The sequence below is a fragment of the Biomphalaria glabrata genome, chromosome 6 (assembly GCF_947242115.1).
Source record: "Biomphalaria glabrata chromosome 6, xgBioGlab47.1, whole genome shotgun sequence".
In the NCBI taxonomy this organism is placed as follows: Eukaryota; Metazoa; Mollusca; class Gastropoda; family Planorbidae; genus Biomphalaria; species Biomphalaria glabrata.
The window spans coordinates 33,853,986-33,998,164 of NC_074716.1; the positions used below are offsets into that span (position 1 = coordinate 33,853,986).

At 34.9% G+C, this 144,179-nt stretch overlaps 4 protein-coding genes across 6 annotated transcripts in view; all 4 read right to left on the bottom strand.

Annotated features, from left to right (window-relative positions):
• Window positions 1-2,527: 2,527 nt before the first annotated feature.
• Window positions 2,528-24,313, bottom strand: LOC106079553 (uncharacterized). The gene is made up of 6 exons (XM_056033079.1): window positions 23,979-24,313; window positions 19,240-19,315; window positions 17,669-17,863; window positions 14,745-14,888; window positions 10,977-11,351; window positions 2,528-3,230 (listed from the first exon to the last, which is right to left on the bottom strand). Exons 1-6 carry the CDS (start codon window positions 23,985-23,987, stop codon window positions 3,181-3,183), a joined length of 849 nt encoding a protein of 282 aa, XP_055889054.1. The 5' UTR covers window positions 23,988-24,313; the 3' UTR covers window positions 2,528-3,180.
• A 7,170-nt stretch (window positions 24,314-31,483) lies between these two features.
• On the bottom strand, window positions 31,484-49,379 carry LOC106079552 (uncharacterized). 3 transcript variants are annotated; one of them, XM_013240723.2, is made up of 14 exons: window positions 45,881-49,379; window positions 44,065-44,531; window positions 42,564-42,623; window positions 42,223-42,306; window positions 39,318-39,482; window positions 38,751-38,891; window positions 37,816-37,931; window positions 36,965-37,181; window positions 36,257-36,538; window positions 35,623-35,910; window positions 34,700-35,318; window positions 34,005-34,112; window positions 33,680-33,817; window positions 31,484-32,166 (listed from the first exon to the last, which is right to left on the bottom strand). In XM_013240723.2, exons 4-14 carry the CDS (start codon window positions 42,260-42,262, stop codon window positions 32,154-32,156), a joined length of 2,127 nt encoding a protein of 708 aa, XP_013096177.2. In that variant the 5' UTR covers window positions 42,263-42,306; window positions 42,564-42,623; window positions 44,065-44,531; window positions 45,881-49,379; the 3' UTR covers window positions 31,484-32,153. The 3 variants fall into 3 exon arrangements, with proteins under 3 accessions (XP_013096177.2, XP_055887852.1, XP_055887853.1); XM_056031877.1 differs by lacking the exon at window positions 42,564-42,623; XM_056031878.1 differs by lacking the exons at window positions 42,564-42,623; window positions 44,065-44,531.
• Window positions 46,836-69,155, bottom strand: LOC106079555 (uncharacterized). The gene is made up of 11 exons (XM_056031879.1): window positions 69,148-69,155; window positions 66,512-66,829; window positions 62,355-62,488; window positions 61,276-61,453; window positions 58,972-59,265; window positions 57,195-57,310; window positions 56,303-56,486; window positions 55,075-55,320; window positions 53,102-53,416; window positions 51,968-52,201; window positions 46,836-49,760 (listed from the first exon to the last, which is right to left on the bottom strand). The coding sequence occupies exons 2-11, from the start codon at window positions 66,621-66,623 to the stop codon at window positions 49,639-49,641; spliced, it is 1,935 nt and encodes a 644-aa protein (XP_055887854.1). The 5' UTR covers window positions 66,624-66,829; window positions 69,148-69,155; the 3' UTR covers window positions 46,836-49,638.
• Window positions 69,156-95,766: 26,611 nt separating this feature from the next.
• Window positions 95,767-144,179, bottom strand: part of LOC106079554 (uncharacterized) — a 52,131-nt gene continuing 3,718 nt past the window's right edge. The window contains exons 2-8 of the mRNA XM_056033231.1: window positions 131,708-132,004; window positions 124,086-124,204; window positions 117,025-117,196; window positions 113,045-113,317; window positions 108,186-108,500; window positions 103,915-104,145; window positions 95,767-96,223 (exon numbers count right to left, since the gene is read on the bottom strand). Coding sequence (XP_055889206.1) covers window positions 95,937-96,223; window positions 103,915-104,145; window positions 108,186-108,500; window positions 113,045-113,317; window positions 117,025-117,196; window positions 124,086-124,204; window positions 131,708-132,004 — 1,694 coding nt within the window. The 3' untranslated portion in view covers window positions 95,767-95,936. The remainder of the gene's footprint in view (window positions 96,224-103,914; window positions 104,146-108,185; window positions 108,501-113,044; window positions 113,318-117,024; window positions 117,197-124,085; window positions 124,205-131,707; window positions 132,005-144,179) is intronic.

Here is a 144,179-nt window from a genome sequence, read left to right on the forward strand (position 1 = left end):
GCCTACACGCACACCTGCACATTTCAAACAATGTTTATGAATGTACATGTAACTAGAATGAAATTTTGGGAATATTTTTGGAAAGTAAATTAGAAATCTGCCGGTTTTAATAATCTATGGATATTGAAAGTGTTGTGTAGCCTGCACAATGACCATTTGTGGCTACTTTCAAAAACAATGTACGAAAAGAGTTGACACTAAATTATGAATGGTAGGAATTAGACTCATTATGTAGAATTGTAATCTCACAATCATGGCAATGGACAACACAGACATGAATAATATACAAAAATGAGTATTACTATAAGTATTGTTAGGCAGCCTGTGCGTGTTTGTGTGGTTTGATGAATTCTGAATTCCCTAATCCAGATGATAGGATAAAAAAAAAAGGTAATGAATGGCTGATACATCAGCTGAGTAAGACACAAGAGAGAGAGAGAGAGAATCGTGCAATTGTGTTTGTAAAACAATAAATGATTTAAAATAACAAGTTTATTTTGTTAAAAAAATAATTTTTTTTAAACTTTTAATCAAGCCTTGAGGAAGTTTAGTGATACACCTGTAAGGGTAATTTGCACTATAGGCCTATATCTGAATGCAAGAGCTACAAACCAAAGCTTAGCCTCATCAACAAGTATATGTCTTTAATTTAAATATAATGAAATGCAAGTGCCCTATGATTCTTCTATTTAGATCTAGAAATCAACATATATGAAGATCAATTAGGTTAATTAGCTAATTTAGTTTCATTGATTTCTAAACCTTTTTTATGAAAACCAAAGAAAATTCAGCTTGCCAACTGAACACTAAAGTTACGAATGAACGTTTTAATAGTAGAAAAATAAATGAATGAAGAGATTGAAGCTACACTGAAAAATAAACAACAAAAACTTAAGAAGCCGTGATGCATAATTTGGGATCCTCTTTACAATGTCTCAAGGCATTCATTCATTGACCGAATCACTTTTTACAGGTAGGCTTAGGACTAAATCAATGTCTCAAGGCATTCATTCATTTACCGAATCACTTTTTACAGGTAGGCCTAGGACTAAATCAATGTCTCAAGGCATTCATTCATTTACCGAATCACTTTTTACAGGTAGGCCTAGGACTAAATCAATGTCTCAAGGCATCATTAATTTACCGAATCACTTTTTACAGGTAGGCTTAGGACTAAATCAATGTCTCAAGGCATTCATTCATTTACCGAATCACTTTTTACAGGTAGGCCTAGGACTAAATCAATGTCTCAAGGCATCATTAATTTACCGAATCACTTTTTACAGGTAGGCCTAGGACTAATAATGAGCACAAGTTGTGAAAAAACAAACTGTTTCTTTCTTTGGCATTTTAATAAATGAAAAGTAAACATGGGCGTTACATAGTTTGTTGTTTTTTTTGTTTTTTTACACCTTTAGGGCCTACTCTATCCAGTACTCTAGTCTCCACTACTGTTTTGTTTTTACACCTTTAGGGCCTACTCTATCCAGTACTCTAGTCTCCACTACTGTTTTGTTTTTACACCTTTAGGGCCTACTCTATACAGTACTATAGTCTCCACTACTGTTTTGTTTTTACACCTTTAGGGCCTGCTCTATCCAGTACTCTAGTCTCCACTACTTTTTTTTTTACACCTTTAGGGCCTACTCTATCCAGTACTCTAGTCTCCACTACTGTTTTGTTTTTACACCTTTAGGGCCTACTCTATCCAGTACTCTAGTCTCCACTACTGTTTTGTTTTTACACCTTTAGGGCCTGCTCTATCCAGTACTCTAGTCTCCACTACTGTTTTTTTTTTAAATGATCAAGTTTGGATCTATATCACCAAACTAGAATCTTCTACACAATGAGTAGATTTATTTATGAGTGTAACCTGGATTTTTTTTAAATTCGGAACGTGGAAGGATAGTGACGGTGTAAAAATCTTTCCTTTTTTCCCCTAATTAATTAATTATACATTAGTTGTTGAGTGCGAAGTAATCGCTCTTACAAAAAGTCATCAGTCTAATAAAAAAAAATTGTCATGTTAATAATTTTATGATTTCTATAGATATATCTGGTCTGCGAAACATTTTCATATAAGAGTAATATCTACATGGATTTACTTGAAGCTTAAAGGTAAAAAATATTGTTCCCCTATCAAACCTTGCGATCTTTGGGGCAAATGATGCAAAGATCCCTTGTTTCAATGCCGACCGTTGACCGGGGGTTTCATGGGGCCAGCACAACGTCCAACCGACTATACGTTCCTCATTTAATTCACCAATTTTCGTTGACTGAACCCAGGGGCGTCCTAAAAATCATTTGCCGTTTTCATCGCGATTCAAAATCGCGATCCTTATCTCTCGCAATCCAAGCGCTTTATCTCCCAGTCACCAAGCTGACAACAAGTTGTGCACATCTAAAGAGCTGAATAAGTTAAGAACTTTTCGGGCAAATGTATTGATACTTTCTTTTCTCTTTTCATATTTACAAGTGTGTGTGTTCATGATACTGAAATTTAACACAAAAAACAACACATCAGAACTTAAACTCAATCTTCATATTTTGATTTTTTGATGTAGAGACAATGCAAAGCATGGTTATGATGGATATTATAATAACTAATTGGGTCATTAACATCCACATACATATGTAGTGCAAAATTAACATCCGTAGTTCTTTTCAACCTAATGTTCATAGACCAGAACCTTACACTACTTATCTAAAGAAATGTACATAGATGGTTGCCACAAACAAACTCATACTGAAATAACATAGTTGTGTGTTTGGGTGTGTCGCACAGATGAACTAAAATTAGTTTCAGTCTTTTAAGGTAAAATAGTAATAGATTTAAAAAGTCCTTTATTGTCTACATCTAGTGCTACATGGCTGTGGCTGCAATGTTTGTGATGCAGTGCATCTTAGTTCTTCCAAATGGACAGACAATAGAAAATATCATTATTACTCTTAAGACAAAGGTCTTCATAAATAGTGTTATATTTATTTTTTGACTTCTCATACTTGATTTAATATATTACTCAACAAGTATATTCGTATGATCGATGTGAGAAACATATTACGGGTAACAGGTTTGCTTAGTTTTAGAGAATCAAATGAGCGTATAAATTGTTGACTCCCATGTTAACAACGTTATTCTCACTATAGTTGACATTTGGGAGACTATGTATAGATTTATCATTACGTGGTTGGGTAAGGTGGGGGTGGTTCCAAGTCGAAGTCACGTGACTCTGAAAAATGATGTAAAAAAAAAAAGATTAGCAAACGTTTTTTAAGGAAGAATCTAATTTCTAATATACTTAAAACATTAGACATGCAGATTGTTTGTACCAGGCACTGTACTGTTTCTTCTGAAGATTTCTGTATTTCTTTGTCTTTGTTTTATCATAATCAGTCTCTAGTCAATGTACCTTGTAGATTCTAGCTCTAACTAAATTAGTTCTGGAGGGCATTGAACTCATCGTTGGCTAATATTGTTATCTATTCTTTTTGACTAAGCAGTCTCAGGCCATAGTTTTCTAGTAATATAATGTCTCAGGCCATAGTTTTCTAGTAATATAATGTCTCAGGCCATAGTTTTCTAGTAATATAATGTCTCAGGCAATAGTTTTCTAGTAATATAATGTCTCTGGCCATAGTTTTCTAAAAATATAATGTCTCAGGCCATAGTTTTCTAGTAATATAATGTCTCAGGCCATAGTTTTCTAGTAATATAATGTCTCAGGCCATAGTTTTCTAGTAATATAATGTCTCAGGCAATAGTTTTCTAGTAATATAATGTCTCAGGCAATAGTTTTCTAGTAATATAATGTCTCAGGCCATAGTTTTCTAGTAATATAATGTCTCAGGCAATAGTTTTCTAGTAATATAATGTCTCAGGCCATAGTTTTCTAGTAATATAATGTCTCAGGCAATAGTTTTCTAGTAATATAATGTCTCAGGCAATAGTTTTCTAGTAATATAATGTCTCAGGCAATAGTTTTCTAGTAATATAATGTCTCAGGCAATAGTTTTCTAGTAATATAATGTCTCAGGCAATAGTTTTCTAGTAATATAATGTCTCAGGCAATAGTTTTCTAGTAATATAATGTCTCAGGCAATAGTTTTCTAGTAATATAATGTCTCTGGCCATAGTTTTCTAGTAATATAATGTCTCTGGCCATAGTTTTCTAGTAATATAATGTCTCAGGCAATAGTTTTCTAGTAATATAATGTCTCAGGCCATAGTTTTCTAGTAATATAATGTCTCAGGCAATAGTTTTCTAGTAATATAATGTCTCAGGCAATAGTTTTCTAGTAATATAATGTCTCAGGCAATAGTTTTCTAGTAATATAATGTCTCAGGCAATAGTTTTCTAGTAATATAATGTCTCAGGCAATAGTTTTCTAGTAATATAATGTCTCAGGCAATAGTTTTCTAGTAATATAATGTCTCTGGCCATAGTTTTCTAGTAATATAATGTTCTCTGGCCATAGTTTTCTAGTAATATAATGTCTCAGGCAATAGTTTTCTAGTAATATAATGTCTCAGGCAATAGTTTTCTAGTAATATAATGTCTCAGGCAATAGTTTTCTAGTAATATAATGTCTCAGGCAATAGTTTTCTAGTAATATAATGTCTCAGGCCATAGTTTTCTAGTAATATAATGTCTCAGGCCATAGTTTTCTAGTAATATAATGTCTCAGGCAATAGTTTTCTAGTAATATAATGTCTCTGGCCATAGTTTTCTAAAAATATAATGTCTCAGGCCATAGTTTTCTAGTAATATAATGTCTCAGGCCATAGTTTTCTAGTAATATAATGTCTCAGGACATAGTTTTCTAGTAATATAATGTCTCAGGCAATAGTTTTCTAGTAATATAATGTCTCAGGCAATAGTTTTCTAGTAATATAATGTCTCAGGCCATAGTTTTCTAGTAATATAATGTCTCAGGCAATAGTTTTCTAGTAATATAATGTCTCAGGCCATAGTTTTCTAGTAATATAATGTCTCAGGCAATAGTTTTCTAGTAATATAATGTCTCAGGCAATAGTTTTCTAGTAATATAATGTCTCAGGCAATAGTTTTCTAGTAATATAATGTCTCAGGCAATAGTTTTCTAGTAATATAATGTCTCAGGCAATAGTTTTTCTAGTAATATAATGTCTCAGGCAATAGTTTTCTAGTAATATAATGTCTCAGGCAATAGTTTTCTAGTAATATAATGTCTCAGGCAATAGTTTTCTAGTAATATAATGTCTCTGGCCATAGTTTTCTAGTAATATAATGTCTCAGGCAATAGTTTTCTAGTAATATAATGTCTCAGGCCATAGTTTTCTAGTAATATAATGTCTCAGGCAATAGTTTTCTAGTAATATAATGTCTCAGGCAATAGTTTTCTAGTAATATAATGTCTCAGGCAATAGTTTTCTAGTAATATAATGTCTCAGGCAATAGTTTTCTAGTAATATAATGTCTCAGGCAATAGTTTTCTAGTAATATAATGTCTCAGGCAATAGTTTTCTAGTAATATAATGTCTCAGGCAATAGTTTTCTAGTAATATAATGTCTCAGGCAATAGTTTTCTAGTAATATAATGTCTCAGGCAATAGTTTTCTAGTAATATAATGTCTCAGGCAATAGTTTTCTAGTAATATAATGTCTCTGGCCATAGTTTTCTAGTAATATAATGTCTCTGGCCATAGTTTTCTAGTAATATAATGTCTCAGGCAATAGTTTTCTAGTAATATAATGTCTCAGGCCATAGTTTTCTAGTAATATAATGTCTCAGGCAATAGTTTTCTAGTAATATAATGTCTCAGGCAATAGTTTTCTAGTAATATAATGTCTCAGGCAATAGTTTTCTAGTAATATAATGTCTCAGGCAATAGTTTTCTAGTAATATAATGTCTCAGGCAATAGTTTTCTAGTAATATAATGTCTCAGGCAATAGTTTTCTAGTAATATAATGTCTCAGGCCATAGTTTTCTAGTAATATAATGTCTCTGGCCATAGTTTTCTAGTAATATAATGTCTCAGGCAATAGTTTTCTAGTAATATAATGTCTCTGGCCATAGTTTTCTAAAAATATAATGTCTCAGGCCATAGTTTTCTAGTAATATAATGTCTCAGGCCATAGTTTTCTAGTAATATAATGTCTCAGGACATAGTTTTCTAGTAATATAATGTCTCAGGCAATAGTTTTCTAGTAATATAATGTCTCAGGCAATAGTTTTCTAGTAATATAATGTCTCAGGCAATAGTTTTCTAGTAATATAATGTCTCAGGCAATAGTTTTCTAGTAATATAATGTCTCAGGCAACAGTTTTCTAGTAATATAATGTCTCAGGCAATAGTTTTCTAGTAATATAATGTCTCAGGCAATAGTTTTCTAGTAATATAATGTCTCAGGCAATAGTTTTCTAGTAATATAATGTCTCAGGCAATAGTTTTCTAGTAATATAATGTCTCAGACAATAGTTTTCTAGTAATATAATGTCTCAGGCAATAGTTTTCTAGTAATATAATGTCTCAGGCAATAGTTTTCTAGTAATATAATGTCTCAGGCAATAGTTTTCTAGTAATATAATGTCTCAGGCAATAGTTTTCTAGTAATATAATGTCTCAGGCAATAGTTTTCTAGTAATATAATGTCTCAGGCAATAGTTTTCTAGTAATATAATGTCTCAGGCAATAGTTTTCTAGTAATATAATGTCTCAGGCAATAGTTTTTCTAGTAATATAATGTCTCTGGCCATAGTTTTCTAGTAATATAATGTCTCTGGCCATAGTTTTCTAGTAATATAATGTCTCAGGCAATAGTTTTCTAGTAATATAATGTCTCAGGCCATAGTTTTCTAGTAATATAATGTCTCAGGCAATAGTTTTCTAGTAATATAATGTCTCAGGCAATAGTTTTCTAGTAATATAATGTCTCAGGCAATAGTTTTCTAGTAATATAATGTCTCAGGCAATAGTTTTCTAGTAATATAATGTCTCAGGCAATAGTTTTCTAGTAATATAATGTCTCAGGCAATAGTTTTCTAGTAATATAATGTCTCTGGCCATAGTTTTCTAGTAATATAATGTCTCTGGCCATAGTTTTCTAGTAATATAATGTCTCAGGCAATAGTTTTCTAGTAATATAATGTCTCAGGCAATAGTTTTCTAGTAATATAATGTCTCAGGCAATAGTTTTCTAGTAATATAATGTCTCAGGCAATAGTTTTCTAGTAATATAATGTCTCAGGCAATAGTTTTCTAGTAATATAATGTCTCAGGCAACAGTTTTCTAGTAATATAATGTCTCAGGCAATAGTTTTCTAGTAATATAATGTCTCAGGCAATAGTTTTCTAGTAATATAATGTCTCAGGCAATAGTTTTCTAGTAATATAATGTCTCAGGCAATAGTTTTCTAGTAATATAATGTCTCAGACAATAGTTTTCTAGTAATATAATGTCTCAGGCAATAGTTTTCTAGTAATATAATGTCTCAGGCAATAGTTTTCTAGTAATATAATGTCTCAGGCAATAGTTTTCTAGTAATATAATGTCTCAGGCAATAGTTTTCTAGTAATATAATGTCTCAGGCCATAGTTTTCTAGTAATATAATGTCGCAGGCAATAGTTTTCTAGTAATATAATGTCTCAGGCAATAGTTTTCTAGTAATATAATGTCTCAGGCAATAGTTTTCTAGTAATATAATGTCTCAGGCAATAGTTTTCTAGTAATATAATGTCTCTGGCCATAGTTTTCTAGTAATATAATGTCTCAGGCAATAGTTTTCTAGTAATATAATGTCTCAGGCCATAGTTTTCTAGTAATATAATGTCTCAGGCCATAGTTTTCTAGTAATATAATGTCTCAGGCAATAGTTTTCTAGTAATATAATGTCTCAGGCCATAGTTTTCTAGTAATATAATGTCTCAGGCCATAGTTTTCTAGTAATATGTCTCAGGCAATAGTTTTCTAGTAATATAATGTCTCAGGCAATAGTTTTCTAGTAATATAATGTTTCAGGCCATAGTTTTCTAGTAATATAATGTCTCAGGCAATAGTTTTCTAGTAATATAATGTCTCAGGCAATAGTTTTCTAGTAATATAATGTCTCAGGCCATAGTTTTCTAGTAATATAATGTCTCAGGCCATAGTTTTCTAGTAATATAATGTCTCAGGCAATAGTTTTCTAGTAATATAATGTCTCAGGCCATAGTTTTCTAGTAATATAATGTCTCAGGCCATAGTTTTCTAGTAATATAATGTCTCAGGCAATAGTTTTCTAGTAATATAATGTCTCAGGCAATAGTTTTCTAGTAATATAATGTTTCAGGCAATAGTTTTCTAGTAATATAATGTCTCAGGCAATAGTTTTCTAGTAATATAATGTCTCAGGCCATAGTTTTCTAGTAATATAATGTCTCAGGCAATAGTTTTCTAGTAATATAATGTCTCTGGCCATAGTTTTCTAGTAATATAATGTCTCAGGCCATAGTTTTCTAGTAATATAATGTCTCAGGCCATAGTTTTCTAGTAATATAATGTCTCTGGCCATAGTTTTCTAGTAATATAATGTCTCAGGCCATAGTTTTCTAGTAATATAATGTCTCAGGCCATAGTTTTCTAGTAATATAATGTCTCAGGCCATAGTTTTCTAGTAATATAATGTCTCAGGCCATAGTTTTCTTGTAATATAATGTCTCAGGCCATAGTTTTCTAGTAATATAATGTCTCAGGCCATAGTTTTCTAGTAATATAATGTCTCAGGCCATAGTTTTCTAGTAATATAATGTCTCAGGCAATAGTTTTCTAGTAATATAATGTCTCAGGCCATAGTTTTCTAGTAATATAATGTCTCAGGCAATAGTTTTCTAGTAATATAATGTCTCAGGCAATAGTTTTCTAGTAATATAATGTTTCAGGCAATAGTTTTCTAGTAATATAATGTCTCAGGCAATAGTTTTCTAGTAATATAATGTCTCAGGCAATAGTTTTCTAGTAATATAATGTCTCAGGCAATAGTTTTCTAGTAATATAATGTCTCAGGCAATAGTTTTCTAGTAATATAATGTCTCTGGCCATAGTTTTCTAGTAATATAATGTCTCAGGCCATAGTTTTCTAGTAATATAATGTCTCAGGCCATAGTTTTCTAGTAATATAATGTCTCTGGCCATAGTTTTCTAGTAATATAATGTCTCAGGCAATAGTTTTCTAGTAATATAATGTCTCAGGCAATAGTTTTCTAGTAATATAATGTCTCAGGCCATAGTTTTCTAGTAATATAATGTCTCAGGCAATAGTTTTCTAGTAATATAATGTCTCTGGCCATAGTTTTCTAGTAATATAATGTCTCAGGCAATAGTTTTCTAGTAATATAATGTCTCTGTCCATAGTTTTCTAGTAATATAATGTCTCAGGCCATAGTTTTCTAGTAATATAATGTCTCAGGCCATAGTTTTCTAGTAATATAATGTCTCTGGCCATAGTTTTCTAGTAATATAATGTCTCAGGCAATAGTTTTCTAGTAATATAATGTCTCTGGCCATAGTTTTCTAGTAATATAATGTCTCAGGCCATAGTTTTCTAGTAATATAATGTCTCAGGCCATAGTTTTCTAGTAATATAATGTCTCAGGCCATAGTTTTCTAGTAATATAATGTCTCAGGCCATAGTTTTCTAGTAATATAATGTCTCTGGCCATAGTTTTCTAGTAATATAATGTCTCAGGCCATAGTTTTCTAGTAATATAATGTCTCAGGCCATAGTTTTCTAGTAATATAATGTCTCAGGCCATAGTTTTCTAGTAATATAATGTCTCAGGCCATAGTTTTCTAGTAATATAATGTCTCAGGCCATAGTTTTCTAGTAATATAAAGTCTCTGGCCATAGTTTTCTAGTAATATAATGTCTCTGGCCATAGTTTTCTAGTAATATAATGTCTCTGGCCATAGTTTTCTAGTAATATAATGTTTCAGGCAATAGTTTTCTAGTAATATAATGTTTCAGGCCATAGTTTTCTAGTAATATAATGTTTCAGGCAATAGTTTTCTAGTAATATAATGTCTCTGGCCATAGTTTTCTAGTAATATAATGTTTCAGGCCATAGTTTTCTAGTAATATAATGTCTCTGGCCATAGTTTTCTAGTAATATAATGTCTCAGGCCATATTTTTCCAAAAATATAATGTCTCTGGCCATAGTTTTCTAGTAATATAATGTCTCAGGCCATAGTTTTCTAAAAATATAATGTCTCTGGCCATAGTTTTCTAGTAATATAATGTTTCAGGCAATAGTTTTCTAGTAATATAATGTTTCAGGCCATAGTTTTCTAGTAATATAATGTTTCAGGCAATAGTTTTCTAGTAATATAATGTTTCAGGCAATAGTTTTCTAGTAATATAATGTTTCAGGCAATAGTTTTCTAGTAATATAATGTTTCAGGCAATAGTTTTCAAGTGGGATATTTTCGTCCAATTGTTTTATTAACAAGAGCAAATGTTCAACTCATAACTTTCATGCATCTTTTCAAATGTGAGATCATTGTGTTGTGTAGTCGGTTGATCAAATAATGTGACAGACCAGGCAATAGTTTTTAAGTGGGATATTTTCGTCCAATTGTTTTATTAACAAGAGCAAATGTTCAACTCATAACTTTCATGCATCTTTTCAAATGTGAGATCATTGTGTTGTGTAGTCGGTTGATCAAATAATGTGACAGACCAGCCAATGTTTTCGACCTGGGTGCATTATTCAGTTTTGATATGTGGCAGTAGTAGCGAACATTTCGAAGGGCTGGATTGTACCGCGTCAGTGACCGAATGTGGCCCGTGGGTGGTAGTTTAGCTATCACTGAGGTCAACTATTTAGTTACGACAATTTAATGAGGCAACACTAGAAGTGAACACTAGAAACCAAAGTGTAAACTATTTACTTTAAGACAGCAATAAACGTGAATTCTAAAAACCATAGATTTAACTATTACAATAAGAAATGGTACCTGATAAGCCTTCATTAATGATAGAAATTGTTCTCATTGCTATATGGCCAGCCGAATGATCGAGGGACTCATAAGATGGGGGCTCGTCATACGGAGGTGGTCGCTGGATGTAGGAAGACGTCTGAAGTTGCGCTGAAATCTGGGTCAGCCAAAGTGATACGTTCGTTTGTTGGGGAGTATTTCTTGCAGCAGTAGATACACGGTCCCGCACTCTTGATGTTGTTGGCCGTGGCCTTGGTAAACGTGGCCGAGAGTTTTTACGCCGACGACACACCAAGCAAACTATTACCACAAAAATTAAAATCGTGACGAAGACTGCAAGGGAGATAAATATTGGTAAGAAATATTCATCTTTGCTCTCACTTTCTTGATTGTCTGTGGACATATTTTGACATGAAAACATCAATCTTTTTCCTTTTAAAACTATTTTAGTATATAATACTTTATAATTATTTCTTGGAACGGTTAATAAAGCTAAAATTTTAAATTTTAAAATTCATTTTTTACTTACAGAAAAATGTGAAAACAATCAATGACGTGTTATCCCTACACTATTTCTACGTAACAATGACTATAGACTCTATGCCATTCGATTGGGCCTCTAATTATATGGTCAGTGTGTTTGCAAGACACAAGTAGACAATGAGTACATAATGCATGTGTTAACAAGACGGAAGTACATAATGAATGTGTTTATAAGACATAAGTACATAGTAGATGTGTTTTTATAAGACATAAGTACATAGTAGATACGTTTTATAAGACATAAGTACATAGTAGATGTGTTTTTATAAGACATAAGTACATAGTAGATACGTTTTATAAGACATAAGTACATAGTAGATGTGTTTCTATAAGACATAAGTACATAGTAGATACGTTTTATAAGACATAAGTACATAGTAGATGTGTTTCTATAAGACATAAGTACATAGTAGATGTGTTTTTATAAGACATAAGTACATAGTAGATGTGTTTTTATAAGACATAAGTACATAGTAGATGTGTTTTTATAAGACATAAGTACATAGTAGATGTGTTTTTATAAGACATAAGTACATAGTAGATGTGTTTAAAGACAATAAGGTTAATTTTTCGTAACCTCGCCGCCCCCAGCTGTAACATAGGCTACATATTTTGCCACACCCAACGCATACATAACCATTGTCCGCCTGTCTCTCCTCGGCAGTGGATTTTCTTTTGGTCTCAAATGAGTATGCCGCGACCTTGGTAAGTGACCTCCAGCTGTGTGGATCTGATGCCGCTTGCGACCAGATGCTTTCTTATATGTCAGTGAAAGCAAGTTGGCGCCAAAGCTGGTCTTTAAAGCTTGTCTGTGCAGCACTTCTGTCACGTCGACTACATTTGAGCAAGAAAAAAATGAAAAAAGACGGCTTTTGGCATAAGTTCGTCCCCACATACGTGATACGTGCCCTGCCCAGCATAACTGTCGAAAAGTCTTTCTAAACCGTCCATACCGGCGTTCGCACGGACATCGCTGTTTGAAGTACATAGTGAATGTCTTTAAAAGAGATAAGTACATAGTGAATGTGTTTACACGACATAGTGAATGTGTTTACACGACATAGTGAATCTGTTTACACGACATAGTGAATGTGTTTACACGACATAGTGAATGTGTTTACATGAGATAAATTCATAGTGGATGTTTTAACAAGACATAAGAATAATATAAACTATACAATTAGTAAAAGGTTTAGAGTTAAACCAAAGGAGGCGGCAGCGTACTTAACAGCGAGCTGGAGATCCTGTTCAGTGTGAGGGTACAATCATCGGCATAACAAAGCTCTTTATATGTTATGGGACACTAGGCGTTCAAGGTTAAAAACATGGCAGGAACCTGACGTAGATGCTTTCATGCAGTCGTTGTCTGATATACACCGAAAAAGAGTAGAAGTAAGTAAGTGGGGAAGTGATCAGATAAGTCCACATTGTCTGTGGGGAAGTGATCAGATAAGTCCACATTGTCTGTGGGGAAGTGATCAGATAAGTCCACATTGTCTGTGGGGAAGTGATCAGATAAGTCCACATTGTCTGTGGGGAAGTGATCAGATAAGTCCACATTGTCTGTGGGGAAGTGATCAGATAAGTCCACATTGTCTGTGGGGAAGTGATCAGATAAGTCAACCTTGCCTGTGGGGAAGTGATCAGATAAGTCCACATTGTCTGTGGGGAAGTGATCAGATAAGTCAACTTTGCCTGTGGGGAAGTGATCAGATAAGTCCACATTGTCTGTGGGGAAGTGATCAGATAAGTCAACCTTGCCTGTGGGGAAGTGATCAGATAAGTCAACCTTGCCTGTGGGGAAGTGATCAGATAAGTCCACATTGTGTCTAATGTCGTCTTTTTGTCCAACAAGAGCTGCACTGAGATTGGATAGAAACTTTGGAGGGCATCTGAGCTTGGACATAGACAAACGCGAGTCACAGTATCAAAAGACTTAATCAAATGTCAATATACGCAGAATATAGGTCCAGGTTTGGTCAACATAGGCAGAATATAGGTCCAGGTTTGGTCAACATAGGCAGAATATAGGTCCAGGTTTGGTCAACATAGGCAGAAAATAGGTTCAGGTTTGGTCAACATAGGCAGAATATAGGTCCAGGTTTGGTCAACATAGGCAGAATATAGGTCCAGGTTTGGTCAACATAGGCAGACAATAGGTCCAGGTTTGGTCAACATAGGCAGAATATAGGTCCAGGTTTGGTCAACATAGGCAGAATATAGGTCCAGGTTTGGTCAACATAGGCAGACAATAGGTCCAGGTTTGGTCAACATAGGCAGAATATAGGTCCAGGTTTGGTCAACATAGGCAGAATATAGGTCCAGGTTTGGTCAACATAGGCAGAATATAGGTCCAGGTTTGGTCAACATAGGCAGAATATAGGTCCAGGTTTGGTCAACATAGGCAGAAAATAGGTCCAGGTTTGGTCAACATAGGCAGAATATAGGTCCAGGTTTGGTCAACATAGGCAAAATATAGGTCCAGGTTTGGTCAACATAGGCAGAATATAGGTCCAGGTTTGGTCAACATAGGTAGAATATATGTCCAGGTTTGGTCAACATAGGCAGACAATAGGCACCCTGCTTATCTCTACTTAACACAAGTATTACTTTCCAGTGATATCATCTCCACTTAAAACAAGTATTACTTTCCAGTGATATGATCTCCACTTAACACAAGTATTACTTTCCAGTGATATCATCTCCACTTAACACAAGTATTACTTTCCAGTGATATCATCTCCACTTAACACAAGTATTACTTTCTAGTGATATCATCTCCACTTAACACAAGTATTACTTTCCAGTGATATCATCTCCACTTAATACAAGTATTACTTTCCAGTGATATCATCTCCACTTAACACAAGTATTACTTTCCAGTGATATCATCTCCACTTAACACAAGTATTACTTTCCAGTGATATCATCTCCACTTAACACAAACATTACTTTCCAGTGATATCATCTCCACTTAACACAAACATTACTTTCCAGTGATATCATCTCCACTTAACACAAGTATTACTTTCCAGTGATATCATCTCCACTTAACACAAGTATTACTTTCCAGTGATATCATTGTTAAGTCTTTCTTCTAATGATGTTTTCTCAACTATACACTCTAAATACTTTATTTTCTACCGTGATCTGATCTGAAATTATCATAAGCTAAATGCCAAATAGCATAAATTATTTACTAGACAACGGCTCATACCATTTTTGAATAAAATAAGACTTGACCTGTCAAGGAAATATCCCAGATCTTTGTGTCAGTACGAGAATAATGAAAATACTTGTAGCACTTGACTTTCAGTTTGGTGATTGTATATGTCGTCAGCATAAAATTCAGAACAACATTGCCGTCTTGAAGCACCAAATTTGTGTCTAGAAAATAAAAAGAGAAATCAGATATGTTTTCTTGTGCAGCTCATGCAGTAGTAAATATCTTCAACAAATGTTAGTACTTTTTTAATTTGTATACAGATCTAGATCTACCAATGTTTTGAGTTGTAAGTAAGACGTAACAACCATATACTGTCATGACACAAAATAAATAAAGTCTATTATACACCTAACAGTTTCGTGTCATACATGCTTTTTGTGTCACTTGTCACAGTGCTATTTTGTCTGCTACACTGCATATATTTGTATTTACCTGCTAATTTTTTGCCTAATTGGCTATAGATTACATATTAGTTATATATTTGTTACATATTAGTTATATATTTCTTACAGATTAGTTATATATTTCTTACATATTAGTTATATATTTCTTACAGATTAGTTATATATTTCTTACAGATTAGTTATATATTTGTTACATATTAATTACATATTTGTTACATATTAGTTAGATTACATTTCATCTCGCTACAAATCTCAAGGGAGACTTGACATTGGACATTACAATAGAATTTAGAATTGACACCATTTTGTGTCTATATCTGAAATACTGAACATGCTGATTAAAAACAAACTAAGGATATGGTCATAGACATATATATGAATTCTCTATGAATTCTTACAAGTAGATCTAAACAGTTGTCACCAAAAAGCAAGCAAGAGACTTCTCTCTCATGTATTCTAACAAGTAGATCTAAACAGTTGTCACCAAAAAGCAAGCAAGAGACTTCTCTCTCTATGTATTCTTACAAGTAGATCTAAACAGTTGTCACCAAAAAGCAAGCAAGAGACTTCTCTCTCATGTATTCTAACAAGTAGATCTAAACAGTTGTCACCAAAAAGCAAGCAAGAGACTTCTCTCTCTATGTATTCTTACAAGTAGATCTAAACAGTTGTCACCAAAAAGCAAGCAAGAGACTTCTCTCCCTATGTATTCTAACAAGTAGATCTAAACAGTTGTCACCAAAAAGCAAGCAAGAGACTTCTCTCTCATGTATTCTAACAAGTAGATCTAAACAGTTGTCACCAAAAAGCAAGCAAGAGACTTCTCTCTCTCTATGTATTCTTACAAGTAGATCTAAACAGTTGTCACCAAAAAGCAAGCAAGAGACTTCTCTCTCATGTATTCTAACAAGTAGATCTAAACAGTTGTCACCAAAAAGCAAGCAAGAGACTTCTCTCTCTCTATGTATTCTTACAAGTAGATCTAAACAGTTGTCACCAAAAAGCAAGCAAGAGACTTCTCTCTCATGTATTCTAACAAGTAGATCTAAACAGTTGTCACCAAAAAGCAAGCAAGAGACTTCTCTCTCTATGTATTCTTACAAGTAGATCTAAACAGTTGTCACCAAAAAGCAAGCAAGAGACTTCTCTCCCTATGTATTCTAACAAGTAGATCTAAACAGTTGTCACCAAAAAGCAAGCAAGAGACTTCTCTCTCATGTATTCTAACAAGTAGATCTAAACAGTTGTCACCAAAAAGCAAGCAAGAGACTTCTCTCTCTATGTATTCTAACAAGTAGATCTAAACAGTTGTCACCAAAAAGCAAACAAGAGACTTCTCTCTATGTATTCTAACAAGTAGATCTAAACAGTTGGGAATAAACCTTGATTCATAGTAAAGACCTACAGCTAAGCTAGTTGACATAGAGACCTACAGCTAAGCTAGTTGAGATAGAGACATAGAGACCTACAGCTAAGCTAGTTGAGATAGAGACATAGAGACCTACAGCTAAGCTAGTTGACATAGAGACATAGAAAACTACAGCTAAGCTAGTTGACATAGAGACATAGAGACCTACATCTAAGCTAGTTGACATAGAAACATAGAGACCTACAGCTAAGCTAGTTGACATAGAGACATAGAGACCTACAGCTAAGCTAGTTGACATAGAGACATAGAGACCTACATCTAAGCTAGTTGACATAGAGACATAGAGACCTACAGCTAAGCTAGTTGACATAGAGACATAGAGACCTACAGCTAAGCTAGTTGACATAGAGACATAGAGACCTACAGCTAAGCTAGTTGACATAGAGACATAGAGACCTACAGCTAAGCTAGTTGACATAGAGACATAGAGCTTTTTTCGCAATTTTTGTTCGTCCTGTGCAAGGCCCTTGCCACTCGAAGACCGAAGGCAGCTTTCTAGTTGACCTATGCCTAAGTATTGTTATTGCTAGTATTGCTAATACTTGGTTTGTGATAAGTGCTTGTAGTATTGTAAATGTTAATTGTGAAATTTTATTTACTAAACAAACATTTTATCGTGTGTGTCTAAATTCACATCTAAACACATTTAAAATTATCATTTTGTTTCAGAAATTTATTTCAATACCATTCTTTCCTCTCCCACCCTTCTTTTCATTGCTCCTCTCTCTCTCTCTCTTTCTTTCTATCTATCTATCTATCTATCTATCTATCTATCTATCTATCTATCTATCTATCTATCTATCTATCTATCTATCTATCTATCTATCTCTATCTCTCTCTCTCTCTGTCTCTCTCTCTCTCTCTCTCTCAGAAAAGGTGTATGCAAATCATAAAATAACATTTCATTCAAAGTGGTGCAGACCACCTAAAAGCTCTGACTTGACAACAGACTATCTAGATATATAAACTAAATGTACTGGGCTTACAATATAAATGTCTGCGGAATAAAAGGTAATATCAGTGAATCTTATCTCTAGAATGCCATGCATTTCCTTTGTAGTCTATATATATAGGGCCTAAGTATGAGTTTTGAATCAGACAGTTTTACCAAAGTATGGAGTATGTCTATTGAGCGTATCTTCTCTGCAGATTCCACCTCGGCAAGACAGAAAAACTTTAGATGCGGGCATGGACACCTCACGAAACGTCCACATCATCATCATCTTCTGGTAGGAATGATGAACAGGACAGTGGAAACGCACCATGTTGTCATGTTGCTCGTGAAGGCACTGACCCTCATTAGCTGAAAACAGAATATTTTGTAGACATGAACATTTAAAAGATATCAACATTTGAATGACAGTAAGTAAGTAATCAACCAAGATGTATATATGAGTGAATGAATGGGTTTGGGGGGAAAAAAACGTGTTCAAAATCTGTAGAAAACAGAGTAAGTTGACTGTTGGTATAAACTTTGTAAAAAAAATATATGTGTTTGGTTGTCAACTATGAACTCCAACATGCATTTTATCGGTGGGCCTTGTTTGAGGTTTACAAAAACAGAGTGATTCAAAGATTGCAGCACAGGCCTAGCCTACATCTCGAGCAGGAAAACATTTTTTTTTATGTTATTTATTTTTTCATTATTATCTCTCTAGAGTAGGATGTCGCTAAAGAAAGAAGTAGAAGTAGGATGTCGCTAAAGAAAGAAGTAGAAGTAGGATGTCGCTAAAGAAAGAAGTAGAAGTAGGATGTCGCTAAAGAAAGAAGTAGAAGTAGGATGTCGCTAAAGAAAGAAGTAGAAGTAGGATGTCGCTAAAGAAAGAAGTAGGATGTCGCTAAAGAAAGAAGTAGAAGTAGGATGTCGCCAAAGAAAGAAGTAGAAGTAGGATGTCGCTAAAGAAAGAAGTAGAAGTAGGATGTCGCTAAAGAAAGAAGTAGAAATAGGATGTCGCTAAAGAAAGAAGTAGGATGTCGCTAAAGAAAGAAGTAGAAGTAGGATGTCGCTAAAGAAAGAAGTAGGATGTCGCTAAAGAAAGAAGTAGGATGTCGCTAAAGAAAGAAGTAGAAGTAGGATGTCGCTAAAGAAAGAAGTAGGATGTCGCTAAAGAAAGAAGTAGGATGTCGCTAAAGAAAGAAGTAGGATGTCGCTAAAGAAAGAAGTAGGATGTCGCTAAAGAAAGAAGTAGGATGTCGCTAAAGAAAGAAGTAGGATGTCGCTAAAGAAAGAAGTAGGATGTCGCTAAAGAAAGAAGTAGAAGTAGGATGTCGCTAAAGAAAGAAGTAGGATGTCGCTAAAGAAAGAAGTAGGATGTCGCTAAAGAAAGAAGTAGGATGTCGCTAAAGAAAGAAGTAGGATGTCGCTAAAGAAAGAAGTAGGATGTCGCTAAAGAAAGAAGTAGGATGTCGCTAAAGAAAGAAGTAGGATGTCGCTAAAGAAAGAAGTAGAAGTAGGATGTCGCTAAAGAAAGAAGTAGAAGTAGGATGTCGCTAAAGAAAGAAGTAGGATGTCGCTAAAGAAAGAAGTAGGATGTCGCTAAAGAAAGAAGTAGGATGTGGCTAAAAAAAGAAGTAGGATGTGGCTAAAGAAAGAAGTAGGATGTGGCTAAAGAAAGAAGTAGGATGTGGCTAAAGAAAGAAGTAGGATGTCGCTAAAGAAAGCTTGTAAAGTGTACTTACCATTCACACCAACCACTATCATCAATAGAGAGATGATGACAACTTTAATATGACATTGAACTGGTGAGCTGAGGAGCTAATTAACAATAATAAAAAGTAAAAAAATAGAATTAAACAAGCAAAATACTCAAAAATTCTTTATTAAAAAAAAAAGCTTGTCTAAGGGAAAGAATTCCACAATTACAATTATATCTTTCAATAATTTAGACGTTGTTTCCCTTATTCGATATCAAACAAAATAATTAATTATTAATAATTAGTTGACTAGTTTATTGATTTTAAAATTGATTCATGTTTTATTAGGTACAATGAATAATTGTTTCAAGTTTCAAGAAGAATAAGGTGTTCAATTATCTATGGGGACTACATATGTCCCAGCCCTATGTGTGAATACTGAAGGATTCATTTCTCTTTTGGTATCAAACAAAACAATTTCCAGTAATTTATTCACTAATTGGTTACTTTTTAAAATTAAATCATGTGTTGTCTATGCCAAGGAATAATTGTGCAAAGTTTCAAATTGACCCAAGAAATAATGTGTCCAAACTTTTTACAAGACAGACATAGTGAGTGCTATAAACTTTGTAAAAAAAAAAGCAATTCATGTACTCACTAAATATTAGAATATTGTGTGTGTGTTTAGTATGAGTTTTATTTAGCTTGAAAATGTTTTCTATTGAGATAGATTTAGTTGTTGTTTGGTTACTGTTATTGTGTTAGACTTCCTTAAGACCTGCAGCCAGATGGAGGAAAATACGATGGCACCTAGTGCAGTGAATAAGAGAGAATTGGGTCCCACGTGCAGTGGAGGAGAGCCGGAGAGCATGGCACGTGTCACTGTGGATCTGTTGACTCGTTTACAAGCTGAACTGGAAGCATTGAACTGGACTGCCAGCGTTCTCATTTCATCCTAGAACCTGATAGAAAAATGAGACAGTTCAAAGGAGATGGAAGAAACGATAAGATCTCTATAGATGATTTTGTCCGAGAAATAAGAGATTTATGGGAACTTAACTCTCGCCTCAAGAGAAGACAGCAACCATCCTTGCAAACATAAGTGGTCTGGCCCGGTCTGGCAAGAGTAGAAGGGGGTGAAGAGCGCCATGTCCAGGCCTGGTAGTTGGATAAAAGCCTTTCTAACCACCAAGGGGATAATGGCGCCTACGGCGCCGACGCCCTACTGGACTTCACTGAAGGCTAGAGTAGAGGTAGATATTCAGCCACCTCAAATCAGAAGTGACCCAGAAGCTCTGCTTCATGCGCTTACATTTGCGTTTGAAGAAATCATACCGGTGCGAGAGGCAGAGATTTAATTTCTGAAGTCACGGCAGAGAAGAAGTGAGTCACTGCTTGAATTTTCTCACCGACTATTCAAGGAGTTCACAATGGCCATTAGACACGAACAAAGAGAAGGCATAGATTGTTTCAACGAAGAGAGATTGAGGGACCAATTTGCCTATGGAGTCAATGAACCCGACCTTCGTAGAGAGCTGTTTAGGTTCATAGCGCAACATCCCCAGACAAGTTTTCAAAAGCTACGAAACTATGCGTTCAAGTTGGAGAACCAGAACAAAGATGCAGCTCGAGCCCAAGAGCATACGTCTGAGATTATCTTGGCACAATTGGCCAAGCTAGAGAAGCAACATGAAGAGATAAAGGGGTCAGGCTATAACAGTCTGCCAAGTTCAACTAACTCACACTCTTGTCAACAACATAGTCAACGCAGACCAAATCAAAGACAAATGAAACATAGCCGCCAAAACAGAAATCGACCAACAGCACCGCCAGGTCTTGTGTGGACAAGGACGAAGAAAGGATTTTTCCCTTATACTGATAGCGGATCGCCAGTCTGCACCAAGTGCTGGGAGGCTGGACATGTAAGGCGTCATTGTCAATGTGACGGACCTCGTGTATGACGCGTATGATTGGCTTGTTTGGTGTCTAGGGGATGATTATTTTTGAATTGCCACAAACTGGTCCATCAGAGATAAATCGGGAGCAGACACGAAAACAATGGAGAAAGATACAAATGTTTGTAAAATTAAAGAATATTTATTTACATATATAATATATATACAAAGTAGAATAAAATAGGGGAGGATTTACATCTATCTCGTTAGCAATATCGTTTCATCATACTAAGCACTTATTTAGAGAGTATGTCACTTTTGTCCTCTGCGCTTAGCTGGTTGTCCTGCTGGTGTAGCAGCTGGCAGTGATCCTGGCTGGAGGTCTTGCAGCTGGGGGTGGCGCTATAGCGGGTAGAGGGACGCCGGTGACACAGTTCTTGTGGAGTCTCAATCCAAAGTTCTGATATCTGTAGTGGGCACAGTAGGGCGGGTGGCGGGCTACCGTGGGCACAAGGGAACTGCGGGCAGAGCTGATCTGCCGTGGGCAGCGTCGTTAGCAGGCTAAGTCCACAGGCTAAGTCCAGTGAGTTGCCAAGATCTGGCGAAGCTATGACTCTCGCTCAGACACGTGGTCTATAGGGACGTCGTGCCTAATAGGTTGACAAGTGGACAGTCAAGTTGGCAGGCAAGTAGAGTCGATAGCGCCAGTAGTAGAGCCAAATAGCCAGTAGTGCAGTGCTGAATAGCAAATACTAGAAAGCAGTAGGCAAAAGATACGATAAATAGTTGAGTAGATCCCAGTAGGCAGGAGATGATACTCAATAACAAATAGGCAGATTTTTTGTTTAAAACCCCACAACAGATGATTTTGACGATAAAACTTCTCTTTTTCGATATAAAATCTAAAGCAAACTACAGTTACCTAATTCCAAGAGCGTAGCCAAGAGAGGTTAAAAAATTTCTACAGGTGGCTTGACTCCATTAATAAAGTGCAGTGGATAGTCATCTGCCGAAATTGAAAAAGACTAAATGTGGCTCGACAAAGATGGCTAAGACGGATTTTAGAAGTCTGTTATAGAGATCGGGTCTCAATCAAGGAAATGCTATTCCGAACTGGGAGACCACCCCTTGGTAAGGTTGTGACAGAGCGTCGCATGAGGTTTGCGGGACATGTATTCCGACAAAATGAATTACGCATACTAAGAGTTGCGATGACATGGAGGCCATTACGAGGAAATCGCAAACAGATACATCCTAGTACAACTTCACGCCACACTTTCATAGAGGTCCTCAGAGCAGGTGGGAAGAGGCTTCAGACATTGCCAGTGACAGATTTTTGTAGAAACAGCTTGAAGAACGGCGAAGATGATCTAAGTCAGCAAGAATAGCACATTAGGTTTTGAAATTAAACTTTTTAATAGCAGGATAATGCACTGTAAATACATCAGAATATGCATTTTTTAGGCTTTCAATACCGGAAATAGAGCTTGGCGGCGGAAGCTCACAGCGCTCCCCCAGATCCCATTACTGTCAATGTCGGGGAGTCTACACATTTTCCACTAACTCCAGGAAGAGCCTATTCTAGGGTATAATAAATGTCTTCCGAAAGAATGAAGAGTCAGAATGTAATAAAGATTAATTATATATGTATACACTCACACACACACACATATATATATATATATATATATATATATATATATATATATATATATATATATATATATATATATATATATATTGGCTACGCCCATGAAGATATTTTTGTCTCCGCGGGGGGAGGGCTGGGGGGAGAAAAAAATCCACCACTCCCCCGAAAAAAATCCTGGCTACGCCCATGGTTTGATGTATTGATGTGTTTCTTTTCACCTTGTAAACCTATTCTAAAATATCCTTATAATTGTTTTTAGAAAAGTATGGATAGTGAATGTCAGATTATTTGTGTGTTAAGTAGGACCTTGTAGTGTGTTTAGAAAGATATGTTGACAACAATAGTTAAATAGATTATCAATTTCCTCATCAGACCGTTATCAGCACAACATCGTTGTCAACTGTGTAGTTTTAATGTCACAAACACACATAGGGCCTACATATATGCTATTATTTTAGTGCTAGTCAGAGTCACAACTTTTTGATTTGTTTATTAATAGACTTTTTAAAATAGTTTTTCTCAAATCTCGATGATGACTGGGAGTTTGAATTTCGGGATATTTAGGGCGCCCCTGAGCCCACTTAACCTGACTGTAGTTGGAGAAAGTAAAGGCGGTTGGGGTTTGTGCTGGCCACACGATCGTTGACCGTTGGCCAAAGAAAAAGATTTTTATGGATTTGGGTTTTACATTTATTCTCCCATATTGTTCCCACATAAAAACAATCAAAATACACAAAAAAATCTTTTTTAAAAAACAAAGCTTATATTAAGCGTATCAAATAGTTAGGATCAGTCACGTAATTAAATTTGTATTAAGCCTCAGACGACAATCTATACAGGGGGGTACCACCACTTTAGTCAAGTACTATTTCTTCCCTTGGAAATAGATCTAATTCAGATTATACCAACACGAAGTCAAGTACAATTTCTTTCCCTTGATTCAGATACCAAACAAAATAATTAACTAATTGGTAATTTTTTTTTATTGATTCTTGTTTTGTCAGGTAAAAAGAAAATAATTGTGCAAAATTTCAACTTGATCCGAGATTGGGTGTCGGAGAAATAACGTACAAACTTTTGGCCAGACAGAAAATGAGTTGATATAAGCTTTGTAAAAAGCTGTTAGTGTTTCAATGGTCATTTCGTTCAATACACTTACTATGGTCCTGTTCACACAGACGAGTTCAGGTTAGGCATAAATGCAGCTAATACAATTTACATGTAATTCAATTACTTACAAGATCCATTCTTCTTTTTAGATGCCAATAATAGCCATTGAATCAGTCTGAGATCCTTTGAATAAATCCAAATATTAGGCCTACAAGTAAACAGCTTAAATAAATTTTTGTATAAAATTTGTTAACAGCTAAAAATCTAGTTAGATTTCTTTTCCTAATCCCCTTTTCCAATTATCTATTGGATGCAATTATGTTTCTTATGACCTTAAGTAAAAAATAGATTTGTCTACATCATATAAAAAAAAGTCCACTGGAATAGCTAGGTGTGTTCTGTTGACAGATATACGTTTGCTTTAAGTAGACACAAGCATGACGTGATATTGACGCTTAGATATCTTGTACGGGTTTTTTTTTTCTTCTGTACATAAAGTTTAGTCAGTCCCTGAGTTATCTATTGCTTAAAAAAAGGTCTCTGGATTTGAGTTGATAAGATTAACTGATACCATGTAGGCTAACGTGTCAGTAAGTTAGGTGTGTCATCAAGGGCGTAGCACCGCGCTGGGGGAGCTCTCAGCGCTCCCCCAGACCCCTTGCTGGCAAGGACGAGGAGTCTACAATTTTTTCATTAACTCCAGGAAGAACCTATTCTTGGGCACAATAAACGTCTTTCAAAAGAATGAAGGGTCAGAATGTAATAGAGATTAATTATTATGTATACACACACACATCCATCCATACAAACAAATATATTTTTTGCGGGGGGGGGGGGGGGAGGGGGGGAGAACAAAATCCCCCCCCCCAAACCACCCCCCGAAAAAAAATCCTGGCTACGCCCATGTGTGTCATGCTCGTGTACCAACGGTTGCACAACGCCACAATGACTATTTTTATTATAGGAATTTTTTTTGCACGAGAGCGACGACTTTATTACAGAGATCATAGATCAACTTAATATATAAAAAATGCTTCTTTATAGTTAAGTCTCTTTATTAACAATTGATTGCATCTGAAGTGGCCTTTTCTAATTCTATCCCAAATTTTATAATAAAATGATGGAACCCTTAACAATTCCGAGTTCGAAGTCCTAGTTTAGGAGAAATGGTTACGAATAAATGCACCACACACTATACAGTACCCTATTTCGCAGTCACGTATTGGTAGGCCTAAGGTACGTTTGAATGCGTGACAGAGGCGCAGCATATTTGTTGGCTAAAGTATCTCCATATCAGGAGCACCTCCAATAGCCGCCTCTGGTTGCATCAAATAAATAAGTGTAACAGAGAGAACATGTGTCCTAATTACTTTTTTGTTACTGTATTTCTAATGTGTGAAATATTCAACCAGGTATTTACTCCATCCATTTTAAAGATTTGAGGTAAAACGTTAAGTATATATGTCTGTGCTAGAGGGGAGTAATGTAGACACCCATTTCTGATAAGTACCCCGTGACTCGTGATAATAATTTTTTCTAGACCTCTATTATCTTTGGTAACTGTAAGAATTGGCTACTAGTATCTTTCAAAGGGGCTTGATTTTAAATCCTGATGTAGACCAATAATTTTTTTATTGAGATTGACTTGAGCTGAGTTGGATTGTTCGAGTGCCCAAAGGCAGTATGGAAACCTTCTAATGGTGTTCTCCATATGTCCACAAAAGAAAAAAACTACGTAATCAATAATATCATTTCTATCAGATAAATGTGTGGAACTGATTTTATCATTTCCTAATAGTTTGCAAAAACATATTTCCTTTGATCACATCATCATGTAATGCAGGGGTTCTCAACCTGTGGATCGCGACCACATTGGGTGTCGAATGACGATTTGCCGGTGATCGATTAAGACCATCGAAAATTGGATTTTTTGTTGTCTATTCTAACGTGTAAAACTTGACATTGATCAAAATCTTTTCTTTAAAAGTTACTATTTTTATGTTGTTTTCAAGGATAGAAAACGTAATCAGAATGATTAGAACCATTTTAATTGTTGCAGCATATATATTCCTTTTTTTGCAAACCAATTAAAACGACTGTAACACGCAATGTAAAACAAAAAGTTGATTCATTTTTGGAAAAAGAACACCTTATTGAAAAAAATTAATGATGTTTGCACAGATGGTACTCCAAGTATGTCTGTCTTGATTTTAATGTCTGGTACTGAATGAATTACCAAAAGTTATCGAAACTCACTGTACGATTGTTGTCGAGAATATTAGCAACGAAGACACAGCCACAAGAATGATCAGAAGCAATGAAAAACGTCCCTACAAGGACCAAATGCAACATGCTCGATATGTCTGGACAAAATCTGATCCTTCAGAATGAAACTTCGACTTGACAAATAAAATTTGTCAAATATTGACTAACGAATAATAATAAATGATAATCTGAGAAAAGAACATTTTCGCAACAAAATTTCCTCCTACTTTCCAACTCTACCTGACATAACGTTTTCATTTTGCATTCAAAAAACAAAAGTTGAAGATGTACCGGAGACAGACAGAGTTTATTGAGCTCATTAATAGCGATTTAAGAAATATTATTTCTATTTAATGTTAGTTACACACATCTGGATCAAGTGTTTGCAACTATAATCCGATTTGTCTGTCAATAATATTTTTACGAAACATGTTGTTTTTTTCAGCTTATTGGTCATTAAGTAAAGCTAAACACAGACAAAAAAATGACATTCTTTGTGATTTTGCAATGGCTTTCCAAGAATTTCTCATCTGGCGAAGCAGAAACAATGTCAGACTATCGCAACAATTGGAGCAGTGTAGTTTACTGAATCACTTTCCGAGCTCCGTCGTGCTATTCAAATAGTCACATATGTCTGGAACAGGAATATGTCTGGAACAGTAATATGCCTGGAAAAGGAATATGTCTGGAACAGGAATATGGTGGATACCTAATAGAGATGTTAATAAACGCACGACCTAAAATTTCATTTATTTGTAATTAATTTCAATAAATGAAGTCTTTTCAAAAATATAAGGCGATTACATATTGCTAAGTGATTTTAACATAATCCTTTGGCAATACATATCAGATATTGACATTTGGATTCAGTTTTTATGCCAACAGCGAAAGCACAGTGACTTATGCTTATAAACGAAAATAATTTTACTGTTGTGGGTCGTCACATTGTTGGGAATAGTAAAAGGGGTCGCCAAACCGGAAAAGGTTGAGAACCGCTGATGTAATGGGTGTCAAATTCTAAGGGAAGTAACTTGATTATGTTTTACGGGATTAATCACAATTTTGATGAACTGTTTCCCTTGATAATGTTGATCTTTGAAAAGTCCTTAAATCAGGTCCTACTGTCTACCTGTACACTTCTTAAGCATAACATCCATATTCTCATCCAATCCATATCCTTTAAGCCAATGATGCCCAACCTAATTCAACCTGCGGGCCAATTAAATTTCTGACACTCGTTTCGAGGGCCACATGACAGAAAAGGTAAAAAAAAAATGAAAAGAAATCTAAAGAGATCTAAAAAAATTTTTAATAGAAACCTGTGGATCTAGTACTTACTACTTACGGTAATTACATGAATTAATGTCATATCTATGCGTCAGAAAACGGCTTCATTGCTCTTCATAAAATGTTAGCAAAATTATAGCTAGCTAGCTATAAACTCATTTTCTTGTCTCTTTTTGGTAAATATTCCCATCGATCTAAGCATAGTTTAAAAATCTTTTTTTATTCGCGCATTAGAAATGCCGTAATATTTGTTGTACAATGCCATTTATATGTTATTTAAAAAAAAAAAAACACTCTCCTTTTACATAAAAAAAAGTTGGCATATTATCATGTTTAAAAAAAAAGATCCATTCACTTTTCCTGGTAGATTCTAAATTCCACTTCTAGTTTCTACAACTCTCCCATTTCATAAACCTACAAATGTGAAAGGTTATGGTACCAAGCCATCAGACGGCCCTAACGTAACATTTTAGAACATTTTTGGGGGGGAGGGGGGGGGTTCTGTTCTTTGTGCCGACGTACCGACTGGCCTGATGGAACCACTTCGCGAGCCGGATATGGCCAGGGGGGCCGTATTTTGGGCATCACTGCTGTAAGCTTTAACTATAATGCTAATTATGAATCAGTTCTTATTCAATGTAAAACTCAGCCTTACATACCAGAAAAAACTGACACAAACATTCTGACAAAGAGAAATATTAGAAAACAAACATTTACCAAACAAATACATTGTAGCCTGCACGTCTGTAGTTGAGTGTGTTATCATCTAATAAATCAGTTTAGACTTTGACCACCTCATGTCTGCTAACTTGTGTTCAATGCTTTTATTTTATTTTACTTGATGGGTTCTCATCAAAATTAGTGGAGAGGTCAAGACTCTTACAAGACTATTTATAACCCAATGATCTTACTAGTGCTCACGTCAAAATCTATTCAGAAAATATGAACAAGCACATAAACTCCTTAACAAGTTTTTTTTTTTATTTGCTATTTACACAGCCTCATCCGTATTATTATTAGAATTTGCAGAAATGTTTTTAATGATCAATGCTTGTCTATGCAAAAAAAATACAACCATTTTGATAACTTTTGTAGATTATTTCTAGATACCAATTGATAATGCTTTAATGTTTTACTCTTTACAGAATCCTCAAGGGAAATAAACGCCGATACACCCTGAGCGGCATCTGTGTACAAATGTCAAAACATGTGCGTCTTGTAAATTTATGTCTGTGCCCATGATTTAATTGTGAGCGTGCGACCCCAGGTCTATTTGTTATCTATTTTTATCTGTATTTCGATCTGTTTACTTTATATAGGCCAGGCTAGAATAATTTAATTTAGTGTCTTTTCTTCCTGCATAGGTCAGTGCTGTGTGTTTGTAGTTTCCGCTATTTATAACTTCTGCTAGTTTTAGTCTTTTTCTGTTATTTGTGTTTTACTCGTAGAGGAAAAGTAGTTTTAAAAATAGTTAACTAGCCTTAGAGTTGTTGGCACTGTTTCCATTTCTTTGTCCCTGATTAGTTCTATGTATTTTTGTCTTTAGCGCTTAGGTTAGGTTAGTAGTTATTTTCTAATTTCAGTCTAAGTGTAAGTCTAGAAGCTGTATAGGGTCCCTGTACGAGTTTAGAACATAAATATCTTTCTTCTTCCTTTTTGTATTTTTGTAAGATTTAATTTTTAAGATTCTCTTTTTTATGCTGTTTAATTTGGTATATAATGTTGTGTAGTCCGTGTCTTTAGTAATTTTCTAGATTTTATTATAGCGTACGGCTAGGTACAAATTAGGGAAATCAGTAGTCCAGTTTAGTTTTAGGTAATTAGCGTGACGTCATGCTCTCCGATATGTTCGCGCTGACCAGTTATAGCTAGCTCCAGAACCACGTTGAGCCCTCTTTTGTCTTGACCAGTGGTCAGTGCTGACAGTGGTGCCGGTGTAGAGTTAATTGTGTGTAGTGTAATTTCAGCTGGGACCGCCTGCTATCCTTACTGTTGTTAGTCTACTGCCTGTAGGCTGTTGTTAGTCTACTGCCTGCCATTAGTCTGCCATCGCCTCCTTGTACCTTTTTTTGTTATATTTTATTAATTCTAAGCTTAGGTCTAGGGTAGTAATTGTAGTTAGATAGTTGGTTTGGTTAGTCTGTTAGTGTTTGTAGATTTAGAGGGTTTTAGTTAGTTGCTGAGTTCAGTTGTGTTAGTGTAGCTCTATATGTTATATTTTATTATTGATTTATTTGTGTATGTAAATAAAGTTTCTCTTTGTTTTATTTATCCTTAAAGTAAAAGTTTCGTTATTGCTTTCTTTTAGTTAGCTAGTTTAGTTTAGTTTAATTGTGCTGTCTGGTTGCTTAGGCGACTCTAGCCCCTTGGTCGCAGACAGAGGTGCACAGATTGGGCCCACTCAGTAGAGCTACCACCTGCCTACTGTTATAAATGATGAGCAGCAGAAGAGAATAGGCCACCACATTCGCGCCTGCCTGACCTGCTCACATAATATTTCTCAATACTTTGTCCAATGCGTAACGAACAAATATAAAAAAAAGAAAATTATAGAATAAAAAAGTGAATAAATATATATTTAGTTTTAATATGCAAAAGTAGGTAGTATTGTTAAACAAAATGCGCGCACACACGCAAACACACAAAATATAATGTATTCGTTTTAATGATAGCATTTGTTTTGAGATGTAGGGCTGTGATATTTCTATTAAATTAAAGATAACTTTTTATATATCATTAAACTTTTGTTTTTGGTATTCGTGTGAGCTTATTGTGTGATTACAAGACAGTCATAGTACGAAATTCTCGTACTAGAAAAAGTAGCCTAAATATTTCTTAAATTGTAATATAACAACTGAAAATTGCTACGCTCTTGTTCTGAGCATGTTACCTACATCTTGGTTGGTGTATAGAAATACATAATAGGAATAAGTGTGAATAAATTCTAAATGTTCTGTAAATATTCAAATGAGATGAATATTTGCCAATTTAATTTTTTCTAATGACAATAAAAAGGGTGTGTCCTGCATTTGTTTCAGTATACTCCTCATCTACCATCGTTGAGCAAATCAAAGGAAGACTTTTAATTTCATTTTAGATTTGATGGTTAATAACTCAAAATGGCCACACAAAGTAGGAAAATTTTAAAATAGCCATACTAATGATACATGTTGTGCCCAGATAAGGTGTAATTGGTACATACACACATGTGGGAAACTTTTTTCATCTAATCCCTCATCACCTTTCTACTACATCAAAGAATATTTATCGTACATAATTTCTGTTTCACAATCCAAGATTAAAGCAAATATAGAGGGTTTCCTTTATTGGACTTATCATCAGAACCTCTAGAGCCCAAAAAATATGTGAAAACATTGCATACTATATAAACTATTATAGATTGTTCTTTCTTGTCACAATAGTTTAACATAGGAAATGAAATGTAATAGCACAACAGATTTTCGCTGTATACATTGAATATATTTGACAACCTTTTATTTTCTGAATTGATAAGAAATTTGTTCATTTTCACACCACAATGAAATCCCACAAAAACTAAATACCAACATTTTTCTTGTGTACAAATTTGAATTTTTATTGAATATAACAAGGAGTTCATTTATATGTCTTCCTGTATTGCATTAAAAACATGGCAATAATGTTTGAAAAAAATAATTAAAAAGGTATATAAATATATATTTAAAAAACAGTTAGCGAATATGTATTGCCCAATAAATATAGCTCATTAACAATCAACTGTACATTGATATTCAAATATGTGAGAAACAATGTATTAAATCATTTGGTGTGAAAGACAAAGTAATAAACATTCCTTTGAAGAGAGTCATAAAAAAAGACTATAGAATTATCAAACTAAAAGCAACAGAGAAAAACAATGATTTAAAATAATATTGATACATTTATTGCCTTTTAACTTCAAAGGCATTATTAATATATATTTATTTATCAGTTTTATTGTTGAGATTTTTTAGAATGCTTCTGCATAACGCATCTTTCACTGCACTCTATTTCAATCTCTTTTTTTGGTTATGGGGGGAGCGGTATCTTAAAGATTTCTGTACTGCCTTTAAGCAATGGGGGGGGGGGGGTGCTTGAGGGTCAAGTGATTGGCTTTTGAGCCATGAGGTCTAAGATTCAAATCCCACTCAAGACTGGCAATTTGAATTTCTAGATTTTTAGGGTGCCAAAGTCCACCCAACTCTAATGTGTACCTGACATTAGTTGGTGAAAATCAAAGGTGGTTGTTTATCAATCTGGCTACAAGGCAGCCTCATTAGCTGTGGACCAGAGAAACAGATGACTATTACATCATCTGCCCCTTATATCCCTTGATCTGAAAGGGATACTCTACTTTTACTTTTTAGGTACTTGCAAAATCCAACTCAGCTCAAGTCAAATCTCTGTGAAAAATTGTTGGTCTACTCTAGGGTTCAAACTAGAGACCCTTTAATAGAGACTACTAGCCAAACAATGTATATCTCTCTTGATGACCAAAGATACAAGTGGTTGGAAAAACAATCCTAATTTAATATCATAAGGTACCTTACCTTATCTTATATAATGCAGTGTATACCAGAAAACAGAGTATGCACTACTCCCTTCTAGTGCTGGCATAATATACATAACTTTTGTACTTCAGATCTTTATAATAGTAAATACCTGTTTGATTATTTAACTTCTTGGTATTACAGTTAAATAAAATTAATTGTGATACAGCAAAAGCCAATCTGTTACACTTCAGTGCTAAAAAAAGAAACAAAAATGATTTTACAATACAAGTATTTAAATCATAAGAAAAAAAAATATTATGCAATTTATTAAAAACCTTAGAGTCCTAGTGCTCTACTATGTTTGAGATCTGATCCAAGTTTTGCAATATTTTCTATATTTTTTTTTAGTCCTGTAGCTAGATGGCTGCCTGGTTTGCCAAGCCTAAGGCTGGCACTGATATATGAATTCAAAACAAGAAAAAAAAATATTTCAGAAAACTGACATGAAAATGACAAAAGATAGCCAAATTATGCTTAAATTATATATATTATTTTATTATTATTATAGTTTTTATATAGCGCTACTTTCATGCTTATAGCTTCTCAGAGCGCTTTGGTCCAATCTCATTTGTGGACCAGTGGGGGGGAGGGGTATCTAGGAGTTGGTTTTCCGTGCAGCCTTAAGGCGCTCAGTAAACGCAACTCTGCCCGAGTCGGGTGTCGACCACGCTTCCCACCATAATATTTAGGGCCTATAACTATATACTCTAACATTGTTTTTTTCTGATGCTCTTGTTTTACTTTCCATGACTTCCCCTTATGATCAATTGTAACTCTAAAAGTATCTTTTTCTCTCCTCTCTTATTTCTTCAGGAAACATTAAAAAATACTTTTTTCTTTATATCATCAAAAAGATATAACAAAACATGTAGCAATTTAATCTGATTAACCAGGAGCAAAACCAATACTCTTTTACCCTCAACCATTCCCTGCCATCCTGCATACATGAAGATTTAGCTCTCAGAGGTTGTTGAATTACTGTATAGACAAGACTGTCTATAGAAGGTGTTTGGGAAGCATAATTTAGCGTAGGTAATATCAAACATTGGCATTTTAAAACTGCATCAATAATTTTAAAATTTTCAGGATTCACTGGAGGAGAAAGAATGTAATTAAGGCGAACAGCAGACGAATACTGTACTAGAAACTGAATCAAAATCTAATGGCTTAGAGAACACACTCTTTTTTTTTTTTACAATTTTTTGAATAAAATTAATATCTTATATATTACAGACATTACTTCAAAAAAGAAGATAATTAAGTCCTATGCATCTCAAGTGTCAATCTTTTCATGCAAGTTAATCAATGACTTAAACTCTTCAAAGTTATTGGTTTGCCTGGCTGATTCAGGCAACCCATTCCATTCTTTTATGGCATTAAGGAAGAAAGACCACTTGTAAGGATTCGTTCTAGCATATGAAATAAGAAATGTGCTTCTATCTTTATGTCTTTCTGAGTATTTCATTAGCTTTTGTTTTTCTATCTGTAAATTATGGTTTAGTGTTTCATGTATTATAGCTGCTTTACTTTTTATTCTTCTGTCCTAAAGTGCCTCTAAGTTGAGTGATTTGCATATAGGCTACTACAAAAACATGTATTTGGAAAAATTGAAAAGAAAATGCACACACATATACACACATGCATGCACTCACTCATCCACACAAGCACACACACATATACATTTATTTATTTATTTATCTTAGTACCTGTATCCTTGACCATGAGACATATTTAATTCTGTAATAGGCTTAGTCTGGGCCAGATTCAGTCTTTGTGGTTTACTAGGAGCTCTACTGTTAGAGTGATTCTGTTGTCTAACAGGTGCATTAGATGTAGATTTATCTCTGTATAGAAATGTTTATTATTTATAAAATACATTTATTTACTATGAAATTTGAGTTTGAAGCTGCTCTTACTAAATTCATTTTGGAAAATCATACAAACATCCATTCATAAAGGAAAATCATTCCTAGAAGTCTACTTAACTGTACCCAGAAGCCTGCCTACATGTACTCATAGAAATTGACCTACCTGTATTCATGCCCATAAGGCAAATCATACTCTCTTTGATAAGGCACTATTGGCTTAGACTGTGTTGAATGGTTTGTTGGTTTCTGTGATATATCAACAGCCTTAGTCCTGCAAACATTGTATTATAAACATTCTGGTTTAGAAGATGGACACTACCAAGATACATAAATGTCAAATTATAACAAATAGTTCTCAAATTTAATTAATATTAAATTTTTTTCAGATAATTAACTCCACCATAAAATACTGTAGATATTAGATATTGTTAATTTTTGCAATGTGACTGATTTATTTATATACATTATTATATTTATTACTGGAGCATTTCAAATATTTTCCATGGATTAAACAATTTCTAATTGGAATTAGCCTTAAGGCAATCTAGGGTGACAGGAATTTACCATTGTCAATAGAAAACCCTAGAGTGAGGTACAGTTTGATCAAAGTAAACACACAACTATTATGCTATTGCATAACAAAAAAACTAATACCTACAATCATATATTTTTACTGAAAGATTGTTTGGATTCAATCAAACAGATTAATAAGTCAATTATTTTAATTTCCTCTCTATTTTAAGAAGCTGATAGTTGTACTTGGACATATATTTCAAAGATATGGTTGCCTGAAGATTTATTCTTTCATACTTTAGTTCATGTTAAAACCAAAGCTTAACAAATAATGGTTTTACTTGCCTGTTCACTACAGAATAGGGCACATCATAGTCCTTACTAGATATTGTTACTGATCTGTAACTAGGTGGCAGTGTGACAGAAGATGAAGATGATGACATATCTTGATGTAGCGATGTATCAGAACTACTCACATATCCTGAATTAATGTAATATATGTCTTGATTCTGTGTTATTTCATTGGGATTATGGATCGAACTTTCAGAATACAAAGATGCAGCAAGTTTTTTTCTGGTTGAGTTTCGAGTTATACTCATTCTTTTAGGTGTATTCCGAAGTAGATTGTTTGTATTTGGTAAAGGTGAGGAATAACGTCTATCCACAGATGAATCTTTGCTGCCTTTTCTATTTAAATTGGAATTAATTGTTTTATTGTCTATATAATCCATGAAATTAATTTGAGTATTTAAATTATCAATGTTTGTGGTTGTGTCCCTTTTTAATGAAATATTAGAGGTAACTTTTGATTTTGTATCAGACTTTTTATTGTTTGATCTACAATGTCTACAAGCACAAACTATAATAATGATCAAGATAATCAGAGCTACTCCTGAGGCTACGCCTGCTGCAACAGGTATGATGGGAAAACTAGAACTTAAATCACAGCATGAGCTCTTAACACCTGTGGAAAAAAACATAAAATAATCATTGATCTGCATTATTTTGTCATTAAATTGAGGCTAATCTTGAATTATTACTCAAAGTAGTTTTTAGATGTCATAAAAAATCTATAGATGATAAATACCACAATATAAGGGCATTTCTTTATTTAATGTCTTTTTATTACATTTTAGCTTTATATTGCAACATGGTGCAATATCCAATTTTACATCTACTTTAAATTATAAAACAATATGGCACATTTTTTAGCTTTAATGTTTCAACCATGTAAAACTAGCATTATTAAAATGATAAAATTTCCTTACATTCAACAGTAATATTGATTAGTTTCTCTGTAGTAGAATCATTATCAACACGGCAAGAAAGATAGGAAAGATTGCCACAAGGAATATTGTGAAACACATGTAAAATATTGTCAGGAAGCTCAGCTTCATCCATGACACTCTCAAAACCATCAAGAAAATGATAAGACAGAATTAGCTTGTATCCTTGAATGTCATCCCCGGTACAGTTCACAGACACATCACTTCCCTGTGTCACTGTTACTACATCAGATTTCCAATTGGCAGTAAAGGAAGTCACAGGACTATTGCCTGATGAAGAAAGAAAAAAAAAAGGTAATAAGTAAAGACAACTTTAGGAAAATCTTGGACCAATATGGATATTTTTAGTTGTTGTTTTTAATACTTTTAAATGTTAATTTTAAAACATTACAAGATACCCAATAAACAGTTGTTGTTTTTTTCTAAGATCATCAATTATTCCTTTTGTTATTACAGCAGTAATAGAATGTTGTATAAATCTCAATTGATATCTTTGCTAAAGTTCTTTACAAATATTTACACACATCTTTCAACATATAAGCTATATAATTTATACACACACAAAAAACAACCACAATAACAAATGCAATGAAAGCCAAGAAATAAGTTTACCAACCTGCTCCATAATATAAATGAATGAATTTTCTGGAATCCTCTGCTCCATTCACCTGGCATCTAGTGATTGTATTCCTTAATTCTATAACATTTGTCAAGTTATATTCTAGAATTTGAGGAATTGTTGTGGTAGCTAGAACTTGGTTAGTAGCTTGATTGTAAAGAGAGAATGTAGAGCCAGTTTGACCAATAGCTACACATCTGATAGTTACAGGGCTATTGTTAATCACAAGTAGATATCCACTTCTCTGATTGGCTGTTACAGCAATTACTTTAGGCCTGTCTGAATATCATCACATTCAAATGAAATTTTTTTAGTTACATAGCATAAGCCAAATAGCATAAATTATGTTTACAAGTTACAGTTAAATGTAAAATTTAGTTTACACAAAAATAAAGCTACTTAAATTGACAATATGTCTGTTGTCAGCTTATAATATATTAGTATTAATAAAAAAAAATAGAGATTTTTTTTTTTACATTTTTTTACATTTTTCTATGAAAAGTCTTAATTTTGCTTGCAATTACTTAACATTATAAAATACAAGGAAGCTGTCCATGGGATGATGTAATATATTATTAAAATATAAATTTGCTAAAGAGTGAAGGAATAAATGAAAATGTACATAACATTTAATGTATACTTGTCAAAATTATACAAAGTATATAGGTTTGCAGTACAACAATATCTTATTATTTATTATTTTACCTTGAACTGGAACAAGTAGAAGACTCCAATTGTTGTAAATCTCATAAGTGTATCCTAAATTAACATCAGGATAAACACCCACCCGAAAAACTGCAGAGCTGTTCCAGACAGCATCTTTGATTTGAAAACTTAGCAAACAGGTAGTGAATGTCAAGTTGTTTGTGACTGACCAGGTATTGTTGTAGGTGGATGACCGTGAAGACACATTGAGCTGTCCCTAAACATTAAAAGATGAAAATTGAATCATTAAAGAAGTCTTAGTTTTAGTCTTAGATTTATTAGAGAAAAAAAAGTATTTATAATGTCTTCAAAAATGTGTGTCTTTAACCATCTTCAACCAGTGGTTCCAGTGGTAAACAGCTACAATGCATCCTAACAGAATATTTAGTAGCACCAAAGTTTCTTGGGACAATAATGATGTGGGAGAAAGTGATTTGAACTGAAGAGTGTTTAAAGTTGTATAAAATCATCACTACTATGTTAGCGATACACACCTACTTCCCTTTCAACTTAATACCTAAGGCTCTTATGGCATAGCAATACTTTTGTACAGTATTTTGTGCCTTTTGTTTCGGTGTGACCAGTTTGATGATTAATGCAAATATGCTCTTAAATATGCATGCAACGATTAAAATGTATTTTAAATTACTACATAAGATAATGTTTGTTTGTTGGGGTTGTTTTCTTCATAAGGTGATTTTATAGAAAATTATGAACTATATTAGACCAAATGAAATAAATATGACAAAAATAGTAATTTGAATAGCTTGAAACTCAGGTAATAGAGTTGAGAGAGCATTTAAATAATTTTTATAACATGAACAACTTGTGTAAATTAATTAATTCATTACCTGAAGATATATGTTGCATAAAGCTGAAGGGTAAACAAATGTATTACACTGCACATGAATTGTCTGACCATCAGATTGTGGAACAGGTACATTGCAGTTTGGGATTGTAGGCTTAACTAGAGACCATAAAAAAGTCATGTTTTACATATTGAAATGACATGTAGCTATAAAAGAATTCACACAACAATGACAATGACTGTATTTGATATTTTTATAAAGCTATGCAGCCATAAATTTAGACATACATATGCAACAAAGAATTTAAAGTAACCTAACAAGAAAAAAAGTAGTTTTTTATGATTTAAATGCATCACAATAACACCCATACACCATTAGATTGAAAGGGTTAATTTATAACCTGCATTATGAGATATCCAATCATTAATGATTTAAAATAGAGATTTAATTGTTCTTGCTAATGCTTTAAGCCCAAAACAGGCTGGCAGTTAAGATGAAATATTTTGATTTTCCTTTAAGAAATCTACAATTCCAAGGGAAGTTATTGTATTGAATTTTTGAATATTTTTAAAATATTTTTTTCCCTTTTTCTTTCTGTTTACAATTTCAAATGTGTTTTCCTAAAGAACACTACAATTGTCATTTCATTATAATGGGTGCTAACTAAATAGTTCCTAGTTATACTTTTTTTTTTAGAATAGACAACTTTGTATGATTTTCAAAAACACTTTTACTTCAATGAAAAAAAAACTTTAAGAGGCATGATTAAAGTTTACCCACCCACATAAGCAATAACATATTGTACTTGATATAATCCTACTTAACATAGGTAATAATTCTCTGGCAAATTTGTATTTATTTCCTTAATTTTAAGTCTGGACTATAAACTTTGTGGATCTTGTTTGGCTTCCAATAAAACTCATTTTTTATGCTTTGCAACAAACTCATTTCAAAGGACTTCTTTTGACATCACTGACCAATGGTTCTAAGTTTCCAAAAATAGGCAGTAAATGTATTGTTGACCCTGCATTGGGCTTCCAGACCAGGACGCCGGACAGATTTGACCAATAGAAGAGAATTTTTTTTGCTACCAGTACTGGGAATACTGGCCAGGTAATCTGAAAAAAAAAAAGAAAATATTAACTCTGTGATGGTTTGATCTACATCCAGAGTCCAAAAATAATTATTGTTGCTTTAAAATATGCCTAACTTATGGTAATATTCTTTCAGATTCAGCAATTACTGATGTGAGGTGATGTTCCATCCCTTTAAGACATATCTAGATGTAATAGAGTTTGTCTGTTTAGGACAAAGGGAAACGGCAGATGGTTTTTTCAAATTTGAGTAATTGGCATATTTAAATTCTGCGTAAAAAGTAGTAATAGTAAATATTTTACAATTTTTATCATTTGTGAATGGGTTTGACTGGACTGGTTTTCTTTCATAAGGGGTATTTGTTTAGTTTTGTTTAAGCTATTTTACAGTGAGACTCAGTGACTGAGAAATTGTATTTATTTTATAGATAAATATCTGCTACAACATACCATTGGGCTCATTATTAGTGCAGTTGGTGTTAGCACAGTTGGCAACAACTCTAGTGTAGTTGTTATTTGTTACAAGCCACTGTACTTCACTATAGGAACAGTCCATTGTTATTGGGTTACCTTCCACTGCTGGAAACTCAAACATTCCCTGCGCACAGCTGTAAGCTTTAAACATTGAAAAAAAATAGTGTTAACATAATAAACAAGTATAAAGTGACATTATTAGTAAAGTTTCCTCTTTCAGGCCTTGCGATCTATGGGGCAGATGATGTTAAGGCCATCTGTTTCTTTGGCCAACAGTTAACGAGCAGGGCCAGCACAACGACCAACCGCCTTTATTTCCCACAAATAATGTCAGGTACCCATTAGAGTTGAGTGGACTCAGGGGCGCCCTAAAAATCCCAATATTCAAAATCCAAGTCTTCACCGAGATTCGAACCCAGGACCCCGAGCGCTTAACCACTCAGCCCCTACGTCCCGACATTATTAACTTGGTTAATTGCACATTTAGAGTCACTCAGTTTTAGAAAGACAATGCACTCAATTAATGTCGACATTGAATAAATACAGCTATTGCTGCTGAGTGACGTTATTTCATTGCTTGTAGAAACCTCGGCTTTGGATAAGACAAAAAAAAAGGGACATATTACAGGGGCAGTAGCCGGAGAAAGAATTAGAATAAGCAAGACTGGTGAGAAGATGGGTAAATTATATATATAAAATTGGAGCAGCCTTTTCTTTCAAAATTCCACGAAAACAGACCAAAACGTATCGAGAAAAAGCCTTGGTGTCCAACAGGATAAAGGGTTTCGCAATCGTGGGAAGACTGGGTAAGCGTAACTTCTTGAGATTTCTGACGTCTGTTTGCCGAGGGATTTCAGCGTGACTCTCAGAGGAAACGTCTTTTATTGGAAACTAACAGTCGAAATAGGTAACAAAACAGATCCCCTTTGAATTATCTCATTTCTCTTGGAACCAAAGCATGCAAAGGTCTTCTAGACTCAAGGTGATGGTTCCCACTAGCACTGTCCAAACAAACCACCACAACGTTCCGCAAGAGAGGCCGTCATCGGAGTCCAGTGAGCTGGAGTAGCGGTCTTCTCACGGATCAAGCAGCAAGAATAATTTTAGACTCTGGATCTAGATCAAGCAGTCATAGAGTTCATATTTTCTTATACATTATACATCAATGGGTCAAATCTGTCCTTTATACTGGTCTGGAATCCCAATGCAGGATCAACAATACATTTCCCGCCTATATTTAAAAACTTAAAGCTATTGGTCATAATGTCGAAATAGGAATATGATAGAATTCCAAGGGTTGCGCAGCCTTCGGCCGCTTAGACCGAAATGCGAAAGTGTCCAAAAATCTACAAACCTTCGATAAAGTCCAGTAGGGAATGGGCGTCGATGGTGCCAATTTCCCAATAGTTCGCTGGAAAAGCTTTTTTCTAGCGAACATTTGTGGACCGGGAGCTTTTCACCCTAAGTCCTGTCTGAGGATTCGCAGCAGTACGGCCAAGAACCGAGTAAGGGGACTGTACCACATGCACAGCGCGCCGCACCTAGATCCTGGTCCCATTTGCTATAAGTGGCCGAAGGTAGCGATAACCAAGAGGAATATACCTCATATTCCTATACTGTAACCGCCAAGGTTCCGTGAAAGGACCGTCACTCCAGATAACGGGACACTAATGTCGGCCCTCTCCGTGGCGGACTTTTTGGACTGGGTTTACTGGCTATTTGCTCCATCCCTACCCCTAGTGAGAACCAAAAAAAACCAGCTCATCCTAGGTAGCCCAGAAGAGGCGTTGTTCGCTTCCCGTTCATAGCCTATCTATTTCTACTACTCTACGTTTCCACGGAGGCGCCGCGCTGAGGCGGCGGGCCTCCTACTCAATGGGGGCCTACACATACAAAAATTAAAAAAAAAAACAACAACACCGGTACTATACAAATTAGGCCTAGTATTATCATAAAAAAGGAAATGAGATTGAATGCACAAAAGCCCATTCTAATGTTTCATTTTCATTACTTAATGTCATTTTTATTCAAGTCTTCGAAAAGGTAGATGACTCCAAATAATTCTGCAAAGGGCCTACGATAACTTAAATCCGTCCCTGCCATTGAGGAACTTTCAGAAACAAACTGGGGTGAAGAGTCATAGTGTTTCATGGCTAAGCAGTAAATCGCTTGACTTCCGAACCAAAGGTTCCGGGTTCGAATCTCGGTGAAGACTAGGAATTTTAATTCAGTATCTTGGGCGCCTCTCTGATTTCACCCAGCTCTACCTGACATTAGTTGGGGAAAAGTAAAGGCGGTTGGTCATTGTGCTGGCCACATGACACCCTCGTTAACTGTGGACCACGGAAACAGATGACTATGGACCGCAATGTCTGAAATGAAAAAAAGAGGGTTTCACATGGACGGCTACTCCAATGAAACTTCCTCTCAGGTGTCCACTCAAGCTGTAGTCAGACTACGTAGTCAAGGATGAGGCAACAAAGAACATGGTAAATAAAACACTGGTTTTAATGAAAGTATAATACACTAAGCTAATTGTGTTACATTTGTAATCTTTTGTCACTTTAGAAAGTACAAATACATTTTAGAACTAAACAAGTCGTTTATTTTGTTTCTTGACCCTAAGGTTCTTTAGACAAGTCAGGAGAAATATGTTATAAGAGAGTTCAACATTTGAAGAGGATATCTAGTCAATTCATTCACCAAGAACTGTTGCTCTCCCTTACATCAGTTGGTTTTGGAACTCGGCATTTTATGTGTCTAAGAACTTAAGGAAGAATTTCTCCAGGATTTGATTCGAATACTTTGAAGTCTGCTTTGTCAAGCAGCCACGTCAGAAAATCTTTTATCCATTCATTCTAAAACAAACAGAAAAACTTACTCAAAACACTGATAAAAATAAGTAGAGCTCTTATCTTCATCTCGTCATCATATGATCCTGCTTGACCAGCAGCGCTGCGTTCAACTATATGTTGGATACACATTAAATATCTGTTTTATAACTACAGTTTGATACAAAGATGACGATGTATGTAGAAAAAAAACAACAACAGCTTATACGGTTAGGGTTTCTAAATATTTCAACAAAAAAAAAGTTAATTCACAAAATAAATATCTGTCATTCATTTTTTTTTAAACAGTTTATTTGAAAAGTGCCTCAAGTTTATTATTTAAGATTGACTTTATAAACTTTACAAATCATTTAGAGTTGCTACATCTTACATCCAGATCAAGATAGCCCTTTGATGAAACACAATTGGATACTTGTAAAGCAAGTCGATCCTATAACATATCATTGTAAAATGAAATAATACAATTAAAAATGTTAATTGACATAATAAAGCTTTTTTTTTTTCATTAAGTGCATTTTCATTAAAGTGTACAAAAAGAATTTAGGGGCCTCCAAAGAATCCTGCTCTATTTCTGAATTCTTATAGTCTTATAGTTATACTTATATGAACTAATTTTCATTCTATGGCACTGGCAGCATCAAGCTTAGGGCAACGAAATTCATTGTAGTCCCTGAACAGTGTCAACCGAGCAATTTTCTGGCGATGTGGTAGGTCTGCAGTAGTACCGCCTTTTGATAGGTAAAACCCCATTGCAAAGCCCTCAGACATGATATTTTGTGTTCTTCACTTTCAGTTCTAATATTGTAAGATAATGGTACTGCGATGTCGATGACATTGCAGATGTTGTCAATACAAAGAAAATGTGGTCGATTAAAATTCAACGTCTTATGAGTTCATCAAAGATCTATCAGAGTAGAGAGTACATAATTGGTGGACGTGAGAAGATTTTGTTGTGGAATCACGCCATAGTCGTATTTATTATTAAAACATCAATAACAACATCAACTATTTAGTGAATTAATAATTGTTAATTAATTATTTTGTTTCATATCGAAATTATATTTTTATTATTATACTTAATAGTAACCCCTGAGCGACAGTGTACAACAGTAACTAGCTGTAATTCGTTTTTTTAGTAGTAAACCTTACATGTGATTATTAAAATACCTCTATTCAAGTTACAACATCATGGGGGAAATTTCTGGATGGAACCTTCTAGATGGGTGGAACCTGGACACGGATCTCAAAAACGGCTCTAACGATTTTCCTAGAAATGTATTTTGGTGAGAAAAGAATTACTAGCTCGTAAAGAATGTTCCATTGTTTTTTAATCTAACATTCATGAGTTATTAAGAGAAAAACAGTCGCTCTAATAGTTGTATAAAGGAGATATTGTCTTTTTAAAAGAGTATGTTTAATGTTTTTCTTGTTTCTAATGCTATTTTGTCTAAAGTCTAAATAAATTACTGAAGCCCAGAATGCAATAAATCGCCTGGTGGTAGTAATTCATGTGATAAGTATTTGTAGCACAGAGTTTAGAATTCAGATCATGTGTTGGCCAGATGTCGTTGAATTAGATGTAATTTAGTTTTAAAGGCCGCCTATAGTCTAGATTGATTCGCTTTAACTGCTGCTGTCCTAAATCCATTGTTTTACGTTGTGCATGTCCCTATCAGAGATTATTACATCCAAGCCCTAACTTCCCCAAGTAGGATGGCAGAGGGCAGGATTTGAACGCGAGACCATTGGGACGTCAGTTCAGATAACAACCCACACGACATGTCATACATTTAGGCCTATATAGATCTACAATTGTAAATTTTAGACATTTACTAAGGCACCTATTTTATATAAATCATATTAAGTCCTACCTGCTTGTGGCGTTTTTTAGAAGTAAACAACACACGATGCGACAATGGCCTTCGATTTCAGTCCTTTCAAAGGTATGCTATCCATAATGTGTGTAGTCTGTGTAGGCCTATATTTATCAAGCGGTAGTGAATATTTGGGTAGATTCTATCTTCAGTGTACTTAATAGACGATAAATTGTAGACTTCTAAATTTAGATCAATTCCATTCATTCATCGCTACATCTGAGAGCCTACTAAAATTATGTTTGCATAGATCACATCATTAAACGTATAGCAAAGATACGTAGAGATTAAATTAAACATGATAGAAACTCGAAGAGGACTGCTACACATATGACCTTTCACTGTGACACATATTGATTTTCTGCTTCCTGGTAGTAGATCTAAATCTAGTAGGCCACTCGACTGTCAACATTGTCGCTTGACCTAGATATGCAGATCGGCTCTACCCAGCTACAGGGATCTCACTTGAACAGCATTAAAAAAAAGAGAAAAAATGTTTCGCTTTTGTTCTTCACTATCACAAATAGGTTTATCAGATTGAGAGGCAACAGGAGAGTAATTTATAACACAAAATAGCACTAGCTGTGATGACCTTGACAGTATGGACATTTCTTATTAAATGGCTAATATTAATTCATTCTGTTTCTTTCTTGTATGTTGGGGGATTTTTGCAATCGAACTTTCAACCACTTCTTCACATTCAATCATCATCAAATTTTACATTACAAGCTCATGTTCGACACATGATACAATTTTAAAAAATCAACCAATTAATTATTAAACCGATTAGTCATAATTATTTAATTTTGCTTTTATATAGAAAAAGTATTAAGCTAAGGGGAGATAAGCCTTGTGTAGAGAATTAGGGGATTGAAAATAAATGAAAACAACACACGGAAAAGAAGGAGAAAAAGACTTTATCAAAGACTGTATGCTATTCTCTAAATTATATAAAAGACTGTGTGTATATTAATTGTAAAGAAAACTTTGTAATGGATTTTGATAATTTACATTTCCCTTAATTACCATTATTACAATTTTTTTGCTTTAACAAAAAGATTATTAAATGGTTTAAAACTAACTATTGCCTTAACTATCGCTCACATATAGATCTAATACCAGTGGTCGACAATGATTGGAAACGTTGAAGAATGAAAGGGGAAAAATAATGTATAGTTTTATATGGCTCCTTTTGTCTCGAAAGGCAATGGATGCGCCCAAATAGTTTTATAGATACAAGAAAAAGCATCGCTTATATTAATTTAAACACACTAAAAGTGGAAAAAAAATGTGGCTAGGTCTCTACACATTTAACCCAAAGAATTTTGTAGTGAAAAACAAAATCAAAGATTTGAATATGAATGTCACCCAGATTTATACCTAACATCACTAAGTGCTTTTCATTTTTCACTACCAACATTTTTGGTTTAAATGTGTAGTAAAATTTAGACAAAAATTATTTTCTGTTTACATCATTTAAAAAAAAAAACTTTATATTATTTGTATCAATTCCTGAAGAAATATTATTGAAAGCATTTAAAGATGTTCTAAGTCACACTAATATCTTATACAATGTCCTTTGCAGTATGAAAAGATTTCTTCCACAGTATATAGATCTAGTTTTAAGGACAACCGAGTCTAAATACACAGCTTTTAAACGTTCAGAACCTCTGATGTACAAAAAATGTGGGAAGCTTTTTTTGTGTGTTTTAAAAAGTGTTTAATCATGTCATATAAAGTTGTTTGAAAACATGACATTAGTAGTTTGAAAACATATGAAAAGTTATTTAATAGTTTAAAATCATGTTATTACCATACGATCTGAAGACCCTTGCTTCAAAACGAATGTCAATACTAATCGTCAGCTAGGCTCATTTAATACTCTTGAACAAAAATAAAGATTCATTCAATCATTGCGTAAATTTAACAAAAAGCTAAACTAAAAAAAAAATGACACTACAAAAGTAAAGATCAAGAAGAGAAAATAGAACGAACAGTTTGTCTTCCAATTATCCAGAGTATTGCTCCTCCCATTGAAATTGTTTCCCTTCGCTCAACTAATATGATGAGCACAATAAGGAAGTAAATTTAACAACTAGATCAAGATTTAGATCTAGTCCCATGGTCTCTACTATCCAGGAAATAAGAGTGCATTGTAAACTTAGCATAGCACAAAAATTTCTGGATACGATCAATCCATTAGGACTTAGACTACCACCTTCTCCCCCCCCTCCCTTTTTTTTTGTTCACTTCAAATAGTGTCCTCCTAAGAAGTCCGTTGTAAAAGAAGTCTTATTGTCGCCTCTGAACTATTCTCGTGAACCCTAAGTCCACTGAATGTGTTTGCTGGTGACAAAAGTTGACTTGAAAAAAAAATAGAATGGGAAAAGGACGACGTATACTTTTTAACTTATGAGAATTCATTTAGTTGACGTCTACATTGCAATGAGAAACCATTACAAGAGAGTTGCTTTTAAAACAATCTAAAAGGTCTTCATAGGATAGGTTTCGTCTACGACGACAAACATGACTTCTTTAAATTATTTCTGTGAGCACCACGTTTATTTTAAGAATAAAAAAAGTTTATCCCAAAAACTTGACCCAATTTTCTAATCTTCTGCACATTAGAAAGTTACTACTGTCTGATGAACTGTCGTAGCAGTCGTAGGGATTCGAAAAAAAAAAGAATGTGTCAGGGGCGTGTTTTAAAGTGGGTCTTTCCAAATCAAGTCAAAATTCTATGTCGAGGAAAATTATGATGTGCAGACTAAAAAAAAAAACAGCGACAGAACAAGCAACATATAAAAAATCCTTTTTTTTTTAATCAAAGTTTATCTAAAGGGGAAGAACTCCGCTCTTAAAACTATATCTATCAATAATGTACAAGCTATTTCCCTTATTTGGCATCAAACAGAATAATTATAACCAATAAATAATTGACTAACTGGGTATTTTGTTTTTATTGAATAATGTTTTGTTAGGTACAATAAATAATTGACTAACTGGCTATTTTGTTTTTATTGAATAATGTTTTGTTAGGTACAATAAATAATTGACTAACTGGCTATTTTGTTTTTATTGAATAATGTTTTGTAAGGTACAATAAATAATTGATTGAAGTATCAAGTAGATCGGAGAATATGTGATGGAAAAAATCATAACAATTATTGAAGGGGACTAAAGCCAACAAATTAGCCATATCTGTGAATACTGAAAGATTAGTTTATCTTATCTGTATCAAACAATATAATAAATTACCAGGGATTAATTGACTAATTAGATCCTTTTTTTATTGATTCATGTCTTGTTTATGTCAATTAATAATTTTGTGAGGTTTCAACTTGATCCGAGAATAGGTGTGGGAGAAGAAACGTGTACAAACTTTTTACTAGACAGACAGAGACAGTGAGTTGATATTAGCTTTGTAAAAGAGAGAGAGAGAGAAAGATAGAAGGAAAGAGGAAGAGAGCGGCGGGCTGTTAAATTTCATTGTAACAGATCTACGAATTAATGGGCTAATAAAACAGTCTGCTCGGAGGGTCTTTAAAATGTAGCCCGTTAACTGTACATTCAAATTAAAAAAAAAGAGAGAAAGTGGTGTCACGTCTTAATAAACAATATAAATCCTGGGACGAAATCAACGGGCATACCCGGTATGTACTGCTAGTCTTTTATACTTCACTAGTCGACCGGCGGCGTAGTATACGCCGCTATTTTGCAGGGTCGGCCTTAGGTGACCGCAGTGGGCTCCGCACTTATGCGACCGCAGTGGGCCCCGCACTTTCATAGGACCCGAGCTAATTCTAGGTGTATAAATTATTAAATTAAACCATTGTATAACTTATAACAGATTTCCTGCGGCCTCCTGTCGATTTACCAGGAGCTCCTGAAAATCTCCTGAAATTGCAAAATATACGAAAAAGTCCTGGAAATATCCGGAAATTATTAAAATCTTTAGAAAACTCATACGAATCTCCTGAAATATATAGACAAAAATTGTCATTTTGGGGTGTCATTCAATAAGGAAAATGCCAATCCTAAGCGCGATAAAAAGAAAGGCATCATCCAGTAATTTTGGAATCTGGTGAAAGAAGCTTCTCGCGCCTCAAGCTAATGAAGAATTACTTTAGTTCAACAATTCTCGTAGATAGATTTAAACATTTGGTAATTCTTGCTATTGAGCGTGATTTATGTAGGAAATAGAATTTTTATGATATACTGTATGACTTCGCTACACACAAGGCTCGTAAAGTTCGTGGGATGACTCTATCCGCAGAAATATCTTTTATACTTCATTCGTTTCTTCAAAAGAGAAGATAGTTACGTCTTGCAAAATCATTTTCAAGATTTTCAATGATCAATTGCCACTTACTAAGAAAATACCCATTACAGTAATAGGTACAGATGACGATGGAGACCTCGAAAGACTTTTTAAAACACATTTTAAAATTATTGCTATTTCGTGTTTCTATACAAAGCAATAAATAAAATGTTAATGTATAGGGAATACAATTACGAGAGCTGTAGATCTAATTATCAGTTAATAAATGTTAACAAATGTTTGCAATTGTAAGTGGGTACTGCGTAGACATGTTTCAAAGCTCTTGACTGTTAAGTGCCGCCATTACACTCAAGCAAAAAATATATGTCTAGTCTAGAGCAACGCAGCAATGAGACGCATCAACAAGCTCCAACTAAATAGCCTAATCACAATTGAATATGTCAATCTCCTAGTCACAACTAAATATGTAAATCTCCTGTTCACAACTAAATATGTAAATCTCCTGGTCACAAGTAAGTGTATCAATCTCAGTAGATTATGGAATCCCAACTTCCAATAATTGCATAATAATTTTTTGTTATGTATATTTTATGGCATTTTTATTCTAAAATGCCGTTGTTGTTTTTTTTGTTGTTGTTTTTTTCTTTTGCATATTTGATTATTGTGAATTAGTAATGTTGTATTAAATTGCTTCAATAAAACCCGGCTATAGAGCTATCTATCAACTTAATAACGGTGACATGGATTCCTGAAAGATTCGCGACTTTTCTGTGCGCCTGAGATAGCATCCATAACAACCTAATACATAAGTGTAGGCGCAACATAAAACAGTGATGAATTGCAAACAAATGCCTCTTTCTCTGCCTCATTCTCTCTCTCTCTCTCTCTCTCTCTCAATATTGGGCCTGTTTCAAGACCAAACTAGTTTCAGCTCTCACTGCGATGAGTCGTAGGAGAAAACCTTTTGAGATTCATCGGCGCAGAAACGCGTCAATTAGAACAGTGCGGAAGAATCCAATAAGGAAGTTTGTCACAGGAGAGAGAGAGAGAAAGAGAGCAAGAGAGAGAGAGAGAGAGAGAAAAAGAGGCATTTATTTTAAAAATTAAAAAAAAAATGAATACTAAATATTTAATGAAAACGTCCCAAGCTTTACGCTAAAGTTCAAATGTACACTAGAATATTAGCTTTTTATACTGTCTGCACAGACGTCTGAAATTATGGAGACACTTGAATTCAAATAATTAGCATTTAGCAAAGATTGCAAAACTAGATTCTTGTCAATATTCTGTCAATGATTTTCATAAGTATTTAGATATTTCGGCTTGGGCTTCTTGACATTTGGTTTCATAGCCAGTTTAATTGTTGTGTTCATGTAGTCATCCTGTTCGCGCTGTCTTATGTCTGTATTGGCTGAAAGCAATATGAGCAATCGTTAACAATAACAGATTTTAAAAAATAAACTTATTAAGTTTAATATTATCAGTTAGTTTTGGATTTGGGATTAGGATTTCAATTCTTTAAGCCACGACCTAATTGTCTACATAAAGTATAAAGGGGACTAATTCAACTTATCAGGAGCTGGCGACCCTAAGGCAGTTTGCAGCACCCAGTGCTACACTCTGGCAGAACCTGCGACGCCGCTGACCTCAAACTGTATCGGCACTGCCGTTCCTTTGGATAAATCAGCTGCTTGGAGAGGGGGGGGAGCTGATGTGTGTGCGACATCGTTCCGACCACTACTAATGCCCAGGCATTCATCTCACCGAGATGATCCATATTCGCTTCTCGACAGAAGGAGGCCATAGAATTCAACTTATGACACCACATCTGTCAAGTACAAGTTCTTTCCATTGTTCGATACCAAAATAAATAGTTAATTTCCAATAATTAATTAACTAATTCTTTAATTATTTTTATTGAGTCTTGTGTTATCAGGTAAATGAAATAATTGTGCAAAAATTCATACTTGATCCGAGATATGGTGGTAGGGAAATAACATGAAGGCCTACAAACTTTTACCGTACATACAGAGTGAAGTGAAACAAGCTTTTGTAAATATACATATCTATCATTTATTGTGCATTATTTTGTCGTTATTTATAACAATTATTTCTTTTGTATTATTTGACAATGTATATCTACTCTTCCCTGTATATTCTTTTTTGCCTCGGCTTGTTGAATTCAGTTTATATACTTCGTTTGTTTGACAAAGTTGTACATAATTATTGATGGTATAAGAACAAAGTACAGTGTACAGTTAAATGGGTAGAAAAGTAGAAAAAAAGAAAAAAAATATATGTGTGTGTATTTAGATTTGTAACGATAAGTTCCACAGTTCTGTCTCCACTGCTTCAAATGAATAAGAGACATAGCCTACGTCTAAAAATACAACTAAATTTAGTGTTTTGTGGACTGTTATTGTCAGAAAAGAAACATGTCATGTATTCCTGTTTTCAATATTTCCACATATTATGTTTGGATTGTTTGGCATTGCAGGTTTTTTTGTTTTGTTTTTTTGGATGTGTCTATTTTGTAACTTCTCCTGTACGAAGCCCTTGACCAAAGGCTAATAGCTTAGTACTTCTAAAGAACCAAATTGAAGAAAGGTTCAGGACATTCATAGGAGTGCGGCAAGTATGTATTCTTTTTCTACCACTTTTTGACATATTCCCGGAGCATATCATGATGGAAGCTCTAAAAAGAATTTACCCCCAAATTGAACATAAATGGGCGCCCTATCTCCAATCTAAGGTTTGCAGATGATATAGATCTCATTGGAGAAAATACATACCAGATACAAGATCTTACTGGATGCTGCAACTAGAGCCGTTGGCATGGAAATTAGTGCAGATAAAAGAGAAATACTAGCTTGTGGTGGAGATAGTACGAAATGTTGCATACACATGGCCAAATGTTAGAAGAAGTTAACTCATTTATATATATATTCTTGGCTAGCAATCTCTGTACTTCTATATGGGTGTGAAAGTTGAACACTGAGGATGAAAGAAGAATTCAAGCCTTTGAGAGTAAATGCCAAACAAAAATGCTGAGTATCAGATACCAGGAAGAGAAGAAAAATGAGTTTTTACTGTTACAAGTTAATACTCTGGCTCTGGCTGGCAAAAAAGAACAAACTCCTCAATACTGTGGAGAGAAGAAAGCTGAGCTGGTTTGGTCGTATTGAATGACATGACTCACTGTAATGGTGAAAGTAATGTTTGGTGTAATGCACAAATTGTAAGACAAATTTCCTTATGGATAATAAAGATTTGTATTATTATTATTAAAGCCATCCTTCAAGGTACAGTGGTGGGAGCAGGAAGAACGCGTCGTCCAAAGAAAAGCTGGCTGTACATTGTAAAAGAATGGACTGATCTCTCTCTTGATATTTTACTAAGAACAGCTGCTAACGGGAAAAATAGTTTGGTTTCGCGAACTGTCACAGCACCCCTAAGTCACAGTACCCCTACGTCATAGCACCCCTACGTCACAGCACCCCCTACGTCATAGCACCCTTACGTCACAGCTACCCTACGTCACAGCACCCTTACGTCACAGCACCCCTACGTCCTACGTCGAAAGTGAAGGGACTGATGAGGATGATTTTTTTTTCTTACCTTTTAAAGACCTATAATAATCCGAGCCATTATCAGGTTTATTAAGTGTGTCGTAACATTCTCCACTATTACTAGGCGTTGTCATTGGCATTGTGTTGGTCTGCTCAGCAGCAGGACTCTTGTATCGCTTATAGAAGTAGTAACCTAGGACACAAGTCACACAGAGAACAAGTAGAGAAAACAGCACTCCAAGAGCAATAACTGCTGGCTTGTAATCGGTCACAACACTGGAATCTGATTGTAAAGAGAAAACTGATCGTTGTAAAAAAAACTTTAAATGATTTAGACAAAACGTACAGTCTACTAAAAAAAAAACGCTGCCTGTCTGAATTTTTAATAATAGTAACTTGCAGAAACAAATGCAACCACTACGTTATACTGTGTCGATGCGTCGGTTATATTATTCAATGCACAATTATTGAACGCATTTACCTTGTTGCCTTACTTTTAAGCTTTAGGAGTGGTTTTATTTATGCTGATATAATGTTTCTTTGATGTTCAACAGTGAGTTAGTCATGGGATTGTAGATTGAGTCTCTACACTAGAGTCAGAAGTGGGCCAGTGTTGTGTGTTTCTTGTAAGGAGGCCAAATACGTACTAATGTGTTGTGTTGGTCTTGTGGGACCGCAAGGTGCAGAATGCTTACTTGACTACTAACATATATCTATATTATAATATTTGTGACAAAGTTAAATTCAATAATAGATTAAGTTATTTTATTCATTGTGAATAACTTCATCTCATTAATATCATATTGATATGTTAACATCTAGTCGATTATTTATTTTATGCAAGAAAGTTCATATTGAATGTCAGAGGCTCGGGCAAACGAGCTAAGGCTTAAAACGCAACTCTTGACATACTGAAATAGCAAACTATAAAATTATACTTCAGTTGATCAATATTGAATAGTATTACTTCTTTATTAAAAGATCTAAAAGTAGACTAGCATAGAATATAGCATATTATAATACAAACTGATTCATAAGTTCTATACACTTCTATTGTATATAAAAGACATTAATACATTTACCATGGATATTATTTACTTGATTTTGGTGTGCATAGTTTAACAAATATATCAAATACAATTTTCGCTCAAACAAAACATTCGAAATTACGACAATGACTAACCTAAGACAAGCGTGAAAAAGACGTCATCCCCATCACCGTAAGCTGACCTCATCTTGAGTCTGTACGAGCCAAACTCTACTTCCTTCACCTCATGAAGAGCCAAGTCGATTGCACCAAAGTAGAGCGACTTTTTATGGTAGTAGACTGTGTAGAGATCAGATCTGGACTTGTACAAGACGCCGTTCTCGTTGTACACTAAGAAATAGTCACTGGGTTCAGTTGTACCAGAGATGATGATGGGAGGGAAGAGAATACTTCCGCCAACTTTACAAGTGTAGGTTTGGTTGACTTGTGTTTCCACTAGTCTTGGGGGACCTGTTCAATCAGTAGTAAGGAGACCATGTCAGCCAGTTCAAAGCGCACACACCACACACGCCACACACGTCACACACACCACACACGCCACACACGTCACACACGTCACACACACCACACACGTCACACACACCACACACACCACACACGCCACACACCACAAAGAATAAAAAAAATAAGCTAGCTAAGGAGAGAAGTAAAGGCAGTGTTGGTCGCTGAATGTGGAGGTGCCGTAGCGAAATGTTTTCAAAGAGCAGCGTTGGTCGCTGAATGTGGAGGTGCCGTAGCGAAATGTTTTCAAAGAGCAGCGTTGGTCGCCGAATGTGGAGGTGCCGTAGCGAAATGTTTTCAAAGAGCAGCGTTGGTCACCAAATGTGGAGGTGCCGTAGCGAAATGTTTTCAAAGAGCAGCGTTGGTCACCAAATGTGGAGGTGCCGTAGCGAAATGTTTTCAAAGAGCAGCTTTGGTCACCAAATGTGGAGGTGCCGTAGCGAAATGTTTTCAAAGAGCAGCGTTGGTCGCCGAATGTGGAGGTGCCGTAGCGAAATGTTTTCAAAGAGCAGCGTTGGTCACCAAATGTGGAGGTGCCGTAGCGAAATGTTTTCAAAGAGCAGCGTTGGTCGCCGAATGTGGAGGTGCCGTAGCGAAATGTTTTCAAAGAGCAGCGTTGGTCGCCGAATGTGGAGGTGCCGTAGCGAAATGTTTTCAAAGAGCAGCGTTGGTCACCAAATGTGGAGGTGCCGTAGCGAAATGTTTTCAAAGAGCAGCGTTGGTCGCCGAATGTGGAGGTGCCGTAGCGAAATGTTTTCAAAGAGCAGCGTTGGTCGCCGAATGTGGAGGTGCCGTAGCGAAATGTTTTCAAAGAGCAGCGTTGGTCGCCGAATGTGGAGGTGCCGTAGCGAAATGTTTTAGAAGATAAATCATCCAAAAATTTATATCCAAAAAAAAAAAAACAAGATGAATCGCATGATTGGAGATCCAAAAGCTTGTTGTAACTAAGTAACTTACACGAGACTCTGATCTCTAATGTTTGTTGTAACTAAGTAACTTACACGAGACTCTGATCTCTAATGTTTGTTGTAAATAAATAACTTACACGAGACTCTGATCTCTAATGTTTGTTGTAAATAAATAACTTACACGAGACTCTAATCTCTAATGTTTGTTGTAACTAAGTAACTTACACGAGACTCTGATCTCTAATGTTTGTTGTAAATAAATAACTTACACGAGACTCTAATCTCTAATGTTTGTTGTAAATAAATAACTTACACGAGACTAATCTCTAATGTTTGTTGTAAATAAATAACTTACACGAGACTCTAATCTCTAATGTTTGTTGTAAATAAATAACTTACACGAGACTAATCTCTAATGTTTGTTGTAAATAAATAACTTACACGAGACTAATCTCTAATGTTTGTTGTAAATAAATAACTTACACGAGACTAATCTCTAATGTTTGTTGTAAATAAATAATTTACACGAGACTCTAATCTCTAATGTTTGTTGTATATAAATAACTTACACGAGACTCTAATCTCTAATGTTTGTTGTAAATAAATAACTTACACGAGACTAATCTCTAATGTTTGTTGTAAATAAATAACTTACACGAGACTCTAATCTCTAATGTTTGTTGTAAATAAATAACTTACACGAGACTCTGATCTCTAATGTTTGCTGTATGGTGTTAGCCTCACATACGTACTCATCCTGATGTTCACAAGAAAGTTGTGCAATTGAATACGTTAACATTGTAGCATTGTTGATTAGAGCAACTTCAGTTCCTAGACCCTTCCGAAATAGGCGAAGTACCTTGGGAGGAGCAGGTCCGGTAGTACAAGAAATAGTATAAGAACTACTGTTACTATACCAACCTTTGGTAGACACTTTTTCTGAATCTGAGTTTTTAAAACAAAATAAATGTGAAAGTTCAGTTAATATTGTGATACTTATTGGAATAATTAAATCTATTTCAACATATTTAAACACTATTTTGTAAAATAGAGAAAAAAATATATTTCAAAGTTTAGAATAGTATATTTAGCTTTTTATTAGCTCACGTTCAATCACATATTAATCAATTCACAGACACTTTATTACCTTTAATCACAGACACGTAGACTTATTAACTCTTTGACTGCTGTGTTTTTTTTTCAAAAAAATGCTACTTTTTTTTTTAAAATAAGAAAATGTTCCAAACATGGCTAAAACTAAAATTTATTTTTTAAGTACCAATAATGCTATAGTAACATATTTGGTATCAAAGTAAAGGTAAATGAATGGAGAATGTGAAAATGTAAACATCTTTCTATTTAAATATAAGATACAAATTATAATCTAAATAATATGACACTCAGAAAAAAAAATGGATGCCAACTTTAGAACTTTTGAGACCTAAATTTAGATTTTGTTCTTTGTATTACTGTTGAAACAGCATATTTAGACTATTTACAGCATTTTCAAAAAGAAATGTGATAAAACAATCAATAAAAGATGATGAATCATTGATTATATTATTATTTTTACCTGTTTTTTTAGTCTGAAAAAAAGTGAAAATTATTGCGCTTTTAATTACTACCAATAACAATAGATACCAGTACTAAATCTATCAACCAAATGCACTCAAATATTATGTACATTTGAATCAATGGGATATAGATCTAGATTTGTCTTCTTTATATTTGCCTAGAACATCTTTCATTCTAATACTAGACCAGTGCAAGACATTTAATCATTTAAGTTAACGCAAAATAAACTGTCCTCTCTCCACGTTCTAATGCTTGTCTTTTAAACTCGTGGGGTCAATAGAAATCGGAAATACGCACTAGAATTTGAATAACTGACATATCTAGTCAGTTGATTCAGAAGCAGTCTACTTACTAAATGATATAGATGTGCTATTGATTCCGCTAGTCAAGGGAATAAATGCGTTTCTGACATTGACGAAATACTGGTTGTCTCCCCATGTGACACTCATTGTGTTAATGGAACAATCCGACCTGTAAAATGAATTCTGTAGAAACCCTGTCCCATTGACAGCTCCGATGATAACATCCGAGGAATTCTGAAAAAAAAAGAGGTAATAATATTGGCTGTGCATTGAGGATTTCACACTCAAAGTTAATCACAATAATGTGTTCCTCGTTTACATTTCGATTTTTTCAAAGCTTCTATAAGTTCACTCTGTCTGTCTGTCTGGCCAAAAGTTTGTACACGTGATTTCTCAAACACCTAATCTCAGATCAAGCTGAAATTTTACAGTTATTTCTTTTACCTGACAACACAAGAATAAATTTCAAAATTATTAAGCAGTTAATTAACTGTTGGTAATAAATTACTTTGGTATCTCAACCAAGAGAAAGAAACAGTATTGATTCATTTTTGTTAGGTACAATAAATATTTGTGTAAGGTTTCAGCTTGATCGGAATGGGTGTGGGAGAAAAAAAGTTATAATTTTTACCAGATAGAGTTGATTTAAGCTTTATCAAAACAGCAGGTGTACTTTTAATGAAACAAAAAGTAACTATTATAACTTAATGCATGTAGCAGTAGCGCAATGCGACTTTTGCATAACACCCCCCCTCCCGGCCACCATCAATAAGTTAACTTATGACAGACTATGTTACTTAAAACATAACCTGTTGGTTTGCAGTACCATAGAATCCAATCACTTTCTAAGTCACTACGCATCACTTTTATGTTCATTTCATTCAAACTTGTCATTCTAGAATTCACACATTTCTCTTACAGCTCTTGATTGTTGTAACTTACATCTAACTTCCTGTAAAATGTGCACAACACTTTCTCTGGCAACACTTTAAATTGGCAGTTGATTGACAAAACAGTAGGTGTAGAGGATGTAGAGCAACTTAACCCTTCTGGTAAAGCTGAAATTAGACATAACATTATCAAACGAAGGAACTATTAGACTTTGATATAAATGTTTTTATCTTTGAAGGCGCTTGTAAGGGACATAAGATATCTTATAATACATTTTGTGTCATTTTCGTACAGAAGCTTTTAACTATGAGAACACAATGACATTGAATCTTGTTTTTTTTTTAACTCAACATTTTGTGTTCACTTCTGTTTCTATCGTTATCTTTCTTTTTGTGTTCACTTCTGTTTCTATCGTTATCTTTCTTTTTGTGTTCACTTCTGTTTCTATCGTTATCTTTCTTTTTGTGTTCACTTCTGTTTCTATCGTTATCTTTCTTTTTGTGTTCACTTCTGTTTCTATCGTTATCTTTCTTTTTGTGTTCACTTCTGTTTCTATCGTTATCTTTCTTTTTGTGTTCACTTCTGTTTCTATCGTTATCTTTCTTTTTGTGTTCACTTCTGTTTCTATCGTTATCTTTCTTTTTGTGTTCACTTCTGTTTCTATCGTTATCTTTCTTTTTTTTTTCCCTTTCTGTCTTCCTTTTGATCTCTAGACCTATATCATTTACTATGTGTTACCTTTTGATCTCTAGACCTATATCATTTACTTTGCGTTACCTTTTGATCTCTAGACCTATATCATTTACTATGTGTTACCTTTTGATCTCTAGACCTATATCATTTACTTTGCGTTACCTTTTGATCTCTAGACCTATATCATTTACTATGTGTTACCTTTTGATCTCTAGACCTATATCATTTACTATGTGTTACCTTTTGATCTCTAGACCTATATCATTTACTATGTGTTACCTTTTGATCTCTAGACCTATATCATTTACTATGTGTTACCTTTTGATCTCTAGACCTATATCATTTACTATGTGTTACCTTTTGATCTCTAGACATATATCATTTACTTTGTGTTACCTTTTGATCTCTAGACCTATATCATTTACTATGTGTTACCTTTCTTTCTTTTTTTCATTTCGTTTAGAGATATTTAAAGGAATGACTTCGTGTGTTTAATGACACGGAGATTTACTCTTTGTTAACACATACATTTTGAAAGCAATCTAAGTTTGATCAGCGCTAGACACATTTAGCTCATGCTTTGAAGACAAGACGTCGGAGTTTAATCGACAGATTTACTCTTGATTTACAAAAAAAACATTTGCAATCGTCATTGGCATCGCGGAACCACTGTTTCACAATATAAGAAAAATCTGACATTTAAAAATAACAAAATATGAAAACCTTTAAGCTTAGAGATTTACGCAGCTCTGTCCACAATAACAATCTACTCTGTTGTTTCATCAACTGACAACTGGTCTCACAGACACATTTGAGGTTCTATACACCCCTTAGAAGGTTCTCGTTACCTGTAAGAAGGCACTACTACTACAGATCTGCCACATCACCAGAAAATTCCTCAGTAGATACTGTTAAGTGGATTTCAATGAATTTTGTTTTCATTTAACGAAGCTCGACCCTGGCAGTGCCAGAGAATGAAAACAATTAGTTCATTTCTAAAATAATAATAATAATAACAATGATCAAGTTTTATTATGCCGAAGAATATTTGATGTATACATACTTGTGAGCTTTTAATACAAGGACGTAAGCCTAATCTCTAACTCAATGACATTGATAGTTTCAAATGTCTTACCATATACTGAGAAATTCTGACAAACTTGCATTGAGTACTGACGATCAACCACCATACATGCGCTGGTCAGGTCAGGGTCTATAGTCAAACTCCATTGTAGTTGATTGTTGGCTTGATCTATAGTCAGATTTCTACAGAAGAAGCTTGAAGTCGGTTGTGTTACAACACAGTTGAAGACAGTCACTGAACTTTTGAGAAGCAATAAATCAACTTTGGTGGTGGATGTGTTGTAGAACGGGTTGACTAAATTATATGTAGTTCCAGCTTCTACAGTGGCAGTAGTGTTTGCTTGATCTGGAAATAGAAAGTTCTTTTTGTGTGTTCCCTTGTATTGTACACGGATATTTCCTGTAAGTGACCAATAAAATCCTGCTCAAACCCAACCAGAACAAAAAGTTCGAATTCCTCACACACAAAAAATCCAGTATGTCGACAACAACAAGATAATATCAAATTATTAAAAATAAATCCCAGCTCTCAAATCTGAAAATAAATCTACAGAATGGCTAAAGTCTGAACAAGACATATTAAACAAACAATTATTCGTCTTCAAATAGCCTACATGCAAACTATATTATAAAGGTTTCGATGACCTCCTAGGCGTTCACAAAGATTAACCATTCGTAAAAAAAAGGCAAGCAACAACTTTTGTATTTTAGTTTCGATAATTCCCCAAAAGACCGCAGTTTATATAAAAAGCACAAAAATAAAAAAAAAAATAGATTACAATTTCTATTTTTAATGCATTTTGTTTCCTTGTCACTAAGTCTACGGCCTAGACTTATAGTATCTAGAGTCTTTTTCTTGTGATTAGCCGAAATGATGACAACAACAAAAGTTGTAAAACTTAAAATTAAAAATAGACTAGATACTATATATAGATGAAAAGCTGAAGGGAAGCTGAACAATGTGTGATGAAGGGTCGATCAATCGAAGGATGCTAAAAAAAAAGATGAGGGTTTTCTTTGTAATAAAAAAAAGGCAGAAAAGTGTGAAAACGTGTGTGTGTAGGCTATAGAGGGTTACGGTCGAAAAGCAACAAAGGGAATATGAAATATTGATAAGGCCAAGAAAAGTCACAGAGTCAGGGTTCCAGAAAGAGAGAAGGAAAGAGAGCTGACCGATTCTATCATAGAAACTACTTCAATGGCTAAAGCATATGCTAGGGGAATCATTGAAATATGACCATTGGATTACAATTTGAACAAATAGCTATAGCATGGGAACAAATCAACGGGCGTAACTTTGCCGAAAACATCTCGACAATTCAGAGTTATCGTTTAGTTATTTATTTTCCTTCAATATTTCCTGTATTATAAAAATAAAAAGAAGTAAACTATTTGGTTTTAAATACTACTTAAAAAACAAAGCTTATATTGCGTTAAATTAAAATCCATTATTTTGAATTAATCATGCAATTAATTTTTAGTAGTTGTTGTGACGATACGAAACTTGCAAGCCAAAGTTCATTTGAGTTTTTCCCAGCAAACAGTGAGAAACTTTGATTTTTAACTTAATCAATTATTTTCATGTCCACCCATACTTAATTTCTTTTAGGATTTATCTCCCCTCGCACTGTTTCTCACGGGACGATTCTCGACATAAAACATTAACTAGCCTCTCTAGGGCTAACTTTTAATTTTGACCGCTGTGCAGGTGATCGCACACAATAGTCGCTGCACGCAGCGGCCTAATAACTTTTCACACCTATTCTCTCTCCCCCCCCCCCCCCCCGCAGGATACGCATCTAAGAAAGCATTGCACTCGGGCTGGACAGATACATATTCGCTTAAGACTTTACTCTCACGGTAAGCAACGAATATTGACCATAAATCTGACCTGACGCCTGACATCTCCGGTACATCGATACATGTGAGAAAATCAGCTAGATTTCTTCCCCACCCGTTAAACAAAATGCCCCAACTATATATAGAGAGACCAAAGCATTCCAAGTTAGGCCCGCTAGGACTCGTACAGTCTCCTCTGTTAGGAAGTTTAGTTGTGAGGTTTCATTAGAAACAAACGGCCTGGTTGCTACCCCCGATTGCTACACACGATTGCTACACCCGATTGCTATAACTACCAGATCTCCACCCAAAGCTGTAACCAGAGCAGACCACACCAGATACCCCCCCCCCCCAATTATATACCTGTTAGCAAGAAGGCATTGCCTACTGTCCTTGGCCTTAACATATTGCCCAGTGTCCACAGTGCCCTATACTGACCAGTATCATCTGCCATTTATTTGAGGATATATTCTCAAAACCAGTCAAAAGATGGATTTCTTTGGTTTTTTATACTTACTAAATGTAGCATCAGAACTATTGATCCCTGGACCTGAAGGGAACAAAGAATTTTGAACATTGATGAAGAACTGATTGATTCCGAGTCCAATGATGTCTGAAGTGATGCAAATACATTGAGATGTGTAGAGACTAGGGCTGCTCTCCAGACACCGTCCGAGGAATTTCTCGGGAAAATTCTGGTACAAAACAAAAGAATACAATGTTTTGATCACGTGATGAATCGCTTCTCACCTATGTCTATTTCTTTTCATTTCTCAATCGGTTCGTTTTTCTCTCTCTCCCTCTCGCTCTATCTGTCTTTCTAGCCCGCCGACAGAAGGAACGTGCCTTCACCCCACATTACAAACGTACCACAATGTTGTCGCGCACGGCAGTTTAAACACTCTCTAATGCAGCGGTTCTCAACCTTTTAGGCTCGGCGACCCCTTTTTACACCCCCCCCCCTCAATCTGCAGCAACCCCCCCCCCTCACACTTACAAAGCAATAGAAGAATGGACAAAAACAATCCATTTTTCGATTGTCTTAGGCGACCCCAAAGGGGTCGCGACCCACAGGTTGAGAACCCCTGCTCTAATGGTTGTCATGTTGTGTACCAAGAAATGTTTCAACCTGTTTTGTTCCCTGAAGGAGTGTACATCTACGTGCACAGTAGCAACATGAACAAACGTAAAGACCCCCCCCCACACACTTTTTTTTAGTTGTGGCCCCGGACTAGTTATGTTTGTCCCCCTCCCTGCTGGCGGGCCTGCTCTCTTTCTGTTCCTCTCTGTCTCTCTCTCTCTCTCTTTCTTCCATTACGCCGTCCACTTTTCCGGTGCACAAATTTGGTAGTTCTAATTTGAATATACAATAACGTGAAGAAGTATCTTAATAAATGATACATCCTTTCAATCATCCTGCTTTGATTTATAACAAAATAACGTTTATAAATAACAATCATATCAATGAATTTAAATGCAATCTCAGCAAGAGTTGAAATATATGCACAGTTGAATTAAGATATATACATTAGCAAAAGTTGACCATAAATAGATAAAGTTGACCATAAATAGATAAAGTTGTCATGTAATACATACATAAACAGTGTTGGAAATGCGTCTTCGGTATAGATTACAAAGAACTCCTGGATAAACATTGTTGACTTGACAAGTGACAAGTATTGGCGAGGAAGCAGGGGTGGACAATGAGCAGCTCACGCTTACTGGTAGCACTGAAACAAGTAGAATATCAGGGTGTATAGTCGGTAACTCATTAATACAAACAAAACTTTATTGTTGGAAACACTGAGACATTTACTATAAGATGTTAGTTGGTAACATGAATCCTTATCGAACTAGACCAGGGGTGGGCAAATTACGACGCGCTGACCACATGCGGCCCGCCGAAGTGTTTTATGCGCCCGCCGAAGCTTAAAGAAATAAGGTGTTCCCACACATTACACATATAAAAATGCAAATATATTTATATAAATAATTGTAAATATATATCGATCTAGAAATAATTAAAACTTCTGATTCTTATCACTTATCATGAAGAGGCTAAAGAAACATTGTCTTTAAACGTCATTCTAAAAAGTTTAAAGTAAACGAAGATTATTCTTAATGGCAATATTTCGAAACATTCAGTCAAAGACAAACACAATCCAGTATTTATTCAATTCTATCAAAAACTGTGTTGAAAGTGTTGGGTCGGCTTGTACAAGATGGCAAGTGTAACAACTTATGGAGCTCGTGCTTTGACTAAGAAAAACAGTCTTTTTAATAAAATAAAGCAATGAATATCAAATATATTGTTGGAATTGATTTCGCAATGATCTTATTATTGGCACAGGGCCAGCCTTAGGGTCACCAATTGGTGAGGACCTTGCACTGACTCCTTCCTTATTATTTTAGAGAAGAAATAGCGACACTTGTCCTCAATGTTATTGTTGAAGTACAATAGGTTTTTGATAATCTGAATAATTTTAATGTTGTCGCTTTTTTATATTATTTTTTTTATTTGAGGCCACCAAATTCACTTTGCCAAGGAGCCTCCAATTATCTGCTGGCCATGACTGGCAGTTCCTAGAAGTACTTGAAGATTTGGAAACAAAACATTCCGATGTTCGGTAACACAGTAGTATTCACTGGCCTAGAAGAATATGGAATCTCAAGGAAGAAATAGTTAGGTTCATTGAAGGACTGTGTTGCTAATATTTCTAATGAAGAGTTGAAGACAGACTTCATGTGTATCATTGGAGACATTGCAATGTTTTGTTTGCAAATGAAATGTATCTGCATCTTAAATCTTTTCAAACAAAGTTATTCCACGTCTTGAGGCAGCGAGTGAACTCGGGTCTTATCATTTTCCTTAGCTGAAAGGTGAAACTATTTCTAGTGAAATGGATGAAATTACAAGACTTATTTGGATTCCTTGATTGTGGAATTTGAAAGCAAATTTTAAGACGTCAAGATCTTGGAACTAGTTTTCAATACCATCAGCTCACCATTTAATGCAGAAGCTGATTCAGCTCTAGATGACATACCTCCAAGCAAATTATGACCTGAGAGAGTAATTCCAGTGAGTTCTTCTACGGAAGTTTCATGACTGCCAGAAGCTGTATTCCCATAGTTAAGAAAACTTTGCTGCGAAGCTGTCACATTATTCGGAACCTAATTCATCTGTGAACACGCTTTATTTCGTTTGTTTGAAAATTATGAATTGTTAGAACAAGTCGATGCTCACTGACTGTAATTTGACAGCAGTCGCAAGAACAAAACAACTAGTAAGCTAGTTCTACAGTTACAGAACATTATGCACGGATGTAAACAGTTAAATGCTTCACATTAAGTACAATTGTACATTTGTGGTGAATTGTGATGTAAAAAGACAATAACAAAATTGAAAAAAATATTCGTAAAATTAGTTCAAGAAATTGCTAACTGTTGTTGTAATTCCTCAATTGTGAGTAAAAAAAAAAAAATAATTTATGCGGCACGCCAGTCCCCAGATTTTTTAAATGCGGCCCTCGGTTGAAAAAGGTTGCCCACCCCTGAACTAGACTATTGGTCTTTTCACATAGTGAACGAAGTGTCCAATTCTGTTACTAGTCAATATTCTGATCAACTTATCTTCTTATCTTATAAAATACAGACGTTACTTTAAAAAAATGAAGATGATTTCGTTCAACGCGTGTTCCTAGGTCAACCTAGTCATGCATGTTAACCAGTGACTTCAATTCTGCCAAATCAACATCAACATTATCCCAGACATGAGTGCTTTCCCTTTTGACTTCCTATTTTTTTTTCTTCTGTATGTCCCCATGTCTAGAGAATCTGAAACGTGTCTGTACTCTGTTCTAATTCATAAGCTACAAAAAAAAAATGATGAAACTAAATATAATTTATAGAGACCCATGGGCGTAGTCAGGGGGATTTGGGGTTCAACCCCCCCGCGAAATGAAATCCCCTCGGAGGGGGATGGATCGGAATTTAGTAACTTGTTTTTTGCCTTGATTCAGTTTAATTTAGGCGATATTTTAATACTAAACCCTCACTTGCCCCCAGCGCAGCTAAGGGGGATTTGAGTTTAAAACGGAAAAAAAAAGAATGCAAACGACAATCCCCAAATTCCAAGAGCATAGTTAAGGGGGATTTGATTTTAAAACCCCCTCCGAAATTTACGATAAAACACATCCTCTTCAATATAAAACTATCCATACATCAGTCACCAGATTCTATGAGCGTAGCAAAGAGGGGTTTTGTGTTTAAAACACCCACTAGCGGGTTTAGAGCAAAGAACCACCTCTTCAATATAAAAAAGCAAATTGTACACTAAAAATTCTATGAGCGTAGCCAAAAGGTTTTTGAGTTTAAACCCCGCTTCAGTGGGATTGGAAGCTAAAAAATACCTCTTCAATATAAAAAAAGCAAATAGCATACTCAAAAGTCTATGATCGTAGCCATAGGGGGTTTTAAGTTTAAACCCCCCTTCAGCGTGGTTTGAAGCTAAAAAAATAACTCTGCAATATAAAAAAAAGCTAATTGCACACTCAAAATTCTAAGAGCGTAGCCATTGGGGGTTTCAAGTTTAAACCTTCCTTCAGTGGGGTTTGAAGCTAAAAAAAAAATACCTCTTCAATATAAAAGAAAAGCAAATTCTACTCTCAAAATTCTATGAGTTTTTTTAAAGTTTAAAACACCTCCGTGGTTTTGAGTTTAAATATCCAATACAGAGAGTTTTGAGGTTGAAAACATCTCTTTTCAATTTTATTCTAAAGCAAACTACAGTATCAAATTATATGAGCTTAGATAATGGGGTTTTGAATTTAAAAAAAAAAAAAAACTCCACAGATTTTTTAGTTTAAAACCCATGAACAAATGACTTTGACGATAAAAATTTCCCTTTTCGATACAAAATCTAAAGCAAACTACAGTCAGCTAATTCCACGAGCGTAGCCAAGAGAGGTTACACATTTCTACCAAGTGGCTGTGCTCCTTTAATAAAGTGCACTGAATAGTCATCTGCCGAAATTGAAAAACACTAAATATGGCTCAACAAAGATGGCTAAGACAGATTTTAGGAGTCAGTTGTAGAGATTGGGTCTCAATCAAATATATCCTATGCCGAACTTGGAGTCGACCCATTAGTAAGGTTGTGACAGTGCGTCGCATGAGGTTAGCGGGACATGTTTTCCGACAAAATGAATTACGCATAATAAGAGTTGCGATGACATGGAGGCCATTACGCGGAAAGCGCAAACAGGGACATCCTAGTATAACTTGGCGCCACGCTTTCATGGAGGTCCTCAGAGCAGGTGGAAAGGTACATAAGGTTTTTAAAATAAAACTTTTTAATAGCAGGATAATGCACTGTAGATATCTCAAAATATGCATTTTGTTGGCTTTTAATACCGGAAAGAGTGCTTGGAGTGAAGCCCCGCGCTCCCCCAGACCCCCTTGCTGGCAATGGCGGTGAGTCTACAATTTTTTCACTAACTCAAAAAAGAACCTATTCTAGGGTACAATAAACGTCTACCGACAGAATGAAGGGTCAGAATGTAATAAAGATTAATTATGTACACACCCGCACACGCATGCACACACCTATATATATTTTTTACGTGCGGAGGGGAAGAAAAATCTACCCAAACACACCCCCCCCGAAAAAAAATGGCTACGCCCATGTAGAGAACTCAGACTCTAAGAACTAAGATCCTAAAGTACGTAATATATGTAGATTCAAAAGAGCTTACCATAGACCGAGACGTTTGTACACACGTGACTTGTAGTGTCGTAGTTAAGTAGCAGACACATAGACAGAAGGTCGACAGGGACAAAACTCAATGTGACCGTCACATTGGTCATATTGTCATCACTAGTGGCAATGTATATAGAGATGTTACTACCACTCTTGACCAGACAGCTGCTTGCCACCACGGTACAGTTGATCACTGTCAACTGATTTCCCTGTAGACTTACGCTCAAATCAGATATAGATGTCTTGTAAAAACCACGTGTCCAGGAGTAACTTTTTCCTGCTTCCACTAGTCCATCAACTGACACAGCTTCACCTTAATATAAGCACAGAACTCAAGGCATAAGCATTGTCATTTTTTTTATTTTGATTGTATACATTTATTTTAGAATGTTGTTCTAATCAGATAGTAATTCTATAGTTTCATTAGATGATATAAAACATCTAGTACTTATCTGTAACATATTGATCTACCAATGCAAGTAAGCCCAAAACAAAAATGATCATTGAAGTAGCGGTGGTAAATGAAAGTGTAGTCTCTTTAGATACAAAACCCAGTTGTTAAAATAATGAATAATAGAATTGTATTTGTATAAACTATAAAAAAGGAAATAAAATGGTAAAACCGAAATTTTCTTTCACATTAAAGATGGCAGTAATCAGGTCAGATTATCCACTTATCACTATTAAATAAGAAACGTATGATGAAAGTATTTTACTTCATTAACTTTTCATTGAATTGATTCGTTATCATGAACAAATTAAAGGCTCGGGGAACTGGAGACAAGCTCAAATCTCCCCCAACACCGACTTTTTCACTAGGTAGAGAGTACAAACAACAGGTAGAGAGAGTACAAACAACAGGTAGAGAGAGTACAAACAACAGGTAGAGAGAGTACAAACAACAGGTAGAGAGAGTACAAACAACAGGTAGAGAGAGTACAAACAACAGGTAGAGAGAGTACAAACAACAGGTAGAGAGAGTACAAACAACAGGTAGAGAGAGTACAAACAACAGGTAGAGAGAGTACAAACAACAGGTAGAGAGAGTACAAACAACAGGTAGAGAGAGTACAAACAACAGGTAGAGAGAGTACAAACAACAGGTAGAGAGAGTACAAACAACAGGTAGAGAGAGTACAAACAACAGGTAGAGAGAGTACAAACAACAGGTAGAGAGAGTACAAACAACAGGTAGAGAGAGTACAAACAACAGGTAGAGAGAGTACAAACAACAGGTAGAGAGAGTACAAACAACAGGTAGAGAGAGTACAAACAACAGGTAGAGAGAGTACAAACAACAGGTAGAATAAGTACAACAACAATTTAGCTGGAAGGTTAACAGCCTACAACAAAAAGGTTGAGAATCTACAACAAGAAGGTTGAGAATCTACAACAAGAAGGTTGAGAACCTACAACAAGAAGGTTGAGAACTTACAACGAGAAGGTTGAGAACCTACAACAAGAAGGTGGAGAAGCTATAACAAAAAGGATGAGAACCTACAAAAGAAGGTTGAGAACCTACAGCGAGAAGGTTGAGAACCTACAACAAGAAGGTTGAGAACCTACAAAAGAAGGTTGAGAACCTATAACAAGAAGGATGAGAACCTACAAAAGAAGGTTGAGAACCTACAGCGAGAAGGTTGAGAACCTACAACATGAAGGTTCACAACCTACAACTGGACGCTTAGTACTTCTAGTACTAAGGTTTAAAAAAAAATAAGTGTATACTTACATTTCCAGGGCTCACATTGTTTAAACTTAGAAATTGCATTTGTTGTATGTTGTAGTATTAAAATCAAGCAATGTTATCGTTTCATTTTTAAAAGTGAAAATCTTTTCAATGAAAACAAAATAGGGCTCAGTTATACATTGTCCATCATTTTCTATGAACCTAGAAATAAAACTTTGTGTTGTGTAGCAGTGTGAAACCAAAGTGAATCAGTTAATGTTTACTTACATCCTAACTGCGTCCATCTAACAAACAATGATCAATGTTTACTTACATCCTAACTGTGTCCATCTAACAAACAATGATCAATGTTTACTTACATTCTAACTGTGTCCATCTAACAAACAATGATCAATGTTGACTTACATCCTAACTGTGTTCATGTAACAAACAATGATCAATGTTGACTTACATCCTAACTGCGTCCATCTTACAAACAATGATTAATATTGACTTACATTCTGTGTCCATCTAACAAACAATGATCAATGTTGACTTACATTCTGTGTCCATCTAACAAACAATGATCAATGTTGACTTACATTCTGTGTCCATCTAACAAACAATGATCAATGTTGACTTACATTCTGTGTCTATCTAACAAACAATGATCAATGTTGACTTACATCCTAACTGTGTTCATGTAACAAACAATGATCAATGTTGACTTACATCCTAACTGCGTCCATCTAACAAACAATGATCAATGTTTACTTACATGCTAACTGCGTCCATCAAACAAACAATGATCAATGTTTACTTACACGCTAACTGTGTCCATCAAACAAACAATGATCAATGTTGACTTACATTCTAACTATATCCATCTAACAAACAATGATCAATGTTTACTTACATCCTAACTGTGTCCATCTAACAAACAATGATCAATGTTGACTTACATTCTAACTGCGTCTATCTAACAAACAATGATCAATGTTGACTTAAATCCTAACTGTGTCCATCTAACAAACAATGATCAATGTTTACTTACATCATAACTGCGTCCATCTAACAAACAATGATCAATGTTTACTTACATGCTAACTGCGTCCATCAAACAAACAACGATCAATGTTGACTTACATTCTAACTATGTCCATCTAACAAACAATGATCAATGTTTACTTACATCCTAACTGCGCCCATCTAACAAACAATGATCAATGTTTACTTACATGCTAACTGCGTCCATCAAACAAACAATGATCAATGTTGACTTACATTCTAACTATATCCATCTAACAAACAATGATCAATGTTTACTTACATCCTAACTGTGTCCATCTAACAAACAATGATCAATGTTGACTTACATCCTAACTGCGTCCATCTAACAAACAATGATTAATATTGACTTACATTCTGTGTCCATCTAACAAACAATGATCAATGTTGACTTACATTCTGTGTCCATCTAACAAACAATGATCAATGTTGACTTACATTCTGTGTCCATCTAACAAACAATGATCAATGTTGACTTACATTCTGTGTCTATCTAACAAACAATGATCAATGTTGACTTACATCCTAACTGTGTTCATGTAACAAACAATGATCAATGTTGACTTACATCCTAACTGCGTCCATCTAACAAACAATGATTAATATTGACTTACATTCTGTGTCCATCTAACAAACAATGATCAATGTTGACTTACATCCTAACTGTGTCCATCTAAGTAACAATGATCAATGTTTACTTACATCCTAACTGTGTCCATCTAACAAACAATGATCAATGTTGACTTACATCCTAACTGTGTTCATGTAACAAACAATGATCAATGTTGACTTACATTCTAACTGCGTCCATCTAACAAACAATGATCAATGTTGACTTACATTCTAACTGCGTCAATCTAACAAACACTGATCAATGTTTACTTACATCCTAACTGCGTCCATCTTACAAACAATGATCAATGTTTACTTACATCCTAACTGCGTCCATCTAACAAACAATGATCAATGTTGACTTACATTCTAACTATATCCATCTAACAAACAATGATCAATGTTTACTTACATCCTAACTGTGTCCATCTAACAAACAATGATCAATGTTGACTTACATTCTAACTGCGTCTATCTAACAAACAATGATCAATGTTGACTTAAATCCTAACTGTGTCCATCTAACAAACAATGATCAATGTTTACTTACATCATAACTGCGTCCATCTAACAAACAATGATCAATGTTTACTTACATGCTAACTGCGTCCATCAAACAAACAACGATCAATGTTGACTTACATTCTAACTATGTCCATCTAACAAACAATGATCAATGTTTACTTACATCCTAACTGCGCCCATCTAACAAACAATGATCAATGTTTACTTACATGCTAACTGCGTCCATCAAACAAACAATGATCAATGTTGACTTACATTCTAACTATATCCATCTAACAAACAATGATCAATGTTTACTTACATCCTAACTGTGTCCATCTAACAAACAATGATCAATGTTGACTTACATCCTAACTGCGTCCATCTAACAAACAATGATTAATATTGACTTACATTCTGTGTCCATCTAACAAACAATGATCAATGTTGACTTACATTCTGTGTCCATCTAACAAACAATGATCAATGTTGACTTACATTCTGTGTCCATCTAACAAACAATGATCAATGTTGACTTACATTCTGTGTCTATCTAACAAACAATGATCAATGTTGACTTACATCCTAACTGTGTTCATGTAACAAACAATGATCAATGTTGACTTACATCCTAACTGCGTCCATCTAACAAACAATGATTAATATTGACTTACATTCTGTGTCCATCTAACAAACAATGATCAATGTTGACTTACATCCTAACTGTGTCCATCTAAGTAACAATGATCAATGTTTACTTACATCCTAACTGTGTCCATCTAACAAACAATGATCAATGTTGACTTACATCCTAACTGTGTTCATGTAACAAACAATGATCAATGTTGACTTACATTCTAACTGCGTCCATCTAACAAACAATGATCAATGTTGACTTACATTCTAACTGCGTCAATCTAACAAACACTGATCAATGTTTACTTACATCCTAACTGCGTCCATCTTACAAACAATGATCAATGTTTACTTACATCCTAACTGCGTCCATCTAACAAACAATGATCAATGTTTACTTACATCCTAACTGTGTCCATCTAACAAACAATGATCAATGTTTACTTACATCCTAACTGCGCCCATCTAACAAACAATGATCAATGTTTACTTACATGCTAACTGCGTCCATCAAACAAACAATGATCAATGTTTACTTACACGCTAACTGTGTCCATCAAACAAACAATGATCAATGTTGACTTACATTCTAACTATATCCATCTAACAAACAATGATCAATGTTTACTTACATCCTAACTGTGTCCATCTAACAAACAATGATCAATGTTGACTTACATCCTAACTGTGTCCATCTAAGTAACAATGATCAATGTTTACTTACATCCTAACTGTGTCCATCTAACAAACAATGATCAATGTTGACTTACATCCTAACTGTGTTCATGTAACAAACAATGATCAATGTTGACTTACATTCTAACTGCGTCCATCTAACAAACAATGATCAATGTTGACTTACATTCTAACTGCGTCCATCTAACAAACAATGATCAATGTTTACTTACATCCTAACTGCGTCCATCTTACAAACAATGATCAATGTTTACTTACATCCTAACTGCGTCCATCTAAAAAACAATGATCAATGTTTACTTACATCCTAACTGTGTCCATCTAACAAACAATGATCAATGTTTACTTACATCCTAACTGCGTCCATCTAACAAACAATGATCAATGTTGACTTACATCCTAACTGCGTCCACCTAACAAACAATGATCAATGTTTACTTACATCCTAACTGCGTCCATCTAACAAACAATGATCAATGTTGACTTACATCCTAACTGCGTCCACCTAACAAACAATGATCAATGTTTACTTACATTCTAACTGTGTCCATCTAACAAACAATGATCAATGTTGACTTACATTCTAACTGTGTCTATCTAACAAACAATGATCAAAGTTTACTTACATTCTAACTGTGTCCATCTAACAAACAATGATTAATGTTTACTTACATTCTAACTGTGTCCATCTAACAAACAATGATCAATGTTGACTTACATCCTAACTGTGTCCATCTAACAAACAATGATCAATGTTGACTTACATCCTAACTGTGTCCATCTAACAAACAATGATCAATGTTTACTTACATCTTAACTGTGTCCATGTAACAAACAATGATCAATTTTTATTTACATCCTAACTGCGTCCATCAAACAAACAATGATCAATGTTTACTTACATCCTAACTGTGTCCATCTAACAAACAATGATCAATGTTGACTTACATGCTAACTGCGTCCATCAAACAAACAATGATCAATGTTGACTTAAATTCTAACTATATCCATCTAACAAACAATGATCAATGTTTACTTACATCCTAACTGTGTCCATCTAACAAACAATGATCAATGTTGACTTACATCCAAACTGTGTCCATCTAACAAACAATGATCAATGTTTACTTACAGCCTAACTGTGTCCATCTAACAAACAATGATCAATGTTGACTAACATCCTAACTGTGTTCATGTAACAAACAATGATCAATGTTGACTTACATTCTAACTGCGTCTATCTAACAAACAATGATCAATGTTGACTTAAATCCTAACTGTGTCCATCTAACAAACAATGATCAATGTTTACTTACATCATAACTGCGTCCATCTAACAAACAATGATCAATGTTTACTTACATGCTAACTGCGTCCATCAAACAAACAACGATCAATGTTGACTTACATTCTAACTATGTCCATCTAACAAACAATGATCAATGTTTACTTACATCCTAACTGCGCCCATCTAACAAACAATGATCAATGTTTACTTACATGCTAACTGCGTCCATCAAACAAACAATGATCAATGTTGACTTACATTCTAACTATATCCATCTAACAAACAATGATCAATGTTTACTTACATCCTAACTGTGTCCATCTAGCAAACAATGATCAATGTTGACTTACATCCAAACTGTGTCCATCTAACAAACAATGATCAATGTTTACTTACATCCTAACTGTGTCCATCTAACAAACAATGATCAATGTTGACTTACATCCTAACTGTGTTCATGTAACAAACAATGATCAATGTTGACTTACATTCTATATGCGTCCATCTAACAAAAAATGATCAATGTTGACTTACATTCTAAATGCGTCCATCTAACAAACACTGATCAATGTTGACTTACATTTTAACTATGTCCATCTAACAAACAATGATCAATGTTTACTTACATCCTAACTGCACCCATCTAACAAACAATGATCAATGTTTACTTACATGCTAACTGCGTCCATCAAACAAACAATGATCAATGTTTACTTACATGCTAACTGCGTCCATCTAAAAAACAATGATCAATGTTTACTTACATCCTAACTGCGTCCATCTAACAAACAATGATCAATGTTGACTTACATCCTAACTGCGTCCACCTAACAAACAATGATCAATGTTTACTTACATCCTAACTGCGTCCATCTAACAAACAATGATCAATGTTGACTTACATCCTAACTGCGTCCATCTAACAAACAATGATTAATATTGACTTACATTATGTGTCCATCTAACAAACAATGATCAATGTTGACTTACATCCTAACTGTGTCCATCTAAGTAACAATGATCAATGTTTACTTACATCCTAACTGTGTCCATCTAACAAACAATGATCAATGTTGACTTACATCCTAACTGTGTTCATGTTACAAACAATGATCAATGTTGACTTACATTCTAACTGCGTCCATCTAACAAACAATGATCAATGTTGACTTACATTCTAACTGCGTCAATCTAACAAACACTGATCAATGTTTACTTACATCCTAACTGCGTCCATCTTACAAACAATGATCAATATTTACTTACATCCTAACTGCGTCCATCTAACAAACAATGATCAATGTTTACTTACATCCTAACTGTGTCCATCTAACAAACAATGATCAATGTTTACTTACATCCTAACTGCGCCCATCTAACAAACAATGATCAATGTTTACTTACATGCTAACTGCGTCCATCAAACAAACAATGATCAATGTTTACTTACACGCTAACTGTGTCCATCAAACAAACAATGATCAATGTTGACTTACATTCTAACTATATCCATCTAACAAACAATGATCAATGTTTACTTACATCCTAACTGTGTCCATCTAACAAACAATGATCAATGTTGACTTACATCCTAACTGTGTCCATCTAAGTAACAATGATCAATGTTTACTTACATCCTAACTGTGTCCATCTAACAAACAATGATCAATGTTGACTTACATCCTAACTGTGTTCATGTAACAAACAATGATCAATGTTGACTTACATTCTAACTACGTCCATCTAACAAACAATGATCAATGTTGACTTACATTCTAACTGCGTCCATCTAACAAACAATGATCAATGTTTACTTACATCCTAACTGCGTCCATCTTACAAACAATGATCAATGTTTACTTACATCCTAACTGCGTCCATCTAAAAAACAATGATCAATGTTTACTTACATCCTAACTGCGTCCATCTAACAAACAATGATCAATGTTGACTTACATCCTAACTGCGTCCACCTAACAAACAATGATCAATGTTTACTTACATCCTAACTGCGTCCATCTAACAAACAATAATCAATGTTGACTTACATCCTAACTGCGTCCACCTAACAAACAATGATCAATGTTTACTTACATTCTAACTGTGTCCATCTAACAAACAATGATCAATGTTTACTTACATTCTAACTGTGTCTATCTAACAAACAATGATCAAAGTTTACTTACATTCTAACTGTGTCCATCTAACAAACAATGATTAATGTTTACTTACATTCTAACTGTGTCCATCTAACAAACAATGATCAATGTTGACTTACATCCTAACTGTGTCCATCTAACAAACAATGATCAATGTTGACTTACATCCTAACTGTGTCCATCTAACAAACAATGATCAATGTTTACTTACATCTTAACTGTGTCCATGTAACAAACAATGATCAATTTTTATTTACATCCTAACTGCGTCCATCTAACAAACAATGATCAATGTTTACTTACATCCTAACTGCGTCCATCTAACAAACAAGGATCAATGTTGACTTACATGCTAACTGCGTCCATCAAACAAACAATGATCAATGTTGACTTACATTCTAACTATATCCATCTAACAAACAATGATCAATGTTTACTTACATCCTAACTGTGTCCATCTAACAAACAATGATCAATGTTGACTTACATCCAAACTGTGTCCATCTAACAAACAATGATCAATGTTTACTTACATCCTAACTGTGTCCATCTAACAAACAATGATCAATGTTGACTAACATCCTAACTGTGTTCATGTAACAAACAATGATCAATGTTGACTTACATTCTAACTGCGTCTATCTAACAAACAATGATCAATGTTGACTTAAATCCTAACTGTGTCCATCTAACAAACAATGATCAATGTTTACTTACATCATAACTGCGTCCATCTAACAAACAATGATCAATGTTTACTTACATGCTAACTGCGTCCATCAAACAAACAATGATCAATGTTTACTTACATCCTAACTGCGTCCATCTTACAAACAATGATCAATGTTTACTTACATCCTAACTGCGTCCATCTAACAAACAATGATCAATGTTTACTTACATCCTAACTGTGTCCATCTAACAAACAATGATAATGTTTACTTACATCCTAACTGCGTCCATCTAACAAACAATGATCAATGTTTACTTACATCCTAACTGCGTCCATCTAGCAAACAATGATCAATGTTTACTTACATTCTAACTGTGTCCATCTAACAAACAATGATTAATGTTTACTTACATTCTAACTGTGTCCATCTAACAAACAATGATCAATGTTGACTTACATCCTAACTGTGTCCATCTAACAAACAATGATCAATGTTGACTTACATCCTAACTGTGTCCATCTAACAAACAATGATCAATGTTTACTAACATCCTAACTGTGTCCATCTAACAAACAATGATCAATTTTTATTTACATCCTAACTGCGTCCATCTAACAAACAATGATCAATGTTTACTTACATCCTAACTGCGTCCATCTAACAAACAATGATCAATGTTGACTTACATCCTAACTGTGTCCATCTAACAAACAATGATCAATGTTGACTTACATTCTAACTGTGTCCATCTAACAAACAATGATCAAGGTTTACTTACATCATAACTGCGTCCATCTAACAAACAATGATCAATGTTTACTTACATGCTAACTGCGTCCATCAAACAAACAATGATCAATGTTTACTTACATCCTAACTGCGTCCATCTTACAAACAATGATCAATGTTTACTTACATCCTAACTGCGTCCATCTAACAAACAATGATCAATGTTTACTTACATCCTAACTGTGTCCATCTAACAAACAATGATAATGTTTACTTACATCCTAACTGCGTCCATCTAACAAACAATGATCAATGTTTACTTACATCCTAACTGCGTCCATCTAACAAACAATGATCAATGTTTACTTACATTCTAACTGTGTCCATCTAACAAACAATGATTAATGTTTACTTACATTCTAACTGTGTCCATCTAACAAACAATGATCAATGTTGACTTACATCCTAACTGTGTCCATCTAACAAACAATGATCAATGTTGACTTACATCCTAACTGTGTCCATCTAACAAACAATGATCAATGTTTACTAACATCCTAACTGTGTCCATCTAACAAACAATGATCAATTTTTATTTACATCCTAACTGCGTCCATCTAACAAACAATGATCAATGTTTACTTACATCCTAACTGCGTCCATCTAACAAACAATGATCAATGTTGACTTACATCCTAACTGTGTCCATCTAACAAACAATGATCAATGTTGACTTACATTCTAACTGTGTCCATCTAACAAACAATGATCAAGGTTTACTTACATTCTAACTGTGTCCATCTAACAAACAATGATCAATGTTTACATACATCCTAACTGCGGCCATCTAACAAACAATGATCAATGTTGACTTACATTCTAACTGCGTCCATCTAACAAACAATGATCAATGTTGACTTACATCCTAACTGCGTCCATCTAACAAACAATGATCAATGTTGACTTACATCCTAACTGTGTCCATCTAACAAACAATGATCAATGTTGACTTACATTCTAACTGTGTCCATCTAACAAACAATGATCAAGGTTTACTTACATCATAACTGCGTCCATCTAACAAACAATGATCAATGTTTACTTACATGCTAACTGCGTCCATCAAACAAACAATGATCAATGTTTACTTACATCCTAACTGCGTCCATCTTACAAACAATGATCAATGTTTACTTACATCCTAACTGCGTCCATCTAACAAACAATGATCAATGTTTACTTACATCCTAACTGTGTCCATCTAACAAACAATGATAATGTTTACTTACATCCTAACTGCGTCCATCTAACAAACAATGATCAATGTTTACTTACATCCTAACTGCGTCCATCTAACAAACAATGATCAATGTTTACTTACATTCTAACTGTGTCCATCTAACAAACAATGATTAATGTTTACTTACATTCTAACTGTGTCCATCTAACAAACAATGATCAATGTTGACTTACATCCTAACTGTGTCCATCTAACAAACAATGATCAATGTTGACTTACATCCTAACTGTGTCCATCTAACAAACAATGATCAATGTTTACTAACATCCTAACTGTGTCCATCTAACAAACAATGATCAATTTTTATTTACATCCTAACTGCGTCCATCTAACAAACAATGATCAATGTTTACTTACATCCTAACTGCGTCCATCTAACAAACAATGATCAATGTTGACTTACATCCTAACTGTGTCCATCTAACAAACAATGATCAATGTTGACTTACATTCTAACTGTGTCCATCTAACAAACAATGATCAAGGTTTACTTACATTCTAACTGTGTCCATCTAACAAACAATGATCAATGTTTACATACATCCTAACTGCGGCCATCTAACAAACAATGATCAATGTTGACTTACATTCTAACTGCGTCCATCTAACAAACAATGATCAATGTTGACTTACATTCTAACTGCGTCCATCTAACAAACAATGATCAATGTTGACTTACATTCTAGCTATGTCCATCTAACAAACAATGATCAATGTTTACTTACATCCTAACTGCGTCCATCTAACAAACAATGATCAATGTTGACTTACATTTTATGCCCATCTAACAAACAATGATCAATGTTGACTTACATTCTAACTGCGTCCATCTAACAAACAATAATCAATGTTTACTTACATTCTAACTGCGTCCATCTAACAAACAATGACTAATGTTTACTTACATTCTAACTGTGTCCATCTAACAAATAATGATCAATGTTGACTTACATCCTAACTGTGTCCATCTAACAAACAATGATCAATGTTTACTTACATCCTAACTGTGTCCATCTAACAAACAATGATCAATGTTTACTTACATCCTGTGTCCATCTAACAAACAATGATCAATTTTTATTTACATCCTAACTGCGTCCATCTAACAAACAATGATCAATGTTGACTTATATTCTAACTGTGTCCATCTAACAAACAATGATCAAGGTTTACTTACATTCTAACTGTGTCCATCTAACAAACAATGATCAATGTTTACTTACATCCTAACTGCGTCCATCTAACAAACAATGATCAATGTTGACTTACATTCTAACTATGTCCATCTAACAAACAATAATCAATGTTTACTTACATTCTTACTGCGTCCATCTAACAAACAATGATCAATGTTGACTTACATTCTAACTGCGTCCATCTAACAAACAATGATCAATGTTGACTTACATTCTAGCTATGTCCATCTAACAAACAATGATCAATGTTTACTTACATCCTAACTGCGTCCATCTAACAAACAATGATCAATGTTGACTTACATTTTATGCCCATCTAACAAACAATGATCAATGTTGACTTACATTCTAACTGCGTCCATCTAACAAACAATAATCAATGTTTACTTACATTCTAACTGCGTCCATCTAACAAACAGCACAAAGAGAGAGAAACTTAGATGTGTAGAATAGTGAAACATGATTCCAACGTTCTCAAGATAAACAACAACTTTTTCTTCGCCTTCCTCAAGTAAGGTGTGGCTTTGGAGATGTTCACGTTTCTTTAGTACTAAGTAAAGCACTAACCTGATTTATCTTCGGAAGTTAAAAACAATTAAAAATCTACATATTAAAGGCTACTAGACTGTATTAATAACTTAATAACGAATTTTTTAAAAGTTGATGCTAAGATTACATTGCATCAGAATTACGCGAAAAATAAAAACACAGAACTAACAAAGTAAAACCTACATTGTGAAACTATGGACTACTGGTACTACATTCCTATTTATTTATTCGGAGTTTGTTTTTTAACAGACGGCTACCATCCTAAAAAATACAAATGAGGAAGTGTAAACGTTTTGTTGAAATCCCTACAGAAATAAAGGGCCTTAACTGAGAATCAGTGGCATATAAATCCCATTCATTCTAAGAGGTCAACTTCCTCGTTGGAAGTTTGGATTATTGAAAGGATTGATACAAAAATTATCACATCATCTTACTCAATCATTTTCCCTACAAAAAAGAAAAAGATTGTTCCATTCTATGCATACCCATGGCTACAGTATTTAGAAAGACATTGTCTTCAAATCCAAGGGTTAAAGATCAGTGCATAATTCAGGTTCTAGTCGGCGAAAGTAAGGGAGGTTAGTCGCTCTGTGTCGGCCATAGAAGAGTATATGCTTCATATTTGAAATTATGAATGTGCAGATGTGGAGAGCATAATTCTATGCATTATATAACGTGTTCTTGGTAACTGAGTTATTGAATACAATCCAACGTTTTGATGTAAGAAAACTTTATCTGTAGAGTTATTGTATAAAACTGTGATATAAATTAAATTTCTTTTGCTGTCATTATAATGTTTTGAAATATGTAATACACTATTGTAAGACAGTTTTCCCTAAAAAAAATATGTTATTATTATTATTAATGATTAATCTTTCTCTGGCTCTGCCACGGTCGAGTTTAGTTAGACAGAAACAAAATTCATTGCGGTCTCTTTAACAGTGTCCACTGAGACATTTTCAGGTGATGTGGCAGGTCTGCATCAGTGCCGCCCTCTGACAGGCAACGAGAATCTTCATAGGTATGTTAAAGACCTTGAAGGTATCTATTATGTCAGTTGTCATTTGTCATTATTCCCTCATTGATATAACAAAGGATATATTGTTTTTTACAGTTATTTTAAACGCTTAATCTCCAATCTTAGGTGTCCATATTTTCTGTTTTTCCAGTTCGGTTTTCCTTATTTGATGAGATAGTGGTACGGCTATGCCAATAATGGTAGTTTTGTCAGTATCCCAGTAAAATAATTAATCTGTTTGATTCGAGAACCCCTTGTGGCGAGTATTTGTAATAAGGTGGGCGTTTTTCTTGATCAAATTATGCGTCAAAGCCAGTTGTTGGTGTATTCATTTTGGGGTGTAAACATCGAAATCAAGTTAGTAGTTTTCTCATGAGCCTGTCAATATCTTGTAGGTCAGAGGTCACTCCATTGTATGACAACGAAAGGTATAACGTAGCCAGCAATTTTTTGCCAGAGATTTTGGTGTTGAAGATTGTATTTACTCTTTGCTTATATTTACTAAAAAGGTCCTCTTTTAAATGTTTATGATTTATCCTGACATTCTGGTTTATTCCAAAATATATATAGAGAGAGTAGCAGAGTTCAAATCGTCAATGCCTTCAAATATATTGTTAGTACTGACTGTTTTATCCTTTTTAATGCTTTTGCTAGCACACTTCTCTAGGCCAAAAGACGTCACTGAAGTGCTGTACCGTACTAAATAAGTTAGGCAGTTTTGGTTTCTGAGTATTGCTTTATCCATGTCTATTTGGAGAGACATACTTTTTCTGTATTTAGTGTCAACCCTGAAACAGTTTGTGCAATTTAGACAAAACCACAGTGGAGATAGAGAATTGTCCTGGTACATACCCCTTTCAATGTAGATATAGAGCCTTAGTGATCACAAGTAAGATGTAGGCCATCTCCCACAGTTTTTTTTATTTTTGTGTTGTTGTTTTTTTGTGTGGATATTTCTGGTTTTTATTAGCCAGTCATACGGAACTGAGTCGAATGCTTTTTTTTTTGTAGCACATGTGTAAGTTTCTTTTTCTTCTATTTCATTGGTGCAATATAATTCCATCAATAGTTAGCTGTAATTTACAGCCCATTGACTTATCAATGCAACCTTGTTGTTCGTATGCTAGTAGTTTATGGACAGAACACAATTTACACATTTACTTTTCAAGACTGAATTAAATAGTTTAAATACAACTGACAAGTGTTTGGGCGATAGTTCGATGGTTGATTTGGATAACCTTTAGGGGGAGGAGAGATGTTCTCCCTTCAGTGAGTTCTGTCAGCATTGATGACTCGTTAAAACTTAATGTATAATTATTGCAGCCAAACGTTGTGTAGATTGTCCAGCCCAGGAGAAATCCAGTCATGGATTTTTAATAAAGCTGCTAATACATCCTCAACTGTAAAAAATCTTCATCAAGCATTTCTGGTCTTCTATTATTTGTAGTTTGGATGTTTTCCACTGGCGGATCCAGGGGGGGCGGTAGGAGCGGTCGCCCCCCCCCCACTAGGCCGACCCCTCCCCTTCGGGGGGGGGGGGGGCGGACGAATTTTAGTATAGAATTCACACAATTTGTATACGAATTTATTACTTATGTTAATAATATATACTAATTATTTATATTTCAACCTATTTTTAGATTATTTCGCCCCCCTTCTATATTTTGGCCGATTTGGTAGGGCCGGGAGGGGGCGATGGCATCAATCCGCCCCCCCCCCACCATAAACTTTCGAGTGGGGGGGGCGGTCCTATTTATTTATAGAAATCACAGATTGATAACAGAATCAATTAAATATCTATATGATTAAAACTTGTTATTGGTATTTTAACCGGTCTTTATATTATGTCGTTCACCTGTTGGCCGATTGGAAGGGGAGGAGCGAATACCTCTACTGCCCTTCCCATCTAAACCCTTTGAGTGGGGGGGCGGTCTTACTTTTATGGAGAAATTATAGTATGTGAACAAAATTAGTCGAATATCTATATAATATAAACAGGTGGAAGTGCGATACATGCAATCACCTTCCCCACATCGGACAAACCAATACTTTTTCTTTTTATATTATAGTAAGAAATTACAAAATTTAAAAAATCTGTCACTAACATAATTTATATATGCTATAAAGTAAATTCTTAAATCGAGTCGCTCAACCCCTATTCTTTAATGCAAAATGCATTCATTAGCAGAAATTATAAAAAGGACCGAGGATTAATCGTTTTCATTTTACCGCCCTTCCCCTTTCCAGAGAGAATTTGTGTAATTTCACATGAATTTATCATAACTATTTTAAGAAAGACTTTGCCTTGGAAAAGTTATAATTCAAACGAAATTTTTCAATATAACAGTCACGGTTGAGATGAGTTCAAAAGCCAGATAATCTTTTCCTAGTCCCTTTTTCCAACCTTACTCTATCTCAGTGATTCCCAAAGTGGTCTATATAGACCCCCAGGGGTCTACGAAAACTTCCAAGGGGTCTACGAAAGTGAAAAAATAAATTGGGGGTCTATGAGATGTCCACGGGAGTCTACGATCATGGATGTCATTTAAGCCTAGCAAGTCTTGACTTAAATTTTTACATTCCATCAATGTAACTCTTTCATACACTAATATAGTATTTGTACCTCAGTTAATCCTTTAAATATTTATCATGCTGCAAACTGCCTAAGGGTTGTCGGCTCCTTATTCTACTTCAGGGTGTACCCACAAAACCTTCCCCATATTGGAGTATAGTTGCATAATATCTGTAGCAAGGATATTCAAAAACAAAAATTCAGTGTGTTTGTTGATTCCAGTAATAAATATTAAATGCTATTTTAGTTTGCTAAAATTTGAATTTTAGCAATAAAAAGATAGATCTCTATAAATTATAATGCTTTAAATGACTTTTTCAATATTCAACTCACTACAGTTAGAAATTTGTTTTTAAAAGAAATGTTGACGAATTTGCAAAAATGCAATACAAGTTAAGCAGGGGGTCTACCGAAAATCAGATAACATGTCAAGGGGTCTACGAGACAAAAAAGTTTGGGAACCACTGCTCTATCTCATATTTTTCTAGTTAAATAAATTTAGGACTATAACTAACAATTTATGCTTGAATTTTATTGAATATTATTTATCGAATTTTTTTTTCGGCGGCGATCCTCAAAGCCCTAATCTAAATATGTGGGATAACTTATCTTTTCAAAGAACGAATCGGTTTTATTTGCAATGTATTAAAGTACTATAAATTCATATTAGAATATTTTTCCAAATTTTTCAAAACGTCCTTTATAATAGAATGAATAATGAGCTGTAGGCTAGAGAACGCGTTACTGCAGTGAAAAATGCAAGAAAACGCTTTTGGCAACGGGGCTTCGCCCCGAACCTCACTGATTAATAATGAGCTGTAGATGTCAGGAGAATGCGTTTCTGCTGTGATAAATGCAAGAAAACGCTTTTAGGTGTCGGGGCTTCGCCTCGAACCCCACTGAAGAAGCTTACAGCGCTCTTCCAGACCCCCAAGCTTGCAAGATAAAGGCTTCAACATTCTTTTTTTTTTTGCCGAAAATTGAGAAACAGTCTTATTTTATTCTCATATATCGAATTTATATATATATATATATATGTTGTACGCAAGTTTATGCATAGGGTTAGGGTTTACTGAGCGTTAGGGTTAGGGTTTGGAAAAAAATCGCCCCCCCCCCCCAACTCCAAAGTTCTGGATCCGCCAGTGATGTTTTTTATCCCAGTCAGCCTCCGCGTAGTGTAGTATGCATTATTATTAGTATTTTGAGAAAAAGAGTGACTACAATACGCAATTTCTTATATCTAATAAAGTAAAAAAAAATAGAGGTTTGTAAAGTCAAAAAATAAATCTAAAAGTAAAGTGTCTTTCGTAAAAAAAAAAAATAATGCAGTTTTTTTGGATCATGGGTGATTTCAACCTACCTGATATAAATTGAAAAACACTAACCATAGATAAACACCAAAACCTTAGGACATAAATGAGCTTTTCATAGAAAATAAATAAAAACAACTAGATTTAACAACACATTAGATCTCTTCTTAACCAACAGACCTGGATTAGGAGTAGATTATGATTTTATCCCTGGTCTATCAATACACAGTCATATAAAAGCAGTAGCCTATACAAAACCCAAAAGAAAAATCTTACTCTGTAATAAATGCAACCTAACACAACTACACCAAGCTGCATTAAACCTTCAACAAACATTCTTACTAGAAAAAGACATTAACCAACCAGTCGATGACCTCTGGAATTTCATTAAAACTATCTTAAAAACATTATAGAAAATCATATACCAACTAAATGCATATCAAACAAAATAAATAAATGCTGGTTTAATAATAGATTAAAGAAGCTTTTTAAACAGAAAACCTATATAGAAAATTTAAAGAAACTAAGGCAGAAAGAGTGTATAGAAAGTATATAAAAATTAAACACCTAACCCAAAAAGTAAGCAGACAGCTGCATAGTGAATACATAAACAATGTAATATCTAAAGATAATAACAAAAACCTATGGTCATACATTAAGTCTAAAAAAATGGAAACAACAGGCATAGCGCCATTAAAAGGAGAAGATAACTTAACACATAATGATAATGAAACTAAAGCTAACATCCTAAATAAATACTTGGCATCAGCATTCTCAGCCCCAGGAGACAAAGACATAATACTTAATTTGAACCAAGTAGACAACATAGGAGATATAGAAGTACAAGATAAGGGAATCCAAAAACTATTATCAAACATCAAACCGATTAAAGCTTCTGGACCTGATGGTATTCCAGCTAGATTACTCAAGAACTAAGCAATGAGCTAGAACCAGTGTTAAACATACTTTTCCAGGCATCTCTTAATCAGGGCAGAGTACCAAGGGACTGGAAAGAAGTGAATGTCACCACCCCCCCCCCATTTAAAAAAGGAGAAAAATCTGACCCCGGAAAATGCAGACCAGTATCACCAGCATCACATGTAAAATCCTAGAACACATAATATGTAGCAACATCATAAACCACTTAGACAAACATAATGTCCTTACTCCATATCAACATGGCTTTAGGAAATATAAATCATGTGAAACACAACTAATAGGGCTAATTGATGATTTTTCAAAAGGTTTAGATGATAGTGAGCAAATAGATGCTATCTTACTAGATTTTTCCAAGGCTTTTGACAAAGTTCATCACCATAGTTTGCTTAAAAATTAAAATATTTTGGCATTGATGGTCCATTGCATCTGTGGATTAAAGATTTTACGATAGGGAGAGAACAAGCTATAATAATAAATGGCTCTAAATCAACACCAATATACAGAAATTTTACAAAGAAAATTAGATGAATTACAAAAATGGGAATCAAATTGGAGCATGCCATTCCAACCAGAAAAATGTCAGTTATTAAGAGTAACAAAAACTAAATCAAATAAATTTCACTTATCTTATTCATGGTAAACTAGTAACACAGACTAAAAACACAAAATACCTAGGTGTTATATTAAATGAAAAACTGACACGGAATTCCCATAGTGATAAAACTATCAAAAAATCAAACAAAGCATTAGGGTTTATTAAAAGAAAGTACTATAAATCAAATAAGAACATAAAACTAAAATGTTATTTAACCTTGGTTAGGCCATTAATAGAATATGTATCTTCTGTTTGGGACCCCCTCAACCCATGAAAACATTAAGAAACTGGAACAGACAAAAAATAGAGCAGTGAGATTCATAACAAACGAATAGTCAGATTTGACTAGAGTAACACCTTTAGTAAAATCACTAAATTTAGAAAGCCTTCAGGAAAGAAGACTTAAAAGTAAAGTAGCAATTATACATAATACACTGAACCTTAATCTTCAAATACAAAAACAAAATTCAATAAAATACTCAGTAAGACACAATATAAAGGTACAATCCTCATCCCATATGCTAGGACAAATTTGTACAAATGCTCCTTTTTCCCTAGTGCAATTAGAGCATGGAATGGGCTGTCTGAGCTAGCCAGGAAAACCAGTGACTTGGCAGAATTTAATGACTAGATGCATGACGCGTAGGACGTAATCATCTTCTTTTTTAAAGTAACGTCTATATTATATAAGATAATAATAATAATAGTAATAGTTTTATTTATAAAGCGCTGTTAACAAACAAAATGTAGGCTCAAGGCGCTGTAACAACATTACAAACAAAAACACAAGAGCTAAAATGACAGTTAATCTAAAAAAGTTTTAAACACATAGGTCTTAATGTTCTTCTTAAAAGTGGTGTAGCATGTTGTCTGTCTGAGATCAATGGGGAGTGAGTGAGATAAGAAGATAAACACTGCATGTTACATTGTCACAGGGCTGGATTGACAACAGTGCAAGCCATTTCATGAATTCTTAACCGGGATGCAATTGATCTATTGCATTGTCAGATAAGCTGTGAAATCATGTATCATTATAGAATAAAACAGAGCATCAATTCATTCTGTCTTGTTAAAGAACACAATAGACTTCTACCAAAAGTATTATAGAATAAAGCAGAGCATCAATTCATTCTGTCTTGTTAAAGAACACAATAGACGTCTACCAAAAGTATTATAGAATAAAACAGAGCATCAATTCATTCTGTCTTGTTAAAGAACACAATAGACTTCTACCAAAAGTATTATAGAATAAAACAGAGCATCAATTCATTCTGTCTTGTTAAAGAACACAATAGACATCTACCAAAAGTATTATAGAATAAAACAGAGCATCAATTCATTCTGTCTTGTTAAAGAACACAATAGACGTCTTCCAAAAGTATTATAGAATAAAACAGAGCATCAATTCTTTCTGTCTTGTTAAAGAACACAATAGACTTCTACCAAAGTATTATAGAATAAAGCAGGGCATCAATTCATTGTCTTGTTAAAGAACACAATAGACTTCTACCAAAAGTATTATAGAATAAAGCAGAGCATCAATTCATTGTCTTGTTAAAGAACACAATAGACGTCTAAGAAAAGTATTATAGAATAAAACAGAGCATCAATTCATTGTCTTGTTAAAGAACACAATAGACGTCTACCAAAAGTATTATAGAATAAAACAGAGCATCAATTCATTCTGTCTTGTTAAAGAACACAATAGACGTCTTCCAAAAGTATTATAGAATAAAACAGAGCATCAATTCATTGTCTTGTTAAAGAACACAATAGACGTCTACCAAAAGTATTATAGAATAAAACAGAGCATCAATTCATTCTGTCTTGTTAGAGAACACAATAGACGTCTACCAAAAGTATTATAGAATAAAACAGAGCATCAATTCATTCTGTCTTGTTAAAGAACACAATAGACGTCTACCAAAAGTATTATAGAATAAAACAGAGCATCAATTCATTGTCTTGTTAAAGAACACAATAGACGTCTACCAAAAGTATTATAGAATAAAACAGAGCATCAAAAGTATTGGTAGATGCTCGAATAGCATGAAAAAAAACCATAACGAAACATTTTTAGGGGAAATAACTCAATAGTTTGCATAAATGTCGTAATTAGAAACAGAAAATCCTCTCCTAACTTTAATAAAGCCCTTTTTTTTTTAACTATTCATAGTCTGTGGCATTTTACGTCTCGATAAGTAACTTGCTCCTTTTGCAATTTCTTGTGTGACTAAAAAGGCCAATCCTTGATACACAGCTGCGGTCACAGGTTGGGCATATATGTAATCACCAGGCGCCATTGCATTTTCACCTTACTTTTTACTACTGTTGTGTATGGTATCTGCAATCCAGGACCTTTCCTTTAGACTCGCTTCCCATGTGGATCTATCCAGTGCCATTTTTTCCCAGCTGCTAGTGTCGATTTTGAAGATCTTCATAACGCGTTTGCATACATTCATATACCGTAAAAGTGGGTGACCAGCGGCTCACTTTCTGTTCAATTGCCGTGCTGAATATCTTGTAGAAGTTATAAAAGTGGACTTTAAGTGGTGTATTTTTATGTAGAAAAAGCGTCTTCAATGTTTAATTTTAAAAACCTTCAGAACTTTGCAATATCTTCTCGACTTGTTGAAGTGACAAAGTGCCACTTGGAAAAAAGAAACACAAAAACGAATTGCAACTTTTCTCAACACAATTAAAAGCTCAACATGACCACGTTTCTGGTAGTACACGCTTTTATCAACAGTAGAAAACTTCATCATCTCTAGGAGGACTTCAAATACATGAGTTAAATGGCAATAAAGCAAAACTGTCGAGACACTCTGGGTGTGAGGTCATGGAAAGACCACGATCGCTTCAGTGAAATTGAAAGAAAGCAAGAGTCCAATAAAGTAATTCAGTTGTAATGTAAGAATTATCTCAACGATTAATTTAAAGATTATATTTACAAAAGTAAAAACTGCATGTATTTTAATCGATTAGAAATAAAAGTTTATAATGAACTGATAACAAACATTTTCATTAATGAATTTTGCTTCTTCAAAAACACTATTTAAATGAAATAGCTTAATGTTAACTAGGTCATTGTAAATACTTAATGTTAGACCCCCATTACTTAACTAGGTCATTGTAAATACTTAATGTTAGACCCCCATTACTTAACTAGGTCATTGTAAATACTTAATGTTAGACCCCCATTACTTAAGTACGTCACTGTAAATACTTAATGTTAGACCCCCATTACTTAACTAGGTCATTGTAAATACTTAATGTTAGACCCCCCATTACTTAACTATGTCATTGTAAATACTTAATGTTAGACCCCCATTACTTAAGTACGTCACTGTAACTACTTAATGTTAGACCCCCATTACTTAACTAGGTCATTGTAAATACTTAATGTTAGACCCCCATTACTTAAGTAAGTCACTGTAACTACTTAATGTTAGACCCCCATTACTTAAGTACGTCATTGTAAATACTTATTGTTAGACCCCCATTACTTAAGTACGTCACTGTAACTACTTAATGTTAGACCCCCATTACTTAAGTACGTCACTGTAACTACTTAATGTTAGACCCCCATTACTTAAGTACGTCACTGTAACTACTTAATGTTAGACCCCCATTACTTAAGTACGTCATTGTAAATACTTAATGTTAGACCCCCATTACTTAAGTACGTCACTGTAAATACTTAATGTTAGACCCCCATTACTTAACTAGGTCATTGTAAATACTTAATGTTAGACCCCCATTACTTAAGTACGTCACTGTAAATACTTAATGTTAGACCCCCATTACTTAACTAGGTCATTGTAAATACTTAATGTTAGACCCCCATTACTGAAGTAATCACTGTAAATACTTAATGTTAGAGCCCCATTACTGAAGTACGTCACTGTAAATACTTAATGTTAGAGCCCCATTACTGAAGTACGTCACTGTAACTACTTAATGTTAGACCCCCATTACTTAACTAGGTCACTGTAAATACTTAATGTTAGACCCCCATTACTTAACTAGGTCACTGTAAATACTTAATGTTAGACCCCCATTACTTAACTAGGTCACTGTAACTACTTAATGTTAGACCCCCATTACTGAAGTACGTCACTGTAACTACTTAATGTTAGACCCCCATTACTGAAGTACGTCACTGTAACTACTTAATGTTAGACCCCCATTACTGAGGTACGTCACTGTAACTACTTAATGTTAGACCCCCATTACTGAAGTACGTCACTGTAAATACTTAATGTTAGACCCCCATTACTGAAGTACGTCACTGTAAATACTTAATGTTAGACCCCCATTACTGAAGTACGTCACTGTAACTACTTAATGTTAGACCCCCATTACAGAAGTACGTCACTGTAAATACTTAATGTTAGAGCCCCATTACTGAAGTACGTCACTGTAAATACTTAATGTTAGAGCCCCATTACTGAAGTACGTCACTGTAACTACTTAATGTTAGAGCCCCATTACTTAAGTACGTCACTGTAAATACTTAATGTTAGACCCCCATTACTTAAGTACGTCACTGTAACTACTTAATGTTAGACCCCCATTACTGAAGTACGTCACTGTAAATACTTAATGTTAGAGCCCCATTACTTAACTAGGTCACTGTAAATACTTAATGTTAGACCCCCATTACTTAAGTACGTCACTGTAAATACTTAATGTTAGACCCCCATTACTTAACTAGGTCACTGTAAATACTTAATGTTAGACCCCCATTACTTAACTAGGTCACTGTAAATACTTAATGTTAGACCCCCATTACTTAACTAGGTCACTGTAAATACTTAATGTTAGACCCCCATTACTGAAGTACGTCACTGTAACTACTTAATGTTAGACCCCCATTACTTAACTAGGTCACTGTAAATACTTAATGTTAGACCCCCATTACTTAACTAGGTCACTGTAAATACTTAATGTTAGACCCCCATTACTTAACTAGGTCATTGTAACTACTTAATGTTAGACCCCCATTACTTAACTAGGTCATTGTAAATACTTAATGTTAGACCCCCATTACTGAAGTACGTCACTGTAAATACTTAATGTTAGACCCCCATTACTTAACTAGGTCATTGTAAATACTTAATGTTAGACCCCCATTACTGAAGTACGTCACTGTAAATACTTAATGTTAGAACCCCATTACTTATTTAGGTCACTGTAAATACTTAATGTTAGACCCCCATTACTTAACTAGGTCATTGTAACTACTTAATGTTAGACCCCCATTACTTAACTAGGTCACTGTAAATACTTAATGTTAGACCCCCATTACTGAAGTACGTCACTGTAACTACTTAATGTTAGACCCCCATTACTTAACTAGGTCATTGTAAATACTTAATGTTAGACCCCCATTACTGAAGTTCGTCACTGTAAATACTTAATGTTAGACCCCCATTACTGAAGTACGTCACTGTAACTACTTAATGTTAGACCCCCATTACTGAAGTACGTCACTGTAACTACTTAATGTTAGAGCCCCATTACTTAACTAGGTCATTGTAAATACTTAATGTTAGACCCCCATTACTGAAGTACGTCACTGTAACTACTTAATGTTAGACCCCCATTACTGAAGTACGTCACTGTAACTACTTAATGTTAGAGCCCCATTACTTAACTAGGTCATTGTAAATACTTAATGTTAGAGCCCCATTACTTAACTAGGTCATTGTAAATACTTAATGTTAGACCCCCATTACTTAACTAGGTCATTGTAAATACTTAATGTTAGACCCCCATTACTTAACTAGGTCATTGTAAATACTTAATGTTAGACCCCCATTACTTAACTATGTCACTGTAAATACTTAATGTTAGACCCCCATTACTTAACTAGGTCATTGTAAATACTTAATGTTAGACCCCCATTACTTAACTAGGTCATTGTAAATACTTAATGTTAGACCCCCATTACTGAAGTACGTCACTGTAAATACTTAATGTTAGACCCCCATTACTGAAGTACGTCACTGTAAATACTTAATGTTAGACCCCCATTACTTAACTAGGTCACTGTAAATACTTAATGTTAGACCCCCATTACTGAAGTACGTCACTGTAAATACTTAATGTTAGATCCCCATTACTGAAGTACGTCACTGTAAATACTTAATGTTAGATCCCCATTACTGAAGTACGTCACTGTAAATACTTAATGTTAGATCCCCATTACTGAAGTACGTCACTGTAAATACTTAATGTTAGATCCCCATTACTGAAGTACGTCACTGTAAATACTTAATGTTAGATCCCCATTACTGAAGTACGTCACTGTAAATACTTAATGTTAGATCCCCATTAATGAAGTACGTCACTGTAAATACTTAATGTTAGATCCCCATTACTGAAGTACGTCACTGTAAATACTTAATGTTAGATCCCCATTACTGAAGTACGTCACTGTAAATACTTAATGTTAGATCCCCATTACTGAAGTACGTCACTGTAACTACTTAATGTTAGATCCCCATTACTGAAGTACGTCACTGTAAATACTTAATGTTAGATCCCCATTACTGAAGTACGTCACTGTAAATACTTAATGTTAGATCCCCATTACTGAAGTACGTCACTGTAACTACTTAATGTTAGACCCCCATTACTGAAGTACGTCACTGTAAATACTTAATGTTAGACCCCCATTACTGAAGTACGTCACTGTAAATACTTAATGTTAGACCCCCATTACTGAAGTACGTCACTGTAACTACTTAATGTTAGACCCCCATTACTGAAGTACGTCACTGTAACTACTTAATGTTAGACCCCCATTACTGAAGTACGTCACTGTAACTACTTAATGTTAGACCCCCATTACTGAAGTACGTCACTGTAAATACTTAATGTTAGACCCCCATTACTGAAGTACGTCACTGTAAATACTTAATGTTAGACCCCCATTACTGAAGTACGTCACTGTAAATACTTAATGTTAGACCCCCATTACTGAAGTACGTCACTGTAACTACTTAATGTTAGACCCCCATTACTGAAGTACGTCACTGTAACTACTTAATGTTAGACCCCCATTACTGAAGTACGTCACTGTAAATACTTAATGTTAGACCCCCATTACTGAAGTACGTCACTGTAAATACTTAATGTTAGACCCCCATTACTGAAGTACGTCACTGTAAATACTTAATGTTAGACCCCCATTACTGAAGTACGTCACTGTAAATACTTAATGTTAGACCCCCATTACTGAAGTACGTCACTGTAACTACTTAATGTTAGATCCCCATTACTGAAGTACGTCACTGTAAATACTTAATGTTAGACCCCCATTACTGAAGTACGTCACTGTAAATACTTAATGTTAGATCCCCATTACTGAAGTACGTCACTGTAAATACTTAATGTTAGACCCCCATTACTGAAGTACGTCACTGTAAATACTTAATGTTAGATCCCCATTACTGAAGTATGTCACTGTAAATACTTAATGTTAGACCCCCATTACTGAAGTATGTCACTGTAAATACTTAATGTTAGACCCCCATTACTGAAGTACGTCACTGTAAATACTTAATGTTAGACCCCCATTACTGAAGTACGTCACTGTAAATACTTAATGTTAGATCCCCATTACTGAAGTACGTCACTGTAAATACTTAATGTTAGACCCCCATTACTGAAGTATGTCACTGTAAATACTTAATGTTAGACCCCCATTACTGAAGTACGTCACTGTAAATACTTAATGTTAGACCCCCATTACTGAAGTACGTCACTGTAAATACTTAATGTTAGACCCCCATTACTTAACTAGGTCACTGTAACTACTTAATGTTAGACCCCCATTACTTAACTAGGTCACTGTAAATACTTAATGTTAGACCCCCATTACTGAAGTACGTCACTGTAAATACTTAATGTTAGACCCCCATTACTTAACTAGGTCACTGTAACTACTTAATGTTAGACCCCCATTACTTACCTAGGTCACTGTAAATACTTAATGTTAGACCCCCATTACTGAAGTACGTCACTGTAAATACTTAATGTTAGACCCCCATTACTTAACTAGGTCACTGTAACTACTTAATGTTAGACCCCCATTACTTAACTAGGTCACTGTAACTACTTAATGTTAGACCCCCATTACTTAACTAGGTCACTGTAACTACTTAATGTTAGACCCCCATTACTGAAGTACGTCACTGTAACTACTTAATGTTAGACCCCCATTACTTAACTAGGTCACTGTAACTACTTAATGTTAGACCCCCATTACTTAACTAGGTCATTGTAACTACTTAATGTTAGACCCCCATTACTTAACTAGGTCACTGTAACTACTTAATGTTAGACCCCCATTACTTAACTAGGTCATTGTAACTACTTAATGTTAGACCCCCATTACTTAACTAGGTCATTGTAACTACTTAATGTTAGACCCCCATTACTTAACTAGGTCATTGTAACTACTTAATGTTAGACCCCCATTACTGAAGTACGTCACTGTAACTACTTAATGTTAGACCCCCATTACTTAACTAGGTCACTGTAACTACTTAATGTTAGACCCCCATTACTTAACTAGGTCACTGTAACTACTTAATGTTAGACCCCCATTACTTAACTAGGTCACTGTAACTACTTAATGTTAGACCCCCATTACTTAACTAGGTCACTGTAACTACTTAATGTTAGACCCCCATTACTTAACTAGGTCACTGTAACTACTTAATGTTAGACCCCCATTACTTAACTAGGTCACTGTAACTACTTAATGTTAGAGCCCCATTACTTAACTAGGTCACTGTAACTACTTAATGTTAGAGCCCCATTACTTAACTACGTCACTGTAAAAGCTTAAGACCAAAAAGGCGAAAATAATCCAAGTAAAAACAAACAAAAAAGCGTTACACGTGTTCAGTACGAGTTAAATGAAAAACACACTCAACGCTTTGTTTGTGTTCAACATAAAATAATGGACGGAGACTCTACCAAAGGCAAAAGACAGACAGAAATGAAAGGAGACGTCAACAGATTGTGTCTGCTGTTCCAACAGACTAAGGGATAGGTGAAGGCGATGACTTTTTAGTGCGTTTGAATAGAAGTTTTGAGTTTTGATTATTTTACATTTCTGTTCAACGAACAGTTCTAAGCATGTCAGGTTTTTCTATTATTACAAAGCTTAATTTAACTCTCTAGGTCTGTCTGGTAAAAAGTTTGAGCATGTTTTTCGCCAACTTCCCATTCCCGGATCGAGTTGAAATTTTTCATAATTATTCAATACACAAATCAACTTAAAATTTAACCAATTACTTTATCAAATAGTAGTAATTAATTAGTTAAGTTATATATAGTTGAAAGGGAGCTCAACCCTGCGATCTTGAGATAAATGGCAGTAATCAGCTGTTATTTCTGTTAGATAAGCTTTGTATTTTAAAAAGTAATCTTTTTTCTTTTGCTGGTTTTTAAATCAGATTTTGAAAACAATGTCTACATTTGTTAATATTTAAACTAACAGTATCTGGATCGAAGTACTTACTAGAAACTGAATATGTGTAGTATGCAAAACGGCAACACATATAAATCGTACCATAAACAAATTAAGGTTCTATGCTTTTGTTTTTGTGTATTTGTAAAGATGTAAATTTCAATTTCTTATTTATCTCTTATTTATTACATTTATTTATCGACATCTCTACAAAACTTAGAAAACGAAAGTTTCTGAGACATAAATAATATGAATATTTATTTTATCATTATAAATTAATGTATATATATATACATACAGCCAATTTTTATTTTTATTCTAACACAAATCATGAACTGCAAGTCTGTCAACATCGTGAAAAGCTATTGAAAGCTTAGTGTAATCACTAGAAATCTGGCCAACTAAGAGAATGATGTCTATGAATGAGGATCAATATTTCCATACACTGGTTGATGATCCTGAATGTTACCATAAAGTTCTTGTTCCCTTGTAGGCCCTGCAAACTCTTCTGTCCTGGAGTTCTGGGCAAGCCTATTTTTCGGTTTAGTCACAGCTGAGGCTTTATTTGATTTATAATTTGATGGTGATGTGGTTGTGCCCCTTGTCTGCTGGTCTTGGAGATGCTGACCTGTCGTCATAATCTCGTACTTTTCTTCTTCGCTGCTACTTAGTCTACGAACTGGCGTGTTTTGTAGCGTATGTTCTGAAATAGCATAAAATAGATTGACAAGAAGAGAATAATAGTGGACATCTCAATGATAGCAGCCACATGTTTTTCTGAAGTTGTAAATTAGTTTGTTACTAAACTAATACTCAGAAACTATATGGTCTACTATTATAGGTTGTCAGGCTATAGGTTAGGGGGCTCTTCAAGTCGTAGGTTATTATCTTGTATGTTGAGTCCCACGACTTACGACTTGGTTTCATGCAGTAGGTGACTGTAAGCTTGGATGGAAGGGCACCCAGCGTTGGCCTGACCATGGGCTTGGATAGGGCTGATGTTGTGCGGGTGGGATATGGAGCGGAGGGTACACCCATCGGACCTGGCGAGTCGGGGCTTGGGGAGTTAGATGGGTTCACGTACCTGGACGGCATCAAGGCGGAGGGTGGCGGGGGTGCCGGTCGTAACGTGGGGTGCCGGATGGGAGAGCAGGGACGCGTTTTTCGGGGGTTATGGCTTGTTTGGACAAGCCGAGATGGTGGAATGCAGACAGAATCCGCCTGCATGTCAAGGTCGTCGTCCCGGCAGCGGCGCGTGCGTGTGGGACGTGTAGGTCGTCTGCTGGGGTTGAGATGAGACTGGGTGTGGCTCAACAAAAATGGCTAAGACGGATTTTTAGGAGATCGCTTTTCAAACAAAGAATCCTATGCCAAACTTGGACGACCACTTAATGAGGTTGTGGCTGAACGTCGCATGGGGTTTGCGGGACATTTCCTCGGACAGAGTGAATTCTGCAATGACACGGGGGCCGATGCGAGGAAAGCGTAAACAAAGACGTCCTCGTATAACATGGCATCACAGTTTCATGGAGGACCTCAAAGCAGTGGACACCGGGTAGAAAGGGGCTTCAGACATGGTCAGTGACAGATCTTTATGGAGACAGCTTGACGCCCATAGCGCCGAACCAATTTTAGTCAAGAAATCACACAATTTGTATTACGTATTTATTACTTATGTTAATAATATATACTAATTATTTATGTTACATCTTATTTTTACATTTTACTCGTATGTTGAACAATTCGGTAGGATGTAGAGGGGGCGATGGCATCAATCCCCCCCCCAAAAAAAAAACAACTTTCGAATGGGATGGAGCTGTCCAATTTATTGGTAGAAATCACAGCTTGTTAACAGCATCAATGTAATATCTATATAATTAAAACTTGTTATTTATATTTTAACCGATCTTTATATTATGTCATTCCCTTGTGGCCAATCGGGTGGGGTGGGTTGGCGAATACATCTATTGCCCTTCCCACCTAAACCCTTTGAGTGTGGGGGGGGGTCGGTCCTATTATTGTGGAGAAATCATAGTTTGTGAACAAAATTAGTTGAATATCTATATAATATAAGCTACTTATTGATATTTGAACCTATTTGTATATTATGTCTACTACACTCTAATCTCAAATTTTATCATCAGTAAATACAAAATGAAAAAGGGTTGTACCAGGTGGGAGGGGCGATACATTAAATCGCCCTCCGCCCATCGGACAAAAAAATACTTTTTCTTTTGTATTTTAGTTGAGAAATTCCAAAATAAACAAGATTACAAAGAGAGTTTGTGTTACACAAACTCAGAGGCGGCCCCCGTCGAAGTCGGATCCCTGTCGGATCTGCATATTCGCAAATAATATTCAAGAGGTGATTTAATTTTGATGGTCAAAAGTAATAATGTTTCAAAGATTCATTTGCCGTAAATTTAAATTTAAATTAAATAAAAAATAGTAGATTAGTTTTAGTATATTAAAAAATTACAATATTGATCAAAACGTTTGGAAATGAAAATCTACACTTTTTTTTTACACTTTAAGTTTAGACATTGAAATTCTACATCTTAATCTAGTCTATTTTAGTCTAAACTAGATCTAGAAATTCTAGATCTAGAATCTAGAATAATTTTAATTAGAATATAAATCCAGATCTAGATATGCTGTAATAAAAATCTAGATCTAGTTTAAAAAATCTAGATTAGATCTAAATCAAGATATCATTCCTTTTTTAAACGCGAGTCACATAACGAGGCTTAATAAACATTACTATACCGAGTTCTTTTTTCATTTCATTTGAAGAATTAATTCCATATAACGTCTGAGGGAAAAAAAACACTACGTCACACGGCCTAGCTAGACTAAAAATCGCCTTCATCATTACGAGCCATTTATTAAGTGTTCATAGACTTTGGTTCACCGAGTGCGTTCTTTAAGCATTTCATTTAAAGAATTCATTCCATATGACGTCAAAGGAAAAAAAAACACTACATCACACGGCCTAGCTAGAATAAAAATCGCCTTCATCATTACGAGCCATTTATCGAGTGTTCATAGACATTGGTGCACCGAGTGCGTTCTTTTAGCATTTCATTTAAAGAATTCATTCCATATGACGTCAAAGGAAAAAAAACACTACCTCACACGGCTTAGTTAGACTAAAATATGTTTTCATTAATACGAGCAATTTTTCGAGGGTTAATAGACATTGGTGCACCGAGTGCGTTCTTTTAGCATTACATTTAAAGAGTCCATTCATATGACGTCAAAGAAAAAAAATTCCGTTACCTCACAATAGGCTAGTACCTGTACCATAAAAAAAAATGTCTTTATTTACACGAGATATTTAACGAGGGTTCATGGACATTGGTCCACTGAGTTCTAATAGAACTTATTTAAAAAGGATCAAAGCCGCATTGTTTTTGCGTTTTGTCTGTCAGTCGGTCTGTCCGTCATCTTGATATAAAAAAAACAACAACTAAAAGTTATTAAAAATTGATTAACCTTTATTTTACGTTTCAAAACATCGCAATAATTTTTAGGTATGAACACAATTGAAAAGTTTATATAATAGATTGTTCCGGATGTTTGTATAAATAGTAAAAGAAAAAGAGAATTTCAGATAAATGTAATACCGTTAATTAAATTTTTTGGATGGTCTCGTATAAAAATTAGATGTACTACAGCCATGTGGAGAGATTTTCATACCTTACTTTGGTGTTTGGATTCTGTTTTCCTTAAAAATCGGAACATAATATTAACGATAATTAGATTTTATAATGTTTTAGGTAGAAAGTTAAATGTACTGTAAGAGAGTAGGGAGTTAAATTTTTTTTCATAAAAATCCGTAAAAACATTATTTCGTAAATGAGAAGATTATTTGTTAATTAATTAGAAGAGGGAGTTCAAACAATTATTTGGCGTTAGTAGATTTTTAAATAAATTCGGAAATTTCTGGCGACGATTTGTAAGAAACAAAATCCGGAACTTTCTTTATCGATTACAAAACTTCTATGTTATGTTTTAGCAAGAAAAATAAATGTCTAAAAAGTAATTTTCAGTAATCAATTCTAGTAAATTACTTTTTTTTAAAGCCCTGAACAACCTATTGTCGATATTTTTAAAATTTGTTTAAAGATGAAAATACGGAACTATTTGATATTGATAACCAAATTATAGTGACGCATTGTCAAATAATATAAGTGTAATATTAGTAAATTATGTGATTTCAAACAATCATTAGGCATAATTCATGCTTTATAAAACAATATCCGGAACATTTTCACACTTAATGAAATATAAGTCAGTATAGAGATTTTCATTTAGCATTAATATGCTATTTACATAAAAAACGGAACAACATATTATTGATATTGTGTTTTTGCAACGTTTAAGCATGGAAATTGAATGTAATATAAATTAGAAGAGCAAACAAACATTTGTTGGAGTTGATTAGTTTTGCACACATAAATCCGGAACAATCAATTTTTAGATACTTAAAACTATTGAGATGTTACGGGAGGAACATTAAAGTGTAAACAGATTTTCAATAGCTTTTAGAGTTCTAGTTTTTTTTAATCTAATCGTGACGGACAGACCGACCAACAGACAAAACGCACAAAAATAATCTTCTTTTATTTGGATGGGGGCACTAAACAAAAAATAAATAAAATCTGATTTTTAAAAAAGTTTAAGGAATTGTATTAGCACCTGATCATGTAGCGACGTTACGCTACTGCACGAAAATCGCTGCATAAAAAGTCCATTAAAAAAAATGTGCGTGATATTTACATACAAAATGCATTATTAGCCTTTATAAACAAACAGAAATGTTTTCTTTTAATTTTAGCAGCTAGTTGACCAGAAAAAACATCTTTAACTATTATTTATATTTGTTGTAAACATTTCCTGTACATTTTAAAAATATATTTGACTTAGTGATACTGAAAATACACAAAAATTGTCCATCTTTGTTAGCATATTGTAACATTGCCTCCCTTACATTTACGTAATTGTTTTAGAATTGGTGTATTTTTATGAAAAAATCGCTTGCATAATTAATTTTATAAATTAAACGGTTTGATTTTAGAAAACTAAAAGTAGCCGTTGCACATAAACTTTTCAAGCCGCATTTAATGATGAAATAATATTTTTCATATCTCTTCTAGTTTTCGAGATCTGATTGTGACAACCGGACAGACGGACAGACGGACAGACGGACATTTGGCACAAACCTAATAGCGGCTTTTTCCCCTTACGGGGGCCGCTAAAAAAAATCTGTCACTTATATAATCTACTAGACATATGTTACCCGCGACCCGCGGGTCTTAATTTGCGCGTTACTGTCGATATAGTCACTGAGAGTGTTTTGTAAACAATTAAACGAAATAATAATGTAATAAGTAAAGCGAATGTGTCAATGTAAAAATAGTGTGAATAAATTTATGAAATCAAAATAGCTAATAGGCTTAAATCCATTTTTTTCAAATTAAAACATTAGCTTTAAGGCCTACATATATTTGATTAAAATTTGAGATGAATAGACTTAATTTTGTATGTTCATGTGTTAAAGTAGATCTTGAGGTAGACATAGATCTAAATCTACACTAATCTAGAGTTAAAAATTGGCTTTTATAGAGTTCATTCTGTGTTGCGCATGCGTGACCTTTTTTCATGAATGAATATAGGCCTATCTCAACACGGCTACGCAACTTTAGCGAACAGCGAATGTATTAAAAATGCTTTCGAAAAACATATTTGAATGTTAAATTGATTAAAATATCCATTGAATGGACAATAATTAGCATGTTTATGTGTTAAAGCACAAAACTATCTTTGCGAAAAGAAGTTTTATCATCTTAGAGTTCAATAAGAGTTTTAGACCTAGACCTAGGAATAGACTCAGTAGAGAGATGTGTTAATGTGTAACCATTTGGTAATGTCTAATGAAAGAATGTTCGCCAGGAAATCTGTAGTCACAGATATCGGGAACTAATTTATGTAAAAAATGCTTTTGAAACACAAAATTGAAGGTTAATTTTATTATATAATGAAATCAATGGATCTTCTTTTGTATTTTCATGTGTCAAAGTAAAAAACTATCTGCGAAAAGTGTGTTTCTTAAAATTAGATCTAGGTCTAAATCAGTGGTTCCCAAACTTTTTTGTCTCGTAGACCCCTTGCCATGTTTTCTGCTTTTCGGTAGACCCCCTGCTTAACTTGTATTGCATTTTTGCAAATTCGTCAACATTTTTTTTAAAAACCAATTTCTAACTGTAGTGAGTTGAATATTGAAAAAGTCATTTAAAGCATTATAATTTATAGAGATCTATCTTTTTATTGCTAAAATTCAAATTTTAGCAAACTAAAATAACATTTAATATTTATTACTGGAATCAACAAACACACTGAATTTTTGTTTTTGAATATCCTTGCTACAGATATTATGCAACTATACTCAAATATGGGAAAGGTTTTGTGGGTACACCCTGGAGTAGAATAAGGAGCCGGCAACTCTTAGGCAGTTTGCAGCATGATAAATATTTAAAGGATTAACTGAGGTACAAATACTATATTAGTGTATGAAAGAGTTACATTAATGGAATGTAAAACTTTAAGTCAAGACTTGCTAGGCTTAAATGACATCCATGATCGTAGACTCCCGTGGACATCTCATAGACCCCCAATTTATTTTTTTCACTTTCGTAGACCCCTTGGAAGTTTTCGTAGACCCCTGGGGGTCTATATAGACCACTTTGGGAATCACTGGTCTAAATCCTTTTGATCTTTTCTCATGTCAACATTGTTAACCTTGGCCTAGATCCATAAATACTATAGCTTTAATAGAGTCGGACAACTTTATTTTTTTTGAGGGTCTTAAGTTTGTTTTAGGGCTACAATACATACACTACGGTCTAAGTTAGTACCCAAGGAACATTCCTGCCTAGTTTTATCAAGATTGGTCAAGCGGTTTTGATGGGCTTAAATGACATCCATGATCGTAGACTCCCGTGGACATCTCATAGACCCCCAATTTATTTTTTTCACTTTCGTAGACCCCTTGGAAGTTTTCGTAGACCCCTGGGGGTCTATATAGACCACTTTGGGAATCACTGGTCTAAATCCTTTTGATCTTTTCTCATGTCAACATTGTTAACCATGGCCTAGATCCATAAATACTATAGCTTTAATAGAGTCGGACAACTTTATTTTTTTTGAGGGTCTTAAGTTTGTTTTAGGGCTACAATACATACACTACGGTCTAAGTTAGTACCCAAGGAACATTCCTGCCTAGTTTTATCAAGATTGGTCAAGCGGTTTTGATGTCTATAAGTAACATACATACATACATACATACATACACCTCACATTCTAATTTATAATATAGATATATGCTATAAATTAAATTCTTATATCGAGTCGCCCACTCCATCATTAGCAGAAATTATAAAAAGGAGCAAGGACTCTTGATTTATGGTTTTCACTCTACCTCCCCCTCCCCTTTCCAGACGAAAGCATGACGTTTTAAAACAGAATAGTCAAATATGACGACAGAGTTGATGTAATTGCACATGAATATATCATAAATATTTCAAGAATGACTTTGTTTTAGAAAAATTGTGAATGCATAAGAAATTTTTCAGTATAAGAGTAACAATTAAAATGAGTTCTGAACCATTTTTTTTCTAATCGCCTTTTCCCAACCTTTACTCAATTTGATATTTTTCTAACGTATAAATACATTTGGGACCACAACTCACAATTTATGATTGAATCCTAAAAAAATGCAAAAAAGTTTAGAGTAGAACCTAATTGATCCACTAATTTCTCCTCCCTGTTCCGAATTTGTTTTTTGTTTAGAGCTTTGAACTAGTTCTGGAACAAAACGAAGTTACAACTAGGTGTATGGAACAAAATGTAACACTTAGAAATGAGTTGTTGTTTTTTTAATATTATTTTTCGAATATTTTTTTTTCGGCGGCGATCCTCATATCTTTAATCTAAATTTGTTTATCTTATCTTTTTAAGGAACAAATTGGTTGTATTTACAATGTAGTAAGGGTCTATTAATTTATTTTTTAATAATTTTTAATAATTTTTCAAGCAAAACATTATTCAAAAGGTTTTTGAAAATAAGATATTTTTGATGTTGATGTTTTATGCTGACTAAAACAGGCCAACTACAAGAGGTCTCGCTTAACATAGGATACTATTACGATAACTACCATACGCCAAAACAAGATATCATTACGCCACTTGATTGTCACTGTACATTTATATTTAAGAAATACATTCATTTTGTATTTTATTACACTTATTCTAGGAGGAGATTAATATCTAATCTCATTACTATATATAATGTGATTATTTTACATTTATATCAAACTCAGTAGAGATACCGACCTCCGTAGCTATGATGATAGTTTTCAGACTGGTTCATGTCATCGTAAAGTTCCTGTTTTAAAATGGTCTGACTGGATTTCCTGCTGTTGTTAACAGTAGCCCGGCCTGGGTTTTCACGTCGCCGCCATAGACACACTAACACCACCACTAACGAAACGACAATTAAAAGCAGGAAACCGGCTGTTACACTCACTCCAATCACTGCATCCTTATAATCAACATCTGAACCTGCTGGAAAAGAGAAAATAGAAGAACATCTTTATTATCAACATCTGAACCTGCTGGATAAGAGAAACTACACAATGACACAATGACATGAGTAGCTATAGTCTAGAAAGGCACTTGAGCACAATGACATGAGTAGTACTATAGTCTAGAAAGGCACTGGAGCACAATGACATGAGTAGTACTATAGTCTAGAAAGGCACTGGAGCACAATGACATGAGTAGTACTATAGTCTAGAAAGGCACTGGACCACAATGACATGAGTAGTACTATAGTCTAGAAAGGCAATGGAGCACAATGACATGAGTAGTACTATAGTCTAGAAAGGCACTGTAGCACAATGACATGAGTAGTACTATAGTCTAGAAAGGCTATGGACCACAATGACATGAGTAGTACTATAGTCTAGAAAGGCAATGGAGCACAATGACATGAGTAGTACTATAGTCTAGAAAGGCAATGGAACACAATGACATGAGTAGTTATAGTCTAGAAAGGCACTGGACCACAATGACATGAGTAGTACTATAGTCTAGAAAGGCAATGGAGCACAATGACATGAGTAGTACTATAGTCTAGAAAGGCAATGGAGTACAATGATATAAGTAGTACTATAGTCTAGAAAGGCAATGGAGTACAATGACATGAGTAGTACTATTCTTTAGATTAAGGATTAGAGAAAACAAGAAAAACATATTTTAAAAATACTTTGAAAAAAATACAAGGTGTAATTGTATCAATTAGTTTAGATCAGTCATAGATTTGTTATAGATTTAGAATCTAGACTGACAACAAAAAATCTTTTCGATTAATACTATTTGAACTAATAGGGTTTGTTGGACTAGTCCGTTTCGTTTCTTTGATTAAAAAGTATTGGGCCGGAAGTGGCTTTTTTCCTTAAATATCTTTGCATTTTTCAGTTCTCTCTTTAAATTAAACTGACATTATTATGCTATAATTTTAAATGTGCCTGAAAGGGAAAAAAATTCTGCACAAAAATACGGGTAGTTGTGATCAAACCCGATAGAGGCTATAAAAAGAAAAGACCTGAAACTAGCGCGTAAAACTACACATTTACAGTACTTTATTTGATGAGTATTTCACCCAAGATCTGTGTTGTTTTTTTAGGACTAGCTTATTTCAAGTACCTGGCATTTTCCGATACACAATTTCATACACAAAATATTTGTTAAAAAATTTTTTAGTGATTTTAAACTTTAAATGATTACTTAAAAAGGTGTTACTCTAATCAATTTTGAATATTATTTTGTTATGAATGTCAGTGTTTATTTTGTGTCTGTTCTAGTTTCTTAAATTTTTCTTGTGTAAAGGGGTCATTTTTCTCCAAATGGGCATACCTGATTTCTCCAAGCAGTCTTTGTAAAATATTGGTAATAAATAATGCTATGTTTATAAACGAAAAATCACATGGCTGCATATTGATGAATGTACGTGTTAGTTCAATATATTTTATATTACTAGGTAACTAAAAATAACTGTATAAATAGACGTAAGTTTCATTTTTTTTCTGTTAGACAAAGTCATATGGCAAATTTTTGTTTATATCCTAATTCTAAAAAAGGAATAATAATAGAATTATACAGTAAAAATAATCACTAAGTTTTTTAAAAATAGTTTTGAAAGTCTAACTGATAAGATTACAAAGAGAGTTTGTGTTTTTGCAGATGTAAACAAGCTACACTATGAGTGAGTCCATCTCTTCTAATTGTTTAGAAATGAGTGTAAAAATGTAGGCTTCGATATTTTTAGCCTGAATTTAAGAAGTTACAAGCTTCAAACAACTAATATATTGCCTCTTCCATAAAACTTTGTATTAAAAAAATAAATGTATCCAATGCTCGAAATCCTGCTTGTATACTTAGGCCGTATTTAAATCGATCCGGAATCAATGTATAAAGTAGCAATAACCCCGCAAAAAAAAATTAAATGAAAGAAGATTGAGATATACATATATTTTTGTGACGGTACGCACCGGTACGGGGTACCGGCACCTTTTTTCAATGTCGGGAAAAATTATTACTTTTCTTGTAATTCAACGTTTATTGTTAATTTATTTTAGTTGAAAGTTAGGCAATCTATCACTGAGTACCGGCACCTATTTTTTATTTTTACAAAAAAAGCACTTTAAATACTTTCAGCCGACATGCCGTATTATTAACAACACCTATATGTGAACTTCTCATTCATCTAGAGTCTTAGACAGTCATTATTTTAGACTAGATTTAAGTAGAGTCTAGACCTAGATCTAGTAGGCCTATTGCTATAAAAAAAATAATCAGTCATTATAGACATCATTCGCAATTTTATTATTAGGTCTAAGCATTGAAAAGTAAATCTATTAATAAACTATAATAGATCTAAGTCTAAGTACTAACTTATTAAATAAATCATTATAAGTAGAAGTATTATAATGAATATTGTATAGATCTAGATTGACTAGATTATAGATAGATCTATAAATAGATCTCTAGTTTAGTAGATAAAGTATAGAGTATAGTAAACGTATTACAGTATTATTAAATCTATGTCCTAGCTATGTCTATATCTAATAATCTAATAATTAAAAAACTTTAGTCTTTATTAATATCTAGACATGTTTCCAATAAAAACTGACTATAGGCCTAGACTCGGCAATGTCTCAAGATAGAATCTATACTATTACTAGATCTATTCGATTTTTATATATAGATCTAGACTAGAATTAGATTATAGATCTAAATATACTAATGGAGAGATGATATGCGGTGTTAGCTAATAGCGTTGCACAAGAAACAAACCTGGGTTTTTCTAAACTCTAATACTTGGTATGTAATATTAAAACAGCACCTACCTAAATAAATCGTAACTAGAAATCAAAAACCTATATTTATTGTATTATATATAGGTCTGTGGTTGTATTTTATATAGCCTTCGTAACTTCTTCTATAGAGAAATGACTTTTGTAATTTCTTTTACTGAAATTTGGGCTTTTCGCGTCTGACATATATATATAATTTTTACGTTCAGCAACAAACTCTATTGTTTTGTTTAGCTCTACTTCATGCTTTTAGCTTTCTGACTTTGCTGTGACTTGCTGCACCACATCGGGAAATGGGGGAGCGGGAGATAGGGTTGTCTGGGTGAATTTTACCGTCATTGGTTTTTTAAAGCATATACCCCCCAAAAAAAGGGGGGTAGGGCATCGACCGAATTCGAGCTCGTGGCTCACGCCTCATCGAAACGACGTGCTAACCACTCTGCTAATGAGATACTTATGACTTGAGAAGATTGTTTTGTAATATATTGTTTATTTTAATTTAGAGTGGGATAAATAAAGGCATACTCAGCTAATACCACCACTCAGTCAAGTACAATTTCTTTCCCTTGTACGAGTTACCAAACAAAATAATGGATTACCAATAGATAATTAACAAGTCCATTTTTTTAATTGATTCTTGTCTTGTCACTTAAAAGAAATAATTGTGCAGAATTTTAGCTTAATCTTTGATTGGGTGTCGGAGAAATAACGAGTGCAAACTTTTTACCAGACAGTTTGAGTTGATATAAGCTTTGTAAAAATTGAATAGATCAACATTTTAACGTTAAACCTCATTTTTTAAACAACTTAAGTAAAATCTACCATATTGGCAAGTTTTGTTTGTTGTATATGAAATACGCTAAAAGTATGGTCTTTCTTTTATTGATTAAGTTCATTCACTTGAAGTGTTCACCCAGCTAAGTCCAACTCTTAAGTGGACAAATAATAAATCGGTGTATTGGTCCTTCCCATAGGAACACTGGACTACTTTCTGAATCTTCTTAGATACTTGCGATTGGTCAGAAAAATGATCATACTAATTCATTGATTTTAAAAGATTTTACTCGCGATATAAAGATCCTAGAATTAGGCCACTAACACTTACAAAACTATTGTTAACACATTAAAACCTAATGAAAATAATTTTAAAAGTATATTAAATGTCTACTTTTTGTTAACTTAGTCAACAATGAACTTATGTATACACTTTGAGAGGAACGCACTTACTTGGTTGTACTGTAAACTGTAACCCGGTCTCCAGGCCTCTATACTTGATGTTTAGAATATACGTTTTGTAATCACTCTCACGAAAAGCATACATTGCCACATTGGCACTACAATAAAAAAGTGAGTAGTTATTGCAAGACACCGTGTACAGTTCTGTCCTGGCCAAAAATACCTGATCACGCTCTTCAAACCAAATAGAGAACACTAAGTCCTTGCAGTTTAGACTAAAGATGTCACTTGAGAAAAATAAGTCGTGCCCTTGCTGGACTGAAAACGTTCGACTTTCCTGGCTGAGATGATCAGCTCGGGGAGCACCTGAACACAAAATAGTATTAACAAGTTATTAAAGATGAGATTTGCACACTGGTAACTTAACTACATCCGTTTATTGACATAACATGTCAACATTAAAGTTAACTACATCCGTTTATTGACATAACATGTCAACATTAAAGTTAACTACATCCGTTTATTGACATAACATGTCAACATTAAAGTTAACTACATCCGTTTATTGACATGACAAGTCAACATTAAAGTTAACTACATCCGTTTATTGACATGACATGTCAACATTAAAGTTAACTACATCCGTTTATTGACATGACAAGTCAACATTAAAGTTAACTACATCCGTTTATTGACATAACATGTCAACATTAAAGTTAACTACATCCGTTTATTGACATGACAAGTCAACATTAAAGTTAACTACATCCGTTTATTGCCATGACATGTCAACATTAAAGTTAACTATATCCGTTTATTGACATGACAAGTCAACATTAAAGTTAACTACATCCGTTTATTGACATAACATGTCAACATTAAAGTTAACTACATCCGTTTATTGACATGACAAGTCAACATTAAAGTTAAATACATTCGTTTATTGACATGACATGTCAACATCAAAGTTAACTATATTCGTTTATTGACATGACATGTCAACATTAAAGTTAACTACATTCGTTTATTGACATGACATGTCAACATTAAAGTTAACTGTGACATTTTGTGACGTTACGCACAGGCCGCAAAGTCCAGACTTAACATGCCAGGTTTGACAGAACCTCAGTGTACTGAGTGCCATGAACACGTAGGATACTTTGGTTTGGTTGTGTTGGGGGGGGGGGATGACAAATGACTTGCGCTGGAATTTGGATTAAAGTGAGGAGGATTCGCGCAACACGTCGACCTCACTCTCTCGCCCTAAAGTCCGTCCTTTACCGGAAGCAAGATTTGGTCAAGACGTCAGGGGACAAGTTTGGGTGCAGTGGATGACCAGAGACTTTCTGTGTGTCTTGAACTGCTCTTGAGTACTCCAAAGCACTGTGCTGGTACTTCCCATTCTGTCCGATTAGTCTAGACGAACTGCAGTAGTAGCCAGGGAGCTCCACAGACACAACATAGACATAGCAGCACTAAGTGAGACTCGGCTTGCAGATGAAGGTGAACTCTGCGAAAGAGGAGCTGGATATACTTTCTTCTGGAGCGGTAGAAGCACTGAAGTACGACGTGAATCTGGAGTCGTCTTTGCCATAAAAACATCAATAGTATCCAATCTAGTCGGGCCTCCCAAAGGAATTAGTGATAGGCTCATGACCCTAAAGCTGCCTTTACAAAACGGAAAGAAACATATTTCCATTGTTAGCTGTTACGCACCCACCATGACCAACCCAGATGATGTCATAGCAAAGTTTTACGAAGAACTAAACTCCACCTTGCTTGATATTCCAAAAACAGAAAAGCTACTCATTCTCGGTGACTTCAACGCAAGAGTCGGCTCTGACCATCACATCTGGAAAGGAGTCTTAGCCAAATTTGGGATAGGTCAATGCAACAGCAACGGATTATTACTACTCCAGACCTGTGCTGAACACAAGCTGCTCATATCGAACACAATATTCAGTCTTCCAATGAGAAAGCGAACTTCCTGGATGCATCCCCGCTCAAGACACTGGCACCTCATAGATTACGTCATCACCAGACAATCTGACCGTCAGGACATTCGTGTCACCAAATCTTGCTGTGGTGCAGATTGTGGAACAGACCACCGCCTCATCATCACAAAACTAAACATTTGTATCCAACCAAAGAGACGTCCGCAAAAATCAAAACCCCTAAAAAGGCTAAACACGGCCAGCTTAGCAGATGACAAAACTGAAAAGTCGCTTGCAGATGCAATAGAGAACTGCCTCAAGTCCACCCTTCTAACTGAATCAAATGTAGATAAAAGCTGGGAATGCTTCAAAGAAGCTATCTATAGTACAGCATTAAACATACTCAGTCCTATGGAGAGAAAGCATCAGGACTGGTTTGATGAAAACAGTACTGAGATCAGAAAACTATTAGACGAAAAGCACAAGCTCCACAAATTGTGTCTGAACAACCCAAACTCCCAGTCCACTAAAGATGCATTCACTAACATCCGCAAAAATGTGCAAAAACAGCTAAGCCAAATGCAAGATACCTGGCTTAGCAAGAAAGTGGAAACAATACAGGAATTTGCTGACAAGCACGATATGAAGAACTTCTACCATGCCATAAACGAAATCTATGGACCCACAAAGTCAGGCTCATCCCCTCTATTAAATGCTGATGGGACAATCCTATTGACAGATAAGGAAGAAATCCTAAAACGCTTGGCCGAGCACTTCGAAAAGGTTCTCAATACACCTTCCATCATAAATGAAGCGGCCATAGACAGGCTACAGCAAGTACCAATAAATGAAAAAATGGATGACCCCCCTACGCTAAAGGAAACCGATCTTGCCATTCAACAGCTCGCAAGCGAAAAAGCCCCAGGAGCTGACTCCATTCCCGCAGAGGTCTACAAAAAAGGTGGATTAGCCCTGATTGAAAGACTTCATAAGCTCTTCTTAATTATGTGGGGAAAAGAGTCAATACCACAAGACTTTAAAGATGCCAAAATTGTTCATTTATACAAGCGAAAAGGAAACCGCCAGATCTGCGACAACCACAGAGGATTATCTCTTCTCTCTATTGCTGGGAAAATCCTTGCACGCATCCTACTAAATCGGCTCATGCAACACATAGAATATGGTCTACTACCAGAAAGCCAGTGCGGCTTCAGAAAAGAGCGTGGAACCATTGACATGATCTTTGCAGCAAGGCAGCTACAGGAAAAATGCCAAGAACAAAATGCTGACCTGTTCTCAATATATGTCGACTTAACAAAGGCATTCGACACTGTTAGCAGAGAAGGACTCTGGAAGATCATGTCAAAGTATGGCTGTCCACAAAAATTCATAACCATGGTGAGACTTTTTCATGATGGCATGAAGGCTCGCGTCCAAGAAAGTGGAGAACCATCAGAGCCCTTCGAAGTATCAAACGGGGTATGTGTCCTAGGCTGTGTCCTAGCACCTACACTGTTCAGTATCATGTTCTCCGCTATGCTGACAGATGCATTCACAAATAAAGAAAACAAAGGGATAAATATATCATACAGATTTGATGGTGGTCTATTCAACCCGAGGCGGCTTAAAGCAAAATCAAAAACAAATGCAACAGTAATCAGAGACTTGCTATTTGCTGATGACTGTGCCCTAAATGCCTGCTCTGAAAACGATTTGCAAAGTATTGTCAGTGACTTCTCAAGAGCATGCTCAGACTTTGGCCTTACCATCAATACGAACAAGACTCAAGTCTTACATCTACCTGCTCCTGGGAAAGCCTACTCGGATCCAAGCATTACTATAAATGGACAGGATATAAACGCAGTGGACAAATTCACATATCTTGGCAGCACACTCTCCAGAAATGGAAAAATCGATAGTGAAATCGACCTGCGTATCGCCAAGGCCAGTGCATCCTATGGCAGACTGTCTACAAATGTCTTGAACAGACGTGGTATCACCACAAACACCAAGCTAGGGGTCTATAGAGCCGTCATCCTCCCTACATTGCTCTATGCCTCAGAAACATGGACAGTGTACAGTAAACATGCAAAGAAACTAAACCACTTCCACATGACATGTCTGAGAAAAATACTAAATGTCAAATGGCAATACAAAATACCAGATACAGAAGTCCTTCGAAGAGCGTGTCTGCAAAGCATCCACACAATCCTGATGCAGTCCCAGCTGCGATGGGCAGGTCATGTCTACAGAATGGAAGACCACCGCATCCCAAAACGACTCTTGTATGGCCAACTAAGCGAAGGAAAGCGCTCGCAAGGTGGGCAAAGAAAGCGCTTCAGGGACACCCTCAAAGCTTCTCTGAAAGCGTTCAGCATAGACCCTGGCACCTGGGAGACAGAGGCACATGACAGAGCATCATGGCGTCGCGCTGTGAAAACTGGCGCACAGGTTGCTGAGGAAAAAAGAACAACGCAGGCAGAAGAAAAACGCAAGAAAAGAAAAGCAAGACAAACGACACTAGCTCCAGCTGGAATAACCTGCCCAGTGTGCGGCCGAACATTCCGGGCTCACATAGGTCTCACCAGCCACATGAGGAGGCATAAAACCCCAGTGCAAAGCCCTCAGCCCCCTGGATGACAAAGTGGTCATCATCGAACCACGATGGACGAACTATATATATATAAATTTAACTACATTCGTTTATTGACATGACATGTCAACATTAAAGTTAACTACATTCGTTTATTGACATAACAAGTCAACATTAAAGTTAACATCCGTTTATTGACATAACATGTCAACATTAAAGTTAACATTCGTTTATTGACATAACAAGTCAACATTAAAGTTAACATCCGTTTATTGACATAACAAGTCAACATTAAAGTTAACATTCGTTTATTGACATAACAAGTCAACATTAAAGGTTAACGTGTCGAGCTGTATGTATCTTGACAGTAAATAACAACTTACACTCAAAGTTAGGGTAGAGAGCTAATTCCGAAGAACGAGTTTCAGTTTTGTTTGAAATTATGCACACATATTGATCTACATTTTGACAATTGAACATGTTGATAGTATGCTGTAGTCTCCAGGCGTTGGTTGAAGTTTTAAGAGTCTGACGTAAATATCTCCTTTGTATAGTGATTTGGTCAGCTGGAATGAGCGAAGTCTCACAAGTTAAAGTTATGCTGTGGTTCAGAGTGAGGACTCCTTGGTCTTTAGTCCAAGTCTTGATCTTTAAATCTGAGACAGTACATGAAATAGTATAGTAAAATTTGAGTATTGTATATAGTATACTGTAAGTTTTACTAGAAACTAATCCTGGGACAAGGTGAACAATAGAGTAGTGTTTAAAAAATTATATAGTTTACTTTTCAAGCGCTCACATTTCTCTCTTATTGGCCCTTTAAATTGCTACATTTGTTATAGTCGCCCTTATATTGCTTGGCTTTCTGCTTCCACTCTCTTTTACACACACGCACGCACGCTCACAAACACACACATATACGCACACTAACACATACTATATAGCCTACTAAGTTTCGCTAGTCACTTTTTAGTTAGTTGGTCATGATAATTTTCTTGGGAAAGGGAAAGACAGAGAGAGAGACAGAGAGAGAGAAAGACAGAGAGAGAGAAAGAGACAGTCAGACAGACAGAGAGAGAAAGACAGAAAGAGACAGAGAGAGAGGGAAAGAGAGAGAGAGATACAGAGAGAGAAAGACAGAGAGACAGAGAGCGAGGTAGACAGAGAGAGGGAGAGGCAGAGAGAGGGAGAGGCAGAGAGAGGCAGAGAGAGACAGAGAGAGAAAGACAGAGAGACAGAGAGAGAAAGTTATTCGCTAGATTATATTCTTCGTTTTGACAGTAATAAGCTACATGTGATGGCTCCTTTCTATTTAAGATTCCAGTGTTTTAAAACAAGAACACGCACAAATAAAAACACAAAACAAATAAGACTAACTCTTTGTGCTAGCTGTTCGATAATCAATGCAGTTAAAAGGTCGGGTTTTGAAAATTTCAACACCCTGTACATACGATTACAACAGCGCTGTTCCTATTTTGACAGATTAACTACTACTAATTATAGGAATCATTTTACAATACCTCTATTCAAGTCAAAACGTCATAAAGGGCGGAGGAACCTTGACGCCGATATTAAAAACGGCTCTAGTAATTTCTCTAAAATTTAACAGTATATTTGTTGCTGAGAAAAGAATAACTAACTCTTGGCCACACGGGAAAAACTCTAATTTGACTTTTATAATTTTTCAATTAAAAAAAGAATGAAATAAATTTAATTTGGCTAGAGATCTAGATCTAAGATTCTAAGGTCTAGATTCTAGATCCAACATCGGTTTTGAAACTATCGGGTTCTTGAAAGAACTATCGCTTTCGGTAATTTCCGAATGCAAGGCTTATGTTCTGGAAAATTTTGCGCATCGACTTCTAAGTCTAGATCTAAATGCTTATCATTGAAATATTATAAAGAGTACAAGATCTATACATTCGTTTAACCAGGATTCTTTCTCGAGGAGCAGGTGGCTGGAGGGAGTGGGGTAAATAAAAATGTCCCATTGTTGTTGTTGTTGTTTGAATCTAACATTTATTCGTTTTTTAGAGAAAAACCATCGCTCTATAAGTTACATTGTCTTTTTTTTTTAAAGTATTTTAATTTTTTTCTTGTTTAATTTGAAGAACTTACAGGAACTTCGAGTTAAGAAAAAAGTAAAGTTCCCATTTCAGACCTTACGATCTATGGGGCAGGTGTTTCTGTGGCCCACGGTTCACGAAACAGAAACAACCACCTTTACTTTTCCCGAACTAATGTCAGGTACCCATTAGAGCTGGGTGGACCTAAAGATCCCGAAATTAAAAATCCCAGTCTTCACAGGATTTGAACCCGGGACCCCGGTTCAGAAGCCAAGCGCTTTATCGCTCATGCATCGGCCCGCGAGTTTCCAAGTGCCATAGGAATCTCTGGAAGTGAACTAGAAACTCTCCATCAGAAAAACATTTCAAAGAAAGGACAATACCTCCACATGGATGCATCGTCTAGAGCCATTGTTTAGCTTTGAACTAAGGAATGATAGATAAAATGGAATATTTTTAAAATCGAGTCAGCGAGAAAAAATCCTGGTTAAGCGAATGTATAAATCTACTACTCTTTATAATAATTTAATGATCTAAACTTACAAGACGGTGCTAAAAATGTTCCTGAACATAAATGTATTAAACTCTTGAATAATATTGTAACGTTTCTCGCTATTCAGGCTCATGCATAATGCATCATATGATAGCACCAACATAAAGATCTTAACAACTCAGGACTAAAAAAAACGTAAAACGTGAATGTCCAAAACTGTACAAATGGCAAAAAACATAACACCGACTGCACAAAAGCATCGAACTCCGACGTATCAACTCTGTAAGTAACGCTGTATCAACTGTCCGTCTCTTCCTAGACTTGCAATCGATTCTCTGTTCCAGACCGACTTCACCTAGACTGGTTCTTGACTCTGACTTCGACTCGTACTTGTGAAGTTACGAATTAACGTGACGAAACATCGCTCAACCATTCTGGTTGATCACATTACTACCTCCCTCGTGACGCTCCTGAGCTCTATTCACAACATAGATCCTTCCCGAACCGTCGTGGTTGACCGCTCGTCAAGCGCTGGCCTAGGCGATTTGCCTCGGCTGTCTGCGCATACCACTACCCCCCTCCCCTCCTCTGTGTATATTACAATATAATGCTTCTATGCGGAAATACCCGAAAACGTATTGTCCGTTCAAGATTAATAATTTCTCGTTCTCTAGCCAAATTTAAAGTTACTAGTTGAATAGAAGTATTTCAAAATAATCAAGCTATCTTCCAACAGAATGTACATTGAAAGCACGTTTGCATGCGATTACTCACATCCAATGCCTGACGTACTCTTTTTTTTTTACGTCGGCCTAAATACGGTCAGTGTGCTCACAAAGATGCCAATGGACCTCAATCATCTATCGTAAAAACAACATTTAGCCACGTGACAATATTGATAGAACAACGAAAAAAAAACTGTCACGTGTTAGCCATTGTGTATTATGTAATTTGTATAGAAGAGATCGAGAATCACGTGGCTAAATGTTATTTGTTTACGATTGGTGAATGAGTTCCATTGATGGCTTCATTAGTATTCACAGACATAATTAACTTTATCAATATCATGATCCACTTTCTATCAAATTTTGTTCAAAAGAAATGTTTACAAATAACTATACACAACCTATATGTGCATATGGTCTCGAAACAAGAATTGTTTAAGGTAAACATTTGGTAGCTTCTTCATCATAGAGACATAAATAAGTCTAATCTTTGCTAGCTAGAAGGCAACCTGGTGTGTTTCCGTTACTATCTCCCGAGAGAACATTTGTTAATTACAATTCATTTATAAATTACCTAGGAATCACTATTTAAAAAAAAAACAACAACTGAACTAACAAACTTTAATTTACATTCCCATTAAGTAAATTTGAATTTACACATTGTAAATCTATATGTAATGAAAAATGTCTTCAAAACTCATTTCTCTTTCAATACATTCTAACCATCCCGGACCTACATTTGGGAGCCTACAGCGCTCTCCCAAAACTACAGTTGGCTACAAGGAAGGGGAGGGGGCGTAACCAATCGGTCAAAGTTTACGAACCAAAATGTACTGGAATGGAGTGCCAACAGGCCATCCTTACCCGCGCCTGTGCCCTCCCCACCCCGTTGCGCCACACTTAAGCCTGATAATCGTGTGTCTGGACTCAAAGAAATGTGTTTAGCTATTACCCACCGCGTCATGGACCACACCGGTAATGTGGTCTTTGTATATTTACTATAGAGCATTTTTTCTTCCTTTTTAGAAATGCAATGTTTCAAGACGCGTGAGTAGAGTAACTCTAGAGTAGACACTTACCTGTGTAGGAGATATCTAGTGAATCATTCTTAGTTGTTGTCAAATACTTTAAAGAGATAACATAACTGTTGTCTACTGAATCTAGTTGTGTCAGAGAAAACGTACAGTTTAAGTTATACAATGGAGTATTTGGTGTATTGGTGTTACTAATAGAGATCACGGTTTGTGCATTCTGAAACATGACCAACAAATATAATATTATTGTAGATATGTGCACATTTTATATATATATATATATGTATATATATTAGGGGTGCACCGGATAGACGCTCCGGCTCCGGCTTCTGCCGAATATCCGGCATTTTTTACTATCCGGTGCTATTCGGCTCCGGTCGGATATCACTACCGGATAGTAAACCTGATAGTAAAAAATGCACCTATTTAATATGCATAAAGTGGACCTCGTTCCATTAATGTATGTTGTAGAATGTATTAATGTTTATATTAAAACAAAATAATGTGCTTAAAAATAGAGCCATTATGAATATGCACCAAACATCGTTTATTATAAAGACAAGGCGTGTTAATAACTTAATATAAATAGAAATGAAACATTACACCATAAATGCGCTTGACATACAGAGCAGCAATGGCTGACACTTTTTTCAATTTGTCTTGACCTTTGAGTAGGTTAGTTAACATGTTAAAATGCTACATTCCTTGACTACGTCATGCTGACCAGACGTCTGTCTAGCTGTGCGGGTATATCTCCAGAGGTAGAGATGAACAACTCCCACCCCTTTTATTTGTTTATAGGCAGGTGACCACAAGTTAAATACGATGGACGTAGATTTAATGTCAGCGTATTGACACTCTCTAGAGGTCACACCTTTCGAGGGAACTGAGTTTGTTTATTTAGTAGTTAATCTTTATTACGGGGGCTGGACTACCATAGTCCATCACATTGATCTCATTCATTGACAGGTGCCCACAAGTCAGATACGATGGACGTAAGCACTCTCTAGAGGTCACACGAGGGAACTATGTTTGTTTACTTAGTAGTTAATCTTAATTGGGGGGTGGGGGGTGGGGTGGACTGGACTTCAAGCCAAACATCTACACGGGTATCCGGACAAAGAGTTAGCTTATTTGGAGAAAAATCTTGGGCTAGAGGCCACACCTTTTCAAGTGTGCCGAGTTACTTGAACATACATCTCAATTAGTAAGCTGGCTGGACTAAAGATCACACGCACCTAAACGTGTGACCTTTAGCTACACAGAACACAAACCGCGAGATTATATAGCCCAGTAAGCGAGTAACTAATTATTTTGTAGAAGACGCGACCAGGGCTATCTTTAAATGGAGAGCTAAACACCCCCCTACTCTTTATTTTATTTTTTGGTCCTTAACTCCCAATTTATTGATAGACATTGACCATTTTTAAGCCAGAATGAAAAAAAAAAACACAACGTGCTAACAAAGGATATTACACTGTCAATAAATATTACGGTTAATAATTTTTCTAACGTGTTAACTTGAATATTATTCCTGCAAATATGTGTCTTGATTTGATAATAATATTCTTAATAATTTGTGACAGTCAATTAACTCCTTGTTATTACTATTTTTTTTTTACTTAAGATGCGTACTTAGCCACTGTGTATCAGGCTAGGACGACTTTTACACATAAATAACGGAAAACCTTACATTAAATTTTAAAATCGCATAAAATAAATTGAATAATAGTACCGCAGTTAGATCTAGCAAACAAAGAAACAATATGCTGGAGTGTAAAAAAAAACAAAAAAAAAACCTTGACCTCTAACTAGTGGACGGGTATAATTTATCTTGTTGGCTTGACTGACCATGCCACTACACTAGTACTACATGTGTAGGCTCACTAGGTATATCTGACCAGGTTGTTGGTCTGAAATTCATGAACACATACATCCGACCACTATACAAGGCAGATTGCACAGATTGTACTAACATTATTTACATTGACCTTCCTACACACATCCTTTACAGTTGGTGGCATCGTACACACTGGCGGATCCAGGGGGGGGGGGCGGTAGGGGCGATCGCCCCCCCCCCCCACTCGGAAGACCTTTAGTATAGGATTCACACAATTTGTATACGAATTTATTACTTATGTTAAAAATATATACTAATTATTTATATTTCAACCTATTTTTAGATTATTTCGCCCCCCCTCTAGTATGTTGGCCGATTTGGTGGGGTCGGGAGGGGGCGATGGTATCAATCCCGCCCCCCCCCCCCTTAACTTTCGAGTGGGGGGGCGGTCCAATTTATTGGTAGAAATCACAGCCTGCTAACAAAATCAATTAAATATCTATATCCTTTTAACTTGTTATTGATATTTTAACCGATCTTTATATTATGTCGTTTTCTGTTTGCCGATTGTTGGGGGGGAGGGGACGAATACCTCTTCTGCCCTTCCCACCTAAACCCTTTGAGTGGGGGGGGGGGCGGTCCGTTTTTATTGAGAAATCATAGTTTGTGAACACAATTAGTTGAATTAATATATAAATTGTATATTATGTCGCTCCCTTTCTGGTATTTTGGCCGATTCGGTGGGGTGAGGGGGGGGGGGGCGATTGCAAGTACTGCCCTCCCCACTCTAGCCCTCTGAGTGCTGAGGGGGGGCGGTCCTATTTTTGTGGAGAATCATAGTTTGTGAATAAAATTAGTTGAATATCTATATAATATAAACTACGTATTGATATGTGACCCATTGTAATTATGTCGTACCACACTCTAATCTCAAATTATATCATTAGAAAATTTAAATGAAAAAGGGTTGTACCAGGTGGGAGGGGCGATACATGCAATCGCATTTCCCCCATCGGACAAATCAATACTTTTTCTTTTTGTATTATAGTTAAGAAATTACAAAATTTAAAAAAATCTGGATTGTATTTTATATATACTATAAATTAAATTCTTATATCGAGTCGCCCCACCCCTATTCTTTAATGCCAAATGCAATCTTTAGCAGAAATTAGTAAAGGAGCGAGGATTAATCGTTTTCACTCTACCGCCATTCCCATTTCCAGTTTTTGTAATTTCACATGAAGTTATCATAAGTATTTTAAGAAAGACTTTGCATTGGAAAAGTTAGAATTCAAACGAAATTTTTCAGTATAAGAGTCATGATTGAGATGAGTTCTAGACTCAAATAACGTTTTCATAGTCGCCTTTTCCCAACCTTTACTCAATCTGATATTTTTCTAGCTTAATAAATTTGGGACTATAACTCACAATTTATGCTAGAGTTGTCTTGAATACTATTTATTGAATAAGTTTTTTTTCGGCGGCGATCCTCAAAGCAAAAATCTAAATACGTGGGGTATCCTATCTTTTCAAGGAACAAATCGGTTTTATTTGCAATGTATTATGGGTCTATAAATTCAAATTAGAATATTTTTCAAGTACAACATTATTCGAAAGGTCGTTTTTTAATAGTATGAATAATGAGCTTCAGGTCAGGGGAATGCGTTTCTGCAGTGAAGAATGCAAGAAAACGCTTTTGGCGTCAAGGCTTCGCCCCGAACTCCATTTATGAGTAATGAGTTGTAGATGTAAGGAGAATACGTTTGTGCAGAGAAGAATGCAAGAAAACGCTTTTGGCGTCGGGGCTTCGCCCCGAACTTCATTTATGGGTAATGAGTTGTAGATGTCAGGAGAATGCGTTTCTGCAATGAAGAATGCAAGAAAAGGCTTTTGGCGTCGGGGCTTCGCCCCGAACTCCATTTATGAATAATGAGCTGTACTTGTCAGGAGAATGCGTTTCTGCAGTGAAAAAAGCAAGAAAACGCTTTTGGCGTCGGGGCTTCGCCCCGAACTACATTGTGAAGAATGAGCTGTACTTGTCAGGAGAATGCGTATCTGCAGTCAAAAAAGCAAGAAAACGCTTATGGCGTCGGGGCTTCTCCCCGAACTTCACCAGAGAACCTTATAGCGCTGCCCCAGTTGTTTTGGTTTTCGCCGAAGGTTGAGAAATGCTGCTTTTTTTATTCTCATATTTATATATATATATATATATATGCGTGTGCGTGTGTGTGTGCGTGTGTGTGTGTGTGTATGCACGTTTATGCGTAGGATTAGGGTTTACTGGGCGTTAGGGTTAGGGTTTGGAAAAAAATCGCCCCCCCCCACTCCAAAGTTCTGGATCCGCTAGTGATCGTACATACACACAGACACACTCATGCTATACAGATTTTTAGAAATACTGTTAAGCTTGAATAAATCAATCAGTATTAGAGTTTAAAACAATAAGGTATATAAAAGGAAAATAAATAAAACCAACCAATATAGGTATGTTATTTAACAGTTTCGTAAAATGTTCAGCAACACAAGCTATTAACAAGACACTTAGGTATCCGGCTCCGGCCCCGGCCGAATATCAAATTTTACTATCCGGTCATATCCGGCCCCGGTCGGATATCAAAAAGTACTATCCGGTGCACCCCTAATATAAATATATATATATATATATATATATATATATATATATATATATATATATATATATGAAATAATGTACCTGAACTAATTTCAATGTCAAAGGCTCACAGAAGGAGACTTGACGGGCTCAATGAAGAGCGACTATGACTATGGGGCTACAGGAACATTTTAATTAGTTTTAATTGACAGGTTGTTCAACGAGACAACAAAAGCTATAATTGCCAGGAAAGAAAAAAAAACAGCAAAATAAAAAATTTTCTTTAAAAATAAAAAACATTAGTAGATAATTTTCAAAAAAAGAAAACATCCCTTTTATGTTCTATTATAGAGCTACTATTTTGGTCTTCACTAATGAATGTTGGATTTATAACAAGCAAATTATTTATTTAATTTTGTTATTAAAAAAACAACATATATAAGGGAAGGAACACACATACAATATATCCCTCAATAATGTTTTAGTTATTTCCCTTTTTCGATATCAGTTGATTCATGTTTTGTTAGGTAAAATAAATAATTGTTTAATGTTTCAACTTGATCTGAGAATGGATGTGGGAGAAATAGTTGTACAATTATCTAAGAGGACAAAACCCGTCATATTTAACCATACGTAGTTATCTTCTTCTTTGAAGTAACGTCTGTATTATATAAGATGAGGTGCTGATATGATAGTACGTTTACAATGCTAGCGTGGGATAGGTTTAGTGAGTTAGTGTAATATGGCTGGCCGGTGGCTGGCCGGTGAACGTGGTGGTTTGTTATTGTGAGTAGTCTAGTAATATAGATTAGAGTTCGGTTGTTGTTTGGGTTCAGTGTTTAGTGTATATATTCTATTGTTGATTTATTGTAATTTTTATGCATGTATAAATAAAGTGGTTTTTTTTTGTTGTATAAATTAAGTTGATTGCTTTACTTTTATTAGTTACATTATTTTAGTTGTGTTATCTGGTTGCTTAAGCGAAGCCCCTTGGTCTCAGACTGAGATGTACAGATTAAGCCCACCCAGTTGCGCTACCATCCTGCCTATTGCTGTCTGTTTGAAACTTCTGGTTAACCGACCCGCTAACTAAAGTTTCTGCGTTAATGTTCCTGCAACGAATTTCTTCAAAGCCCAAAATAGGTCACTTGTTTTATGAAAAAGCTGCATTGGAAAACGACTCGACGTGAGTAATGAATTTTCTAGAGTATAGGGGCACTTTAAAGATTTTCTAGAGTATAGGGGCACTTTAAAGATTTTCTATTCAAATTGCCTTGTAAAATGATACAACGGAACATATAAGCAATTTGTTTCGGATTGGTAGTGCTTTTTTCACCGTCATTTTTGTCTTTACTAAATGTTTCCGAAATGAATTCTGGTAAATATTAACTGTCCTTACAAATTATTCAACCCAGTGAGACCCAGTCACCAGATACTATACATATATTTGAGAATTTTGTTAACAAACTGTAATTTCTGCAGCAAAATTGAATTGTCCCCCCCCCCCACCTGAAAGGTTATAGATGCATCGATAAATCTGACATCTACACCAAAATCCGAGGCAGTTGTGCCCTAATTTTTTTCCTGGAGCCGTCCATATAAAAGAATCTTTCGGGATATTGGGCTATTGTTTGCCTCTCTAAGCTTGCTAGATATGTACATTTTTTGTTCACCGCTTGATCCACTTCCGGTCACCCAACGTGTTCCGCATCTTCAGTAGTTAAATTTACATTTATTAGCGGCCCAAAAGGGGAAAAGACGCCATTAGTTTTGTGTGGAATGTCTGTCCGTCCGTCCGTCCCGTTTAGATCTCGTAAACTAGAAAAGATAGTGAAAATCGGACATCATAATATTTTAGTCCATTCAAAGTTCTGATGCATCGGCAACTTTTTTCTTTTCTAAAAGCGAAAAATCTTAATTTTTTAAATCACTTATGCAAGCAGTTTTTTCATAAAAATACACCACTTTTACAACTATTCACTATTAATAGTAACAATAATGGAGGTTCTTTAGTAGACTATATACCATATTTTTTACACATTTATGCAAATGGTTTTAGACTTTTTGTTAAATTTTTTTTATATATATATTTGTATTGCTACGTTTTGTAAATTCTGTCCTACTAACTACTACATTTTCCAAAAAATAATGTTTACTTTTTTAAGAGAAAAAAATCTATTTAGTATGCATATAAGTTGGACATAATTTAAAACAACAATTAAAAATTAGGTTTTCATATTATCGCGTGAACTGCAGTATTCAACGATACCAGTAGAACACTCAAACTAAAGGGTTTTTTTTTTACCGAAATGTTTTTTTCTTTTTTTTGAGGATTTGAATAAGAGATTGACCCTTTACAAAACAATTATTCATTATACGACAACGGTTACTTTCACCTATCCGTTGGTCTGCTGGACCGCTGGGGCACCACACAAGATCTGTCAGCCTTGCTGGGGTTTTTTTTTGCTTGTTTTTTAAATCCAATTGCCATTTGGAATCAAATGTCATTAACACTCCGACACCACAGCAGGCCACGGCGCACACTTTAAGAACCACTATTTCATACGTCTTTTGTTCAAAATAATATCATCTGCTAATAAGGCCAATAAATAAATACGTAGATTTAAAATGTAAAAAAATAGATGTATGTTTTACCTTTTTATAGAGAGTGCAAACGCCATTTTGTTGTCCTGGATACACATCGGGAGCTATGCACACAATGTATATTTGAAATCCAATTTCTCTGCTAGTGCACTTAAAAGTATCAAGTTTGGCTGAAACAGAAACACACGTGTACAGTGCTTTGATGAAGGGAAAAAAAGTGATGGTGAATTAGAGCATTCAACTGAACATGTTAATGGCATTGACTTTCAGGAGCCATCCATTACGGTAATAACCGATTTGATTTGTTCCTAGGCCATATATTGTTTATTTTGCCATGGACCCTTCCCATTTTTTTCCTACATCTAATAATAAAATGATATAAAGTGAAACGCTCCGCCAAACATTCCTATGGCCAGCTAACTCTAGTATCTATTACTTTGAACTAGACCAGTCATTCAATTCGAGTATCACTTTTCTCCAACCCCCACCCCACACCACTCCCCTCCGTAACAAATAGGTGGAGTTTTTTTTTTTTTTTGCCAGATAATTCGATTACCAACATCGCTTATCACACACACACACACATACACACACACACTACGCCTTAGAAAATAGTTCTACATACAAAATGAGTATTCTTCGACTTTTCAGCTTTTTATCGAAATAGTTGAAAGGCTCTTTGATGCTTTCAAAATCCTTCAGTTTTTAGCGCCCCCGCTATTTGGTTTGTGCAACATGTCCGTCTGTTTGTCTGCCCGTCTGTCGGTCAGTCACACTCAGATCTAGAAAACTAGAAGAAAAATTAAAAATATTATTTCATCCTGGGATGCAGTTTGAAAAGTTTAGGTGCAACGGCTACTTTTAATTTTTTAAAAGCAAACCTTTTAGTTTATAAAATTAATTATGCAAGCGATTTTTTTTTTTTCATAAAAATACACCAATTATAAAACAATTACATAAATGTAAGGGAGGCAATGTTACAATATGTTAACAAAGAAGGTACATTTTTTGTGTATTTTCAGTATCACTAAATCAAATATATTTTTTTAATGAACAAGAAATGTTCATAACAAATATAAATATGTGTTTGTGTTTTTTCTGGTCAACTAGATGCTAAAATTAAAAAAAAAACTTGTATGGTTGTTTATAAAGGCTAAGAATGCACTTAGTATGTAAATATCAAGCACATTTTTTAAAATGGACATTTTATGCAACGACTTTCGTGTAGTAGCGTGACAAAAAAAATTATCACATATGATGATTTGAATTAGCATCATTGACTTATATTACCCTAATGACAATAAGTCACAAAAGTTTAATTATGGATATTCCAATCGTTCCGTATTTTCAACTTCAAACAAATTTATGTCAAATGACTTTTTTTCAAAAATATCGACAATTGGTTGTTCAGGATTTTAAAATAAGAAATAATTTACTACAAACGATTAGTGAAAATCACTTTTTAGACTTATTTTACAGTTAATTTTCTTGCCGAAAGATAACAAAAGTTGTTTAATCGGTAAAGAATGTTCCGGATTTTGTTTTGAAAAAGAAATCGACCTACCTTACTTTAATTTTCTTGCAAATCGTCGCCAAAAATGTTCCTAATTTTGTATGAAAAATCTTTTAATGCCAAATAATTGTTTGAAATCCCTCTTCTAATAAATAAAATAAATAATCTTCTTCTCATTTACGAATATCGGTTGTTTCGAATTTTTATGAAAAACATTCCAACTCTATTTATGTAAAATCGTACTTCTGTCGTACATTACATTAAATTTTCTAGCTAAACGTTTTAAAATCTAATTATTGTTAATATTATGTTCCGATTTTTAAGGAAAACAACTTCCTAACACCAAAGTGTTGTTTGAAAAAATCTCCATAAGGCTATGGTACATCTAATTTTCATACAAGACAATTCCAAAAATGTAATAAACGGTATTAGATTTATCTAGAATTTAATGGTCTTTTTCTCTCACTATATATGCAAACATCGGGAACAACGTATTATAGATACTTAAAAATTTTGCTATGTTTCGGAAGGAAAATTAAAGGTTAATCAAAATTAAAATAGCTCTTAGTTTGTTTGTTTTTTATATTAACAAGACAGACAGACAGACTGACAGACAAACCGCACAAAAAATGCGGCTTTAATCCTAATATATATATATATATATATATATATATATATATATATATATATATATATATATATATATATATGGGCTAGTAAGACTAACAAAAACTGATTTTATTAACATGAGAGGTTTAACTAGGGTTCAAATAAATATATATATATCTTATACCTTTAAATGAATTCTATTAGAACTATGTGCTATAATGTCTATGAACCCTAGTTAAACCTCTCATGTTAATAAAAACAGTTTTTGTTAGTCTAACTAGCCCATTTTGACGTAATGGAATTTTTTTTCTTTTATGTCATATGAATGAATTCTTTAAATGTAATACTAAAAAAACTCGCTGCACCAATGTCTGACTGTGAACCCTTTATAACTGGCTCGTATTGATGAAAACATTTTTTAGTCTAACTAGGCCGTGTGACGCAGTGGATTTTTTTCCTTTGACGTCATATGAAATGAATTCTTCAAATGAAATGCTAAAACAACTTGGTATAGTATTGTTTATTAAACCTCGTTATCTGATTCGTATTTTTAAAAAAAAGACAACGAATTTCTTCAAAGCCCAAAATAGGTCACTTGTTTTATGAAAAAGCTGCATTGGAAAACGACTCGACGTGAGTAATGAATTTTCTAGAGAATAGGGGCACTTTAAAGATTTTCTAGAGTATATGTTATTTTAAAAAAAAAGACATAATAGCTAGATTAAGATCTAATGTAGATTTTTTAAACTAGATCTAGATTTATATTCTAATTAAAATCATTGTGGATTTCAGAGTTGATCAAGACATAGAATTTCAATTTCCAGACTTAAAGTGTAGATTTCCAAACGTCTAGATCAATATTGCAATGTTATAATATACAAAACTAATCTACTATTTTTAAATTTAATGTCGCATTCAGTCTATTGATAGATTATATAGGCTTTTTTTTTTTTGCATAAATCTAATCTAAATTACATCTAAATTATTCCAAATTTATATTTTAGATCTACATCTAGTAGATATAGATCTTAAGAGTGCTAAATCAGAAGTTTAGTTTAGGTAGATCAACATCGTATTCTAGTTCTATTTCAATGAAAATGCCAATAGCTCTGTTGATAACTGTGCTGAGACTTGGAAGTATAAGCATGATATATCAGTTCTTTACTTCTTTTTTTTTTAAATTACAAATCAAATTGCTCGTCTGACATATTGTACATATCCTGTAGATCTCATGCAGTAATATGTAATATATCTCTTTATCAATAATAGGCTATTAGTTGGTAACCATTTTGTTATTAAGTTAAGAGCAATGCTTGGTCATGCGGTTAGCCTGCTGAACTGATTATCACGACTGTCCCGGGTTCATACCCTGCTCGCTGCCATCCTCCGTCGTCCAGCGAGAAGTTAATTATTTTTAACTTGGAAGAAACATCCAAAAAAAGTAAAACATTTACAGAAAAAAACATTTTTGTACCACGCCAAATGAATCTTTGAAACATTATTACTTTTAACAATCAAAACAAAATCACGTCTTAAATATTCCTTGCGAATAAAATTGGCGGATCCGACAGTGATCGGACTTCGACGGGGGCCGCCTCTAAGTTTATGTGATAACACTTTGTAATCTTGTTTAAGTAAGTGTTAGATCATCTTATTATCGAGATTATAAATTATGTTTCAACTTTTACTAAAATTAAATTGTGCGAAAATCGTTATTTTAAAAAAAGTCTCACGAGTACGGACGGACTTGAACTCTGACCCTTCGTTATAAAGTCTTATGCTCTACCGACTGAGCTAACAGAGTGTTACTAATATAAAAGGAAATTGGGCAGAAAAAGTAAAGTGCTTAAAAACTGAAGTATAATCTTGTGGAACAGCTCTGTAAAATAAAAAAGTTTAAATCAAGATTCTAGACTAATATGCTTCATATTTACAATGAGAATTTGTTGGATTGTTAGTTTTAGATCTATAACAAATGTCCATGCAGCTTTTATTTTAGATTACAGAGTTTTCTTTTAAAAGAAGATAGTTGTGATATAAGTACTTCCAGATGCCAAAGACTTCTTATCTAAATCTAGGTCTCTATTTCAAAAAGAGTAAATGTCTAGAAGAGTAGAATTCAAATTAAGCCTAGATGCTGGAGAGAATAGGAACGACTCATTTTGTATTTGGTAAAAACATATTGGACCTAAATTGTGACTTTATAATTGCTTTTGGTTAATTGGACCGCTGCAATTTCGATCGTGAAAGGTGCTTAGTAGTTCTAGGCACACGAAAAGTAGTAACTTGTTTAAATTTTTGTATTTTTTCGTCCACGCCAAATGGGAGAATTAGTGATCTGTCATTTAATCAGACTCACTGCGCATATAATATAGATAACAAAATGAGTTCGTTTCAATCAGGCTCATTTATTAAGTTTTACGAGAAACTATGATGATCGAGTGGGAGGAACGACATCCCTTACCGCTATCAGAGTCCTTTGCGGTACCAAATGGGATAAAACAAGGTTGTGTCCTATCACCCGCACTGTTCAGTATCATGTTCTTCGCTATGCTAAATATAAGTAGTCATCCTTATTCAGAAGATTATCTTATCTTCTTATATAATACAGACGTTACTTCAAAAAAGATTATTACGTCCTACGCATCATGCATTTAGTCATGCATATTAATGACTTAAATTCTGCCAAGTTACTGGTTTGCCTGGCTAGCTCATGCAACCCATTCCATGCTCTAATAGCACTATGGAAGAAGGAGTATTTGTACAAATTTGTCCTAGAAAATGGAACGAGGAATGTGCCTTTATCTTTGGGTCTTTCAGAGTATTTTATTAAATTTAGTTTTTGTTTTTGAAGATTATGGTGTTTTATGTATAATTGCAACTTTACTTTTGAGTCTTCTGTCCTGAAGGCTTTCTAAATTTAGTGATTTTACTAAGGGTATTACTCTAGTCAAATGTGAATATTCATTTGTTATGAATCTCACTGCTCTTTTTTGTGTATGTTCCAGTTTCTTAATGTTTTCTTGAGTTGAGGGGTCCCAAACGGAGGATGCATATTCTATTATTGGCCTAACCAACGTTAAATAACATTTTAGTTTTATGTTCTTATTTGATTTATAGAAATTTCTTTCTAAAAGATGTATTCATAGATAGAGAGAGTAACGGAGTAAATATGACGCATAGATTTGATTGTGGCTATTTAACCCGAGGTGGCTTAATGCGAAATCTAGAAAAAAAACAACATTACGAAAAGAGTTTGTGTTATTACACAAACTCAGAGGCGCCCCCATAGAATTTACAAATGGACCAGGAATATTCAAATCATAGTCTTGTTTTGATCGTTTAAAATTTTAAGTAATAAAACTTTAAAAATCATTTGGCGTTATTTTTCACATAATAGCAAACGTCGTCTTTGTTAAGACTATTCTAGCTCTTCTGGAATAAGTAGAGTGACGTTAGCTGATCACCTAAGAACAGCATGGAAACCTCCCGATACAGTATCCATGGCACCTAGTGCGGTAGCTCAGGGTGTCAAGCTCCCCCATCAACTTTCTTCAAATATGTTCCAATAAACACTATTGATAGTTAGTTCTTTTTTTGTTGAACCAATAAGTGAGTCGATTACCTACTTTTTTTGATTTTACTCAAATGTAAAATCCCACTGTTTATGACATTTATTCAAATGTTATTGCAAATTTTACAATGATATTTAATTAAAATTAGAAACGGACTTAACATAATATAAACAGGTTTCCTTTGATATACTTTAAGACAGAAATGATATAACGTTGTGCTGTATCATTTACACTTAAACTACCATCTAGATGTTTTTAAGCATCTAGAACTAGAATCTAGACTAGATCTAGACTAAATCTAGAATTGGAATCTATGCTAGAACTAGATTTCTAGACTAGTTCTAGATCTATATCTAGTCTAGAATTAGATCTAAACTAGATCTAGAATCTAGACTAGGTCTAGACTCTAGATCTAGACTAAAGATCAAGATCTAGACTAAAACTAAATCTAGAATCCTGAATAGATCTAGAATCTATATATAGACTAGATCTAGAATCTAGAACTAGAATCTAAGCTATGATCAGGATTAGTAATCCTACTACTGGGTTCTAGTGCACTATGCTGTTCGCATCAGATTCCCTTCTGAATGTGATACTACTGTTTACATAATAAATAAATCTGCACCCTTAAGCTGTAAGAAGATAATAAGCTATTCTCTTAATAGAGTATAGACGTAAATTTTGTTCAAATTGTTTAATACATTTAAATCTATAAATCTAGATCTATATCTGGCGTCTATTTAGTCTAATTTAGAATGTTGTCTAGTGTATATTGAGGATAGGTCAAAAATGCGTGCTTTAAAAGTAGTTCGTTTTTTTTTTTTTGTTGTTTTTTTTTTTTGTTTTTAGCTTTAAACTAAAACAAAGTTCGTATCGAAATTCTTTTTAAAAACAAAATGTGTATCAGTATTCCATTCAATGAGTGTTTTAGTTAATAAATGGAAAATATATTTTTTATGATCCATTGACACTTTTCCATTGTAACCATCGATGCAAATGTTTTGTACCAATGAGCGAATCTATGAATGAAGTGTGAGTTATTAATTAAGAAGTCCATGACCTTTTAAAAAAATAACCTCCCCTGACGTTTTTCATTGAAAAGTGGTGTATTTTTTTTATATAAATCTGCTTCCATATTTTAAAAAAAGTAAAGTTACCCTTTCAGACCATGTGGTCTATAGGGCAGATTATGTAAAGGTCATCTGTTTCTGTGGCCTACGGTTAACGAGGATGTCATGTGGCCAGCATAACGACCAACCATCTTTACTTTTCCACAACTAATATCAGGTACCCATCAGAGCTGGGTGGACTCAGAGGCGTCCGAAGATCCAGAAATTAAAAATTACAGTCTTCACCATGATTCCCCTTTCGGAAGCTAAGCGCTTTACCGCGCAGCCACCGCGCCTGCTGCTTGCATATATAATTATAAAACTTAAACGGTTCACTTTTGGAAAAGAAAAAAGTAGCCATTTCATCAGAACTTTGAATGATCTAAAATATCATGATGTCCGATTCTTATTTCCTCTACTAGTTTCTGATATATAATTGGAACGGACGGACGGACAGACAGACCACACAAAACTAATAGCGTCTATTATCCTTTCGGGGGCCGCTAAAAATCGGCAACAATTAGGGACCAAGTATTTGTTGACGAATGTGTTCTAAATGCTTGCTCCGAAATCGATCTGCAGAGTATCGTCAGTGACTTTTGCATACTATGTAAGATTAACGAATTTACTACATAACAGTACGATGTAAGAATTCAATAACAATATCCAATTCACCACAATGTAAGAAAAAAAGTTTACTGTTTAACAATATGATGTAAGAAAAAAAAAGATCTATTCAAGTAGTTCTCACTACTTCTTATTGATTTACTAAATAAAAAAACACGGACATTTAATTTCCTAACAGTTCAGAGGAATTAATCTATTAAACTATTGTGTTTTAAAGACTCCAACAAAACAATGTCTTACCTGTGATGGTAAAGCAAACGTTCTTCGCTGGCTGGGAATCGAGAATCACTTCTATGCCTTTTATATAGATGTCTGCTTTAAAAGTAAGTAGTACGTGATCACCATTTATAACTGCATTAAAATTAGTTGTATGATTGACACAATTGGTAACATTGGTGACAGAACAGTTCGCTATCCCATATTTATTTCCAATTGAAGGTATCAAATTAAAATCTACATTGGAATTGACGTTGGAATATGTTTGCGACACATTATACATTTGTCCGGCTACAAGATGAATGCACGACTGAGATGTACCTGTGGAGAGAAACAAAAGTGACATCAGAGTTACTTCTTGAAACAAATAAGTGACATCAGAGTTACTTCTTGAAACAAATAAGTGACATCAGAGTTACTTCTTGAAACAAATAAGTGTAGACTGTTTGGATATTTACTCAAGTTTCTACTATATCATCAATATTTCACTAAAAGATTGTCGAGATATCGAAAATTAATAGTCGTGTTAATTCAGGAAGTCAACAACCAACATTGTTCCGACCACAGCTAATGCCCAAACATTCATCTCATTTCCATGAGATGATCTATAGTTGCTTCGCGACTAAAGGAGGCCATGGATATCAACTCACTCTGTCTGTCTGGTAAAACGTTTCGTACACGTTATTTCTCACACACCCATTCTCAGACCAAATTTAAACATTTGAGCAATGGACCAACGTGGCTAAATGTTGTTTGTTTACGATTGGTGAATGAGGTCCATTTATTTATTGACATTGACAATTTAAGACATAAATCAATTTTTAAAAAGTTAATTACTTAGTCAATTAATTATTGGTAATTATTTTATTTGATAGCAAAAGAGAAAAAAATACGTCTACATTATTGAGAGAAATCGTTTTAAGTGTATAGTTCTTTTTCTTAAATAAGCTTAGTTTTTAAACAAGGATTTAGCTTGTTACAATGCTTATATCAGCTCACTCTGTCTGTCTGGTACAAAGCTTATATCAGCTCACTCTGTCTGTCTGGTACAAAGCTTATATCAACTCATTTTGTCTGTCTGGTACAAAGCTTATATCAACTCATTTTGTCTGTCTGTTACAAAGCTTATATCAGCTCACTCTGTCTGTCTGGTGCAAAGCTTAATTCAACTGAATCTGTCTGTCTGTTACAAAGCTTATATCAGTTCACTCTGTCTGTCTGGTACAGAGCTTATATCAGCTCACTCTGTCTGTCTGGTACAAAGCTTAAATCAGCTGAATCTGTCTGTCTGTTACAAAGCTTATATCAGCTCACTCTGTCTGTCTGGTACAAAGCTTATATCAGCTCACTCTGTCTGTCTGGTACAAAGCTTATATCAGCTCAATCTGTCTGTCTGGTACAAAGCTTATATCAGCTCACTCTGTCGGTCTGGTACAAAGCTTATATCAACTCACTCTGTCTGTCTGGTACAAAGCTTATATCAGCTCACTCTGTCTGTCTGGTACAAAACATATATCAGCTCAATCTGTCTGTCTGGTACAAAGCTTATATCAACTCACTCTGTCTGTCTGGTACAAAGCTTATATCAACTCACTCTGTCTGTCTGTCTGGTACAAAGCTTATATCAGCTCACTCTGTCTGTCTGCTACAAAGCTTATATCAGCTCACTCTGTTTGTCTGGTACAAAGCTTATATCAGCTCACTCTGTCTGTCTGGTTCAAAGCTTATATCAACTCAATTTGTCTGTCTGGTACAAAGCTTATATCAGCTCATTTTGTCTGTCTGGTACAAAGCTTATATCAGCTCAATCAGTCTGTCTTTTACAAAGCTTATATCAGCTCACTCTGTCTGTCTGGTACAAAGCTTATATCAACTCACTTTGTCTGTCTGGTACAAAGCTTATATCAAATCATTTTGTCTGTCTGTTACAAAGCTTATATCAGCTCACTCTGTCTGGTACAAAGCTTAAATCAGCTGAATCTGTCTGTCTGTTACAAAGCTTATATCAGCTCACTCTGTCTGTCTGGTACAAAGCTTAAATCAGCTGAATCTGTCTGTCTGGTACAAAGCTTATATCAGCTCACTCTGTCTGTCTGGTACAAAGCTTATATCAGCTCAATCTGTCTGTCTGGTACAAAGCTTATATCAGCTCACTCTGTTAGTCTGGTACAAAGCTTATATCAATTCACTCTGTCTGTCTGGTACAAAGCTTATATCAGTTCACTCTGTCTGTCTGGTACAAAGCTTATATCAGCTCACTCTGTCTGTCTGGTACAAAATTTATATCAGCTCAATCTGTCTGTCTGGTACAAAGCTTATATCAACTCACTCTGTCTGTCTGGTACAAAGCTTATATCAACTCACTCTGTCTGTCTGGTACAAAGTTTGTACACGTTAGTTCTCCCACTTGCCATTCTTGGATGAACTTGAGACTTGCCGCAATCCTTAATTGTCCCTAACAACACGTGAACAAATCGACCAATTATTTTATTAATTAGTCGTAATTAATTAATTCTGTTTTAAATAGAGACATTACTAGCGAAGGGTAGTAACACAACTTGTCCACACGGAAGTATTTGTTTTAGTTTAGATGTATTACAAATTAATAACATTTTGAAATGGGCTTTGTTGCTGCACATAAAAATTATATGTGTCAGACGCGACTAGCCCAAATTTTCAGTAAAAGAAATTTAAAAGTCATTTCTATATATAAGAAGTTACGAAAGTTATATAATATAAAACCACAGACCTATATATACTACAATAAATATAGGTATTTGCTCTCTACTTACGATTTATTTAGGTAGGTGATGTTTTACTATTACACACTAATTATCAGATTTTAGAAAAACCAAGGTTCGTTTTTTTTTTTTTTGTGTAACGCTATTCGCTAACACCGTATAGATCTAAATTGCATCTCTAGATAGCATAGATATATGTGCCTTAAAAAATTTATGTCTTGTTAAAACACCATTTACTATGGAAGATCCAAAATCCTTTTCCTGTCAGGGAGAACTATTGGTTGGATAATCGTAAGAAAAGCGATTCCCTAATTTCTTACCAGTTTTCAATGACAACATTTCTTCTAGTTAGTTTCTATTGACAATTATTTCTTGTTACTTTGATTTTATGCTAGAAGTACACACAGGCTACGCCCTTGATTGGTTTCCAGGCGTCCTATTGTTTAGTCATACCGAAATCCTCCCCTATCTTTTCTTTAAACGATTTACCTAAAACATACTTTTGAGCCCTTGAATTAGCCTAGCTGTTAGAATGAAATTTCAAGGCCCGCTCTCTCTCTCTCTTTCTCTCTCTTTCACCCACTGGACCCTCCACTTTGTGTTGTTGTTGTTGTTTTTTTACCTGCGAATCGTAATTTCTCCGACATAGACCATTGACTTGATTTGGAAAGACCCGCTTCATAATGGGCTTCGACACATACACGCAAATTTTGGGCCCGTTAATTCGAGTATATTTTCCAGCCCACCCCACCCAGCAACAAAAAGTTAGTCCTTCGTACACTCTATGACTTTTCTTCGGCTTCTCATTTTAATCTATATTATAGTTTGATCGAGATCCTCCTCCCCTTTCTCTTTTTGGATTATTTTACTTTTTTTTTTTTTGTCCCAACCTTAAAGCTTAAATCAAGAAATGTACGGTATTAGACACCACATTCATTTTTTAATACTAATAGTTTCAGACAAAGAGAAAAAAAAATATTTTCCGAAGGTTCCAATTGAATACCACATTCCCGTTCCTCTTTCAACATATATTTATAAATATATAAATTAGGTTTTATTAATTGTAATCGTTGAATGTAGTGAAATGACAATAGATCTAAATTTGTTATTTAAATTCTATTAGGATTTTTTGTATAATACCTCTGCTCAAGTCACTCCTTTATGGGGTCGCACAGCTCATCTCAAAAACGACTCTGACGATTTTAATAACAGTTAACAGTAAATTTATATTGCTAAGAAAAGAATTACTAGCTCGTTGGTCACACTGAGAAAACACTAGTTTCACCATTATAATTTTTCAAAAATAAATAATACATAAATGTAAATTTGGCTTTTTATGCGATAACCAAGTCAAGTTTAAGTAGCTTCAATTTTATTGAGTTTATAAGCGTTGCTTACAATTTTACGTAAATCTAATATAGTTTACATCTAGGTCTAGACCGTAGACGTATATCTAAATAAAGATCTTAAGGGTTCTAAATCACAATTTTAGGTCTAGTGTTAGATCTAGATGTCCATTTAATGAGCATACCAATAAATAATCACACAAATATGTACTAGCAACTGACGGTGTCACAGGCACGATACCCGAATCAAATCAAATATTTTTAAAATTATTTTTATTTTTTATTTGTTTTATTATTTTATTATATATTTGAAGTTCAATAATGGAGGTATTGTCTTTTCTTTAAAATATACATTTTAAATATTTGTTTCTTGTTTTAATTTTAGTCAAGTATAAATAGATTCTCCGATTGAGGTGAACCTCAAGGAACAGTCTTGGGTCCACTACTATTTTTAATTTACATAAATGATTTACCAAATTGCATTAGTTCAGGAACAAAAGTCAAATTATTTGCAGACGATTGCATAATATATAGAACAATAAAAACAACACAAGACACAGATATTTTACAAAGAGAATTAGATGGATTGCGGAAATGGGAATCAAATTGGAGCATGTCTTTCCACCCAGAAAAATGTCAGTTATTAAGAGTAACAAAAAAACTAAAACAAATTAATTCCACTTAACTTATTCATGGTAAACCAGTAACACAGACTAAAGACGCAAAATACCTAGGTGTTATAATAATTGAAAAACTTTCATGGAATCCACATACTGACGAAACTATAAAAAAAAATCAAACAAAGCATTAGGAACTATTAAATAAGAACATAAAACTAAAATGTTATTTAACCTTGGTTAGGCCAATAATAGAATATGCATCCTCCGTTTGGGACCCCTCAACTCAAGAAAACATTAAGAAACTGGAACAGACACAAAATAGAGCAGTGAGATTCATAACAAACGAATATTCACATTTGACTAGAGTAACACCTTTAGTAAAATCACTAAATTTAGAAAGCCTTCAGGACAGAAGACTCAAAAGTAAAGTAGCAATTATACATAATACACTGAACCTTAATCTTCAAATACAAAAACAAAATTTAATAAAATACTCTGAAAGATACAAAGATAAAGGCACATTCCTCGTCCCATATGCTAGGACAAATTTGTACAAATACTCCTTCTTCCCTAGTGCATGGAATGGGTTGCCTGAGCTAGCCAGGAAAACCACTGACTTGGCAGAATTTAAATCATTGGTTAATATGCATGACTAAATGCATGACGCGTAGGACGTAATCATCTTCTTTTTTGAAGTAACGTCTGTATTATATAGGATAAGATAAGATAAGATTACCAAAAACTTTTCAGATTTTCAATCTATGTATAGAATCTATGGTTAGTTTTAAACTTTTTATCTACATCCTTTAATCATAATTAAAAGACTTCATATTTATCTTTTTTTTATCCAATTAGTATTTTTTTAAATAATTATTACTTAGGCAGTATCTAAAAGGAAGCGGAAATAACGTGAGGCTTTTTTTTTAAAAGTAAACTTAGGTATAGAGAAAAAAAATGCTTTAAAATTACGGAATTTGTAATATTTCTTTTCATTCTTTATTTATAATAATAATAATAATGACAATAAGTCTTGTCTTCGAGTCCGAAGATTAATGAGGAATACATTATTTCCCGTGGATACGCAGCCCCATAGCGACCTACATATTCTGTCACCTCCAGTGCTTTATATTTAAACTTTTGGGAAATACCGAATATAAAATACAAAGGTTTGATAAAAAGCTTAGCGGTAGTTAGGTTGCGAATCTTTCAAAACGAATTCATAACAAGCTCCTATGAGTTAAATGGAACCTGTGTACGAAATTTCAGTCAGTGTTTTTTTTTTTAATTTATATAATGGAGATTAGTTTTCAGCGACAATTATTTCTTTTTTGTTTCCAATTACTAAATTTGTTTCTTACTTTTTCACTATTGCTTTTTTTTTTTGTTTCTTTTCAATTCTTAGGGGCCTGCTTGTGGAAAAGCCCCTATTGGTTGTATCCTGTTTGTCCGTTCATTTTGACGACTATAAGGTTGAGATCTATAAAAGTAAAAGCACTATTAACCAAGTCCTATTTCACCATATTTTTTTAGATGGTAAAGTAGCTGCGACGGCTCCTTCTATCTTTCTAAAGGAGATGTTTATACATGTTTGGAACCAAATGTATTCGCTATGTAGTATTTCCTAGTTGATAACACTCTGCTGCAATGTGTATGCGGAGCTCTACATCTCTCCTAGTTGATAACACTCTGCTGCAGTGTGTATGCGGAGCTCTACATCTCTCCTAGTTGATAACACTCTGCTGCAATGTGTATGCGGAGCTCTACATCTCTCCTAGTTGATAACACTCTGCTGCAATGTGTATGCGGAGCTCTACATCTCTCCTAGTTGATAACACTCTGCTGCAATGTGTATGCGGAGCTCTACATCTCTCCTAGTTGATAACACTCTGCTGCAATGTGTATGCGGAGCTCTACATCTCTCCTAGTTGATAACACTCTGCTGCAATGTGTATGCGGAGCTCTACATCTCTCCTAGTTGATAACACTCTGCTGCAATGTGTATGCGGAGCTCTACTTCTCTCCTAGTTGATAACACTCTGCTGCAATGTGTATGCGGAGCTCTACATCTCTCCTAGTTGATAACACTCTGCTGCAATGTGTATGCGGAGCTCTACATCTCTCCTAGTTGATAACACTCTGCTGCAATGTGTATGCGGAGCTCTACTTCTCTCCTAGTTGATAACACTCTGCTGCAATGTGTATGCGGAGCTCTACATCTCTCCTAGTTGATAACACTCTGCTGCAATGTGTATGCGGAGCTCTACATCTCTCCTAGTTGATAACACTCTGCTGCAATGTGTATGCGGAGCTCTACTTCTCTCCTAGTTGATAACACTCTGCTGCAATGTGTATGCGGAGCTCTACATCTCTCCTAGTTGATAACACTCTGCTGCAATGTGTATGCGGAGCTCTACATCTCTCCTAGTTGATAACACTCTGCTGCAATGTGTATGCGGAGCTCTACATCTCTCCTAGTTGATAACACTCTGCTGCAATGTGTATGCGGAGCTCTACATCTCTCCTAGTTGATAACACTCTGCTGCAATGTGTATGCGGAGCTCTACTTCTCTCCTAGTTGATAACACTCTGCTGCAATGTGTATGCGGAGCTCTACTTCTCTCCTAGTTGATAACACTCTGCTGCAATGTGTATGCGGAGCTCTACATCTCTCCTAGTTGATAACACTCTGCTGCAATGTGTATGCGGAGCTCTACATCTCTCCTAGTTGATAACACTCTGCTGCAATGTGTATGCGGAGCTCTACATCTCTCCTAGTTGATAACACTCTGCTGCAATGTGTATGCGGAGCTCTACATCTCTCCTAGTTGATAACACTCTGCTGCAATGTGTATGCGGAGCTCTACATCTCACTGTCTACGTGCAATGCTTATGCTGAGGCGTTTTAAGGCAAGCAACAATGAGGTCATTATGCTTTGGCTTTATGGTTACTACACTAGATGTGATGACATATCATCAGGGACAGCCCTAACTATTGAGGGGCCCTATGTAAAACGGATTGAGTGGGGCCCATTTGGATAGGGATAAGCATAATGTCAAAATTAAGATTTTGTTTTAGAAAATACATTCGTCTTTGCAATAAATTTCCATGAAATGAAAGCTGACAATGCCGTTTTTTTTTTAATCGCGCATAGGATTGACACCCCAAAATGGACAATTTTGTCTATTTTTCAGGAGATTTTAATAATTTCTGGAGATTTCCAGGACTTTTCGTATATTTTGAAATTACAGGAGATTTCCGGGAGGCCCTGGAAATCAGGACGTCGCGGAAACCCTATTATTAAATATAAGTTATAATGGTTCAACTTAAGAATTTACACCTAGAATTAGCGCGGGACCTTTGAAAGTGCGGGGCCCACTGCGGCCGCATAGGTTGCAGTGGCCTAAGGCCGCCCTGCAGATCACCATGCTATAGATGTTAGATTTAGTAAGTAGATTTCAATAAACTCGCGTGTATATAGACAGACTTGGAGACAGAAAACTAAGAGGGACATATAGACAGCCTGACAGATACTCACAAGACATTTCTTTATGTTTGGATATGTGTCTATGGTAAAAGTAGTTTATATTTCTATTCTAATGATTGAGATCTAGAAATATTTACTTTTCAAGATTACAAGAAGTAAGTTTATTCAATCCTGGAAAACTGATAACTAAAGTTTACCCGACAGTTATCATCAGTTCATTTACTTTCTATGTACACATAACGCCAGTCTGAATAACAAGGAAGTAAAAAGATAAAGAACCTATTCATTCTAAATTGTATATCTTTTCAGATAACGAAGTCCTGATCACAGATGGATTCTGTAGTTTGCTTTCTGTATATTAATGTCCAAAATGTGCTATCAGAAATAGACTACATTTTTCTGTACTTAAATAAGGTGAAATAGAGACAATGGAACTTTTTTTTTTTCAAAAGCCTCTCCTCTACTCCTGTGTTGCTGCAAAGAGTCCTGACGATGACATATAATACCGTCTCTCTCTCTCTCTCTCTCTCTCTCTCTCTCTCTGTGTGTGTGTGTGTGTGAAAAATATAGAGAATGTATTCTGTTGTGAATGCAACTAGAAGAAGCATACGTCTAACAGGTCATTATGTGATTCTCTGTGTAATAATGGTAGGTTTGATTTTAACATTTTATGGTATATTGTGATCTAAGAAAGCTTTTTATTAAAAGGCCACTTTTAAAACAAAAAATGAAACAAATGACGGGTCAAAAATGGCTTCTCTTGCTTAAAAATGTCATATATTAGGATTTAATTAATATTTTTACTATCCGTGTAACCGTTCATTTTTTATAGGTCTTTAGGTTTATATAGATTAAAATATAAAATATGTCAAATCTATCTTAAGTAGATTAATAGGAACCTGAAGGGAATATAGACCAAAGTATAATAAAACTAGACTCTGACAATCTAAGACTTGACAATAACATTCAAGCCATACCTGTTAATGTTTTTATGTCAAATGTTAACAGTACATTGCCATTTGTACGTTGAAATACTTGCACTGTGTAATGGGGACATAATGTAATAGATATTTATCCTTATGGTCTATTCAGTTTTGGTGTTAAAATTAATGTCGCTATTAGTGGATACGAACACTTCAGAAAACCAAAGTATAACCTGATCTATTTATACAAACACTAATTGACCAAATAGGCTTTTTAGAAAAAGGGAGTGGATCCATTGTAAAATAACCAATATTTAGCCTGGTAACAAATTATCGGACGTAGCCGGTGGGTAATGTTAATAGGCTTAAAAGAACTCTAAATAACCTTATGTTTTAGTGGAGAATAGAATATTAAGACTGTCATTAATACAACTTCTATCAATAGAGCACTGGTCTCATTGCGAAATTAGCTAACAAAGTAAGTGTCTCTCACATGGGCTAAATGTCTATACCAATCACTCTGCACACTCCTAATGTCTCACACAAATATTTAAGTAGCATTCACTACATGACCTCCAATGAACTAAATATGAGACCATTATTACTATCATTAACAAACTTTGTCGACTTGGGAGGTCAACATTAAAGAATGGACGGGCCTGCCATTGAGAGAGGTTCTAAACGAGGCAAAAAAAAAAGGATGGAATAGAGTGTGACAAGTCAAAAACTCGCTGTCAGAGTCACTCAAATTTATCACAGCATTAATTATTATTTATCTTTATTTATTTATTTTATTTTAATTATTTCCCCACCCTACCCCCAAATTCTTCACCCGCACCACCTTTTCCGCTCCAGGCTAGACTTAGTTGACCACATTGGAGATAGCTAGGCCACGTCTTTCTATTTATCTTCCCTTGACCGGGGCAAAGATACACACAGACTCTTTGATCTTATCGGCAGGATGTCTGACAGCCGCAGTGGACACCACCTTGTGTGGAATGCAAGTCACTCCTCCCCCCCCTTTCTCCTACGTCTCTCTTTGATCTAGGAGATTACTCGAGTCAAAGTGCCTCTCGACGTACCAATGTGCGACTCCCATCTCAAGTCTAATTCACCCACGGGTAAGATAATTCTAAGCCTAGGACATTTCCTGTTGCCGCCCGCATTTTCCAGGCCTATATAAAGTAGATCCAAATCAAATCAGACCCACTTATTTCTATCGCTTAGCAATCGAGTCTGGACTACTTCATACATTCTTACTCCTAGAGGAATACCTGGTGGTAAGCCGAACTTAATCACAAGTTCCATCTTAATTACTTTTGTGCTATTTCCACTGGATATTATCATGTATAGTTTATTATTTCATTTATATTTAATTAGTGCATTGTGTATTTCTCACTGTCGTAAGTAGAAAGCATGAACATGGCTAATGTATATTTTATGTATTGCATTAATCTATTAATGCTGCGTTGCTCAATTGATCGTTGATGCAACCATGTTTATATTTGTACATCTTATTTTATTTCCTTTATCTCGGCTGATCGCCTTGATGATTTTACTATCGCACTAATACTGTGCTTAGAAAGGAGATATGAGTTATCTCCCCTATATTGAATTATCTCCCCTGTAGCTATTTCACTCTAACGAGAGTTGCGCCGCTTGAACGGACACCCTCTCCATTCAAGCGCGCTCCATTGTTCTCGACCGACGGTCGTATGTAAACAAACCGTCTTGGTCGCTGACTACCGCCCATTTCACCCCCCCCCTTCTTTCTCTATCCACCTGTGTTGTTTATTTGAGATTATTATTTCCCCTTCTATGTACATTTTTATATTATTACTTTCCCTTTTAAGACCTTTTTATATTGCTACTGTCAGCCATCTATTTTCCAAATCCCATTTGTCATCATCTCCCCATTGTGCTCTAAAGCAATTTTACCAATCTGACGAATGCACCTCAGTCGAGAGCATCGATAAGATGTATGAGAGACATGTCCTAACTTGTCTTTATTTATCCGCAGCCTCTCTCAGGTATCTGCCTATTTGCCGCTTAGTGTCTACTCGACTCTACTCAACCATTTGCTATCGAGAATCACCTATTGCCTATGTGCTTAGTGCTATTCAGCACTGCACTTGCCTATTTGCTGTTCAGTGTCTACTCGACACTACTCAACTCTACTGCTTGGCGCTATCGGCCTTGCCCGCCTATTCGACAACCCACCTGTCAACTTATTAGGTGCGACGTCCCTATAGACCCAGATCTGTGCGAGACGTCATAGCTACGCCAAACTCTCTGCAACTCACTGGACTCATCCTGTCAACTACGCTGTCCACGGCAGATCAGCTCTGCCCGCAGTAACCCTGTGCCCACGGTAGCCGGCCACCTGCCCTACTGTGCCCACTACAGATATCAGAACTTTGGATTGAAACTCCACAAGAACTGAATCACCGGCGTCCCTCTATCCGCTAGAGCGCTACCTCCAGCTGCAGAACCTCAAGCCAGGACACAGCCAGCTGCGACATCAACAGGAAAACTAGCTAAGTCAGAGGACAAAGTGACATACTTTCTTATTAGGTGCAGGAGTGATGATTAAACATAGTATTCACTAGAGATAGATGCAAACCCCCCCCCTTTTTATTCTTACATGTAAATATTTATGTAAATAAATATTCTTCATTTTAACTTTGTATCTATCTTTCATTGCTTGTCTCGTTAGTATCTGCTCCCGATTCATATGTTGATAGGTTGGTGTGTGATAGCTTTAAAAATAATCATCCCCGAGACATTAAACGCGCCAAACACACGTCACATTTCCCCACCTGTCACATAGAGAAAGACGGTCGACAAATCTTGCCTGGTGCCCCAACGGTCCAACAGACTAAGGGATAGGTAAAGGTAAAAAAAAACAACATAGTTCCCGGTTCTCATGCTGAAAGACTATAATAAACTTTTGTATCATACTAGATGTTTAATTGTGTATATACTATTTCTGTGAAAAATATTTTGTATCGAATTAAAAGTCTCGTGGCCCAATCGAACTGATTTGTTTTATTGGTCAATCAGGGTTTCTATATGTATGTCAATTATATTATTCTATAAAGATGTGGACCCCAGCAACAGTAAATCTTTATATATATATAAACGCCTAGAGTGCGCTGGCTTATCTCTCGAACCTTTACTGAGAATCGATTGTGACAGCGATAATTGGGAAGCCATTGATGTTGGCATTGTCACAGCACCCAAGAGTCCATTCAGTGAGTACTTGAGAGTCGTAGATCATTCAAAATATGGAATAAATGCTACTAAATATAAAATGTAACTTAAAATTTACTATTTATTCAGAGCACAACTCTTAGATGTTCTATTTTTGTTTTTATAGGC

Bases quoted from the DNA above. Each gene is read 5' to 3' on its own strand.
- LOC106079553 (XM_056033079.1), bottom strand. The intron at 11,352-14,744 runs GTCAAGTCTTAT...ATATGTCCACAG, and splicing joins CTGGGATATTTCCTTGACAG to ACAATCAAGAAAGTGAGAGC. The intron at 3,231-10,976 runs GTACCATTTCTT...ATCATTTTTCAG, and splicing joins CATTAATGAAGGCTTATCAG to AGTCACGTGACTTCGACTTG.
- LOC106079552 (XM_056031878.1), bottom strand. From the start codon at position 42,262: ATGAAGATAAGAGCTCTACTTATTTTTATCAGTGTTTTGA. The intron at 38,892-39,317 runs GTATGTTGTAGC...TTTTTTTTTCAG, and splicing joins CACTAATAATGAGCCCAATG to ATTACCTGGCCAGTATTCCC. The intron at 34,113-34,699 runs GCAAGTAAAACC...CAATGTTTGCAG, and splicing joins CCCTATTCTGTAGTGAACAG to GACTAAGGCTGTTGATATAT.
- LOC106079555 (XM_056031879.1), bottom strand. From the start codon at position 66,623: ATGACCAATGTGACGGTCACATTGAGTTTTGTCCCTGTCGACCTTCTG. The intron at 62,489-66,511 runs GTAAGCTCTTTT...TACTTGTTTCAG, and splicing joins TACAAACGTCTCGGTCTATG to TGCTACCAGTAAGCGTGAGC. The intron at 55,321-56,302 runs GTAAGTAGACTG...TTAAAAACTCAG, and splicing joins TAGCACATCTATATCATTTA to ATTCAGAAAAAGTGTCTACC.